Source organism: Pelophylax lessonae, assembly GCF_965119305.1.
Source record: "Pelophylax lessonae genome assembly, chromosome: 5".
In the NCBI taxonomy this organism is placed as follows: Eukaryota; Metazoa; Chordata; class Amphibia; order Anura; family Ranidae; genus Pelophylax; species Pelophylax lessonae.
The window spans coordinates 83,763,026-83,907,204 of NC_138772.1; the positions used below are offsets into that span (position 1 = coordinate 83,763,026).

The window sequence follows — 144,179 nt, forward strand, 5'->3', positions numbered from 1 at the left end:
TTCTTCTTTGAATCATTTAGATGTTCATTGGCATGACGGTACATGTGCCTTTTTGAGGAGGGGGACTTGACGTGTTTGGAGGAAGAAAAATGCTGACTATGACCCTAAAAACACTATCCCTACAGTCAAGCACAGAGGTAGAAACATTATGCTTTAAGGCTGTTTTTCTGCTAGACCGACTTTGCCACATTAAGGGGCCAATGGACGGGGCCATGTATTGTAAAATCTTGGATGAGAACCTTCTTCCCTCAGCCAGAACACTGAAGATGGGTCATGGACCCATCATGACCCAAAACATTGTCATGCTTTGACAAAGCGCATGTGTGCGAAACATGTACTCATGGCAACAGACGAGCCTGTGTTCTACGCTGGTTACAGGCATTCGTCCCTCTTCCTTCCCGCTGGCACCAAGTAGTCACGTCGTTCAGGCGCACACTGTACCTTCAGCTTGGCTTCCCAGTTGGCTTGCAGCATCTCCTCAGTGAGACTTGATCCTTGAGCCTCCTTCCCTGGACGATTCATACCATCCTTCAGCCCTTGGCAGCCACAGTCTCCACATATGCCTATGCTCTCAGGTCCCCCCGGGCACTCTTCCCCCTTTCCCCCTCCTTGAACCAAGCTTCTATCTTAGCAGCAGGGATACTGGCGCCCCTACATGCCACACCAGCTGATCTGCTGAAGGATGTTAGCTCCTCAATGACCATAAGAATCAGAGTGGTATTGTTGGCTGTTTTATTTTAATCTATTCATCTCATTCTTTTACACTTATATTTTTGTGCTCATCAAGGAATAAACATGTGTTTTTCTCATGTCATGGTTGACTCTTGTGGCTTTTCTCAAGATATCACCTTATCCATTGAGTGCTGTCCATCCTGTTGTTTTTGTTAATGACGCAAAACATACCTCCAAGACAACAAAAGAGTGGCTCAAGAAGCACATTAAGATCATGGAGTGGCCTACCAGACTTTAATCCTATAGAAAATTTATGGAGGGATCTGAAACCTCGACAGCCAAGAAACCTTAAGGATTTAGAGAAGATCTGTAAAGAAGAGTGGACCAAAATGCCTCCTGAGATGTGTGCAAAACTGGTAACCAACTACAAGAAATGTCTTCCCTCTGTGCTTGCTAACAAGGGTTTCTCCACCAAGTACTAAGTCATGTTTTGCATGATGATTAAATACTTATTTTACTCACTGAACTGCAACTCAATTTATAAAACATTTGTATCACGTGTTTTTTTTTCTGGATTTTTGGTTGATATTCAGTCTCTATCATTTAAAATAAATCTATGATAAAAATAATAGAACCTTAATTTCTTTGTAAGTGGGCAAACTTACAAAATCTGTAGGGGATCAAATAATTATTTCCCCCACTGTATGTGTAGGAGGAAGGGGGCTAATTGGTGGAGGTAGGTGTATGTTCCCTGAGGCTGTCTCCAACCCCCGGGCAAATAACCAGCCTCTGTGGCCCAAAGATTGGAGGAAGGCAGGCTCCTCTTCCCAGTGCTAACCTTCCTTGCTGTAAGGTATGCATTCCTCAGCATGCAACCTAGTCCACGATCCGGTCATGGAGACAGCCGGTAAGTCCCTGGATTAGCCGGGAACTCCCAGAAGTTGAGTATCGTCACTTTAGATGGGGAGGCTGCAAGAAGGTGGATGGATTTATTCCCGGATATGACGCAACAGGAAATTGCGCCATGCGTTCCACCATCAATAAGTTAGCGGGAGGAGCTGGAATAAAGGCCCTAAATTACACCATGTAAGTGGTGCAACAGAGCCTGAAATACACTCCCGTTGCGTTGGGAAGACACAGACCTGGCAGACAGAGATCAGCATGTTACACATACAATGCCAGGAATAATCCAACTGCATAAAATCCAACCACTAGGTATGAAGATGAAACACACGAAATTATATATTAAAAAATATATAAAATAATGATAAATAACGAAAACAAAATTAATTAAAAAATTACATAAATAATAGTTTATAAATGTATCACATAACATATATATCATCAATTCATCCGATATTCACCATAGAGGATTTACAATTCAAGTTTGAATAATAGTTAACTATACAGTAATCTGTTAAACCTTAAAGGTATATTCCCTATTCACAAAAAAGGATGCAAAATGAATGGTGTCATTAAGTTCAGGTGGACATGTCGCCATTAGTCTATGAATCCATTTGACTTCTACTTGTAACATTTTTTTGTCAAAGTCTCCCCCCTCTTTCTGGGGGGGTGAACCCTTGCCAAGGCTTAAAAGGCTAAAGAATGTGTTTAGTAGTCATGGTGTTTGGCAAAATGTCTTGCCACAGGTTTTTCTGTGACCCCGCCATGGATCTCAGATACATGGTCTCTGATTCTCTTCCAAAAGTTCTGTTTCGTCTTTCCTACATAGAATTCCGCACATCCACATGTGAGTAGATATATTACGCTGAGGGTTTTAGAATTGTAGCACCCTCCTAGGTAGGTGCTAGAGAGTGAGTATAGTTGTTAGCTCTGTCTGCCTACCAGTGGAGCAGCAGGTAAATCCTATATTGTACTCTGCTTAACAGAGAGCAGGATCTGCGAGTTAGGTCCGCTCAATGTGCTCAGTGTGTGATTCATGTGGTCTGGGGGAGTGTCCCTACTGGTCCAATGGGGAGGCACATTGGACAGTGGAGGAAACCTGACCAATGGGCACACAGGCTTTGATACAGCCCCAGTGATTGGCACAGACTGCTGTCTCTGTGCATTGTGGGGTGTGGTATAAAAGCCAGGAGCACATGTGCTCAGTGTCTTTCGCTGGTGAGCAGAGTCCCGGAAGGAGGGTGGTGGCTGCCTCCTTTTCTGCAGTGGTTGGTGTATGGTCACAGGCAGTCGGCCTGGTGAGCCAGATGTGAGGAGCTGAACCCAGAGGTCCAGGAGAGCTGACTAGGAGGAGTTGAGACATTGGAGAACCGGGCCTGACCAGGAAGGGGCCACTCTGGAGTAGAGTAGTCAGAGGACGGGTGTCAGCTGGAGGATAGAAAGGGGGTGCTATTCAAGTACCCTGAAGATAAGTGCTTAAAGAACTTTACCTCAGATTCATCTAATGGCAGGATGAAGCTGCAGCCTTACCGCATTCTCAGACAGATGTCCTCAGAATTGTGACTAGTTAGAATTTTTGAGTATCCCACTATTCCCATCCCTATATAAAATAAAAACAACTTTGCACCACGGTTGTCGAGTATTTAGGGGGTTGGACAGTAAGTAAAGAGGCAATACAAAGCCTACTCACTATTTTTCAAATGCTCTCTGAAAAGCAACCTAAACGCATGTCTCACATCAGAGAGCAAAGTCGGTTCAAATGAACCTGAAAAGCCAAATTGATTATTGATTTGACTCCACTAGTCATTAGAAGATTGAACAAATGTTCAGAAAACAAACATTTTAAAACAACATCCTAATTGGTTAGGGCCAGCTTAAAGGTTGTAAACCCTTACATATACCCACTGAAGTGACTAGCTTAGGCAATACACAGAGGTGACACAAACCCTTCGACAAAGGTTGTATCTGTTTATCTGCAGCCAGCAATTCTCCATAGCCTTCTAAAACACACAGACCAAAGACTATTTTTCATCCCCAGCAGGAAGAAGGTGGGAATCTGACGTCACACACTGCGCAGCATAGAGAGAAGAGCTGAGTGTAATCTGAGACCTGCGTGCAGGGAATGGACACATCCCCCGCTACACAGTCTCATAGTAAAACATGCACAGCTAAGGCTGTCAATCACCTTCTGTGTGCTGCAGGGGAGCCAGGCCATCTACCGAGATTCTGTGATGTGAAATTGACCTATCAGAAGCGATTAATGCAGATAGCAGAGAAATGACAGAGGAAACAGAAATCACACTAGGTGTGAAAGGCTTTGTTCATTTTTAATTTCAGAGGTTTACAGTCACTTTAAAGAGGCACTTTCCCACTAACATACAATGTAAGGGTTTACTTCTATGTTGACCACCAATGTGAAGAGGACAATTCTCCACTGACCAACAATGTAAGGGGACACTTCTCAATTGTATACCAATGCAAGGCGACTCTTCTCTGCTGACCACCAATGTAAGGGGGCACTACTCCACTGAACACCAATGTAAGAGGGCATGTCTCCCCTGACCACTGATGTAAGGGGGCATTTCTCTCCTGACCACCAACGTAAATGGGAACCTCTAATAACCACCAATGTAAAGGGACATTTCTTTACTGACCACCAAGTAAAGTACAGTAGATACTACTCCACTGACCACCAGTGTAAAGGGGACACTTATCCACTGACCTCCAATGTAGGGAGATTTCTCAATTGTCTACCAATGTAAAAGGGACACCTCTTTACTGGCCACCAATGTAAGGGGACACATCTCCACTGGTCATCAATGTAAGGGGACACTTCTCCACTGGCCACCAATGTAAGGAAGCATCTTTCCAATGACCACGAATGTGTGGGAACTCTCCTCTACTGGCAACCAATGTAAGGGGGCACTTCTCTACTGACCATCAATGTGAGGAGCATCTCTCCCGTGACCACCAAGAACACTTTGCATTTTGTGTTCTCTGATGGGACAAGGTAGGGGCGGTGAAGCCACAATGCATACTTACATGCATATTAACATTGGTCCATGCTGGACCAATGTAAATATGCAAAAAAAAAAAAAGGCATACCTAAACTTCACCTTTAAATATTATTTCAAAGGATCCTTAAGGGTAAAAAAGGTGTTCAAATAGAATAAGGTAAACTGGAAGTCCAGACTAAACCTATCTAATCTTAAACCTGCTCCCACTCCCATTCTAAGTCCTATACTAAGTAGACTGTAGAGGAAAGATGTGTATACTTATGCAGCACCCTCCTAGTTAGGTGTTAGGCTGCTTTGTCGATTTAGTCCTCTTTGTGCTCCTTTGTAATCAATGGAGCTGTTGATGATTGTTTTAGGCTGACCAGGGTCCCACAGGCTGTACATTTGATTGCTTCTCCCTACTTTCTGGAAAGCTCCAGAACATAGGAGTTGACTATGCTACAGTAAGCGAACAGTCTGAATATTTATGAGGTCCCAGCCAATCCTTGGGGAGGCATGCTCAGAAGGTGGCTGGAGAAAAAAAGGAATTGTCTGGAGCTAGATCAGTCAGTGTTCTCTTCCAGGAGGAGGGGCACCCAGCCTTGGGGGCTGTTGCCATCCCAGGCTATTTAGCTTACACCTGCCAAGAAGCTCAATGAGTTTCTAGCAGACACAAACTGGAGGGCCTATTCACTCAAAGAAATCTGTAAGGCTAAAGAAGGAGGGGGAATCTCACCTAGGGATCAGTCTGAAGGGCCACGTTTCAAATGTCTGCCTGTTGCAGGAGGAAGCCATCTAACTACTTAAAGCGGAACTTCACCCAAAAGGGGAAGTTCCACTCTTCCTCCTCCTTCAGTTTTGGCACTTTATATTTTTTTGGGGGGGGGGGAGGGGATCGCTGCTCTCCTCCCCCCACAGCAGTGAGCAGCTAGCTGTGAAGCCAGAAGCAGTCACAGCTAGCTGCGCACAGTTATTATGCCACTGCCGGGGACCAAAGCCCTTTGAAGAAACTGGCTAGATGAGGACACCACTGGATCCTGGGACAGATGAGCGTCTAATTAATAATGGTAAGCAGCTTTTAATAATAATCAATATATGACTGAAGTACCTCTTTAAGTACTTGAGAGTAGAGACCTGACAGCAGAACCTGGGTAACTCTGCTGCGTTTATCCTCTTGGTGCACGTTTGTTAAGGCGTTCCTGGTCTGGAGAATTGCCCATGGTGCTCAGTGCTGTCCATTTCCGTGAGAACTGATTTAGGGGACTGTTCCAAAAAGTAGCTGCAGAGAGAAGGGTGTCCTGTCATTAGTGTTTGGCATTCTGGAGTATCCCACAGCTCCTTACCCTATCCAAGTTACTCAGCATTAAATACAAAACAAGGCAACCCCTAGACTATTCATTAAGCTAGAGGAGTGAATGGTGCAGTGTGTCTTGCTTTGTGATCTCCAAATAGCGGCCCGGGGGCCTGGATGCCGGCCTTTGCCTACTTTTATGTGGCTCTTGGGGCACTATTTCATTCACTGACACCAACAATGGGGCACAATACCTCCCAATGACACCAACAATGAGGCACAATTCCTCCCAATGACACCAACAATGGGCCCCAACTCCTACCAATGACACCAACGATGGGGCCCAATGACAGTAATGATGGGGCACAATTCCTCCCAATGACACCAACGATGGGGCACAACACCTCCTAATGACACAAGCAATGGGGCACAATTCCTCCCAATGACACCAATAATTGGGCACAATTCCTAGCAATGACCCCAACGATGGTGCCCAATGACAGCAATGACGTGACACAACTCCTACCAATGACACTGTAATGGTATCGTGCGTTGGCACTCTAGTTTGTCAGGCCGTCATTTCATTCAAACGCTGTTGCAAGCATCCATCTTGTGTTGCGAGCTTAGTTGACAGTGTTGGAAATGGTCATTCTTACCAGCCTTTTGGCACTGAAATGACCCCCTGGGTCACTGAATGCCAGGTTCCTGCACAGCTGACATTTTTCACACCTTTACTATACACAAGCAGATTGACCAAGCAGGAGTTGTGTCTCCGAGGACAGCAGGGGGTCAGAGCAGATGTCCAGTGAAGCTGCCTTGTAAATTCCCAAAGCCAAAATTGTTAAGTTACATCTCACAATCCATGCTCAAATCATATCTTTTTACCCAAACATAACATATTAACAAAAAGTAGATATTTGAATGCCGCATGGCACGCTGACGAGACCGCACATGGTCACCCTGTAGTAAAGGAAAGTGAAACGATCGATAAGATACCCCCTCTGTGATAAAATATATTCATGTTTGATATTGTTTGAAAGCAAATGACATGCTTAGTTATAAAATATCAGGTTCAAGAATATAACCCTTACATATGTCAAGATATTAAGAGTGGTATGACTCTGTCCACAAAGTACATTTGAAATAGTCATAAACCACAGGACAGCCCTTTTGCCACTCTGATTATAATCGGTCAGGGGTGTCCGTCACCACCCCTTTTGAACTCAGAGAAAAGACAGGAACTGATAGAGAGCTGAGTTCTCATCCTAACATCGAGGCCATAACATCGCTCAAGGGGAACGAAATATCACATGTTCAGCTTCCGAAACTAAGGTAATACCAGGACCGTTTTAATGCAAGTATTTTCATCCTTTCTCTTCATATTTATCCATTGCTGTATTGTGTCTCTATTTTTTTTGTAACCCATTTTTCCGTAAATATTTTTTATTCGCACCAATTTTAACCTTTCTTATAATTAAACCTTATTTTGTAAAGTGTTAACTTTGTCTCTAAGCTCTTAAACGCAACTTGACCCAAACGAACCTGCCTCTTGAAGCGCGCTACTGTGTGTTGCAGACGGTTATTCTAAAGTCATAATTGATATTTGTACTGTTTAGGCTAACCTATCTGAAACATTCTGGTCTGAGGTGACAATGTGTGTTACAGACGGTTATTCTAAAGTCATAATTGATATTTGTAAAACCATGAGCGTCCGCTGGGCTCATTCAAAACGTAGCGGTGGTGACAGAGAAAGGGTTAATCGTTTAATTAACCCGGTGACAATCGCTCTCAGTCTGCTGGCATCTAGATTGTGATCCTGCAAGCTGGACAATCTGTGTGCCGGGTGCAGCTGAGAGTGGCATTGTTACGCAAGTGACGGCAGGGTGTGAGATTGCTTGGTCTTTGGTCACGAGGTGGATGAGAAGGCCAGGAGTCTGATACCCGCCACCGTCACAGACACCAAATATTGGGCATTGTTTTCTCCAACTGATGCTGGGATAGTTTCTAATACCGATGGCCATAGTCTGGCCACCTCTAAAGTCTGAATGACAGTAAATCGGCCCTTTGTTTAGAAAGTTTGGAGACCCCTGCACTATACAGAGTGAAGAACCTGGGATAAATCAGTGGCCCTTGCTGTGCTATCGCTACACTTACCTAATCTAAGGGAGCTCCAGGTCGGTCGCGTGATCTCCCCAGCAGCTAACTTCAGGGTAGAGGAGAGAGCGCTGACAACGACTGCAATGCCTGGGTGGTGATGTCACCCATAGACTTACTATGGGGCATCTGTCGTTGGCTGTCCCTCCTCTCTCCTGAAGCTAGAACTGGGAGCCGATCACGTGACCGGACCAAAGTGTCCTTACTTAGATTAGGTAGGTATACACATCTGTACTGTACAGACTAGTTAGGGCTTAGAACAGGGGTGGGAGCATGGTTGGTTAAGATTAGATAGGTTTAGACCAGACTTATACATTAGGCAGTAAAAGATCATGATGGCAACTCTGTTACTTTCATTTTCTGGCTAGCAGTGGATAAATGGAACAATCTGATTGGTTGATGTAGGCAATTTCCATTTTCACTTTCCCTTTCCCTTTTATACTGTGTTTATTATCTTGTTCAGCTTTTTCCGTCTAATTTTTCACAGGTATACCTGGAGATTTTTAAAAATTATTTCCAAGGATAGTTTCCTAATTAGCTAATAGATCTCAAATATCACAGTAGAAATTTAAATAAAGCTTGCTATATATAATTGTTTACTTCTACTTTTGGAAAGAGTGGCAAAGGGTTAGAACCTCTGTTGTTGTTTTTTTTTTTTTTTTTTTGTCTCTACTTAAAAAAAAAAACACAACCTGTAGGAGAAGATCATTTACACTCACCTGACCGTGATGGCTGCATTCGTTTTCTTTTAGGGCTTTTTTGCCTTAATTTTCACCCAGTGATCTGTCTAGTAAGTCTGTTATTTTTCATCTTCCTTTATCAGAACAAGCTGTCGAGCAAAAGTGACAGTTAGAGGGTTGAAAAAAACATTAATACTGACAGGGGTGCCTACAATGTTCTGCTTTTAGTAATTCATGTAAAAACTAGGACAAGGAAACAAGGCTAAGCGACTCAACTATGCATGAAAACATAGGAACCGGGGTGCAGAAAAATGACAGCAGGTCCTCTGGATTAATGAGTCAAAAATTTGAATATTTGGCTGTGTTAGGAGGCAGTTTGTTTGCTGAAGGGCTGGAGAGAGGTACAATCATCAGTGTTTACAGGAAACAGTGAAGCATCACAAATCATAGAAATGTGAAGCGCTACCTATCCAGCTGGCTCAAATAATTACATATAATGCAAACACTTATATTAAATAATTATATTAAAATATTAATATATTAATTATATTAATATATTAATGAAACAAACAAATATAAACATGGCAATCGTGGTAAGGACACCCTCATAGATCAACAAAAAACAAAAAAAGGCAATTTTAGTTTATAGTGACATAACACACTCAAAAGTAACATGCAGATGAAATAACCATACCATTCAGCAATCTTAAATGGATACTGTAAATCAGGGGTGTCAAACTCAATTTCATTGTGGGGTCATATCAGCAATATGGTTGCCCTGAAAGGGTCGGTTATATCTGTAGGTCTTGATGTCCAGAGCACCCCACGTCCCCTTACACCCTTACATGAGATGTCAAGAGTCCCCACATTATCAGAAGTCAAGAGTCACCCACTTTTCCTTACATCACAAAGCACCCCCTTACATTTTGCTGCTGTCAGGAAGAAGATGCAGGTGGATCTGGGAAGAAGTGCAGGGTCTGGAGGAGAACCAGAGGAGGGCTGGAGTCAGCTTCCAGAGTCTGCCGAATGCTGAGACCAGGGGAGGCAAAGGCAAGATGGTGTTTTGTGGCTGTGCAGAGAGGTGCACGATCTGTAGGAGGGGTTATGCCCTCCTCTCTGTTGCGGACTGCTGAGATGGGGGGGGGGGGGGGGTGAGCCTTTCTGCTGCTGCACAGAGGAGTGCAGGATCTGTCAAAGGATTTCTGTCCTCTCTGCTGCCAACTACAGAGACAAGGTGGGGGCAGAGACAAGGGGGGTGCTGCAGCTGCAGGAGAGGTGCGAGGGCCACATTAAATGGCCTGGGGGGCCGCATTCGGCCCACGGGCCTTGTGTTTGACACCTGTGCTGTAAATGGTTCTTATAAAAAAGTGTATGCAGTCCATTCACTTAGTGCACATGCTCATACACTCTGTGAATAATCAAAAATCCAGTAATAAACTTTAGTGCAAATCTTGTGGTTCTCTCGAAAAAAACAAAAGTGCCCTCTACTGGTCACACTATGCACTCACCTCCAGCATTGGAGAGGTTCCTTGAAAGCTTGGGGCTAAATTTTTACAAATTAAGTTGGCGATTTGGTTAGGATCAATGGTGGCCTCAATGCTGAGAAATCCAGGCAGATACTTATCCATCATGCCATTCCATCAGGGAGGAGTGTGATTGGCCCCAAATTTATTCTGCAGCAGGCCCAAAACCTACCCCACCGACCCCATACATACAGCCAAGATTATTAAAAAAGATGTATGGGATTTATTTTTTTTCAGAATCATACTTACCTAGGTGGATGCTACATATGTCCCCCACCGGCTCTAACACTGAGAACCTAGGCAACCTAACACCGCTGATCGCTCGGTTCTCAGAGAGCCGCCTCAGTCACCACTCTCTGCTATGCCCCCTCCTCACTCACAGGAGCGCTGGGCTGTGGAGGGGGCGGGAGCAGCCTATTTAACCGGTTGCCGACCGCCTCACGACTATATACGGCGGCCGTCAGCCCCGGGCAGGCAAAGTGACGTATATATATATATATATATATAGCCTGTCACTTGCTTGGGAGCCAATAGCGGGCGAGCGCGTGCCAGCGGAGGCGTGCTCTCGCCCCGGCTCGTTCCCCAGCAAGTCCGTGCATGTGACCGGCGGACCCGATGTCCGCCGGTCACTCAGCGATCGTCGGTGCAGAGGGAGAAAGGCAGGCAGCTGATGTAAACAAGCCGCCTGTCATTCTCCCCTGTGTAGGAATGGTGATCATACGGTTCTACTATTTAGGACCGTTGATCACTTTTCCTACACCAGTAGCCATGTCCAATCACAGTTAGAAGCACGCCCCTAGGGACACACTTAACCCCTCCTTCCCCAATAAAGTTAACCCCTTCCCTGCCAGTGTCATTTTGCAGTAACAGTGCATATGTATAGCACTGATTACTGCAGTAATGTCACTGGTAACCCCAAAAGTGTCAAAAATGTCAGTCAAGGGTCCGATCTGTCCGCCACACTGTCGCAGTACCGCAAAAAAATCGCAGATCGCTGCCATTATGTGTTAAAAAAAACGACAAAAATGACAAAAATCTTTCCCTTAGTTAGTAAACGAAATAACTTTTGCGCAAACCAATCAAAATACGCTTTTTGCAATTTTTTTTACCAAACATATATAGTATAAAATAAAAATGTTAAAAAATTTTGATTTTTACATTTTTTTTGGGGGAATTTCATATAAAAAAATGTGAAAAATATTGTTATTTTTGAAAAATTTATGCTCTTTTTTTGTTTATAGCGCAAAAAGTAAAAATCACACAGGTGATCAAATACCACCAAAAGAAAGCTCTGTTTATGGGGAAAAAAAGGACGTCAAATTCGTTTAGGTACAGTGTCGCATGACCGCGCAAATGTCCATTAAAGTCACGCAGTAAAAAATCGCAAAAAACCCCCTGGTCAGGAAGGGGGTAAAATCTTCCGGGGCTTAAGTGGTTAAAAAAGATGTATGGGATTTTTTTTTTCAGAATCATACTTACCTAGGTGGATGCTGCATCTGTCCCCCACCGGCTCTAACACTGAGAGCCTAGGCAACCTAAACCTAGGCAAACTAACACCGCTGATCACTCGGTTCTCAGAGCGCCGCTTCAGTCACCACTCTCTGCTATGCCCCCTCCTCACTCACAGGAGCGCTGGGCTGTGGAGGGGGCGGGAGCAGCCTATTTAAGTGGGGTACACACTAGTAGAAAATCTGCCGAAAATTCCCGTCCGAGACGAACAATTTTCGTTTAATGTGTATGCAGTACGTCCGTGAAAAATCAGATACGAAAGACCGCGCATGATCTGAAGTTGCTGACAACCCGGAAGTCTAGAAACAAATGTCCCAAAAAAAAAAAAAAAAATCAGACGAGAAATTTCGTGAACATTTATGCACTGTCAACTAAAAATGGTTATGAATGCTGAGCATGAAAGAGAAAAATCGGAGGATATTTTGTCCAATTTCCATCCAGTGTGTACGGGCCTTTAGGCCCTCAGCAGCTCGCTGAGAGGCTGAGCCGGGTGCTGGTCCAGGTATGTGAGCGGATCCCGACTTCATTGTCTCAGTCTTGCCCAAACATGGACCAGTTCTGTGACATAAGCAGACTGCAGACTTCAGCCCACTGTCTGCTGAAAATGGGTCACAGGAGTCCAGAAGGAACTTCACTCCTGTTACCCATAGGAGGAGTACAGCCAAACAAGCTTTGGCTGTACTTCTACTTTAAGAACTACACTATATTGTCAAAAGTATAGGGACGCCTGCCTTTACATGCACTCAAACTTTAATGGCATCCCAGTCGTAGTCTGTAGGGTTCAATATTGAGTTGGCCCACCCTTTGCAGCTATAACGGCTTCAACTCCTCTGGGAAGGCTGTCCACAAGGTTTAGGAGTGTGTCTATGAGTGTGTTTGACCATTCTTTGAAAAGTGCATTTTTGAGGTCAGGCACTGATGTGGACGAGAAGGCCTGGCTCGCAGTCTCCGCTCTTCATTCTAAAGGTGTTCTATCTGGGTGAGTTCAGGACTCTGTGCAGGCCAGTCAAGTTCACCCACCCCAAACTCACTCATCCATGTCTTTATGGACCTTGCTTTGTGCACTGATGTGCAGTCATGTTGGAACAGGAAGGGGCCATCCCCAAACTGTTCCCACAAAGTTGGGAGCATGAAATTGTCATAAATGTCTTGGTATGCTGACGCTGTAAGAGTTCTTTTCACTAGAAATAAGGGGCCAGGCCCAACCCCTGAAAAACAACCCCACACAATAACCCCCACTCTCCACCAAATGATTTGGATCAGTGCACAAAGCAAGGTCCATAAAGACATGGATGAGCGATTTTGGAATGGAGAAACTTGACTGGCCTGCACAGAGTCCTGACCTCAACCCAACAGAACACTTTTGGGATGAATTACAGAAGAAACTGCGAGCCAGACCTTCTTGTCCAACATCAGTGCCTGACCTCACAATAGCGCTTCTGGAAGAATGGTCAGACATTCCCATAGACACTCTTAAACCTTGTGGACAGCCTTCCCAGAAGAGTTAAAGCTGTTATAGCTGCAAAGGGGGAGTGGGGCAACTCAATATTGAACCCTACAGACTAAGACTGGGATGCCATTAAAGTTCATGTATGTATAAAGGCAGACACCCCAATACTTTTGACAATATAGTGTATCTACGGTGTAAAGAACATAGAGTCCTGGAAGTGGTATTTTGGCTCCCACAGAGCCCTGATCTCAACAATATGAAGAGACAGAAGGATCTGAGGCAGCCTACATCCACAGATGACCTGTGGTTAGTTCTTCAAGATGTGTAGAACAACCTACCTGCAAGTGTACCTAGAAAAATCGATGTTGTTTTGAAGGCACTATTTTTGAAGGTACTAAGCCACGCCCGCTATTTTGCATAGTTTAAACCACGCCCATGTGTGCAGCATTACTCCTCTCTAACTCGGCCACACCTACAAATAAATGCCCCACCCCTATTTAAAATAAGACTCCGCCTCCATAAAGTGTCCCTATTCATTTTTTGAGAATGTTGGCAACTATGCAGACAGTGTGGGATCGGGGCCTGCTCACCCGCACACATGACAAATTAGGACGTGCAGCTGTGTCTGTGCAGCCGCTGCATCCCCATACATTGACATGGGCTGCCTGCGCACAGGTTTCGCAAAAATGCCACTTCAAGACCCCCTAACGTACATTCACATTACGGGTTGGAGTGGTTTCTGGCTTAGTCGGAACCCGGTTCTGGCACCTTCAAAACTGAATGTATGTAGTAGCAAGAAGTGCTGGAGGGTCTATTGATGCTGGCTGCTGGGGGATCTATTATCACTGGATGGGATCTGTTTTTGAATGTGGTGTCTATTTTTGCAGAGGGTCAATTGTTGCTGGCAGGGATCTAATGATCCTGGCTGCTGGAGGGCAGTGTTAATTTTGGCAGCAAATTTCAATTTAGTTTTAGTCTTAGTCTTAGGACTAAAATGGCATTTTAGTTTTAGTCCCATTTTAGTCTTCTGCAAGTGTTTTAGTTTTAGTCGTATTTAGTCGACTAAAACTCCAGTATAGTTTAGTCGACTAAAACGCCCTACATTTTAGTCGACTAAAACTCATTTTAGTCATCTATAATCAAATGGGTGTAGTTCAATTGTAATTTGTAATGCATTATTTAAGCATTTCTCTACAATTTCCAAACTCATATATACTGCTGGTCCTGGAGTGAAAAATCTAATATGTTATTATTTATGCTTTGGGCATGCACCAGTGTTAATTTTTGGCAGCAAATTTCGATTTAGTTTTAGTTATAGTCTTTTGACTAAAATGCCATTTTAGTTTTAGTCATATTTTAGTCTTAAGACTAAAATGCCATTTTAGTTTTAGTCGCATTTTAGTCATCTGAATTGTGTTAGTCGACGAAAACGTTTTAGTCAGTTTTAGTCGACGAAATTAACACTGCTGGAGGGTCTATTGATGTTGGCTGCTGGGGGATCTGTTGTTGCTGCTGGGGTCTATTGTTGCCGGGGTAGTATTTTGTTGCAGGGGGTCCATTGTTGCTGGGGGAGTCTATTGTTGTGGGGAGGATCTTCTGTTGGTGGAGAGAGGGGTGTATTATTGCTGGCTGCTTTCTAGTTATCAAAACAAATTCCATAAAATTTTCTTAGCACCACAAAATTATACTTGCTACTGTATTCTCTAAAAGGAGTGGTACTGGGAGGTGGGTGTTTGAGGTGGGTGGGGCGGAGACAAGGGGTGCCTCAGAAGGGCGGAGTTCTTGCACCTGTCCTCATCAGGCTATCAGCAATAACCCCAGTATTTTTTTTTTCAGTCCACGATTCTCTTTCAGATAAAAGTGCTCCGAGCAGCTGATTTGCTGCAGTGGGAGGGGTCGTCCTCCCCCCTCCCACTGCTTGCTAGTGATTCTCGGGCTTACCATTCTCACCATTGAGCCTGGGAAATGATCCGCCAGTTCGCGCAGCTAGACACAGAGGTGAGGCTAGGAGAACTGGAGCAACGTCATGACGCCACTTCCGGTCTAGGGCGGATGTAAACACATTTTTTGAATGCTTTAAATCAATGTTTATTTATTTGATGCTTTTAAGGGTGGAGGATAGATATGGGGTCTTATTGACCCCAGATCTCTCCATAAAGCAGGGCCCTCTAATTCCTCTTGTATTGAATTGTATTGTAACTGTATTGTCTTCCCTCATATTGTAAAGCGCTGCGAAAACTGTTGGTGCTATAGAAATCTTGTATAATAACAATAATAATAATAATAAAGAGGGCCTGTTACAGTTAACATTCCCTGTGATAGGAATAAAAGTGCAAAAATAATAAAATAAATATTAATATATATATATTTTTTAAAGTGCCCCCATCCCTCCATGCTTTTGCGCAGAAGTAAAAACATACGTAAGATGAGCGCGCATAGGTAAATGGCACATTTGTGAGGGAATGTCTGCGAACGTTATAGCAAGAGCAATAATTCTAGCTCTAGACCTCCTCTGAACTGGTAAACTGTGAACGTTTTTATAGCGTTGCCTTTGGAGATTTTGTTTTTATTATAGTTTGTTACCATTCCACGAGCATGTGCAATTTTAAAGCATGACATGTTAGCTATCTATTTATTCGGCGTGATTTCATCTTTAATAATGTACTAAATAATTGGGTTATATATTGTGTATTTTTGCAATAAAATACAATAACGTTTTTTTTCCCAAAAAAACTGCGTTTGAAAAACTACTGCGCAAATAACGTGAAAAAACAAAATTGAAACAACCGCCATTTTATTCTATAGGGCCTCTGTTAAAAAAAAAAAAATAATAATGTTTGGGGGGTCATGAGTAATTTTCTAGAATAAATAAAATGATTTTAACTTGTAAAGTGTCAGAAAAAGGCTTGGTCTTAAAGTGGTTAAAGCGGAGCTCCAACCCCCACCAAAAAATTAAAAGCCAGCAGCTACAAATACTGTAGCTGCTGACTTTTACTATTATGGCACTTACTGTACCTGTCCAGGGATTCCGCGATGTCCCCACCCAAGCTGATTCTTGAATTGGCTCTCAGGTGCTGGCATTGCCATCTTGGGTAAGGGAAACCGACAGTGAAGCCTTGAGGCTTCACAGTCGGTTTCCTACTGCTCATGTGTGAATCGCGCTGCGCTGTCTCAATGGGCCGGCTGCGGCAAGGGCTGAACTTCCGGATGAGTTCGCTGCGGCAAACTCAGGAGGAAGTGGGAGCAGGTACCTGTCAAAACCAGATACCCACTCCCCCCACAAGGTGCCAAATGTGGCAGATAAGAGGAGCTTACACTTTTAGGTGGAGCTCCACTTTGACAGTTAAAGCGGTAGTAAACCGCAGTTAAAGAAAAAAAATCCCCTGCAAGGCAATGTCATGATGCGCTAGTATGCATCGCAGAAGTTCTGGAACTTCTTTTGGGCAACAGGCATCCTGCAATTTTGTTTGCGTGATTTGCCAGGCAATAATCGTGGCGTGATTGGGGTGCCATTGAAAATAAACAGGATCGCAAGCGCGTCCTGCGTTTTTCGGCGATCCTGGGCACCAAGGTGTGAACGGACCCTAAAACATAGCCCTCCAGTGTCACGCTGTCACTGCTGATAGGGCTTTTATCTTCACCCCGTCTTCCTTCTGGTTTCCCAGCCTCCGGCTATATGGGTGACTGGGGACGCGATGACGTCACTCCCTCACATGCAGGTGGAAGCCGCTGTTTACAGCACGGGCTCAGCATGGTATGCCAGTGCAAGTTTAGGAGATATTCACAGTACCTACAAGTAAGCCTTATTAGATGCTTTTTGTTGCTGTTGTTCAGTCGTGTCCAACTCTTTGTGACCTCATGGGCCATATCGCGCCAGGCTTTTCTGTCCTCCACTGCCTCCCTGAGCTTGCATAACTTCATGTTCATTGTTTCGATGATACTATATATCCATCTTGTTCTCTGTCATCCTCTTCTCCTGTTTTCCTTCCATGCTTCCCAGAATTAGGGTCTTTTCCAATGAGTCCTCTCTTCACATTAGGTAGCAAAATTATTTGAGTTTCAGCTTTGTGATCTGTCCTTCCAGTGAATATTCAGGGCTGATTTCCTTCAGGATTGACTGGTTTGATCTTTTTGCTGTCCAAGGGACTTTCAATAGTCTTCTCCAACACCATAGTTCAAAAGCATCAATTCTTCAGCACTCAGCCTTCCTTATGGTCCAACTTTCACAGCCATAGGTTACTACTGGGAATACCATAGCTTTGACTTCATGGCACTTTGTTGGTAGGGCGATGTTTCTGCATTTTATAATGTTGTCTAGGTTTGTCATTGCTTTCCTCCTAAGAAGCAAGAGTATCCTAATTTCATGGCTACGGTCACTGTCTGACGTGATCTTGGAGTCTAGGAAGATAAAATCTGTCACTCTTTCCATTTCTTCTCCCTCCTTTTGCCAAGGAGTGTTTGGACCATAATTAGAGGCTTTAACCACTTGCCGACCAGTCACTTTGACTGTACTGCGGCAAAGTGGCTCGATTCCGTCCAGCGACGTAGACCTACGTCGCTGGACTCCTCCCCTTCGGGGCAGCGCTCGTGCGCCGCCGGAGGCTGGCTCCCTCTGTTTTCAGTCACAGCGGGAGTCGGGCCAGGGGAGGAGCGGCAGTGATCACCGCCGCTCTTCCCCGATCGTCGGGGAATCGAGTCTGGAGATCCGCCCGCTTGTGTAAACAGAGCGGGCGGATCTCCTAAGTGACAAACAGTGACAGATTGCAGGGTTCAGCATAGCTGAACCTACGATCTGTGCCTGTGTCACACAGTCCCCTCCCCCCACACACGTTAGTAAGCACCAGGCATACATTAACCCCTTGATCACCAATAAAATTAACCCCTTCCCTGCCAGTGTAATTTTTACAGTAACAGTGCATATTTATAGCACTGATTACTGTAGAAATGTCACTGGTACCCCCAAAAGTGTCAAAAATGTCAGTCAAGGGTCCGATCTGTCCGCTGCAATGTCGCAGTCCCGCAAAAAAAATCGCAGATCGCCGCCATTACTCGTTAAAAAAAACCACCAAAAATTACAGAATTCTTTCCCTTAGTTAGTAAACGCAATAACTTTTGCGCAAACCAATCAAAATACGCTTATATTGATTTTTTTTTACCAAACATAGGTAGCAGAAAACAAATTGGCCAAAAATGTTAAAAAATTAAGATTTTTACATTTTTTTTTGGGGGGGGGGGAATTTCATATAAAAAATGTGAAAAATATTGTTATTTTTTTCAAAATTTTCGCTCTTTTTTGTTTATAGCGCAAAAAGTAAAAATCGCACAGGTGATCAAATACCACCAAAAGAAAGCTCTGTTTGTGGGGGGAAAAGGGACATAAATTTCGTTTGGCTCGACCGCGCAATTGTCAGTTAAATTCGCACAGTGCCGAATCGCAAAAAGTGGCCTGGACGTAAGACAGCAAAAATCCTCCCGTGGTAAAATGGTTAATGGTGAAAGAAGACGCTGTATAAATTTGTGTATGTGCTGGGATTCACCACCAATAATGTTCAAAGATGATACAATGTATCTATATATGGATATGTGCAGCAATGTCCCAAATAGGCAACCTACATATACCTATATCAGATAGTTTGCTGTGTACTCAGTCATAGGTATGTGTAGGTTGCCTATTTGGCACATTGCTGCACATATCCATATATAGATACATTGTATCATCTTTGAACATTATTGGTGGTGAATCCCAGCACATACACAAATTTATACAGCGCCTTCTTTCACCATTAAATATTCAATTTTTGCAGGGTTTCATTCACTTTTAAAGGGGCAGCAGTATATGTTGGTTATTTAACCACTTTAAGACCGGAAGGATTTGCCCCTTCCTGACCAGGCCCCTATTTTGCTATTCGGCACTGCGTCATTTTAACGCACAATTGCGCGGTCATGCGACGTTGTACCCAAATAAAATCGATGTCATTTTTCCCCCACAAATAGAGCTTTCTTTTGGTGGTATTTGATCACCTGTGCAATTTATATTTTTTGAGCTATAAACAAAAAAAGAGCAACAATTTTGAAAAAAAAAAAAAAAAACAATATATTTTTCACATTCTGCTATATGACATTCTCAAAAAAAAATTAAAAATCTAAATTTTTTAACATTTTAGGCCAATTTGTTTTCTGCTACATATTTTTGGTAAAAAAAATCGCAATAAGCGTATTTTGATTGGTTTGCGCAAAAGTTATTGCATCTACTATCTACGGGAAAGATTTATGTCATTTTTATTGTTTTTTATTTTATTTTCACTAGTAATGGTGGGCAATCTGCGATTTTTAGTCGGACTGCAACATTGCGGCAGACAGATAGGACCCCTAACTGACATTTTTTACACTTTTGGAGGTACCAGTGATATTACTACAGTAATCAGTGCTAAAAATATGCACTGTTACTGTAATAATGGCACTGGCAGGGAAGGGGTTAACATTATGGATGATCAAGGGGTTAAATGTGAGCCTAGGGGAGTGATTTTAACTGTGGGGGGGGCGTGGCTTCTGAAATGACCATAGAGACATGTGATCCTATATAGAAGGATCACAGGGGCTCTATGATCATTCCCGGGAGAGGAACGGTCAGCTGTGTTTACAAGAGCTGACCGTTCTTCTCTCAGCGGGGAGCGATCGCGGAGCCGCCCGCTGCATCGGCTTCCCCGCCGCCGCCGGCCCGCACTCGCCCCCTAGACTCCCAAGAGCGAGTGACATGCAGCTATGGCGATTCGCCTGGGAGCGGCTGCCTGCCGCCGTCAACAGGTTAAAATTTAGGAGTTTGGCGCCTTCATTATATTTTATAATTAGAAGCTTACCAGAAAATAAAAGATGAAAATGTGGGTTTACCACACTGTAAGGGTGACATGTTTTTTTGCGTGTTCTGTGAACACACCCTAGATGAGGCCTTTAGTGAAGGTGCACACAAGGATTCAATGCACACTGTCAGCCTTTCACAGTGTGCAGTAAAATGTTGGCTGTACATACACTGCTCAGAGCTCAAAGACATGCAATGTAAATGATTAGAAATCTGCGGCCTTCTGTACTGCACCCCTCCATCCCACTGCACACAGGCAGGACGTCACAGTGCAGCCTCTGCAGGAGGAGCGCGGAGCGCACACTGTGGCGGTGTTTTGGTCCGCCGGGTGTACCGTAGCCGAGGCTGTGGCGCATGCGCAGTGCGCCCGGCCGGTGTCATGGTGCGCTGTATGAGGTTGTGCCCGGTGTTGAGGGCCTCTGGCCGGGCCCTGAGTACGGCGGCGGGGAGACAGCAGAAGAGGGCGCTGGCGGCGGACACAGCGGGTGAGAAGGGCTGGGGGGGTTTGAACTCCGGCCTGGTGGAGGTCACTGGGGCCAGAGGCTGGACACTGGAGGCAGACATGGCACCAGTACAAGAGCCCTTCCTCCATCCACCAGCCCTGTACTACTGATCCGGGGGAGGGACGGTCCCTGGAAGTCCTTACAGAACTTTATGTCCTATTATGTGGAGTGTCATTTCTAGGATAGGGAGGGGGACTGGGGATGGTGAATGGCAGTCAGGGGCCCCCAGGTGGCGCTGTGTATGGGGGGGGGGGTCAATGTACATGATTATACAGGACTGTTTAGGGGCCCATCACACCCAGCTATAGCTGTACCCCATGTGTTGGTGCACTGTGCTGCTGTTCTGTCAGAATACCGCTACCTATTGGATTCTCAATAATTCATACCGCAGTGCCTGTGTTTTTGTACATGGATATGCTGCGGTACATGGAACAATGGTCGCTGTCTGCATCTTTTCCCAGCACAACGCAACTGCATGTCACAGCATTTTGGTGGTGCATTGCAGTGTATATCCATGCACAAAAACACAGGCACTGCAGCATGAATGGCCCATTAACCCCATTAATATCAGCCTGGTATACCCCTTTGTTACCCATATTTCTGTTTTCAATGCTGTAATAGTATGACCGACAATTACCCCAGCACGCAAAGCTGTACTCAGATTACCCTTCATACCATTTTCTTAAGACTGGTAGAACTTTCTTTTTGTGGTATTTATTTAAGTGATTCTAAACAATCGCCTTGTAAAACAACCCATTCAGCTTAAGGGTCCTTTCACACGGCCGCTCCGTGTGTCCGCAAATCATCCCATCCGTTTGCGGATGATTTGCGGACATAATGTAAGTGAATGGCACTGCGGGTGTCAGCGGAATACCATCCGCTGACACACGATTTTCCTCCTGTCAGTTCTGTTCCGTTTTTACGAATGGAACAGAACCCTATTTTTCCTACCGTGTAAAAAACGGAAAGGAAGGAAAATCGGATGTCAGCGGTGTCATCCGCTGACATCCGCAATGCCATATACTTACATTATGTCCGCATATCATCCGCAAACGGATGGGATGATATGCGGGCACACGGAGCGGATGACAGAAATGTCATCCGCTCCGTGGAAAAAAAAAAAAAAAGTCCCGCAGCGGACCTTTCACACGGAGCGGCCGTGTGAAAGGAGCCTAAAATGGAAATGAAAGGAAAACATTTTTGTATAGTTATATAAATACATTATAAATACCTTCTTTTTTTTTTTATATAAGCAATCACATCCCCTCTGTTCTCAGCTGCATAAGAGCTGGGGGAGGAGAAACAGCAGTACACTGAGCTTGCCAGGGAATGGCTGTGTAGCAGGGGTGTGTCAGGACAAGGTTGATCATTGGAGGAGAGTACACCGTGTTCTCAGCATAGCTAGAGAATTGACCACGGTATATTCTCCTGCTCAAGCCCCGTACACACGAGTAGAAATTCGGCCGGGAAATTTCGTCCGACGACTGATCTGCCGATTTTCGGCTTGTTAGTATGATGCTTCCGACAACCGACTCCGACTTTTTGCCCAAAAAAATCCTGGTGTGCAGGCTATAAAATTTTTGTCGACCATCAAAACACGTCCGATTTTCATCTCATTAGTACAGATTTTGATGGGAAAAAATCTTATGAGCAAGACTGGGCATGCTCAGAGATGAAAGAACACAAAGAAAGCAATCCAACACATGACATCACTTCTGAAGTAGAATTCTGTCGTACGGGAAAATTTGTGTGCAGTCTAGGCACATTCCAACCAACAGACACCACTCTGGACAAAAGACGGACGACCGGTCGGCGGAAATTCGTTGTGTGTGTACGGGGCTTTAGTGTGGTCAGTATTTAATAGGAAAGCAGAGGGACTGACAGGGACACCAGGGATTTCACACAGAAAGCAATACAAAGAGAACAGGATACTTTCTCATACAGTACATGGTACAGCAGCCACATATCAGGAATATGAAGTTTTGGGGTAACAAACGCTTTAACCACTGGGGATTTTTTACTATCCAAAGGCGGATCAGCGGCCTGATGGGTATTTATATAACTCTTCCATAAACGGTACTGAGTAAATAAAGGGCCGCGGATCCACCGTGTTTGATAGATGTACATTGGTACATAGCTGGTTAAATTGTAGAAGACTGTCAAGTTTCTATCCCTGTCGGGGAGAGTGACCCCTCAATTTGTATTTGAGAAAGAGGGGAAATCCAACATTTTTGATTTGTCACCGGAACAAGAGGAGAGGGGAAATTTTCCGCAGGGGAGAGCTAGGAGGGGAATTCTCCTCAAACTGGGAAATTTCCTCTAGCTTTCTGTTGTGTCTCTGGAGCAGGAAGTGCAGGGAAATTTCCCCAATGGACAGCAAAACAAATGCACTGCGGGGGATGTTAACCCTTCACTTTAAAGGCTAACTTCACCTTTTACAAAAAATAATGAATTTACATATATTTGTAGCAAAAAAAAAGGGCATTTTTTTTTGCAAATAAGCCTGCAAAATATAGCAGCTGTGATCAGTGGACCATGGGTGCAATGCCAGGCTCCTGCAGACTATTACTCCAGGTCAGGTCTGTACTGAGTGCCGTTCATTGAGAACTAAAAGTTTGTCTGCAGACTTGACCTTCAGTTCATTCACTCGCAGATCTCAGTAAGGTGTACGTTTAGTAAACTGAGATAAGCCGAGATCTGGATGATCACGGCTTGTCTCAGAGCATTGCAGGTTTAAAATACTGAGAAGAGTAGTGGAGAACATAGTCTTCTCTTCTCATCTCAGTACACAAACAGCTTGCATTCACTGCAATAGAAACGGCCAGTTTAGAAACACATGATGTCACCTGATCACTGTGCTTCTCTTTGAAGATCTCCTCTTCCTACTTCTCCAGCTCAGAGGTGGAGATAGCAGGAAGAAATAGGAGATCTCTGCTGTGAATGTCCCAGTGCCCAAAAGTGAAAGTAAAAACTCTCCCTACTGCAGTGAAATATACATCAACAGCAGGTTAGAAACACATTAACTATACAATCACATATATATCTGTGTATATATATATATATATATATATATATATATATATATATATATATATATACTGTATGTACTGGTGTGTATGTATGTATGTATATATATATATATTTTTTTTTTTTATTTCAGGTACTTATATAGCACAGTCAATTTACACAGCGCTTTACATATACATTGCACATTCACATCAGTCCCTGCCCTCAAGGAGCTTACAATCTAAGGTCCCTAATGCCTCGTACACATGTACCGATCGGCCGTCTTTTGTCCAGGGCTGTCCTGTCCGCTGAAAACTGCAAAAGACTGCACATGAATTTTGTCGGCCAACAACAGCCGACTGCAGAAGTGATGTCATGTGATGAATAACTTTCCGTGTGTTTTTTCTTTTCTGAGCATGCCCAGTCTTGCTAATCTGCTGTTTGTCGGCCGAATTCTGTACTGACTGGCGAACAATCGGCCGTTCTGGTGTTGGCCAACAAAAATTTTAATGCCTGCAGGACAGATTCTGTTCGGCCGAAAATGCGGTGTCGGCTGTCGAAAGCATCATACTAACAAGCATACAATCGGCCGATCGGTCGTCGGCCGAATATTTACGGCCGACGATCGGTACGTGTGTACGAGGCATCACTCACATACATACACAGCAGGGCCAATTTTTTATACAGGATCCAATTAACCTACCAGCATGTCTTTGGAGTGTGGGAGGAAACCAATCTGTCACGATTCAACCACGCCCACGGCGACTAGCTAAACGAGACATGATGAATCGTGACTGGGCAGTATAAGGGGATAACGGAAATAAAGAAAATTCCTACTAAAGGCTCGTACACACGTACCGATTGTCGCAGAAAAGATTCGGCAGACGACCGATCGGCCAAATGTAGGCTTGTTAGTATGATGCTTCCGACAGCCGACAGCGCACTTTCGGCCGAACAGAATCTGTCGTGCAAGCATTAAAATGTTTGTATGCCGACACCAGAACGGCCGATTGTTCGCCAGTCAGTACAGAATTCGGCCGACAGACAGCAGATTTGCAAGACTGGGCATGCTCATAAAAGAAAAAACACAGGGAAAGTTAACCATCACATGACATCACTTCTGCAGTCTGCGGACAAAATTCGTGTGCAGTCTTTTGCACTTTTCAGCGGACATGACAGCCCGGGGACAAAAGACGGCCGATCGTTCGGCCGACGATCGGTACGTGTGTACGGGGCTTAAGTAATTAGATTGGTTGCAATACTTTCACAGCCTGCACTGCCTTCGGTCACCACTAGAGGGAGACTCCAGTCCAATCCAGCTGGCTGACCACACACAGGCAGATACAAATCTTACATACAATCTGATGCACTCTAAGGGTTGGGGAGCAGTCTAGCAATTACCACACACTACTAGGATTCCTCCAGCTATCCTACAAGCCAGAACCCCTGTGTTGATCACTCTTCCCACTGTCCCCACACCCACACACCACAAACGATAGCCTGTGGTCTGGTGTACAATCTGCATGCAATCTGCCAACACACAGTGCAATTGCATACAGATTGGCATGTATGTATGTACTGTATGTATGTGTGTATATATATATATATATATATATATATATATATATATATATATATATATATATATATATGTGTGTGTGTGTATGTGTATGTATATATACCGTGCATGTGTGTGTGTGTGTGTATATATATGTTTTCATGTGTCAGAACATGTCATTACGAGTTCTTTTAAACTTTAGTTTCACTTTTTAAATTTAGCAGTGCCTGTAATCTCACAAAATCTTGTGAGATTACAGGCAGTCCACCCAGTTATACAGAGATCACGGCAGTTCTCAGAGAAAAAACTTCTCCTCTGATCACCCTGTGAGAAGTGAAGTTCTCCGCCTTCTAAACTGGGTGCCAGAGGAGATATTTTTTCTCTGAGAACTGCCGAGAATTGAACTGAGAGAAAACTTCTCAGTTTACTAAACGTACACCTATATGACATGGTTGTGTGGGCAGAGCCCCACACAGTTGTGCTGATTTTAACCACTTTCCTACTGGGCACTTTTACCCACTTCTAGCCCAGGCCAATTTTCAGCTTTCAGCGCTGTTGCACTTTGAATGACAATTGTGCAGTCATGCAACACTGTACCCAAACAAATTTTCTATCATTTTTTTGAGGCAGAGCTTTCTTTTGGTGGTATTTAATCACCACTGGGTTTTTATTTCTTTGCTAAAAAAAAAAAAAAAATTAAAGTTTTTCTTACTTTCTGTTATACAATTTTGTAAATAAGTAATTTTTCTCCTTCACTGATGTACACTGACAAGTCTGCACTGACGTGCACTGATAGGCTGCGCTAACTGGCATCACTCCTGGGCACTGACTTGCATACATGCTTGGCATTGTGGGGCTGCACTGATGATCAGTGCCCTGATTATCTGTGCAGATCTCCCCTGTGAGGAAATGCCACCGATTGGCTCTCTTCTCCTCACACTGACAGTGTAAGGAGGGGAATGGCGATAACTGGCATTTCCTTGCTTACATGTGATCAGCTGTGATTGGACACAGCTGATCACATGGGTAAAGAGCCTCATCAATGGCTCTTTACAGAGATCGGTGATGTGCCACGTCCCAGGGACAGAGCACACCACTGATCGTCACGCCCAGAGTGGGGCGACGTCATAAGACGTCGTCCCAGAACTAGAGAGACACTTTGTGCCGGTCATATTAGAATAGGGCGGGTGGGAGGTGGTTAAAGAGAGGGGCGGGGAGGCATTTGTGCCATATGTATGAAAGGAGGTTGTAACGGCGCTACCTTAAAGTGAATAAGTGCTTATTGTATGTGCCAACTTAAAACAAAGTGCCAATAAAAATTGTGTCATAAAAAACCATTTAGTTTTAAAATAAAGTGCACTAGTGATTTGTGGTGTGACCAAGTTAGCTGGTTAATAAACTGGGCCCATAAGGTGCAACTCAGTAAAGTGCAAGTGCTGTGCTGCATATACTAAACGAGTAAGAAATAATGGGTTCCCAATGTGCATTTATTTTGTGATAACAGTTGATAATAACAGAAAATAAGTTAAATTCATAAATGAAGTAGTGATTTAAAATGCATAAAACTGTGAACATAAATTCATCCGTGCTGTGCGTGGAGTTTGTATTACCACTTAAGTGAAAAAGTGCCAAAATGAATGAGAGAAAGTAATGAATAAAAAATGGGGTTGCAATTCTGTTGTACATCCACTAGATGTCGCCCCTAAATATACGACCTGTGCTTGAGGAAAAAGATGGTCGGTTTCTTCCGGGGTTCTCCAGTGGGTCAAACCAGGCTTTTAGTACCTCAGGTTAGAAGAAAGAAACCCCATGATGTAATGTGTATCTGTAGCGTGGAAGAGAGAGCATAAAAACTCACGTTCGAGACTGTCTAGGATCAGCGGTGATGGCCGGGAAGCTTCCGCGTTCCACGGCCCAGGCTCCGAAACCGGAAGTGACGTATTGACGTTACGACTCCGCCCTACGCGTTTCGTCATGTGACGTCTGCTGGAGCGGCGTCAACGTAACAAGCTTCCGGCCTTTAAATAGCGTGTCCGTCTCCTGGCAACCAATCGGCCTCCCCCGCCGCCATATTGGTGCGTGCAAACTGAAGCCGGACGGAGGACACGTTGGGCCTCCCTGCAATGCCTCTTCAGATGCCGGAGCGGAGGGACAGCTATTTTGGAACATCATTTCCTGACAGCCTATATCTGATGCCGTAGTGAGGTTAAAACATGACATTTATTAAAGATCATTAAAAAAGAGGAAAGAACTAAAAATATATCTTAAAAATGAAAAATAAAAAATTAAAAAAATTAAATCAAAAATAAAAAATAAAGACCGTGCAAAAATTCATAAAAAACATCATATAGCGGAGATTCCATTAAAAGTGCACCAAAGTCAAGAAATGAAAAAATAAAAATAGGTAATAAAATACCATATGCCCGGAGGTTAAGTGCATATTATAGTAATCATGGACTGCAAAGGGTAGAATATACATAATTTGTGGATGTAAATCGAGCGTTTTTTTTAAAGAAATTATAGTGTTGCAGAAAAAAAGATAAAAAAGGTGGAAGAATTATGAAAATAGTAGACCAGATAGTCGAGAAAAGGAAATGGGGTTTTTTTAAAATTAGGTTACCCATAAATAGAGAGTCTCTAAGGACAGTCATTCATTCCTGTTGTATTTAAGAGGGCTACCAGGGCCCCCCAAATATGTCACAATCCGGATCAGGGTGTAAAACAACTCTTTTCCTTTTGGGATGTTGGATGAGAAGGCCCCATAACTAACCCCTGATAAAAAAGAAGTTTTGTGGTGTTTAAGAGGTTGTGCTGTAAGCAAACCTCATACAAGTGTGGTGGGTTACCCCGAACCTTGAGAATCTAAAGGAAAAGTTTTTTTGTATAAATGTGTTGAGCTTAGCGGATGGTATGCTCAAGACGCCGTGTAAACTACACGGATATAGGGTGTGTAAACAATGTGAATGGTCTGGGTTTAAAAGCACAATGTTCTTGGTGATGCTGGATGAGAAGGCCTCAAGGCATTGTTGAATAAAATGAATGGCGTTGGATGGTAAAATTGATCAGAATGTTTCTTTTGATGTAGGAGGTTATGGTCAGGTGTGAAAGTTTAAAACTATTAAAAAGTAACAAACTGTACACCCAAAAACCACATAAAACCAACCAATCATAAATAAAATTATTTCAAAGGATTGTTTCAAGGCAAATTTTCTGTCCCAAAGGAATTACATACCAACATAGAATAAAAAGGATAAGAAAGTGAAAAAAGTTAAAAAAAATTTTTTAAAATTAAAAAGTAAGAACATCAAAAATGAGAAAATCACAGGAAAAAAAGGGGCATTAAAAGGCCATAAAAAGAGCCATAGCAAAAACCAATAAAAACATTAAAAAAACTTTAAAAACTTTAGAAAGCAAGGGACTAAGAACTTAAAGGCTAAAAAACAGGATAGAAGAAAGGTGTTTTTGTTTTCTTGGGAGGAGGTTTTCATGAAACACAAACAATTTATGTGTCTGTGATGAAACAATTGAGATCAATGTCTACATTCAACCCGTCAGGGCGAAGAGATTGCATCAAAAAAATCCATTTTGTTTCATTTCTAGAGATCATTCTTGTTTTATTTCCTCCTCTCCAATCCCCCTTTATTCTATCAATGCCATAAAAAATTAGTCCTGAAGGATTTTTGGAATGCACCTCTTTAACCACTTGCCGACCGCCGCACGACTATCTACGTCGGCGGTCAGCCCCTCACAGGCAAACTAACGTAGGGCTACGTTGCTTGCTTGTGAGGGTCTAGGGAGCGAGCGCGCGCCCCCGCTCCCGCGTGGTCACGGACCCCCCCGCGCGTGTGACCAGCGGACCCGATGTCCGCCGGTCACTCGGCGATCGGCGGGGGAGAGGGAGAATGTCAGGCAGCTTGTGTAAACAAACTGCCTGTCATTCTCCTCGCTGCAAAGACACTGATAAAACGGATCTGGTATGTAGATCCGTTGATCAGTGTCCTTACAGCTAGAGCCACAGCCAATCACAGTAGAAACCACGCCCCTAGGGACACACACAGCCCCTCCCTTCCAAATAAAGTTAACCCCTTCACTACCACTGTATTTTTACAGTAACAGTGCATATGTATAGCACTGATTACTGTAGAAATGTCACTGGTAACCCCAAAAGTGTCAAAAATGTCAGTCAAGGGTCCGATCTGTCCGCCGCAATGTCGCAGTACCGCAAAAAAAATCGCAGATCGCCGCCATTACGCGTTAAAAAAAAAAACAACAAAAATGACAAAAATCTTTCCCTTTGTTAGTAAATGTGATAACTTTTGCGCAAACCAATCAAAATACGCTTTTTGCGATTTTTTTTACCAAACATAGGTAGCATAAAATAAATTGGCCGAAAATTTTTAAAAATTTTGATTTTTACATTTTTTTTTGGGGGAATTTCATATAAAAAAATGTGAAAAATATTGCTATTTTTGCAAAATTGACGCTCTTTTTTTGTTTATAGCGCGTGATCAAAAAATCGCACAGGTGATCAAATACCACCAAAAGAAAGCTCTGTTTGTGGGAAAAAAAGGACGTCAAATTCGTTTAGGTACAGCGTCGCACGACCGCGCAATTGTGCGTTAAATTCACGCAGTGCCGAATCGCAAAATACCCCCTGGTCGGAATGGGGGTAAAATCTTCCGGGGCTTAAGTGGTTAAAATGTCTGGGAAGATTATGCTTATCAAAGCCCTTTTTAATATTCTTTATATGTTCTCTGATTCTCACATATAGGGGTCTGGTTGTTCTACCGATGTATTGTAAATGACAAGGACACTCGATGACATAGGTGACATGTGTGCTGTTACACGTGATGGTGTCCTTTATTTTGTATTCAATACCGGTAGTTCGAGATTTAAAATTGTTTTTTCTTCTTGGCTGGTTCCTATTATTTCTGCAAGGTAGGCACTTCCCACATCTAAAAAAACCATTAATACTTGTGGGTAAAGAAATGGTTTTTGGTGGGTTTATCACATTATGTACCACCTTATCTTTTAATGTGGGGGCTCTTCTATACACAAAAGATGGTTTATTTGGTAGGATTTTCTTCAACTATGTGCCATAGTACACCGTAAATACAGGCGTAAAACGGTCCGAAAAGGTGAAGTCAGCCTTTAGCCACTTGCCGTCTTACCCACAGTAATTTTAACCCAGGCACAATCGCGTACACGTACGTCGCTGGCTAGTGGGCGTGCACTGTGTCCATGAGACAGTGGACAAAGAAGGTTTGCAGCAGCTGGCGTATCATGTGATCGCTATGTAATCACATGCTCACAAAGTATCATACAATTGTTATGAATGGATTTATTTTTCAAATCATTAGTGAGGTAAAATCCATGTCTGGTTTTTGACCCCAGTGATTAGAAATTTCTAAGGAGCAGGATGGAAAATTTTTCTCAAATGTATGACTTTCTAACAGTATATGTGATTTTCATTTTTGTCTCTTCATTCCAAGATTGAATGTTAAAAGCAAACAAAGTATTGAATTTCTTATAAACAACGACTGAATGTTCAGAAGTTTTTTTGAGGAATTTTCCTAAGAATTTTCGAACAAATTTTTGTATGAAATTCAGCTTGTGTATACCCAGCTTATCTCTCCAGACTGATCAGCCTGCTCTCCCTCCCTCTGCAGACAAGAAAGGTGCCCAAGTCAAAAGTTTATTGAGACAGGCTGACTTACCACAGGGTTCTTGGCAAACATTGGTTTTTCAAAAGCACTTTATGGTTTAAAAAGTGGGTGTCGCCAGTCAGGGAGGCCTCATATAGGTAACTATAGAAGAAACCAGCATTCTAGTGAGGCAAACTATGGTTTAACAAACATTGGAACATCAGAAATGCAACATTTTTGGGGACTCGTAGAACCCCCTTAAAGAGGAGCTCCACTCATTTTTATGTTTATTAAAAGTCAGCTTTTACTGTAGGATCCAAGATCAAACGATGTGCTCGCCCAAGCCATCCCTTCCTTTGCTCTTCTGTCCTCAGCACTGGCATCTCTTAACTGTGAGCACCCAGCTGTCACAGCTTGCGGCTTCACAGCTATGTGCCCACTGCACGAGCCGCACTGCGCATTGTGAATGGTTTACTGGGACCTGTGACGTATCCCAGAAGACTACCAGGAGGGGGGGGGGGGAGAACCAGGTATCTCCCACCCCCCCCCCCCCACTCACCCCCCACTCACCCAAAAAAAAGTGCCATTTGGTGAAGAGGAGGCCTTTAAACGGAACTTCCCCTTATGGTTGGAGCTCCGCTTTAATTACAGTGAACAAAATTAATAATTCAGCACAGTGAGAATTCTTGAAATGCTGGTGCTGAATTCTGATGGACTTTAGCGCAGGACTTGACAAATTTGCTTTGAATCTAGGCGCCAGCTAAAAAAGTTAGAAGCCACTTTTTCCCAGTCATCCTCCAGGACGGTAGGAGATAGGCTCCACCTCCTGCAGAAAACACAAGTGCACACACAAGTTCAAAAGGCCGCCCTAGGCTACCCCTTCAGTTCTTGTATTTCCTGTGTCCTGCAAACACCAGTACTGGAGGGGAGCATACATCCCCAGTTTATTTTCAGACAGCCTTTTTTTTTTTTTTTTCCAGAGCAGGCGTCCCTGGATACCTCCTTTATTCCCCCTTTGCTCAAGCTGACGAGGCAGTCAGTCACAGGTATCCTGGGAGGGAAGGAGGACCTGAGGAGTACAGGATTCCGTGCTAAACTCCCAATGAACCAGAACCCCCCCTGAACACCCCTACACCAGGTATGTGGACAAGAGAGGGGGGTTCTGCCCCCCCCCCCTCATTCTTACTTTAGTTTAAGCTAAGGATGGGGGAAGAGTCCAGAGGAACACTCATTGTCTGGCGACCAGGAGATCGTGGCAGTCTTCATGTTCTGCCGGTTCCCGCTGGCTATTAGGCAGGCTCGTGCAGGAGGAAGGGGCACCAGGGGGTCTCCTCTTTTTTTTTTTTTTTTCCCCCCCGCAGCACACCAACACTGTGCTGGTCTATCTCCCGACACGTCCATTCGGATTATGGCCATCGGGAGCGAATATGAGGTTGCCAAGATGGCCCTGCCATAGGAAGTGGTGAGGCGGCCATCTTTAGGAAGGGCAACACGGCTGCGAATAGCAACGGCCATTCCAGAGACCAGGGGGGAATGACAGAGGAGGGTGGAGACTCTGATATCACTTTAAAGCGCCCTTCTCTTTCCCCTCCAGGTAGTCCATATGGCGGCGGATCAAGGCATCTTACCAGAGGCTGGGTGGCAGGACCCCAGCTTTCATACAGTAAGGAGGAAGGGGGGGACTTATGAGTCGGGATCAGTACCTCTGCGCAGACTTCACAGGTGGGGAGGGGGGGAGGAAGGCACCAGGGGAAGCAGCGGTCCCCGAGCTGATGCTCGCTCTCGCTTTCTCCCTGCTGTTGTCTCCTCTGCAGCCAAAAACTCAGGAGTCGGTAGATGGGGCTGACAAAGCCAAAATGAAAAAGCATTGCCGTATGGGTGGAGTAAAGATTCCATCAGACAGCGATAATTTTTTTTGCCAAATTGTTAATAAGGAGACAAAGCCCCTGGCGAAGGACCTTCTTGATTTAAAAAAAAGAGATGACGTCCATGTTAAAATTGGTATAAATGGCTATTGACGGGATGAAAGGAGAGAAATGACCATCCACCTCATCTCAGAACCCCAAGACCGCACAACACAAAAATAAACCTAGGAAACCCCCCCCCCCCCCCCCCCCAAGCCACAGTTGAATTCTTTGGATTGGGAGGAAGAAGGAGAACTCCTATACCAGGAGAACTCTGAAGACTAGAAGACTAGTCAGGCACGATCGAATCACAGAAAATCTCTGAACATCTTTTTCCGGCAGAAGAAAAGGAGAAGCTTTTAAAAGCAATCTTTATAACGGGAAAAATTCAGCCTGTGGATTCAGTCAGGGACAGACTGTATAGAGGGCTTCAGGAAGAAAATCGAAGGGATGTCACACTGCGAAGACCATATGAACCAGAGGCAACGGGCTTTTAGTCCAGCATAGCTAACATATGCGTGGCCAGAGACGTGACATGTTGGCTGGAGCAACTCCTGGAACACCTTGGCAAGTTCCCTGGGACGAAGGAAGCATTAGATTCCCTTCTACTAATAAAAAAAGGGGTGGCATACATAGCCGATGATTCAGGTAAGAATTTCTGCACGCACGGGCCTAGTCAATGTGGCTAGAAGGGCCCTGTGGTTAAGGACCTTTGGAGGGTGACTACGCCTCTAAGAATAAATTATGTATTATCCCTTTTGACGGCAATTTACTGTTTGGTTCCAAGCTCGAAAATGTTTTAAAGAGGTCGGCAGATAAATACAAGGGATTTTCCTTAAAAAAATAAAATAAAAACGAAACAAAAGGGAAAAAGGGTTTTTTTTTTTTTTTTTTTTCGTCGGCAAAAATGAGAAATTCCGATAAAAAGTAAAAAAGAGAAGTGTAGGCTCAATGGAGATGGGACTTCAATAAGAACAAAGGGAATACCAATGTTTGTTCCTCAGCTTGGCGTCTTCCAACAAACCCCAACAAAGCCAGCAATTTTGTGGGAGGGAGATTACTACGTTTTCTCCCTCAATGGCCAGCGTTCTGCTCAAACTGTTTTATCCTTTTTAGAAAGGTCAGGGATACAAAATAGAATTTACATTGAGACTTCTGACCAAGTTCCGATCTACGACGGTTACAGCCTTCTCACAGAAAAGCATACCCATGAAAGAAGCAAATCAGGGAATTACTGAAGGAAAAAGTGATGACGGAGATATATGTGTATCGTCACACATCGGGATTCTACTCCCACGTTTTTGAGGGGAAAACCCTCCGTTAGACACCGCTTAATCCTGAACCTGAACAGGACAATCCTCTACAGAAAGTTCAAAATGGAGACAATCCTTTCAGTAAAATCCTTACTCCCAGAAGCAGGTTTTCTAGTAACCCTCGACCTAAAGGACGCTTTCCTTCATGTCCTGATTCATCCCAGCCATCAAAAGTTTGAGATTCGCCATCCAGGAGGGGAGGAAAACTTTGCACTTTCAGTATCAAGCTCTCCCATTCGACATTTCATCAGCCCCGCATATATTTATCAAGATTATGGCAGAAGTCATGCAAGAGCTCAGAGTGAGGTGCGTCCTCCACTATCTTGATGCCACTAAACCCTTTTAGGAAATCTCCACACCTTTTAGTCTTGTTTGGGGCATTCACAAAGGAAAACCAGCACCCAGAAATTCCATAGATGGATCAGGAGTGAGATAAAAGCAGCTTACGCCGCTCAAAACCAAGTCGGTCAGCCAGACCTGAAAGCGCTCTCCACGCGCTCAATTGCAACTCCCAGGGCAGAGAAAGCTGGGGCCTCCATCGAGCAAATCTGCTGAGTAGCCATGTGGTCCAGTGATTCCACCTTTTGTGACGCACTACAATATCGATTTGGTCAAAAAGTCCTACAGGCGGTAGTCCCACCCCTAGGTATGAATCTTTGGGGTCTCATGTGACCGTCCTGGAGGATGACTGGGGAAAGCTAGTGTTATTACCTGATAACTTCTTTTCCAGAAATCCTCCAGGATGGTAGACCCCCCCACTCTTACTAATGGCAGATATCAAGTTACATATATCAGAACGTTAGTATTTGGCAGCAAGGCAATCTTTGTACAACTGAAGGGGCAGCCTAGGGTGGCCTTTTTAAACTTGTGTGTGCTTGTGTTTCCTGCAGGAGGGGGAGCCTATCTCTCATGTGACCGTCCTGGAGGATTCCTGGAAAAGGAGTTCTCAGGTAATAACTCTAGCTTTTTAAACTAACAAAGCTGGAACAGGTGGAACATGTAGCATGATCTCGAAGATGAACTTATCCTGTAACCCTTTCACTGCCAGAAGAGGCCTGAATATTACATAAAACCCCCAAAAGATATATTTTCAGAAAGCAGACACTCTAGAGAATAAAATAGTGGTAGTTTCAATTTTTTATGTCACACAATATTACCGCAAAGGTCTAGGGAACACAAATCTTCAGTAAAAAAAAAACACATTAAAGTTAATTTTAGGGGGCACAAAACACTATAAATGACTCAATTGTTTGGTAAAATATTAAAGCCCGGGTTGCCCCGAGTAAATAGATACCCAACATGTCGAACTCGATTCACAACATTGACATCAGCAAACCGCTCACCCACACGACACTATACACGCTGTCTGCCATCTGCCTGTACAGTGAAAACAGCGATTCATCCGTGAAGAGAACACCTCTCCAAAGTGCCAGACGGCATTGAATGTGAGCATTTGCCCACTCAAGTTGGTTATGACGTCGAACTGCAGTCTGGTCGAGCCCCCGATGAGGACGACGAGCATGCAGATGAGTTTCCCTGAGACGGTTTCTGACAGTTTGTGCAGAAATTCTTTGGTTATGCAAACCGATTGTTGTAGCAGCTGTCCAGGTGGCTGGTCTCAGACGATCTTGGAGGTAAAGATGCTGGATGGTCGAGGTCCTGGCCTGGTGTGGTAACGGTTACACGTGGTCTGCGGTTGTGAGGCTGGTTGGATGTACTGCCAAATTTTCTGAAAAGCCTTTGGAGATGGCTTGCTTGTAGTAAAGAAATGAACATTCAATTCACGGGCAACAGCTCTGGCGGACATTCCTGCAGTCAGCATTCCAATTGCACGCTCCCTCAAAACTTGCGACATCTGTGGCATTGTGCTGTGTGATAAAACTGCACATTTTAGAGTGGCCTTTTATTGTGGCCAGCCTACGGCACACCTGTGCAATAATCATGCTGTCTAATCAGCATCTTGATATGCCACACCTGTGAGGTGGATGGATTATCTCGACAAAGGAGAAGTGCTCATTAACACAGATTTAGACAGATTTGTGAACAATATTTGAGAGAAATAGCCCTTTTGTGTACATAGAAAAAGTCTTAGATCTTTGAGTTCCGCTCATGAAAAATGGGGGAAAAACAAAAGTGTTGCATTTATAATTTTGTTCAATGTATTATTTATAAACCCAAATGGATGCATCTGGGGAGCTTCTGCAGAAGGGCAAAAATGGGGGTCAATGTAAATTTGAACATAGGAAGCTGGTCCAGGCAGTCATCTTAAAGAAAATACATTCTACTGCCCTGAATGGAGTGGAGGGACATTAGCACAACAATAATAATTAAGAGACTTCTGTTGTTAGATTCTAAATCAAATCTTTTTTTGTCATCTAGTATTTAAAGTAACAACAGTAAAATCAGTCTGTATATGCAGCAAAGAATGCTTGTTATACTCACTGTGGAACCTAAGGGGTTAGCAGTTTATATTTACTAAAACTATTGCATTTCCATGTTCTGGGTACTGTGGGAGACAAGATATAGTGAATGCAGGCTCCTTGGTTTAGTAACACTTTAATAACTCTATACTATTCACAGATCAAGATCATGTCACAAGGAAGAACTTTGCAGATGTCCAAAGGGAAAGAGAAGAACAAGCCAAACAATCAATTTTAATAAGCTGTCCTCCTAAAATTAATGAGAAGAAATTTTTGAAGCATTTATCACGACATGGAGAAGTTTCCAATCACTTCTTTTTTGACAGTTATGTAAGTATTTTCACAGTAGTGTTTTTCATATTTAAAATGTAAACTTCTACGCCCGGAAGGCGGTTAGCGCTTCAGTGAAAAATGTTTTTTCTGTTTTGGCTAGAAAGGGGCAAAGTTACAGTCTCTGTTTCTCTTCCTGTCTATGTAAGCAAGGAGGTGAGGGACCTTCTCTCCATTGTCTGTCACTAGCAGGTCAGAGTTTGAAAGTCAATTTGAAACTCTTAGCATGTGGCAAGCCACGCCCCTTTGCTCCCACCTCCTAGCTCCTGACAAACAGCTTCAGGAGCCAGTCACTCCTTTACCCTAACCTTTCCACGTCAAGCCAGATGGGGGGGGGGGGGGATGCTGTGAATGTACTGGGGCATTTTTTACCTTAAAATGGTTGTAAAATCAGTGAGTACCATTACTGCTTGCCCCTCTGTTCTAATAAGGTATATTACACAGTGTTGATGTTTTTCTTTATATAATGCTTCTAAATACCTTATTTCAGAGTGCCACGTGACCTACCGACACTCTCCTCCCCCAATCTAAGGACTATATAGCAGGAGGGCCTAAGATTCCCGTCTGACGTCAACCGGAAGGTCACGTGACCCCTGTGCTGTCCGCTCAGCCCCATCCGCTGTAGTCCTTAGATTGGAAGGAGGAGAGCTGCGGGAGGTCAAGTGACCACACAACGGCGCTCTTAAAAAAGGTAGTTAGCAGCATTGTTTCAAAAAAACATTGATACTGTGTATTATGGGCTGGAAATAATGCTATTCACTGGCTTTACTGCCACACAAAACAGCCTCAGGAGGAACGGGACAGGTTTGGAGATCGCTCACACGCTAGAAACTGGCAGGGAGGGAGGGGGGAGAGAGGGAGAGACTTTAATACAGCAGGATGACGGAGTCACGTAAACTGACCACGGTTTAATGGATCAACAGCCATGATTACCATGGTCAGTTCGCATAGGGGACACAGGAACAGGCAGGATTAACCAGATATTTTACAGCTTAGAAAGGGAACAGGATTTTTGTTTTATTTATTTATTTTTTTTTTTTATGGTTACACCCTGTTTAATGCTGTGAATATATTTAGGTAAAACCACTTAGCCTTTAGTACTAGTTTATTTTACATTACCTAGAATGCAGTAGGAGTTGAGGCACCATGCTTGTTTGGCAAGGATGAGATCCCTTGTCAAGTTTTTACTGCTATCCATGTCTCTGTTTAAGTGATTTCCCCTCCCTTCCTGTCTACTGATAACCGGAAGAAATATTTTCTTTTCTTTATCGTATATCATGGGACACAGAGTAGCCATAATAGTTACTATCTGGGTTATGCACCACCTATAGGTGACTGGACACTGGCAACCTAAAAGAAAGGAAGTCCCCCCTCCTATATAACCCCCTACAATACAGGAAGTACCTCCTTCCCAGTTTTTTCGCCAGTGTCCTAGAAGTGATGGTCATGGTTGGAAAAGCCCTGAAAAAGAAAAGATTATGCTACAATCCCAGTTAAGATCTCTGTATCCAAGGGGATTGGCAATCCGATCCATCCAAAAGTGGAGGACTAAAAGGATGGTACCTGAGCCTCTGTAAAGGGAAACGTGGTATTGCCTGTAATGCAATCCTCTTGGGCGCTGGACCCTGGGATCCAGACCCTTGGAAAAACTAATTCCAAAGGCATCCTGGCAGGGTGCCCTACAGGTCCAAGGGAGTGGCCCAAAAAATTAGGGGGACCCAGTCCTTGAAGATCGACAAGTGACAGAACCCGCCGTTATGGGTAAAGATTGGATTCTAGTTATAGAAAGAATCCTGCGGCGGGAATGCTAAGTTTACTTTAATTATGATGCACTGTTACCTTCTAATTTAACAGATACCGGGTGCCATGTTTTATCTCTCCACTAGAAGCAGTATGTGTATTCAGCTGTGGCCTGCGTATCTTGGAGGCTTGGAAGCCTTTTTCTGCTCTCCACCCCCCTGATGCTTGGCGGACAGCAGGACTTTGTACATCTTGCCCATGCATCTGCTTACCCTCTGTGGCTCAGATTCGGGGAGCACCTTCAGTGGCCATCCCTTTGGCGGGATGCAAGTTCAACTTATTTAGATGCACAAGCCCGCACGTGGAGCCAGGAGGGGTCATGTCCGGAACGCGTTGGCGTGTTTACAGGCACTGAAAGGTTCTGTTAAGTTTGGGATAACTGTGCTGTAAGCTGTTACAGCTTGGCACAAACTTTAAGTACACTAAAGTAAGTAACTCAAGTTTTCTTGTCTGGAGCAATGTCCTTCCCGGAAAAGGAGTGGAAGGGGAGGCACAGCGGGAAGGGGCACAAGTGTGCCGTTGTCAGGATTGGAAGATCCTAGTCGTACATCCTCTGTGTTAACCTCCCCTGAGAGGCCAGGGGCGACTGGCTAATCTGAGCCATTACAGTTCTCAGGCATAGTAGCCACATCTAGTGCTTCTGTCCCAGACTATGTCACTAAGGACAATTTGGCATTAGCTTCAGCTGGCCTTGAGGGAAAAATTGCTGGCATGATTGCTTCAGTGTCACAAGGAGGGAGGTAAAGTGATAGATCCTCCCCTGTTTTAGTTCAGGATTGGGCAGAGGATGTGGAAGAAGTAGCTGCAAATGGCTTAGAAGAAGGCCAAGCAGAGGATTCCACTTCTGGGGACTCGGGGTCTGAGGAGCCATTCTCGGCCTCTCAACGCCAGAGATTGGTAACTCAGTCTCTCACTGAAATTGTCCAGTCTGGATTAAAATTCTCTTCTTTAGAGATTTCTGAAGGCTTTCAAAATTCTCAGGCTTTTCCCTTACATTTGCTTTTAGAGCGGATAGTATATGCTGATTGGGGTCATCCTGATAGCACACTTTATTTTATCTCCTGAAACCAAATCCTATCTTCTCTGTGATCAAAAATCACTGCATATATAAAAAGTTCAACAGAGGCCTGAAAGAGCTATGAACATGGACCAATTAATGAATTTGCAAAGGTGTAAAAAGTGATAAAATCATTAAAGTCAATGAAAACTGCTACAAATAACATAGATCGTGTAAAATGACAGTCTCTGGTTTTATGAAACTGTGTAACAGTCTTTAACAGATTCTGCAATAAAGGTGCAATATCAGATAACATCCAAAGTGAGGACGGATGGCTGCTGGTAAGCAGCGTTGAGATACCAGACCTCTCCATGGATGGATGGATGGATATCCCTCTCCGTAGATGGATGGAATTCCCTCTCCATTGCTGTTTGCTGGCCGTTTCGCTTGTGTGTTGTGGCTCGTTTGAACACGGGCTGGTCGGCTCCTCTGTATACTCAATCCTCCTTCACATGATACTCACAGCTGAGATGATCACTGCACCAGCTGGTCAGCTCAGTGAGCAGAAAAAACACGCAGGGAAAGTTAGAGGCTGCATTACCATTAAAACAAAAGTTTTATTAAAAAGTGCACTTACATCAATTCAAAAAATTCAAGCGAAATGGGTAAGGGTCCTTTCACACGGGGCGGTCCGTTTATCATCCCATCCGTTTGCGGATGATAAATGTAGATAATGTATGTCAATGGGATTGCGGATGTCAGTGGATGACACCGCTGACATCCGTTTTTGCATCTGTTCCGTTTTTTAAACAGAAGAAAAATAGGGTTCTCCTCCGTTCCAAAAAACGTAACTGATCGTAAAGGATGCAAATCGGATGTCAGCGGATGGTCTTCCGCTGACATCCGCAATCCCATTGACATGCATTTTGTCCGGTTTTTTTTTGTCCGCAAACGGATGGGATGAAAAACGGACATACGCGGACCGCCTGAGTGAAAGGACCCTTAAAATTAAACAGTCGCCTGCAGTGCGGACCTTGCAAGGGGACAGACACTGGCTACTCCTGTCCATCACGTTTCCCCCTCCTACAGGCTTCAACTGGGAATGGAGTGTTGTTTTTTTCTCACAAAAGGCTTTGTTGTATCCTATGGAGGAAAAATTCACAAGAAAATTGAGTTATGCTGCTATTTCTTCTGTAAACAGAAATTTAACCTGTCCTGTAGATAATGCCCAGGTTTTTAAAAATCCTGCTGATAAGAAATTGGAATCTTTACTAAAAGTTTCCTTTACTATTGCAGGGTCTGCAATACAACCGGCAGTGGTAGCTGTAGAAGTTTGTCAAGCTTTGAAAGACCGTATTAAATGGGTGTCCAGGAGTGTTCCTTCTAAAGGCCCGTACACACAATAAGAAAATCTGAAGGGAAAATTCGTCCGACGACCAATCTGCCGATTTTCGGATTGTTAGTATGGTGCTTTCGACAGCCAACTCCGACTTTTCGGCTGACAAAATCCTGATGTGCAGGCTATAAAATTTTTGTCGTCCGTAATACAACGTCCGATTTTCGTCTCATCTGAAAAAAATCTTAAGAGCAAGACTATGCATGCTCAGAGACGAAAGAACACATACAAAGCAATCCAGCACATGACATCACTTCTGAAGTAGAATTCTGTCATACAGGTAAATTCGTATGAAAATAACCTCTTCACTTTCCACATCAGGCTAGCATGCCACAAAAAACGGACGACAGATCGTTCGATAATCTTATCGTGTGTATGGGGCTTTAGGGAGAGTCTGCTGAAGATTTTAGCAGTTTTTTCTCTGATTGGTGTTTTTGCTCTTAAGGACTCCATACAGCAAATGTCACGGTTTGCTCTTCTATCAGTTCATATGCGCAGAATCCTGTGGCTAAAAAGTTGGTTTGCGGAATTACCTTATAAAAATAATTGCTATCTGGCTTTCCCTTTCATGGGGAGTGCCTATTTGGTGACGATCTGGACAAATATATCCAAAAGAGTTTGGGGGGAAGAGTGCGCTTCTACCAGTTAGGAGAAGTAAACTTCCTTTTAAGGTGTCTAACACTCAGGTTCCCAGTACTTCCAATCCCAGGCAGTTTAGATGGCCTCAGCCATCTGGATCTAGTGCCAAGCCTTCGGGTCAAGGGCAAGAGAAACCCTGGGCCCAGAGGCCTACCAAGCCTAGCACTAAATCTACCTTGTGAAGGAATGCCCCCACTCAATCGGGTGGGGGGAAGGCTGCTACAGTTCTTGTAGGCGTGCGTGGAAATGGTTCAGGACAACTGGGTTATTTCCACAGTCTCGCAGGGGTACAAACTAGAATTTCAGGTATTTTCTCATCTTTGGTTTGTAAGGTCAAACATACCTGCAGATCCTCTAAATAGAAGATTTTCTTTCTGGCTCTGGACCATCTGAGGTCTCAAGCAGTGATTACAGAAGTTCCAGATGATGAGAAATTCAGGGGTTTTTACTCAAACCTTTTTGTAGTCCCCAAGCCAAACGGAGATGTGAGACCTATTCTGGATCTCAAAGCTCTGAACCAATTCTTAAACATTCGCACATCCTGGATAGAGTCAATTCTATCCGTCATGGCCTCTCGGCAAGGAGTAGAATTTCTAGCATCCATAGACATCCAAGGATGTATACCTTCACGTGCCAATTTTTCAGGCCCATCAAAGGTTTTTGCGGTGGAAGACTGTCATTTTCAGTTCATGGCTTTGCCCTTTGGGCTAGCCATGGCTCCACGTGTGTTCACAAAAACCCTAGCTCCAGTATTGGCTATTTTAAGGTCTCAAGGGATAGCAGTGGCAGGATACCTGGACGATCTAATACTTAAATGCCGTTTGGCTTCTACTCTAAGAAAGAATGTGTTCCGGGCAGTTCAGTTCTTAGAACATCTGGGTTGGATTCTGAATTTGGCAAAGTAGGCATTGCAGCCAGTTCAGAGCCTAGAGTATCTGGGTTTCCTTGTGGACACAGTACAGGCAAAGGTGTTTTTTCCGCCAAGAAAGGTGGTAGCCCTGAAGGATCTAGCTCAGATCAGAAGAGGGATAAAGTATCCTTCTGTACGTCTTTGTATGAGGTTGCCAGGGAAGATGGTGTCCTCATTCGAAAGCAGTTCCTTATGCCCAATTCCATTCCAGACCTTTACGGAACCACATTCTGTCAGCCTGGAGCAAAAAGATCCAGGCCCTAGATTGTCGCATGTCTATAGTACCGAGGGTACGTCAGAGTCTTGGTTGGTAGCCAGGAATTTGGAAAGCTGGAAATCCTTTCTTCCAGTAATCTGGAAGGTAGTGACTACAGATGCCAGCCTCTCTGGCTTGGGAGCCGTTCTGGAGGAAGCCACTGTCCAAGGGAAATGGTCCTGGTTGGAAAGGAACTTCCCCATTAATATCCTAGAAATCAGAGCGGTTTGTCGGGCATTAAGGTATTGGACTCCCAGTCTTTGGGGTTTCCCAGTCAGGGTACAATCTGATAATGCCACAGCTGTGGCCTATATCAACTATCGCGGGGGGGGGGGGGGTTTACCAGGGCTCCAAGAGTTGGTTATCCCAGAAGGAGGTGGGTTACAACCTATCCTGGGTGGAGAAATTTGTTCATGCCTGTTGGAGGTTTTCACTCCAGTAATAGAGAACTGGCAGGCAGACTTTCTGAGTCGTCATCAGATGTTACCCAGGTAATGGTCCTTACATCCCGAGATCTTTGCAATAATTTGTCAACGATGGGGGGGTGTCCCGGACATAGATCTGTTGGCATCCAGGTTCAACAACAAGTTGGACAAATTTGTGTCCAGGACCAGGGATCTGCTCACAATTGGAGTGGATGCCTTTGTGACTCCCTAGGAACAGTTCTCCCTGATCTACACCTTTCCCCCGTTCTGCTGCTGCCACGACTTCTGCACAGGATTCAGGAAGAAGGGAAACCAGTAATCCTGGTGGCTTCAGCTTGGCCCAGAAGGATTTGGTATGTGCAAATTCTACGGTTGGCGATGGGAGGGCCATGGGTTCTCCCACTGTGTCTGGATCTGCTCTCTCAGGGTCCAATATTCCACCCTGCTTTACAATCTCTAAATTTGACGGTTTGGCTGTTAAAGCCTGAGTTTTGAGGGAGCGGGGTATATCTGGTCCTGCAGTCTTTACCGGGATAAATGCTAGGAAACCAGTCTCTAGGGGCATTTATTAGAGTCTGGAAGTCTTACATTTCTTGGTGTGAGGCCAGGAAGTGGCATCCCCATAATATATTATCAGCCTTCTTTAAAGTAGGGGTAGATGTGAAGCTAGCCTTGGGCGCAAAGGTCAAATTTCAGCCTTGTCAGTCTTTTTTCAAAGACCGTTTTGCATACCTTAGTCTGAGCCTTTATACAAGGGGAGCTACGTATGCTTCCGCCAGTTAGGCCACCGTTGTGTCCTTTGGGATTTAAATTTGGTCCTGGAGGTTCTACAGAAAAAGCCTTTTGAGCCCATTCGGCATATTCCTCTGGTTCTTTTGACCAGAAAGTTAGTCTTTTTGGTTGCAGTAACATCAGCTAAAAGGGTATCGGAGTTAGCGGCTCTTTCTTGTAAGGAGCCATTTTTGATCTTGCATCAAGATAGGGTGATTTTACTTCCACAGCCAGGGTTTTTGCCCAAGGTGGTGTCCCCTTTTCATCTCAATCAGGACATTATACTGCCTTCCTTCTTTCCAAACCCTCAAACAGCAGAGGAAAAGTTGTTACATTCTCTTAATGTAGTACGGTACATGCATTTAAGGTCTGTTTGAAAGATGTCAGCTCAGATTCGGAAGACCGACCTTTTGTTCGTGCTGCCAGAAGGGCCCAGGTAAGGGCTGGAAACCTCCTAGGTCTACAATTGCTCAGTGGATTCGCCAGGTCATTATCCAGGCGTATGGTTTAAAGGGGAAGGTTGCACCCTTTCCGGTAAAGGCACATTCTACCAGAAGAGTAGCTTCTTGGGCAGTTCGCCATCAAGCTTCTATGGCTCAGATATGCAGGATCGCTACTTGGTCTTTAGTACATACAATCACTAGATTCTATCAGGTGGATGTTAGGAGCTGGGAGGATTTTGCATTCAGCCGCATTGTGCTGCAGGCAGCTATGTAGATCTTTTCGGTCTGATGGCGGTGTTTGTTTTTAGTGTCCCCTCTCCCCTCAAGTGCATTGCTTTGGGACATACCAGATAGTAATTATTATGGCTGTGTCCCGTGATGTACAATAAAGAAAATTGGATTTTTCCTACAGCTTAGCTGTAAAATCTTTTTCTTGGAGTACATCATGGGACACAGAGGTCCCTCTCTTGTCTGGGATGTTTATAGATTGCTACAAAACTAAGGTACTTCCTGTATGGGAGGGGTTATATAGAGAGGGACTTCCTGTCTTTTTTGGTTGCCAATATCCATTCACGTATAGGTGGCCTATAACCCAGATAGTAATTATTATGGCTGCTCTGTGTCCCGTGATGTACTCCAGGAAAAGGGCTTTGCAGGTAAGCTGTAGGACAAATCCAATTTTAGTAGAGTAGGGGAAGGCTAGAACTCCTGTCCGATTTTTATTTCCGTCTTTGTACCTGTTGCAGATGTTCCCTCACTTCTTGTCTGGTAAATCCGTTGTCAGCAGGACGCAGAAAAGATTTCTTTCTCAAACGGAGCGCTGGATAGCAGTACAAAACCCAACAGGGGTTCTAATCCTTTTCCACTCTCTTCAAACCTAGAAAAAACGCTTTTGGCTTGACACTTTTAGATTGAGGTAACATTGTATTCTTTCATGTACAGTAGTCTTTACAGGAAACTGACACTTTGCGCTCTTTATGCCTGTTTATTTTCCAATAAAATTATAATTTGTTTCCATTGTTCCTTTTTTAGGGCACCTATGCACTTGTTGAGTTTGTGAATAGAGAAAGTATTAATTCACTTCTTGCTGCTACCAAAATTCCGGAGGATGAAGATACCTGTGTTGTGCCATTTAAATCTAGATTTATTAAAATCAAGTCACAAGAATTGGATCAGAATTTGGTCAGCTGCTCCCCACAGGCTTCTGTTTCGGTGACCCAGTTATTAAAGAAACTATGTGCAGCTAAAAATGTAAGTTGATAATGTGTTGCATCAAATATTGGCTCTAAAATGATTTTACGTTTTTTTTTTTTTTTTCTTTCTGGCTCCCAGGGAAGCCAGAGTGATCAACTGTGCAGATAGAGATTTAAAAGATTTTTTTTACTTTCTGCTCTAAAACGCATTCAATATAAAAATGTAAAAAATCGAATTTCTTCAATCTTCACAGTATCTGAGCAACACAAACCAAAAACACTATGTAAAGCAGAGCTCCACCCAAAAGGGGGAGCCCCCTTGTTTTCTTCCTTCCTCCTCTTCTGCCACATTTGGCACCATTCGGGGAGGAGCGAATCCTGTCAAAACCAGGTTCCCGCTCCCACTTCAGGGTAATATCGTAGCAATCGTTGTGTGGCTTTATAAACAATGATTGGCTAACAGGGATGTCAATCAATAGGTCCAGCGGCATTTTTATTATAACTGATCACTGTAATAATGTCACTGGTCCCCAAAAAGTGTCAGTTATGCCTCGTTTCCACTGAGCAGATCGGTTCGGGTCGGTTCGGTACGGTACGCTAATTTAAGTGTTTCCATTGTGAAAGTGGCCCATACAACCGAACCAAACCGCACCATTCCTGGTCCTGCTTCAGATGTAGGGCCATAGGAAATGGAACGGTTCGGTTAGGGTGGAGCTACTGGCGTCACACAATAGATTCCACTGATTGGCGGACAGGAAAACTTCAATGCTCACGTCAAATGAAAGAGCAAAACAAATACCTCATTTGGTGTAAACCCCGCATGGTCCCTGGTGGCCCGACTTGCAGTGGAAACGCTCACCTGAATAGACCGGACCATTCTAACTCTTCCAAACTGTACCGACCCGAACCGTTCTGCTCAGTGGAAATAAGGCATTAGATGTGTGATTTGTCCCCTGCAATGTCGCAGTCCCGCTAAAAATAATAAATAAAAATTCCTTAAAAATATCACCTCCTTTGCAGACTTTGTAACGTTTGCGCAAACTAATCAATTTCCGCCTATTGGGATTTTTTTTACCAAAAATATGTAGCAGAATACAAATTGGCCTAAATTGATGAAAACATTTTTTTTTTTTTTTTTTTTTTTTATTGGCTGTGTTTTATACTAGAAAGCAAAAAGTATTTATTTTTCTTTTTTTTTTTAATTGTCCTTTTTTTATTGCGCACAAAATAAAAACCGCAGAGGTTCTCCTCAAATACCACAAAAAGAAAGCTCTATTTGTGGGAAGAAAAGGACATAATTTTTTTTAGGGTACAGCGTCGCACGACCGAGCAATTGTCAGTTAAAGTAACGCACTGTCGTATCGCAAAAAATGGCCTGGTCATTTAGGGGGTAAAGCCTTCGGTCCAGAAGTGGTAAAATAACTTTTTTTTTTGTTTAGAACAGATTACTTCCATCCTTGACTTCTTTACTTGTAGGCACCATGGAGAAATTTCTCCTTTAAAGTGAAAATAAATCCTTTGTTATTTTAAGCACATTCAGCAGCTGATTTAGTTGCTTACCGAGTATACAGCTTCTTCATCCTTTAATCCTTGCCTGTGTTCCTGTTAAAGCTGGTGCCTCCACCGGTACCCCCGTTTTCCTGTTTCAGGGTGGCTCTTTTCTCCTACAACATCCTAGGCAGCCTTGCATGCAGGGACTAGAGATGTCTGTCTCTACACTGAAGCACACTGCCCCATAGCCTAGGATGATAAGGCATCCCCCTACTTCTCCTTTTTGTAATCTGACTGACTGAGACTGCACTGTCCATTGTTAACCCCTTCCTTTAAAGAACAGAAGTTCAGGGAAGCAGCACTGCTAAAGCAAGCATCAGCACTGAAAGTGCTGGCATAAGAATTTTTTTTTTTTAAAGATATGTTTATTCATTTTATAAAACAGATTACACAACACTAGCAGAACGCATTGTGCAATGTACAAACAACACGAAAAAAGAAACAAAAAAAAAAAAAAACGACCCCATCAATAAACAATTTCTCTCTCCACTCCTCTCCCCTGCAAGGTTATCCTATGTGCAGTTTACAGTCATTGATTACATAGAATGTACACAACTTCGCCTACATTTTCACCATAAGCAAGCATGCCATTTGTCAAAGTGTGACGTATAGGTAGTGATGTATAAACAAATTTTTATACTCGTGGCAATTCAGGAGTAAGGGTCAGAGGACAGGCAATCCACTGATCCCATATTTTGTGAAATGTTTTATTTCTTTTCCTATTCTCAAAGGTAAGCTTATATAGTGGAAGTGAGTCATTGACCAGTTTTAACCGGCATAAGAATTTTAACCAATAGTTTACTGGGGAACGTTTGTTTTATTGTGCTCAGTATGTTAAGCTAATAAACACTGAGGGTTTAATGCTATGCCAGGCTGGTGAGGAGGCGGGAGCAGCTGGCTCAGGCTCTCAGCAGGGCATAGAAAGGCTGAGCAAGCTGCCGTTCAAGCAGCTTGGTGGAGCCCGACCTTATTGTCAGGATCCCTACAGAGCCTGGACAGGCTGTGTAATGACAGCAGGCTTTAGTTGGCTAAATCTGGGTCACAGGGTTGCAGACATAAGTGCCCTCCTGTGGCCCAGAAAAGGGGTATGGCCAAAAAAGCTTTGGTCATACTTATTTTCATAGATTTTGTCCATTTGCAACACTGCTTTCAGTAAAAGTCTATTGACAGAACTGTCCTTTGACAACTGGCTGTGAACAAGGCTGTATGTCGAAACGCGTCAGCAGTTTTCAATCTTGCCCTTAAATAATGAAGATTTTCATGGGATTCTGGAGCTGCCAGCTACAGCTTTCTTGGAGCAGAACTGTCTTTATCTTAATGTCATATTTTTTATAGTTGCTGCCTGCTTACACTGATTTCTTGTATGTTTTGCTGTCAATCAGATTGAGGATCAAGCACATATAATCTTAGATGAACTTCAGTTAACAGAAGAAAGTATCAGACTTCGTTACCTTGTCAGCTCTTTAGTCCGTGACGTTGCCACTGCCTACTTCCCTGAAGCCACTGTTCATCTCTATGGCTCCAGTGTCAATTCCTTTGGAAAGATGGGATGTGACTTGGACCTGTTCCTCAATTTGGATAGTATAAAAGATGTGACTGGAAAGGTAAGTGCAGTTTTGGTTTGATATTGACATACTTGTCGTCATTCATAGTTCTGTTTGCTTAAAGCTAAAATCCAGGCAATCCGTTAGATAGTAGTTAAATACATAGGTAATGTAATGGGTTAACGTACCATGGTATTTGTAGTTATGTTCAGCCAGTCTTGTTACCTTGCATCCCTTCAAGACAGCACATCAAGGTTCTGTGCTGACTTCACAACAAGCTAGCAATACAGTCTGGTCCAGGATCCACCCTGATCTTGGTTGGGGAAAAAAGCATAGCATGCTGATAAGGGAATCCCTCTGTTCTCCCATCTAGTAAGCCTGTTCAATCAGTGACTGGTAGCACTGTCCAAAGCAAAGGATCAACAATTGGCTTGCTAAGGGGATCACAGGAAATTAATATCAAGACAGATTCCAGTACTTTTGTTTCCTCTAAAGTACAGTACATTCAGTGATTTACTTATGCAACATTTCTGGATCTTCAGTCTGCCTAGAATTCAGCTTTGATGTTAGTACTGTTGGGTATTTACCCTAGTGACCAACCAAACGATGGTATTGCCAGGATAGCTGCATGCTACTGTACATAACGGATATCTAAACCCAAGAATATATTGCAGCTCACTAGTCCTTTCATGTGGTTGCTGTATTTATTTTTTGGCTATTTACATATTCTACAAGTATATAAAAAAAATGCCTGTTGACCTTGCCAGAAGTATCCTCATTACCTTAAATTGTTACTAAACCCACACCAGTAAAATCAGTGTGTGTGTGTGTGCAGTAAAGCATGCTTGTTATACTCACTGTGGAACCTAAGGATCTAACCCTCCACATTGTGTAAAAAGGCTGTTTGATTCCTTCTTCTATGACCCTCCCCTTTTACTGTCCCCAATCCATCTCCTTATAGTACAGAGACTTGGGGGAACTCTGCACATGCTCATTTTGGTGTGTATTGCTAGAAAGGTGTTTTTTCTTTTTTTTGGGGGGGGGGGGTGCAGGTGATCAGCACAGGGCCAGTTAGCACTGTCCAGGCAGAGGGCCAGGGGTCTTGCAGCCACATTGTATAGTCAGAAGAGAAAGAAAACTCCTCCTACAAACTTGAAAAGGTTTGTAAAGTCTTGTTTTTTTTTTCCCTATAAAAATAACAGATATTATACTTACCTGCTCTGCTGCAGTAGATTTGCACAGAACAGCCCAGATCCTCCTTTTCTTGGGTCCTTCTTCTGTGCTCCTAAGCCCCTCCCTCCTATTCAGTGCCCCAACAGCAAGCAGCCTGCTATGGGGGCACCCGAGCTGAGTCACAGCTCCCTGTGTCCATTCAGACACGGAGCCCTGACTTGGCCATGCCCCCTCTGTCTCCTGATTGGCAGCAGCGGCAGCTAATCAGGGGGGAGAATCTCGGATACACTCGTGTTTATCACTGGACAGAGAGCGACCTCAGGTAAATGTTAGAGGGGCTGAGGGGGGCCTTTGCACAAAGAAGGTTTTTTACCCTAATGCATAGAATGCATTAAGATAAAAAGCCTTCTGACTTTACAAGGCTTTTAAACTAGACATTGATAGAAGTCACAAGACTGCTATATACAGTGCTTTGCGAAAGTATTCGGCCCCCTTGAACTTTACGACCTTTTGCCACATTTCAGGCTTCAAAAATAAAGATATAAAACTGTAATTTTTTGTGAAGAATCAACAAGTGGGACACAATCATGAAGTGGAACAAAATTTATTAGATATTTCAAACTTTTTTAACAAAAAACTGAAAAATTGGGCGTGCAAAATTATTCAGCCCCCCTTAAGTTAATACTTTGTAGCGCCACCTTTTGCTGCGATTACAGCTGTAAGTCGCTTGGGGTATGTCTCTATCAGTTTTGCACATCGAGAGACTGAAAATTTTGCCCATTCCTCCTTGCAAAACAGCTCGAGCTCAGTGAGGTTGGATGGAGAGCTTTGTGAACAGCAGTTTTTAGTTTTCTTTTCCACAGATTCTCTATTGGATCCAGGTCTGGACTTTGACTTGGCCATTGTAAAATAAAGTATGTGATTTTATGATACCCAGTGCCTGCAAAGTGCATGTTTCTTTTTTCACAATTTTTAACACCTGGATATGTTTATTTGTGAACCATTCCATTGTAGATTTTGCTTTATGTTTTGGATCATTGTCTTGTTGGAAGACAAATCTCCGTCCCAGTCTCAGGTCTTTTGCAGACTCCATCAGGTTTTCTTCCAGAATGGTCCTGTATTTGGCTCCATCCACCTTCCCATCAATTTTAACCATCTTCCCTGTCCCTGCTTAAGAAAAGCAGGCCCAAACCATGATGCTGCCACCACCATGTTTGACAGTGGGGATGGTGTGTTCAGGGTGATGAGCTGTGCTGCTTTTACGCCAAACATAACGTTTTGCATTGTTGCCAAAAAGTTTGATTTTGGTTTCATCTGACCAGAGCACCTTCTTCCACATGTGTGGTGTGTCTCCCAGGTGGCTTGTGGCAAACTTTAAACGACACTTTTTATGGATATCTTTAAGAAATGGCTTTCTTCTTGCCACTCTTCCATAAAGACCAGATTTATGCAGTATACAACTGATTGTTGTCCTATGGACAGAGTCTCCCACCTCAGCTGTAGATCTCTGCAGTTCATCCAGAGTGATCATGGGCCTCTTTGCTGCATCTCTGATCAGTCTTCTCCTTGTATGAGCTGAAAGTTTAGAGGGACGGCCAGGTCTTCGTAGATTTGCAGTGGTCTGATACTCCTTCAATTTCAATATTATCCCTTGCACAGTGCTCCTTGGGATGTTTAAAGCTTGGGAAATCTTTTTGTATCCAAATCCAGCTTTAAACTTCTCCACAACAGTATCTCGGACCTGCCTGGGGTGTTCCTTGTTCTTCATGATGCTCTCTGCACTTTAAACGGACCTCTGAGCCTATCACAGTGCAGGTGCATTTATACGGAGACTTGATTACACACAGGTGGATTCTATTTATCATCATTCGTCATTTAGGTCAACATTGGATCATTCAGAGATCCTCACTGAACTTCTGGAGAGAGTTTGCTGCACTGAAAGTAAAGGTGCTGAATAATTTTGTACGCCCAATTTTTCAGTTTTTTATTTGTTAACAAAGTTTGAAATATCCAATAAATTTTGTTCCACTTCATGATTGTGTCCCACTTGTTGTCGATTCTTCACAAAAAATTACAGTTTTATATCTTTATGTTTGAAGCCTGAAATGTGGCAAAAAGTCGCAAAGTTCAAGGGGGGCGAATACTTTTGCAAGGCACTGTAACTGCTGATGAGAAAAGGCATTTAGCAGTTTATATTTACTAAAATAATTGCGTTTCCATGTTCTGTGTACTGTGGGAGACCAAATATAATGAATGCAGGGACCTGGATTTAGTAACACTTTAACTGATGTTAGCTTTCCCAGCTATCCTCTGTGAACTACAAATCAACTTATTCCTATGTAATGAGGATGAAAACAGATGTTTGTAGTCCAAACCAGGAGAGCAGCCTAGGGTGGCAACACTGCTTCCTCATAGATACAGATCAGACTGTTCAACAGAAGATACCGTAAAACTCTGGAGATGCCATTTTAACCACCTAAACTCTGAAAGGTTTTTCACTCTTCATGATCAGACCATGTTTTGCAATTTGGCACTGTGCTACTTTAACTGGCGATTGCGCGGTCATGTAACACAGTACCTTAATACCTTGGTTTGCGAGCATAATTTGTTCCGGAAGCACTCGTGTATCAAAGCAAATTTCCCCATAAGAAAGAATGTAAACTCAGATGATTCGTTCCACAACCATTCACATAAAAACGATTACGGCAATACAAAATACAGTATAAGGTGTACTGTAAAAATAAAACAAATTAACCTGCACTTCAAAATACAGTACTATACGGTATAAAATTAACCGTACTGTAAAAATAAAACCCCTTAACCTGCACTTTGCGGGACCCCTCCATATAGTAGTATGACCAGGCTCCCAATCCACAGTTCCTTTAAAAATAAAAAACAGTACACTCGCAATGTTAAGGATTCTGGTGCAATTCCAAAGCCGCTGGTATATATGTACTGTACATTAAAGCCGCTGGTGTACAGTTTACAGTTCTTTTATAGCGCTTCTTGCTAGGGATGCACCGAAATGAAAATTCTGGACCGAAACCGAAACCGAAAATGCAGGAAGCCCTTGGCCGAAAACCGAAACCGAAACTGACTTTTTCCCCCCAAATTATTTTAAAATAGATAGAACAGGGGCATACGACAGAAACAGGCAGCGATGTACACCTGTAGCTAGTATGCAGTATATGTACTGTGATGGGTTGGCAAGTGGTTAATTTAATTACCAATGATATTTGTATTATGCAGCATGAGGGGGTTAATGTATTGCCACTGCTGATCACTGATGCATTAGTGACCGACCAGTGGCAGTTAATTAACCCCTTTGTGCTGCATTAGTACAACCAGTATCAGTGTTAATTAACACTGGTTGCACTGATACTGGTTGCACTAATGCAGCACAAAGGGGTTAATTAAGTGCCACTGGTCGGTCACTAATGCATCAGTGACCAGCAGTGACAATACATTAGCCCCCTCATGCTTCATAATACAAATACCATTGGTAACCTCACCTCAGCCCCCCCACCTCAATGATGCAATGTCCTTACTTGTCAGCACCTCTCTGCTCCTCCCGTCCCCTTCCTTTCAAAAATGCCGCCTCCCGGTGATGTCACTACTACGGCTCTGTGTATGTCACCAGGACAGAAAGTCAGGGAAATTTCCCCAACAGTAATAAGGTTTTAAAACAAGGTGTGAATATAGCTCTGAGGTGCATCCTAATCACACTAGCAGCGCTCCAATGAATTCTTAAGGAGAATCGTATACAACCACTACAATACATATATAAAATACATTCAGTATTTTATATATGTATTGTAGTGGTCGTATACGATTCTCCTTAAGAATTCATTGGAGCGCTGTTAGTGTGATTAGGATGCACCTCAGAGCTATATTCACACCTTGTTTTAAATTTATTCTATTTATAGCAGCTGCTATCTTATTTGTCAGCTTTAAGCTAGCGCTGGGTGAGTGGGCAGTTTTTTAATTACTTACTCTTTTTTGTACAAGTAATAAGGTTTTGTTGGAGTAAGGCTTTAACATACAGTGCCTTTTTCACAGATTTGATGTATGTTACAAAGTGTATACAATGTGTATCTGCAGTCAAATCTTAACAAGAGAGAGAGACTGTTACAAAGTGTTTCTGAGAGAGAGAGAATGTTACGTTTTGACTGCAGAAACACTTTGTAACATTCCATTTCAGAGAGAGAGAGAGAGAGACTGACTCTAGGCTGTGATTTATAATCCGTTCTAACTAGACGCTACAGCAGCAGACATCCACATTACCTTCTTCTACAGCGAACGGCACATGGAAGGGAGGAGGTGGGTGCAACAATTCAGCATTAGGCGCGGAGGAGGATAAGATCCTTTGCATTATAAGTCCCTCTCCCCCGAGCCGTCTAGCGACCACTGTAGCTCACAATGAAGCCCCAGTGTAACCAGCATAGGATCGCAGCAGTCAGCAGCACACATACCCGCAAATGACAGGGAAGTGAAGGACTCGCTTTTAACTGATATCAGCATACATTTTCGGCATCCTTAACCCCCTATCGGCCGAAATTGGATACTCACATTTTCGGCCGAAATTATCGGTGGCCGAAATTTCGGTGCACCTCTACTTCTTGCATAACTCAGATACTCGGAAACTGTTCACTTCCGGGTGCTCCGAACGCACGTTACGTCCGCCCACCCAGCTGGGAGTGTCCCCGAGTGTCTCCGAGTTCTGCAGGAAGTGCTGGGAGCCACCAGCGCTCCTGGACTTCTGGCCACATACAGAACTGTATACTGTACACCAGCGGCTTTGGAATTGAACCATACTCCTTAACATTGTGAGTGTAATTCTATTTTTTTAAAGCGGTAGTATACTCAGCACTTCGATATCTCTAAATCCAATGTAAGCCAGTAACATGTCATTTGCAATAATATAGCCTGTAAATAAGGTATTACAAATGTTCCTTACATTAGTTATTTTTTTCCGTTCGGGTCTGTATTTTCTCCTGTTCGGCACCGCCATCCTTGCTTTGGTTTCTGTCTCCTGAGCACTGCAGTATTTCCGCCCACATTAGGAGTAGTGTTCGAAAATCCCGCGCATGCGCAGTGGCCATCTTCTTCTCTCTCCACTAGAACTCCCCTGTGACGTAGCAAGTCACATGGGGTAGTGGAGAATTTTCTGCATAGGGACGGTGTGAGTCTCGCGTGAGCTCGGGGCTGACGTCCAGCACAGGAAATGACGCAGCCCCCCGCATAGACCCTGCATTATTCCGGCAGCATCATTAGCTTGCCGGAAAATCAGGGTAAACTGAGCATGTGCGGGTAACGTCATTGACAAGAACGAGCAAAATATAAACAGAACGGCAGAAGTGACAGGCAAAAGAAAAGGTTAGAGATGTCATACGGGCAGATATGATTTATATTGTGAAAAGTACCTAAAATGAGTATACTACCGCTTTAACATTAAAACTACTGCTTGTATATCAAGACAGCGCTCGCAAATCAAGGCAACATCTAAAAAAAGAACTTTTCTCTTCTTTCAAAAATCTCATAAACGCGTTACTCGTAAACCAAGGTTTTACTATATGTTTTGCTTGATAAACTCTTCCTTGTAACCTTTTATTTGTAAATCTTATCCAGAAAATAATAAAAAATGTGGAAGAAAAGGGCTTTTATTTGGTGGTATTTGATCACCACTGGGTTTTTTTTCCTGTGTATAAACAAAGAATAAAATTTTCGAGGAAAAAAAAAGTTTTATACTTTTATAAAAAAAAAAATATCCATTAAAATCTAATTTTGTCATGAATTTAGGCCAAAATGTATTCTGCTATATGTCTTTGGAAAAGGAATACCAATAAGTGTATATTAATTGGTTTGTGTGAAAGTTATAGAGCCTACAACTATGGTGATGGTATGTGTATGCATATATATTTATATTTGAAAATTAATCAATTCTGGTGTACAGACGGCCTATAATTTCTTGAGGCCTTTAAAATTCCAGGAAACTACAAATGACCCCTTCTTGTAAAGTAGACAGCCTGGTGCATTTAGTAAGAGGCATGGCAAGTTTTTTTGAAGTTGTAATTTTTTTTCTCAAGTTTTTGGAAAATAAAGAAATTCATTTTCTCTTTCGTTTCTTTGACAGACACAGCGCCTGGTCTTCTTAGCCATTGGTTTATACTGCCCCCTACAGGAGTAGGACACTAGGCAGAAAAAAAGCTGGGATCTCTGGTCCTGGAAATTTTTTCTTTTTAGATCAAATTTATTTATTTTTTTCCTGTGAGATCTACAATCAACTATTTGACTCGGCGACGGGCTGGATAATCTAGATCCAGTGGTCACCCCAGTCTGGCCAGCGAGCGCGCGCAGGCCTCAGCTGTGCTCTAGATTGGTCGTGACATAGCCCCACTGGACAGGGGCTCGTTTGCAAGTTAAATGCCTCGCGAGGTCTCATACGACCGGGTCCCGGCCTGAGTCGCAGCGTTCCTCCTGGCCGACAGCCCCCCATTTCGATGGAGAGGAGGTTCTGTCTGGAGCATAACAAAGGAAAAATGGATGGTACAACGTAGGTTGTCCAAACATATATTGTGGCGGACATTCAAGGCACACGCTGAGTAAGCACACTTATATTATTTAAAATAATTGTGTTTATTAAGAAAGTTTAAAAAAACATACAACGAAAATTATTTAAATGAACATTAACATGAATATGCTTTTCTATACATTCAAGAAGTAGTATACAAACATTGTTGACATGGTGAGGGTTACAGTTGTTTATACAAATCTGATAAGGTCAACGCGTTTCGCATTTACGCTTCCTCAGGACCTCAGATAGTTGAGTAACCTCTTGATAGAAAGACAGAAAATATGTCATATATTACTTTTTCATATATATATATGTATAGATGTATCCATTTACAGTATTTCATATAGATTAGTTACATATGCATGTATATTACTGTATGATCACGCGGACATAAAAAGAGTGAATAGACCCACCTCCTCACACAACAGTGTATCATACTGGTCGACCGGGGGCTAGACTCGATGGAAGGGGCCACCTCGGACCATAACCACCTAAATTGGTAAGTTTATCAGATGACATTATATGAAATTATTTTTTAGAGTTAATTTTAACATATACTGTGTATGATATTCTATGATAATTCATAATTACCTTTTGAAGAGTATTGATGAATATAGGGAGAGATAGGACGGCTGGGTGGAGGATAGTATGTAGATCAATTGGGCTTGTTCCACCTGAATGTGAACAATATATTTATATTCACATTCTAGTGAATTTTTGATATTTGTGGTATAATATATTTTTTTCTTTCATTTCGCCACAATGAAGTACATGAATATATATATCTAATCCCATTCTGCAGAGTAGACATATCACACCAAGATAAAGAATAAAAGAAGAAATGAGAAAAGAAAGCGGAATTAGGAAGAAAGGGGAAAGGGGTGGGAAAAGAATACAGAAGAAAGGGGGGGAGGCAAAAGGAGGGGGGGGAAGACTAGGGAAATGGGGTGAACTTAAGAGAAAAGAGGACATGAAAGGTGTGACAGGGAAGGATGCAGAGATAAACAAAGAAAACTGTGAGGATAGGGTAATTAGGAGAACAAGATGAAAAAAGGTGTGTATATGTATAGTTACAGATATATGATACAACATATATTTTATATTCTTTGTCTCCATGTACTTCAGGGCAAAAGAAATACAAGGGATATCTGGTATTTAGTGAGTACTTACATTTTAAATTGTATTCTTATGTTTAGGGATGTCTTAGTAATGGATTATCTCGATGGCTTGTTGTTAAGGGAGACCCAGATAGGTCAGCGTCCAGCTGGCAAGCAGCGACACGATCCCCTCACACTGAAGACAGGAGATAGAGATAAGGTGTATAGGTATTGCCTATGTTACCACATAATACAGACTGTGCTCGAGTATGCAGCATATTACAGCTTTCTTTGTGCGGAAACAACAATGTACTTACATCCAGCTACGTCCTCAGCTCATATCCCAGCCGCCATACCTTTTTCCCTGGTGGTTTCATGGTCTATATAGGTCCCTCACACCGGCTGCTAATCAGCACAGGTGTTTGACGTCGGCCGCGGCGCACCGGAAGTGCGTCATCGGTCTCCGCCGGAAATGATGTTAAACCGGAACACATCTCCTATCGGAAGTGGGAGGAGCCCCAGAGAGGCGTTGTTGGTGAGCACTCAGTTGTTTCCGCACAAAGAAAGCTGTAATATGCTGCATACTCGAGCACAGTCTGTATTATGTGGTAACATAGGCAATACCTATACACCTTATCTCTATCTCCTGTCTTCAGTGTGAGGGGATCGTGTCGCTGCTTGCCAGCTGGACGCTGACCTATCTGGGTCTCCCTTAACAACAAGCCATCGAGATAATCCATTACTAAGACATCCCTAAACATAAGAATACAAGTCAAAATGTAAGTACTCACTAAATACCAGATATCCCTTGTATTTCTTTTGCCCTGAAGTACATGGAGACAAAGAATATAAAATATATGTTGTATCATATATCTGTAACTATACATATACACACCTTTTTTCATCTTGTTCTCCTAATTACCCTATCCTCACAGTTTTCTTTGTCTATCTCTGCATCCTTCCCTGTCACACCTTTCATGTCCTCTTTTCTCTTAAGTTCACCCCATTTCCCTAGTCTCCCCCCTTTCTTCTGTATTCTTTTCCCACCCCTTTCCCCTTTCTTCCTAATTCCGCTTTCTTTTCTCATTTCGTCTTTTATTCTTTATCTTGGTGTGATATGTCTACTCTGCAGAATGGGATTAGATATATATATTCATGTACTTCATTGTGGCGAAATGAAAGAAAAAATATATTATACCACAAATATCAAAAATTCACTAGAATGTGAATATAAATATATTGTTCACATTCAGGTGGAACAAGCCCAATTGATCTACATACTATCCTCCACCCAGCCGTCCTATCTCTCCCTATATTCATCAATACTCTTCAAAAGGTAATTATGAATTATCATAGAATATCATACACAGTATATGTTAAAATTAACTCTAAAAAAGAATTTCATATAATGTCATCTGATAAACTTACCAATTTAGGTGGTTATGGTCCGAGGTGGCCCCTTCCATCGAGTTTAGCCCCCGGTCGACCAGTATGATACACTGTTGTGTGAGGAGGTGGGTCTATTCACTCTTTTTATGTCCGCGTGATCATACAGTAATATACATGCATATGTAACTAATCTATATGAAATACTGTAAATGGATACATCTATACATATATATATGAAAAAGTAATATATGACATATTTTCTGTCTTTCTATCAAGAGGTTACTCAACTATCTGAGGTCCTGAGGAAGCGTAAATGCGAAACGCGTTGACCTTATCAGATTTGTATAAACAACTGTAACCCTCACCATGTCAACAATGTTTGTATACTACTTCTTGAATGTATAGAAAAGCATATTCATGTTAATGTTCATTTAAATAATTTTCGTTGTATGTTTTTTTAAACTTTCTTAATAAACACAATTATTTTAAATAATATAAGTGTGCTTACTCAGCGTGTGCCTTGAAAGTCCGCCACAATATATGTTTGGACAACCTACGTTGTACCATCCATTTTTCCTTTGTTATGTAATATTAGGATTATGGCACCTAAGGGGCAGCTCCCAATCTGTATCTTCTGTCTGGAGCAGTGCCCGCTTGGTTCCTTGTATGGAAAGTAACTGTCCCATCTCTCTCCCTGAAGGGTTTTGGGGTGGACATGGGCCCCTCCATAGGACGGTCAGACACCTGGGTTCCCCTCCTTCCTGTTAGGCACACCCCTCGTCAGTCTGGTGGCCCCTGTGGGCCATCTCGCCCCCCCCTCCTCCTCCTTCATGGACGCTGGGGTTGTGAGGTGGCCTGGTTCACTGCCGAGGGTAGAGGCAGGGTGCTGTGCTGGCAATGGAGCGGTAGGGTGCATTTTCTGAGGCCTAGGAATCCCTCCTGGGTCCCTAGGAGCATTTGTGAGGCCGCCATTTTCTTGTAGCCTGTGTGCTTTATGCACGGTGGCCATGTTTGTGTAGTCCGGTGGCCATTTTCTGGTAGTTTGTCATTGAAAATAGTGGTGGCCATGACAATGGAGCCTTCTGGGCGGCGATTTTGCCTTTCCTTAGCTAGAGTGCTCCTTCCTCTGGACAAACTCCAGAAACTGCAGGCTGTAATTTGTCTCCTCCTGTCCAGCAGATGGTAATACCTCCGGACTTGCATGCAGGTTCTGGGCCTGAGGGTGTCTACCTTTGAGGCGGTTTTGGTTTCACAGTTCCATACGAGGTCCCTGCAAGGGAGATTCTGGCCAAATGGGACAAGAATCCGCAGTCTCTTGACAATCCGATCCGGGTGAGCCGTGATATGAAAGAGTTCCTAATATCGTGGCTTCGTTCTCCTACACTTCAGCTGGGCAAATCCTTCCTCCCCTCATATTGGACAGTGGTCGCCACCAATGCCAGCCTGTCCGGCTGTAGAGGCGTCCTCGGCAAAACTTCTGCTCAGGTGATCTGGACACTGGAAGAGTCCAGACAACCAATCAATGTCTTGTTACTCAGAGCGATCATACTGCCTGGAACATTGAAGGAATCATCTTCAGGGATGTCCGTTGCGCATTCAATCAGACAGTGCCACGGCCGTGGCTTATGTCAATCGCCAAGGCGGCACAAGAACTGTCCTGGCGGCTCTGGGGGTAGCCGGCATTCTAAGGTGGGCAGAACGGTTCATTCCAGCCCTCTCCGCCATACACATTCCTGGGGTTGAAAACTGACAGGCGGATTACCTCAGTCGGCAAGCACTGGACCATGGGGAGTGGTCCCTTCATCCAGAGATTTTTTCACCAGTTGTGTCTCTGGTGGGGCATAGCTAAAGTGGATCTGTTGGCGTCCGGGCTCAAAAGAAATGTACAGAGGTTTGTGGCTCGGTTACGGGATTTTCTTGCGGATGCCCGCTCTCAAGGCCCCGTGGGGTCATTATCGTCTGATTTACGCCTTTCCTCCTCTCAAGCTTCTGCCAAGACGGCTACGCAGGATTGAGGCAGAAGGGTTTACGGTCATCTCAGTGGCCCCGGACTGGCCTCGCCGGGCTTGGTACACCGATCTGGTGCGGCTGGTCGACGGCGTTCCTTGGAAGCTTCCTCTCAGGGAGGATCTTCTGTCCCAAGGACCAATATTCCATCTTGCTTTACAGTCGCTGGCTTTGACGGCTTGGCTGTTGAATGTCAGGTGCTGATGGATGGAGGTTTGTCTGAGTTGGTGATTCCAACACTGTTGAAAGCTAGGAAATCTACTTCTAGTAAGATCTACCATCGTACATGGAAGACGTATATTGCGTGGTGTGAGTATCTTGGGATTCTTCCCCCCTATTTTTTCGGTGGCTCAATTCTTGACCTTCCTTCAAAGGGGGGTTGAGCAGAAACTGGCCTTGAGTACTATCAGGTGTCGGCCTTAGCGGTCTTCTTTCATTGGCCCTTGGCCACATACTCCTTGGTGCATACTTTTCTTCAGGGAGTTAGGCACTTGACCCCTCCAGTGGGGTCTCTGTTGCCGCCTTGGGACTTCAATTTCGTGCTGTCAGTCCTCCAGAAGCCTCCTTTTGAGAATCTTCGGGAGAATGCCCTGCTTACGCTGTCTTAGAAGGTGACCTTTTTTGGTGGCTTTCACCTCTGCACCCAGGGTGTTGGAATTGGCGGCATTACCCTGTCGTTCACCTTACTTGGTGGTTCACAGAGATAGGGTGGTCCTTCGCCCCTGTCTGTCGTTCCTTCCTCAGGTTGTCTCTGACTTTCATTTGAATGAAGGTATTGTGTTGCCTTCCCTGTGTCCCAGGCATAGACATCTGAAGGAAATTGCTTTGCATGCCTTGGATGTGGTCCGGGCAATTGGGGTGTACCTGGCAGCTACGGAGTCTTTTAGGAAGTCAGACTCACTATTTGTGCTTACGGATGGGCCTCGGAAAGGGTTGTCCGCTTCCTCTGAGGCCATTTCCAGATGGATCAAGCAGACAGCAATTCAAGGGTCAGGTTCCCCCTTTCCCTGTCAAGGCCCACTCTACTCGGCCATTCTGTGCCACCTGGGCCTTATGTCATCAGGCTTTATTGATGCAGGTTTGCAAGGCAGCCACCTGGTCGTCTTGTGTACAAAGTTCTGTAAAGTGGATGCTACCTTTTGGCCGCAAGGTTTTGTAGGCTCCTGTTTAGAGGACCTGGTCCTCTTTGAGGGTGTATTGTTTTTTTCAGGTGTGCTCCAGTTGTTTTGGTTGAGCTCTCCTGTTTACCTGGTTGGCTATAGTTTAGCCTTGGGATTTTCTTTTCACTTTTCCGACCCCTCATGTTTAACACTGCTTTGGGACGTCCCGATGCTTAAGAAGATCAGAAGCTGTGTCCGTCAATGAACGAAAGAAAATGGGTTTTTTGACTAACTGTAAAATCCATTTCTCTGATGTTCATTGATGGACACAGCACCCTCCCCTATTTGGAGTTGTAATTCTTCTGACACAGCTTGTAACAAAACTGAGTACCTATAGCAGAGAGAGGGAGTATACCCCCTGGGACTGCCCATAGGTTTAGTCAGACCTTTTTTCTGCCTAATGTCCTAATGTCTCCTGTAGGGGCAGTATAAACCAATGGTTAAGAAGATCAGGGGCTGTGTTTGTCAATTAACACCAGAAAAATGTATGTTACGGTAAGTCAAAAATCCCTTTTTTTTTTTTTTGTGTTTTTTCTTTCACAATTTATTTTATTATAATAACTGTCACCAGCGCAGAACAGTGTCATAATGTGACTGGTGTGGCGGCGATCAGGGACACTGACTGGTGACAGTCATGTATGTCTTGTATGTGTTGTCAATTGCACTTGTACACATTGCGCTTTGCATGTGAACAGTGCATGGAGAAAATACTAGATAGGATCTTGAATGGTGCTGCTTCGAACCATTTACTTTATTAGTTTTATACAACTTATAGTTGTGGGAACACTATAAGGTGTTTGCAGCAGCTCATTTAATTGATTCACACAATAAGAGTGATAGCAGGGGAGTATAATTTATTATTTAGATAGGATTTTGCTGCCAACAATGTGGTTAAATGCATTAACCCTAATGGTATAGAAACCTGTGCTGCCTAAAATACTTGGTCGTTACTGACTTTCTTTTTTGAAAATGCTAGTCCTCTTGCAGATTCAAATGCTTTATTGCCTCCGTCAGTGGCTCACAAAAAAGTATGCAGATAAAAAAATTCTTAACTTGAGGCCATTGACCTCCAGACAACGCCTTCGGCAAGGACAGCAACTGCATTTCTATCACAACAAGTTCTCTTCAGCACGTGTGAACTTTACAACATTTTTTTATGTTTTCCTCATGGATTATCGTTATGTTTCTGTCAGGCTGCTGGTTCAATCGTCACAGAGTACTGGATGAGACGGGTTTCCTCTGGCAGAGTAGTCCAGCAGAAGGTTCTTTCTGTCATTGGTGAATGTATAGAAAGCTTTGGCCCTGGCTGCACAGAAATGCAAAAAATTCTGAGTGCGCGCTGTCCTCTGGTACGCTTTTACCACCAGCCCACGGGTCTTCACTGTGACCTCACTGCAGACAACAGGTAAGCTTGTTGTATTGTTTATTTCTTTGATTAATCTTTTGATTTACAGTCTTGGTAGGACAAAATCCTGGAGCTGGGTAGACACTTGACGAAGAGAAGTCCACTTCAGACACCATGGCGAAGTGCTGTGATTAGACACAGTGAGATGATGTGCCCATGACTGACGCAGCTTCGTCTTGTAGTGTTTCCTATTATATGGAGACAGCTGGCAAGAGTTGGGCAATGTGCGTGTAAAACTGGCATCTCCACCTGAAATGACAAATTTTTCTGATCTGCCTATTCTGAGTTTGTTTGTCAGGGACAGCTGGGTAGCCTAATCAGTTTCATAAGGAGGTCAGCAATTACAACCTCCCAGCCAAGCACATGAGCAGTGGGGAAGCAGTAGGTAGCAGCTCATAAAAATTAGTGCAGAACTGCCTGCCAGAGGGGCCAGCTGATCTGAGGTCTTTAGAATTGGCAGTATAGAAACGATTAGAAGGGTATGAGGGGAAGGGTTCAACGCTTTTTTGGCTTTACTTCTATGGATCACGACACTGTGCACATCATTCTGCACTCCAGTGACAGGTTTTCAGCCTTCTAAAGCCTACTGTTGGGTGACATCACTCAGCTACTCCAGGCTCTAGAAAGATTGCAGACTTTAGTCAGGATACACCCAGATGCCTGGGACAGCAGCTGGCTCAGCCTCTCAGTGAGCTGCTGTGAGACTGCGCTAGCCTCTCTCATCCCCTCCACAGCCATGTGCTCCAGTGAGTGTTGGAGGGGCAGAGCAGTCACCAGCTCTCTATTCACTTAGAAATTGAGAGCAAAGTGATCAGCAGTCTTTGATCGCTCAGTTCTCTGTCTTAGAAGCAGCGAGGGACAGATTTGGCATTCACCTAGGTGAGCATAATTTTTTTTGTCTTCTTTTTAGAACCCCATACTTCTCTTTTATCAAACTGGATTGTGTAGTGTGTGTGTGTGTGTGTGTGTGTGTGTGTGTGTGTGTGTGTGTGTGTGTATATATATATATATATATATATATATATATATATATATATATATATATATATATATATACACACACACACACACACACACAGTATCTCACAAGTGAGTACACCCCTCACATTTTTGTAAATATATCTTTTCATGTGACAACAGTGAAGAAATTACACTTTGCTACAATGTAAAGTAGTGAGTGTACAGCTTGTATAACAGTGTAAATTTGCTGTCCCCTCAAAATAACTCAACACACAGCCATTAATGTCTAAATCGCTGGCAACAAAAGTGAGTACACCCCTAAGTGAAAATGTCCAAATTGGAGCCGTTTTCCCTTCCTGGTGTCATGTGACTTGTTAGGGTTACAAGGTCTCAGGTGTGAATGGGGTGCAGGTGTGTTAAATTTGGTGTTATCGCTCTCTCTCATACTGGTCACTGGAAGTTGAACATGGCACCTCATGGCAAAGAACTCTCTGGGGATCTGAAAAACAGAAGTGTTTCTCTTCATAAAGATGGCCTAGGTTATAAGACGATTGTCAAGACCCTTAAACTGAGCTGCAGCACAGTGGCCAAGACCATACAGCACTTTAACATGACAGGTTCCAACAGTCCTCGCCATGGTCGACTAAAGAGATCGAGTGCAAGTGCTCAGCATCATATCCAGAGGTTGTCTTTGGGAAATAGACGTGTGAGTGCTGCTAGCATTGCTGCAGAGGTTGAAGGGGTGGGGGGTCAGTCTGTCAGTGCTCGGACCATACGCCGCACACTGCATCAAATTGGTCTGCATGGCTGTTGTCCCAGAAGGAAGTCTCTTCTAAAGATGATGCACAAGAAAGCCTGCAAACAGTTTGCTGAAGACAAGCAGACTAAGGACACCCCTCCTGAGTACACCCCTCACATTTATGTAAATATTTTATATCTTTTCATGTGACAACACTGAAGAAATGACACTTTGCTACAATGTAAAGTAGTGAGTGTACAGCTTGTATAACAGCGTGATATTGCTGTCCCCTCAAAATAACTCAACACACAGCCATTAATGTCTAAACCGCTGGCAACAAAAGTGAGTACACCCCTAAGGGAAAATGTCCAAATTGGACCCAAAATGTCAATATTTTGTGTGGCCACTATTATTTTCCAGCACTGCCTTAACCCTCTTGGGCATGGAGTTCACCAGAGCTTAACAAGTTGCCACTGGAGTCCTCTTCCACTCCTCCATTACAACATCATGGAGCTGGTGGATGTTAAGAGACCTTGCGCTCCTCCACCTTCCATTTGAGGATGCCCCACAGATGCTCAATAGGGCTTAGGCTTGGAGACATGCTTGGCCAGTCCAGTGCCTTTACCCTCAGCTTCTTTAGTAAGGCAGTGGTCGTCTTGGAGCTGTGTTTGGGGTTTTTATCATGTTGGAATACTGCCCTGCGGCCAAGTCCCTGAAGGGAGGGGATCATGCTCTGCTTCAGTATGTCACAGTACATGTTGGCATTCATGGTTCCCTCAAAGAACTGTAGCTCCCCAGTTCCAGCAGCACTCATGCATCCCCAGACCATGACACTCCCACCACCATGCTTGACTGTAGGCAACACACGCTTGTCTTTGTACTCCTCACCTGGTTGCCGCCACACATGCTTGACACCATCTGAACCAAATAAGTTTATCTTGGTCTCATCAGACCACAGGACATGGTTCCAGTAATCTATGTCCTTAGTCTGCTTATCTTCAGCAAACTGTTTGCGGGCTTTCTTGTGCATCACCTTTAGAAGAACTTCCTTCTGGGATGACAGCCATGCAAACCAATTTGATGCAGTGTGCAGAGTATGGTTTAAGCACTGACAGGCTGACCCCCCACCCCTTCAACCTCTGCGGCAATGCTGGCAGCACTCATACGTCTATTTCCCAAAGACAACCTCCGGATTTGACGCTGAGTTTGTGCACTCAACTTCTTTGTTCGACCATGGTGAGGTCTGTTCTGAGTGGAACCTGTCCTGTTAAACCGCTGTATGGTCTTGGCCACTGTGCTGCAGCTCAATTTCAAGGTCTTTTCAATCTTCTTCTATCCTATGCTATCTTTATGTAGAGCAACAATAATTTTTTTCAGATCCTCAGAGAGCTCTTTGCCATGAGGTGCCATGTTGAACTTCCAGTGACCAGTATGAGAGAGTGAGAGCGATAACACCAAATTTAACACACCTGCTCCCCATTCACACCTGAGACCTTCTAACGAGTCACATGACACCAGGGAGGGAAAATGGCTAAATGGGGCCCAATTTGGACTTTTTTACTTAGGGGTGTAATCAAGTTTGTTGCCAGTGGTTTAGACATTAATGGCTGTGTGTTATTTTGTGGGAACAGCAAATTTACACTGTTATACAAGCTGTACACTTACTACTTTACATTGTAACAAAGTGTAATTTCTTCAGTGTTGTCACATGAAAAGATATCATAAAATATTTTACAAAAATGTGAGGGGTGTACTCACTTTTGTGAGATACTGTATATGTATAGTAGAATTTTACCTAAATCTTTGATTATCTGTCTAGCAGTAATAGACCAGTCATTTTTTCCTGGTATGTAAAATTTTTTAGACTGCCACCTCTAAATGCGGTATCTTTCAATGAACTAAAATATATACAGATAATCCTTGATGTCACCAGATTAATGGTTTGACAGTATTTTTGGAAGTGTTGTGCATCATGCAGTTTTGACCGTTTCCTTTTCAAATCGAGTGATCAGAGACTTTCAAAAATCTGAAAACACATGGCGGTGCATGTCAAATGACACACAATATGCCATGCATTTTAATTTGTTTATGGTGTGAACAAATCCTAAAACCATCAGCTGACTGCTAGGACTGGACTGAGGTAATCCAGGAAATGTATGTAGGTGGTAATATCTTGTATTGAGTAACTGTCTTTAATCCTGATTTTTCTTCTGTGATGTAGAATTGCGCTAAGAAGCTCAGAGCTTTTGTACATATTTGGGAACATTGATAGTCGAGTGCGACCTCTTGTCTTCACTTTGCGATGTTGGGCTCGTGTGCATGGGATCACAAGCTCTGTGTCTGGACACTGGATCACTAACTTCTCCCTCACCACGATGATCTTATTCTTCTTACAGAAGAGAAATCCACCTGTTATCCCAACTCTAGATCAGCTGAAGAATCTTGCAGGTAAAAAGAAAATATAATTATTGAAGAATGCCTTTACCACCAAGTTCTAGAACCTCAGTACTACTCTCAAATTTGACCAGTGTGATAGTTCTTTAAAGGCTAAGTTCACCTTTCTTAACCTGTTAACATTTTACACCCGTATTTGGGGCGTAACATGTTTAGCATGCACCCCGATCCCCCACTCTTTGGGGCAGGGGATACTCTCCCGGCACCCACTGTCACAATTTCAAACCAGTGTGGCCATGCAGGGCTCTGCTGTGTCATTCAGTCACAGTTTCCTGTGAATTAAAGAGTACAGGTACCGTCAGCCATTGCGTCTGACGGCTTGTTGTTCTCGGTGAACTGTGCAGGTGCTGGTGAGCTCTCTTGTAGTTAATTGATTTTCCTGCTTTCTCGTAACTGCCTGCTGGTATCAGAGGTACCAGCAGACCGCTATGAAAGTCTGCTGGAGCCTGACATTGCACCTGTGATCTATCGGTCACGGTCGCAATGTTCTGTAGGGCTCCTTTGAAAATAAATAATGCATTTTTTTTTTTTACCTGCAAAAAAAGCGCATTTATTATTTTATTTTTTTCTTCAAAAGGTAAACTTGTCCTTTAAAGAGACCCTGCTGCCAGAACATTTATTTCAACAAATCCTTGCTATTAAATTATACGTGCATTTGATGTAATTCATACATATAAAAGCCTCCTTTTGTATAGACTTCCTGAAAAAGATTATTTTAAGAGGGAAGGGGTGGAGGAGTTAGACTAGCACTGAGAATAATTAGGAGAGTAAGCAACCTTATAGAGGTGGAGATCTACCTTACCAACATGGAAGAAGTCAAAGATCACTGAGCACAGTGTCGCCTCCTCACACCCGATTTAAACCTCTAACTGCCGTACTACCGTGTCGCAATCATTTGCATTGCAACGGCAATCATGGGTTTAAATCAGGTGATGAGGAGGCAACATATCACCTCCTGTCAAACACACTCTGATCTGTTTTCAGAGGAGCAGCAGTGCCTGCTGCACTTGTAAATAAGCCCTTAGCTGCATTTGGCAGCTGCACCCTTAGGGCTCATTCACGCAAAGTTGGAGGGGGCTCAAACCTGTGTTTGAATCAGGGTTTTACCACCCCTTGTGGCAGCAGTCAAAGGAGAGTACACATGCCACAGCAGGAATTAAATCCCCTGTTGCTTTTGGTGGGTGCTACTACCTACCAATCACGACCCATTCAAGTAAATAGGGCTATTCTGCAAGTGCCCAAGGGGTTCAAATAGGTGGTAGGAAAGCAACACAATGCTGCCTGCTTTAACTCCTTGTTTGCTGTACTGCTCAAGGTTGCAGGGCATTTGTGAAGTGGCCTCATTCACTTGAATGGGTCATGCTTGGCAGGTGCAATACCCACCAAACGTGACAGGGTGTATAGATCTTGCTGCAACTGAGACACCCCTGGCCACTGCAGCAAAAGGGGGTGCTGTTGGGGTTTTACCACTCCCCAAACTACAAATGTAAATGAACCCTTACTGTTTTGAGCCCCCTATGAGGGTACTTTCACACTGATGTGCTGCAGTTTACCTGTAACGCGGGTGCAGTGCATCTGCAACTTTCCTGGGTTAGCTGCATTTGTGCCATAGACTTCTATAATATCCTGCAGGTGTGGTGCACTTTCTGAAAGCGCACCAAAATTCCTGCATTCAGAAAGTGCACCAAACCTGCAGGATATAATTGAAGTCAATGGCTAAGCGCAGCTAACCCGCAGGAAAGCTGCAGGTACACTGCACTGCACCCACAGTGCAACTGAGTGAAAGAAGTCCTATACTGCAGTGCCCAGTGTAATGCTTGACACTGACCTGAAGATCTCTTCTTTACTGCTGCTGGCACCACTCTGGGGACCACTAGCCCGGGATAACAGATAGAGTGCAGTTGGTATCACTCCGCATGGGACAGGAGCCAGCACTACAGAGAAGGCATCGGCTTGTGCACTCTTGCTCCCTACTACAGCACAAAGTTTTCAAGTAGTTCTCTGCGTTGCACTCTGATATTCTGGGATGGTGGGTCAGCAAGCCCAGACCGTGATCTACTAGTCACCTGCCCACTATTTTCTGGTTGCTGACCCCTGAAATAGACTATTCCAGAAGAGGAAATGGCTGTGACATGGTAGAGGGGAGAGGACTGTGCTAGGAATGGACTCACCTGGAGTCATCAGGTTTTCTACCAAGTTCAAAGGCACAGTGTAAGAGAATAGAAAAAAATGCTAAGGAAAAGAAATGCACTGTAAGTCAGAGTTTAAAAACATTTTTCTGTGAATTTTACCTGCCTTTAAGGTTTGAGACAGGGTCTCTTTAATGTAACCCCAATTTAAAGTGACTATCACTGATTTAATGTTTCTTATCTGCCTTTGTGTCACTTCCTAGATATTCTGGTTGAGCAAAAGCTCTGGCCATTCTGGTAATGTTGAAGATTGACCACTCCAGTCTGCACCCATTCCCATTGGCAGATGCGACAATCCACCATCGTGATTTGCCATTTAGACTCCTCGGGAAGTGCCTGAGCTTTGCAGATAAGAACTGTCCAAAATTCATCCATAGTAGCAGGAATGTTTTTGGCATAGTACATTTTGTGCGTTCATGTATTATGATCGGGAATAAAAAGAATGCTATTTACATTTCTTTTTCCAGAAGATCTAAATTTTTGCATATCCATTTCCAGCCCGGCTTATTGACGGCTGGGCAGTGCACTCCTCCAGGTCACGCCGCTCATCTGCCCTTCCGCCCTTTGGGATGTGCAGCGTGAAGATTGGTGATGATTCGTGTCCCTCTGACACAGCGCATCACCGATCAGGGTAAAGAGCCAATGACATTGGTTCTTTACCATGTGATCAGCTGTGTCCAATCACAGCTGATCCCCTGTAAACAGATACTGGTTCTCTGCATTTCCTTCCCTCAGCGGTGTCAGTGTCTGAGGAAAGGAAAGCCAATAACTGGCTTTCCTGTGATGGGATGTTTACACTAATACATGGCTTGACAAATTTGCTTTAAATCTAGGAGCCATCTAAAAAAGTTACGAGCCAGTATTTTTTAACGAACAAATCTTGCATGTAACATGTTCCTGAAGGTGAACTTCTCCTTTTGCTACCAGAGCTGTTTTTGTGATTTTTTTTATTTTTATTATGCACACGTTAAAAAAAATCATTTTGGGCTGAAAATTACATAAACTCCCAAACAGTATATCTTTTCTGAAAGCAGACACCCTAGAGAATAAATAGATACCCAACATGTGAAAGTTACACTTGTCAGTACCCATTATTTTCCATATGCAACACTTTAAAAGCCCCCTACAAGTCAAAAGTTAAGCTTTATGAAGGAGGTTTGGTGCTTTAATTATTGCTCTCATTCCTGCATGCGTGTTGGTATGTAATGTGTATCGCGATCAAAGTTTTCAGGCGTAGGTGCCCTGCCGCGTGCATTTATGTTTGTACATGCGTATATGTTGGGGGGGGGGGGGGATTTTATGAGCTTGGGTGTACCTTAAATTTTTAACAATTAAAAAACATTTTTTTATCACGTAATGGAGAAAAAGTCCCCATGTGGTGATTTATTTATTTATTTTTTGGTAACCGGTTCTCTTTAATGAGATATTCTAGGTCTAAAAGAGCGTTACATTCTTTCCCCGCCTTGATGGCTGGGGAAACTGTCAACTGGGACTCAGAAATTGTTACAGATCACTTCCGGGTCAAGTAGGGGGGGGGGGGGGGGGGATGTGTGTTCGCTCTGCTCCCAAAGCCCCCCGCCCCCTGGTTGCCCTCTCTACCCCGCACCAGCTTTGTCAGGGATACATAGTGGGGAGTGGTTATACATATTTTGTATGATTATCTTTCGTTCATTGATGGACACAGCTCCTTATCTTCTTGACAGTTGGGTTATACTGCCCTACAGGAGTAGGACACTAGGCAGGAAAAAAACTTGACTACGCCTATGGGGCAGTCCCAGGGGGTATACTCCCACTCAGCTATAGAGATTCAGTTTTCTCTTTCGTTTATTGATGGACACAGCTCTTCATCTTTATGACCGTAGGGTTATGCTGCCCCCTACAGTAGGACACTAGGCAGAGAAAAGCACAGCTTCCCCCTGCCTTTGCGAAATTGGCGTATCAATTGGTCCAGGGGCTACAGTTTGTCTGTGATGCCTCTTTGGATGCGGCTCCCTTGATTTCCAGACTGTCTGTACTGGTCCTGTCGCAGTGGTCCTTCGGAGTATTATCTGGCTGAAATGCTTGTCTGCGGATCAGACTTCTAAAAAGGCCTTATCTGATCTCCCATTTGTGGGGGATCGCCTGTTTGGAGCCTCCTTAGATGACATCATTAAGGGCCTCACAGGGGGGAAGAGTACTCTTCTTCTGCAGGCTTCCAAGGGCAAGGAGCCCCGTCATAGATGGGGGCCAGTCTTCTCGGCTCATAAGAGGCCTTTTCGTCCCTCAGGGTTTCAGGACAAGGGATCTAAACCCTTCAGAGCCTCCACCGGGGGGTTCCAGAAACACCTGGTCTGGCAAGTCACGAGCAGGCTCCTTCAGACCTGCGGACAAGGCTTCCTCTTCATGAAGGGGTGCCCTCACCTGTATCTGGGGTGGGGGAACTTCTTCGCTGGTTTACAGATCCGTGGACCTCCCTGGTAAAAATAAGTGGGTCCACAAAGTAATTCGGTCCGGCTTTTAGTTTCAGTCTTATTCTGTGGAAACATTCTTCCCTTCCAACCTGCGCTTGTCCCCACATCGCTTACGGGGTCTCTTTGGGGCGATGCAAGACTTGTTCAAGGGGTGATTGTCCCAGTTCCGACTTTGGAACATTTTCAGGGGTTTTACTCTAACCTGTTTACAGTTCCCAGGAAGGAAGGCAAGGTACGTCCAATTCTGGACTTCAAGGCGCTAAACTGCTTTGTGCAGATACAGAAGTTCTGAATGGAGTTCGTTTGCACAGTAGTGGAGTCCCTACAACACAGGGATTTTCTCACTTTTATCGACATCAAGGACGCCTACCTTCACATTGCAATATGTGTCGGTCACCAGCGCTTCCTCCTCTTTGCTGTGGGCTAGGTGCATTATCAGTTTGTGGGGTTACCCTTTGGACTCGCTTCCACTCCTTGGGTCTTTACAAAAGTGTTGGTCGCAGTACTAGCATTGTTGCATCAGCGGGGGATCCCGGTTCTTGGGTATCTTGCTGATCTTCTACGAGCAAAGTCCCTGACTGCTCTGATGGACAACTTGGAGATTACTCTGCGAGGGAGTTTGGTTGGATTCTGAACCTTCAGAAGTCTGCTCTGGTTCCGTCCACAAGACTGGACTATCTGGGTCTGACTCTGGACTCCGCCTCAGCCAGAGTGTTTCTTTCTCTGGAAAAACTCCAGAAATTGCAGGAGGCAATCCAGCTTCTGTTGTCCAGCAGACGGTCATCCCTCTGGGCTTGCATGTGGGTGCTGGGCCTGATGGTGTCTACCTTCGAGGCGGCTCCGTTTGCACAGTTCCACACGAGATCTCTTCAAAGAGAGATCCTGGCGAAATGGGACAAGAATCCTCAGTCTCTAGACAATCTGATCCTGTTGAGATCATGATCTGGTGGCTTCGTTCTCCAGTACTTTGACAGAGAAAATCCTTTCTCCCCCTGTACTGGACAGTTGTCACCACGGATGCCAGCTTATCTGGGTGGGGAGGTGTCCTCAGCACAGATTCTGTTCAGGGGGTTTGGACTCTTCCAGAGTCCAGACTGCCGATCAATGTACTGGAACTCTGGACTTTGTCTGGATCATTGTACAGTTTGCCTTAAGGGGTGTTCGGTACGCAATTAAATTGGACAATGCCACGGCCGGGGCCTATGTCAATCACCGAGGCAACACAAGAAGTGTCCTGGCAGCTCGGGAAGTAGCCGGTATTCTAAGGTGGACAGAACAATTTGTTTCAGCCCTCTCTGCTGTACACATTCCAGTGGTGGAAAATTGGCAAGCAAATGAACTCAGTCGACAGGAGTTGGACCAGGGGGAATGGTCACTTAATCCGGAGGTGTTTCATCAGTTGTGCCTCCGGTGGGGTACTCCTAAGGTGAAACTTTTAGCCTCTCGTCTCAACAGGAAGGTCCGGAGGTTTGTGGCACGGTCTCGGGATCCTCTAGCCGACGCCATGGATGTCTTAGTGGCTCCTTGGAGCCATTATCATCTGATTTACGTCTTTCCGCCCCTCTCAAACTTCTGACAAGACTCCTGCGCATGATCGAGACAGAAGGGATTATGGTCATTTTAGTGGCTCCAGATTGGCCTCGCCTGTCTTGGTACGCCGATCTGGTATGGGTGGTAGCAGATGCTCCTTGGAGACTTCCTCTCAGGGTAGATCTGCTGTCCCAAGGGCCAATCTTCCATCCTCCTTTACGGTCGCTGGCTTTAACGGCTTGGTTGTTGAAAGCCAGGTGCTGAAGGATGGAGATTTGTCTGAATCTGTTATTCTTACGCTGGTAATGGCTAGACAATCTACCTCTAGGAAGATCTACCTTGGGCCTTCTGTCATCAGACGTCAGTGCTGCAGGTTTACAAGGTGGCCATCTGGTCATCTGTGCACACTTTCACAAAGTTTTATAAGGTGGATGTGTTGGCATCTGTGGATGCTTTCTTTGTTCACAAGGTTTTGCAGGACCTGGTCCTCTTTGAGGGTGTATTGTTTTTTTCAGGTGAGCTCCAGTTGTTTATGGTTGAGCTCCATGTTACCTGGTTTGCTATGGTTTAGCTTTGGGAAATTTTTTCTTGTCCTCATGTTTGACACTGCTTTGGGGCGTCCAATCTGTCAAGAAGATGAGGAGCTGTGTCCGTCAATGAACGAAAGAGAAAATGGGATTTTTGACTTACCGTAAAGTCCATTTCTCTGATGTTCATTGAGGGGCACAGCACCCACCCCACTGTGGAGTTGGTTTTCTTCTGACACTGCTTGTAACAAAGCTGAATTCCTGTAGCTGAGAATGGGAGTATACTCCCTGGGACTGCCCCATAGGCGTAGTAATGTGTTTTCCTGCCCAGTGTCCTACTCCTGTAGGGGGCAGTATAACACAACTGTCAAGATGATATTGAACTGTGTCCATTGGTCAGTAGGGGGAGCTCTCAGCTCCTTTTTACACATTTTTCTTTATCACTTTATAGGCTGATGAAAAACCCTTCTTTTTCTTTTTTTTTTTTTACTAATACCAACAGCTCAGGGTTACATTTACACACAGAGCTAAATGATTAATTACAGTGAAACCTCACTTATCGAACGGCTCAGCCCAAACTTCCATTGAAATAAAGCCTCTAAGCAGGGCAGTGTCTGCTGTGCCATTGCTTAATCTAACTCACAATGCTCTGGAATCCTTTGTCATGATTTGAATTTATTTGTGAAACAAAGAATGAATAAAAGTTAAATAAATGAAATAAAACAGTTAAAGGAAATAATAAAACAAAAATAACATCAAGCCCAAACCATTATGGTTTCTCTTTAAGGATAGGGGATAGTATTTATATTAAAAAAGAATAGCGCAACCATGCAAAAGAAATGACTATTAAATATGGAGACAATCCATAAATAAAAATGGGGGTTTAGTCCCACCATATGGCCATATCGTGCTCAAGCCCACCACTGCGTCAAAGTACCCCATTATCAGTGGGTCCTACACTATCCATAGAAAAGGGGTGAATCCAGCCTCTCCAACCCTTGGAGACAACACTTCTTGCTGGGATGGATGTGCTAATGCACTACAAAGGACTCCTCCTGTATCTACTTGATGGTGGACTCTGATAGAGTACAGGTGTGTGTGGGGGGTGGGATGCTCAACCACAGAAGTCTGGTCAGACTGAATACATAAACAAGCAAAAAATTGGGGGAGCAAACCCTGAACATGTATATCTAAAGCCGGTGCAGCTATGGACCAAGCAACATGTATATTAAAAAAGAATAGCGCAACCATGCAAAAGAAATGACTATTAAATATGGAGACAATCCATAAATAAAAATGGGGGTTTAGTCCCACCATATGGCCATATCGTGCTCAAGCCCACCACTGCGTCAAAGTACCCCATTATCAGTGGGTCCTACACTATCCATAGAAAAGGGGCGAATCCAGCCTCTCCAACCCTTGGAGACAAGACTCCTTGCTGGGATGGATGTGCTAATGCACTACAAAGGACTCCTTCTGTATCTACTTGATGGTGGACTCTGATTATGGTGGGACTAAACCCCCATTTTTATTTATGGATTGTCTCCATATTTAATAGTCATTTCTTTTGCATGGTTGCGCTATTCTTTTTTAATATACATGTTGCTTGGTCCATAGCTGCACCGGCTTTAGATATACATGTTCAGGGTTTGCTCCCCCAATTTTTTGCTTGTTTATTATGTATTCAGTCTGACCAGACTTCTGTGGTTGAGCATCCCACCCCCCACACACACCTGTACTCTATCAGAGTCCACCATCAAGTAGATACAGGAGGAGTCCTTTGTAGTGCATTAGCACATCCATCCCAGCAAGGAGTGTTGTCTCCAAGGGTTGGAGAGGCTGGATTCACCCCTTTTCTATGGATAGTGTAGGACCCACTTATAATGGGGTACTTTGATGCAGTGGTGGGCTTGAGCACGATATGGCTATATGGTGGGACTAAACCCCCATTTTTATTTATGGATTGTCTGGGGGGGAGGGGGAGCCTCACAGCGCCGGGGACACAGGAGAATGTAATCAGGGCACTGATCACCAGTGCCCTGATTACTAAAGGTAAAAACACACACACAGTGCCCCCCCATCAGTGTCCACAGTGCCCGCCATCAGTGCCCCCCATCAATGCCCACAATCAGTGCCCATAGTGCTGCTAGTCAGTGCCCATCAGTGCCTGCTCATCTAAGCACTGATGAGCACTGACTGGCAGCACTATGGGCACTGAGTGTGGGCACTGATGGTGCTGCCCATCAGTGCCACCCGTCAGTGTCCAGTGCCATCCGCCAGTGCCCATCAGTGCCGCCTCTCAGTGCCGCCTCTCAGTGCCCAGCAGTGCCACCTCTCAGTGCCCAGCAGTGCCGCCTATCAGTGCTCATCAGTGCCGCCTATCAGTGCTCATCAGTGCGGCATATTAGTACCTCCTCATCAGTGCCCATAAGTGCCACCTCATCAGTGCCCATAAGTGCCACCTCATCAGTGCCCATAAGTGCCACCTCATCAGTGCCCATAAGTGCCACCTTATCAGTGCCCATAAGTGCCACCTCATCAGCCTATCAGTGCCCATCAGTGCCGCCTCATCAGCGCACATCAGTGAAGGAGAAAAATTTATTTTCAAAATTTACTCGCAGAAAATAAGAAAAACTTTTTTTTTTTTTTCAAAATTTTCTGTCTTTTTTCTTTTTTTTTGTAAAAAATAAAAAACCCAGAGGTGATTAAATACCACCAAAAGAAAGCTCTATTTGTGTGAAAAAAATTATAAAAATTTCATATGGGTACAGTGTAGTATGACCGCGCAATTGTCATTCAAAGTGTGACAGCGCTGAAAGCTGAAAATTGGCCTGAATGGGAAGGGCGTTTAAGTGCACAGAAGGCAAGTGGTTAATATACATGTTGCTTGGTCCATAGCTGCACCGGCTTTAGATATACATGTTCAGGGTTTGCTCCCCCAATTTTTTGCTTGTTTATTAGGGGATAGTATTTGCCATTCTGTTTATCGTCTTGAACAGGAGTAAGGATCTTAAAAATGACTAGTGCTCTTTAGCATTTGAACGGAAATATACATTTCTTCTGGACTACTGCTATTTATAGGTTTTTCACCCTATTTCCCTAAGAAATGGACACTGAGAATCACAGACATATCTCAAGCCAGTTCTATTTAGAATGTGTGCATTCAGTGAGTCATTTGTCAGTGTATGTTTCCAAAGAAAGTGACAGTTTGCCAAGCACTATGTGCAAGGGCCATTCATGTGGAACCCCCCAGAGATATGAGTCACTTGCCCTTCTCACACGGTGTAATAATACAGCCAGTGCACAGGCACAACACGCTCTGCCATTTGGGTCTAAGGGGCTTTCATGTCGCTAATATGTTTTAAATTTGTGTCTGAATATTTTGAAGGTGAACTCTGTACAAATATAAGAAAAGTAGTTTGAGATGTATTTAAAGAATAACATATTTTAACATAAAACAAATCTAAACTGCTCAGTCTGTCTTGATAGCAATTTAAAAAAAATGCAGTAAAGCAGCGCTCAGGGGAGGGGAAGGGGCAGCATTCTAACCAGTTAGTGCTCTATTGCATTGCGCAACTCACCAAGTTAATAGGTTGAACTGGATGGACTGATCTTTTTTCAACCTCACTATGTAATAGTATGTCTTTTTTTTTTTTATATATATACTTTTTCAAACTTTTTTATTTTTATATTTTTTATTGGTATAAATCCTTCTTGTATTGGGTGCTCCCATATACTGGTATATATTAAATAAGAAAGCCCAGCACTAGCTCTTCACTTGTTGACTTCTTATGTAGACTGAGAATTTAGATGACATTGTATCTGCTAGAAAAGCAGGAGGAAGATGTGTCCTGTACCAGGCTCACATTTGTCGCCTGCCATTTGCAAATAGGAAAGATATGTATTTATTTGCAGTATTTCATATTTACCTTTTAAAAAAAATTAAAAGTTTGTAAATGTATTTTCTCTTACGTCCTCCGACAGTCGCCGCCACCTCTAAGTCATCACTGTTGGTTATTGACTTCCCATCTGCAGGAATAGCTAGGCGTATAGACTTAGTTCAAAGACAAAATGCATTAGCATATACACACCCATGGGGGCTTTCCCATCTGGTCAATACCCCCCCTGCATCACCACTCCCAACTCAGTTTTAATCTGCCTAGCGTCAGGCATAGTCAGGCTTACCTTGTGCTGGGGCTTCAGTCTCAGCCTTCCTAATCTTTTCTTTGATTTTCTTTGAAAATGTCAGTTTTCTTCTCTTACTTTAGCTGTTTATTTTGTCAGCTTCTAGTGTTAGTCTTCTCTTCGGATGAAGATGGATCATGCGGTGCTGGGATTCGGACTGACCGCCCTGGTTCTCCAGAGCAAAAGGGTCAGATGGACCCCCAGCCCGCCATCGAGCGTTCAGCTATGTTTCGCCCTGGCATTACGAACGACCCATCCCTGTTCGCTACAGGGATGCAGCCGTGAGGTGGCTACCTCACAGGACTCGTCTGCGGTGCTGCAGCGTCATGTTCCTGGCTCACGGCACTCCCTGTCAGATGAGGACAGAGGTTTTCCGTGCATAGAGGCTCCCCACGCCATCTGGTACAGGTAAGTACTTCTGTGTGGGGCCTCTGTCTGGGGTGGCAGTCTGTGTTGCTGTGTGTTCCCCATGTCTGTGCCTGTGTGACTCCCTGTGCGATCCCTGTGCAGATACTGTATGTTGCCCAGGGGTCCCTGTCCCTGTGTCACTTTGGTGCATTGTTGGGGGTGCAGACTTTTTCTGGTTATGCGGCGACCGCAGCGGTGCATTTTCGCGCGGTCCGCCATCTTAACTATGGGCAAACATGTGTAGCTCCTCTGGGGCGATCCTGCATGTTATTTTGGCGCCATCCGCCGCCATTTTGTGGGCGGTGGAACGATCGGTCCGGCCGCATGTCGGCAGCCATTTTGGCGTAGCCTCCTATGCATCCCTATGGGGCAGCCATTTTCACAGGGTCTGGCATATAGTCCAGCCTACTCCAGCAGCACTTCCTTTCCATCAGCAGCAGGACATCGGTAGCAACGCTCTGCGAGCTCTGCAGGTTATCGCTCAATTTCCCTCTGTGCTATCGCTTCTGGCTCAGTTTCTTTTCTCCTTTGGGGGTCTTTTATCACTGTAGCAGTAGCAGTAGCGGTGGGCTGCGCACACCGCAGCGTTCTTAAAGGGGACAGTACGCCGTTTTTGCACTGTAGTTTGTTCTGATAACTTGAGCAATGGATTCTCAGGAAAGCAAGTTTCCTCCAGCTTTAGTGGGGGGCCCCAGTTCTCCTGTGGCTCCGCTGCGACCCGACCTGGCTGCTGTGGTGGCGACTTTGGTGGCAAATATGGAAATGCTGATGTCTGAACGGGCTGCGAGAAAGAGGCCCAGGCTGTCTCTCTCTTCTTATTCAGATGGGGATATGGCTGATGCTGCTGCGAGCGTGCCCTTTTCAGGGTCCCGCTCATCCTTGGACCCCCCGGGGTCTGAGGGGGAGGCTGAAATGGAGGGGGTTGACACCTCCTCCCCGGGGTCGCCTGAAGAACGGGCGACCATGGATCAGTTGATTGTGTCTGTAAAGGACACCTTACATTTAGAGGATGAGCCCTGTCCTCCGGGCATTGTGTCCTCGTTTGGGACACACAGGACTCGCAAGTCTGCACAGGTTTTCCCTTGCCCAGCTGAGTTTCATTACACTGTTAATGAAATGTGGCGCACGTTGAAACGTCCATTCCTGGTACCTAGTCGGTTCAAATTGCTTTATCCTTTTGCGCCGGCTACGGAATCACGATGGTGTGTGCCTCCACAGGTAGATCACACTGTGGCCGTGTTGAACAAGGCTACCTTGGTTCCTACTGAGGATACCCCATCTTTCCGGGATCCCACAGGCCGGCGGTTGGAGTCTCTTGCTTGCCATTCCTACACGGTGGCAGGTTCGTTGCTCAAACCCGTTTTCTTCGCGTCCGTTCTGGTGGTTCAGGCGGTGGCTGATTGGACTAAGATGCTTAGGAGCAATCTCGTGTCTGATGATGTGCCACCTGCCCGGCTGGAAATGGTGGATCAGATCCACCAAGGAGTCATGTACTTGTGTGATGCAGCCTTGAATGAGGCCCCCTTGGTGGCTCGCCTCTCTATTGTCGCGGTGCTTAACCGGCTGAAGAGCTGGTCGGTCGACCGGTCCTCGAGGAAAACTGTTGCTGATTTTCCCTATGCTGGCTCTTGCCTTTTTGGCGAGGCGTTGGACACCCTGGTGAAAGGCGTCACGGGGGGGCAAGAGCACTATGCTGCCCCAGAACCCGAAGAACAAGTCTTTTCGAGGCAAGCGGGGTTCTGCGCCTAGATCCAATCAGGGGTCCTTTCGTGCCTTTCGGAACCAATCCAAGGGCAAGCCCTTCAAGGCCCAGGGCAACCAGAAGAAGCCCTGGGTGGGTAAGCAGAAGGCCGGCAATGACAGCTCGGCGGGTCAATCAGCCTCTGCCTGAAGGGGCGCCCTCACCCGTTTCAGGGGTGGGGGGACATTTGCGCGGTTTCCTCCAACCTTGGCTGCTCCAGATATCGGACAGGTGGGTTCAGGAAATCATTTGATCAGGTTACAAGATCGAATTCCTTTCCCGGCCGGCGGACAGATTCTTTCCCTCCAATCTTCATCTGCTTCCGGGGCGTCTGCAGGACTTGCATCAAGCGGTGCAGGACCTGCTTGCTCAGGGAGTGATTGTCCCAGTGCCTCATCGGGACAGGTTTCGGGGGTTTTATTCAAATCTGTTCACTGTGCCCAGGAAGGAGGGCAAAGTGCGTCCTATTCTGGACCTGAAAGCGCTTAACCGCTTCGTGCTCGTGTTCGGAAGTTTCAAATGGAGTTTCTCCGTTCGGTTGTGGCCCCCTCGAGTCCAGGAGAATTCCTGGCTTCGATGGATCTGAAGGATGCGTACCTGCACATCCCCATTTTCGAGGGTCATCAGTGGTACCTTTGGTTTGCTATCGCAGAGGACCGCTACCAGTTTGTGGCGTTACCTTTCGGTCTCGCTTCAGCACCAAGGGTGTTTACCAAAGTGTTGGCGCCGGTTCTGGGCCTGCTGCGGGCCCAGGGCATTGCGGTCCTGGGTTACCTGGATGATCTGCTTCTGAGATCACGTGCCAGCCAGGACCTTGTGCGCGATCTGTCCATCACGGTACAGACGCTCCAGGAGTTCGGATGGACCATCAACGTTCAGAAATCGGCGTTGTCTCCATCGCTTCGCCTTCCCTACCTGGGAATGGTTCTGGACTCTGCTCAGGCAAAGGTGTTCTTGCCGGAGGACAAGCTCCGGACTTTGCGGGACGAGCTCAGGTCCCTCAGGGACAACCCGTCCTCGTCACTCAGGACCTGTATGCGGGGCCTGGGGTTGATGGTGTTGGCCTTCGAGGCGATTCCCTTTGCCCAGTTCCACACGTGGGCTCTCCAGAAGGAGATCCTGGCCAGGTGGGACAGACTACCTCAGTCCTTGGATCTGGATGTGTCCTTGAGTCATCAGACCAGATTGGCTCTTCTGTGGTGGATCCAGTCCCCGTCGGTGGCGGAAGGCAAGTCCTTCCGTCCATTGGTGTGGATGGTGGTTACCACGGACACCAGCCTGTCGGGCTGGGGTGGAGTCCTGGGCAACCTGTCTGCCCAGGGCACTGGGTCCGAGGAGGCTCCCTCCCGATTAAATGTGCTGGAATTGCGAGCGATCAAACTCTGTCTCTTCCAGTGGTCGAACAGTCTCCGGGGCCTGCCTGTCCGCGTACAGACGGACAATGCTACCGCGGTGGCTTACATCAACCACCAGGGGGGCACCAGGAGTGCTCGAGCGGCCCGGGAGGTGACCAACATTCTGTCTTGGGCCGAGACTCATGTCCCGGCGATCTCAGCTGTTCACATTCCGGGTGTGGAGAATTGGCAGGCCTACTATCTGAGCCGCCAGACCCTGGACCAGGGAAAATGGTCCCTACACCCGGAGGTCTTTCAGATGCTGTGTGCGAGGTGGGGATCCCCGGACGTGGATCTGTTCGCATCCCGGCTAAATCAAAAGGTGGAAAGGTTCGTGGCAAGAACGCGCGATCCGTTGCCGGACGCGTTGGTGGCCCCTTGGCATCAGTATCGTCTGCGGTACGCCTTTCCTCCGAATCAGTTACTATCCCGGTTCCTCCGCAGATTGGTCTCGGAACCACACATGGTGATTCTGGTGGCTCCGGACTGGCCTCGCCGGTCCTGGTACGCCGACGTTGTTCATCTGACAGTGGCGCCTCCGTGGCGTCTGCCTGTGCGGGAAGATCTCCTGTCTCAAGGTCCGATCTTCCATCCTGCTTTACAGTCACTGGCTTTAACGGCCTGGCTGTTGAGACCCAGGTCTTGAAGGACAAGTGTCTCTCCCCTGAGGTTATCCCTACCCTAATCAAGGCTAGGAAATCCTCCTCTGGTAAGATCTATTACCGTACCTGGAAAGCTTATTTTGCCTGGTGTGAGTCCAGGGGGTTCTCCCCTCGTTCTTACTCGGTGTCGAGAGTGTTGGCTTTCCTCCAGTCTGGAGTGGATCAGCGCCTGGCGCTGGCCACGATAAAGGGCCAGGTGTCTGCACTGGCTGTCCTTTTCCAACGCCCTGTGGCGTCTCATTCCTTGGTTCGCACCTTCATTCAAGGTGTGCGACATTTGGCTCCTCCCAGGAAGGAGCCTTTACCTCCATGGGACTTGAACTTGGTTCTGTCCGCGTTACAGCGTGCTCCCTTTGAAAACATCAGGGAGATATCGTTGCCTCTGCTGTTGAAAAAGGTTGCTTTTTTAGTGGCGATCACTTCGGCTTGCAGAGTGTCGGAGCTGGCGGCGTTGTCTTGCCGCTTCCCGTACTTGATAATTCACAAGGACAAGGTGGTTTTGCGACCACCCCCATCCTTCCTTCCCAAGGTGATCTCGGAGTTCCACCTTAATGAGGACATTGTCCTACCTTTGCTTTGTATGAAGCCTAAGCATCCTAAGGAGATTGCCTTGCATTCCTTGGATGTTGTTAGGGCGATCAGGGTTTACCTGTCGTCTACGGAATCCTTTCGGAAGACGGATTCCCGATTTGTCCTTCCTGAGGGGTCTCGGAAGGGCATGGCTGCGTCTGCAGCAACTATTGCCAAATGGATCAGACAGACCATTGAGCAGGCTTATGCCTTGAAGGAACGGGTTCCGCCCTTCCCTGTTAGAGCGCACTCCACCAGGTCTTTGAGTGCGTCCTGGGCCTATTGGCATCGGGCCTCGGTGACCCAGGTGTGCAAGGCTGCGACTTGGTCGTCGGTGCACACCTTTTCCAAATTCTACAAAGTAGATGTTCTGGCATCAGCTGATGCTTCTTTTGGCCGCAAAGTTCTCAGTGCGGCAGTGCCATGATGGACCCTTGAATTTTTTCTGGGTCCCTGGCTGTTGGCATTTGCTTTCCTGGGCTGTTGCTCCTGTTGAGCATTGTTTTTTCTGTTGCCCGGTTGGTTCTCTTACGGTGCATGTAAGATTCCTTTCTCTGATGTGGGTGCTGCGTTGCCTTTTCTGCAGTTGCGTCTCCCACCCCTCATGTCTATACTGCTTTGGGACATCCCAACAGTGATGACTTAGAGGTGGCGGCGACTGTCGGAGGACGTAAGAGAAAACTGAATTTTTGTAAAATCTTACCTGTAAAATTCCTTTCTCTGAGTCCTCCGACAGTTGCCGCCCCCGCCCCTCTTTTGGGGTTCTTATTACCTACTGCTATGCTACCAAACTGAGTTGGGAGTGGTGATGTAGGGGGTTATTGACCAGATGGGACAGCCCCCATGGGTTTGTATATGCTAATGCTTTTTGTCTTTGGACTAAGTCTATATGCCTAGCTATTCCTGCAGATGGGAAGTCAATACCCAACAGTGATGACTTAGAGGTGGCGGCGACTGTCGGAGGACTCCGAGAAAGGAATTTTACAGGTAAGATTTTACAAAAATTCCGTTTTTTTTTCTCCTGAACTTAATACATTTGTATTTGTGTTGAAACATTTATAGACTTGCTTTCAAAGATGATTTCCCACAAAAAAACATTTAAGAAGTTAGCCTTTTGTTACTCAGCACCCATGCTTTTTTGGACCAAGTTAGCTATTTATAGTGCTCAATAAGTTTGGCATGCAGCACATTTGACTGACCACACTCCAATCATCCAGGACTGGTGGTACAAGGGCTATGCTGCTGTTAAAATGAATAGTCTGGTGACGGACGGGCTCCTTTCAAGCACAATTGCAGTGTTTGTTGGACAGTATCAGTAGTTCACCGATTGATTTTGTTGTGGCCTGGGGTCTCGCTTTTACTTAATGTGGATTTGAACTATCACATATACCCAGTGAACTGACTGGCCTCAGGTGATCCACAGATGAAACCTATCCTCATACATAACTTGTACCTGTTTATCTGTAGTCTTCTCTTCTATACATTCGTTCAAAGTCCTGAATTTATACAGCTTGTCTGAGCTGTCAGACTAAAGGGGGCGGTGAGCTAAAGTCACACTGCAGAGCTCAGTGAGGAGAGGTCTGAGAGCTGATTGGAGGGGGGAAGTGTAAAACCCCCCCATCACACAGGAACAGAGCTCAGGCTGTCAATCAGCTGAAGATCCCTCCCCTGCCACCATTTTTCTCTTGGTGTCAGGAAAACTTGTCAGAAGATTCATGCTGATAGCAGATGAATTCTGTTTCAACACTTAGTGCTCTTAATTGAGACGAGTGCTTTACTATAGGGGAATATGCTTTGTTCATATTTCATGTCTGAGGTTTACAACCAATTTAAAGTGACTTTAAGCAATATCCTCATTTTCCAAATATCCATACACATGTACTACTTAATGGCTCTATTATCTATTAATCTTCCAAACCTCTCCTTTTCTCTTGCTTACATTTTTTTGGGACGAGCAATGCACTTTATTGGAAGTCGTGGGCACACTGCGCTATGAACACTACAATGCCATAGAATTTCGGGAATAAGATGTTGGCTGCATTCCTACATATCGTGGGACTATGGAGAATGAACATAGTCGCCCCTTAACTCACAATCTTATCAAAGCAGCAACAATAAAAAGGCTGTGAGCAATAGAAGGTGCTATTGTTGTTAGGAATACATACTTAACTAGAGTAAAATGTGTATACATCCAAAAGCCCTGAGACTGCTACTGGGTGCCGCCATCTGGGTTGTGATGTCAGCAACCCCCAGCAGACTTAGAGCTCATGTGACAGTCTCTAGTAATCTTTTTTTCTCTTCTATAGTACTCTTCTCTCTTCCCTGACAGCTAATAAAAGGTTGTGTAGAGAGGTGATTGGAGGGGCAGAGGCGCTTGGCCAGTACAGACAGTAATTAGACAATCCCAGAGGAGAAGGGGGAACTGTAGCTGAGTTAAGGAATTGACTCTTCCTGGATTAGTAGCACATTGCAAGTGAATAAAAAAATAATTTATGGAAAGGGAGAACACTTAAAACATTTAAAATACTGTGCTTCTTGCAAATATTTAAGTTGGTGACAGGGTCTCTAAAACAATCCCAATCTTTAGGTATTGTTCAACCATCAAAAATGCGTAATTTGTTTTGTATTAACACTGTGTATATGGCTGGATTAACAATACTGTATATAGATTTTTATTTTTCACTAATTGTGCCATCAGTTTAGTTAAATATATTTACCGATTTCCTTTTTTTTTTTTTTTAGGTAAAAAGGACAAATGCATCATTGAAGACAATGACTGCACATTTGTCAGTGACCTGAGCAAAATTAAGCCATCGGCAAACACAGAACCGCTAGGTGAGTCATTATCAATGGGCAAGCAAACCTGAACTAAAAGTGAGGTCAGTAGGAAGAGTTTAAAGACATGAACATAGCCTATTGCCATTCGGTGCAGGACGTGGGCGGGGCAATTGGTTATATAATATGCTGTTAGCAGTGAGTTGGTTAATAGGTTAGAATTGTTTAGTGGCAAAGTTTTAGGCATAAATTTGCTGATTCTTATTATATATCCTGCTATTAGCAGTAAGAATACTCCTTTCTATATATACAGGTGCATCTTCTAACATTAGAATATCATCAAAAAGTTAATTTATTTCAGTAATCTAATTTAAAAAGTGAAACCCATATATTTTATATTGATGCGATACACTCAGAGTGATATACAGTATTTCGAGCATTTCTTTATTTTAAATTTGATGTCTATGGCTTACAGCTAGTAAAGAACAAAAATTCAGTATCTCAGAAAATTAGAATATTACATAAGTCCAATAGAAAAAAAAAGGATATATAATACAGGAATGTTGGCATACTGAAAAGTATGTCCATGTACAAGATAGTATGCACTCAATACTTGGTCGGGGCTCCTTTTGGATGAATTACTGCATCAATGTGGAGTGACATGGAGGCGATCAGCCTGTGGCACTGCTTAAGTGTTATGGAAGCCCAGGTTGCTTTGATAGCGGCCTTCAGCTCATCTGCATTGTTGGGTCTGGTGTCTCATCTTCCTCTTGACAATACCCCACAGATTCTCTATGGAGTTTAGGTCAGGCGAGTTAGCTGGCCAATCAAGCACAGCGATACCATGATTAAACCAGGTGATTGTACTTTTGGCAGTGTGGGCAGGGGACAAGTCTTGCTGGAAAATTAAGTCAGCATCTCCATAAAGCTGGTCAGCAGAGGGAAGTGCTCTAGAATTTTCTGGTAGAGGGCTGAGCTAACTTTGAACTTGAAAAAACACAGTGGACCAACACCAGCAGACAACATGGCTCCCCATATTGATCTTATGTAATATTCTTATTTTCTGAGATACTGAATTTTGGGATTTAACCATCTGTAAGCCATAATCATCAAAATTAAAAGAAAGAAATGCTTGTCTCTGTGTGTAACGCAGCCATTTAAAATGAGTTTCATTTTTTTAATTGAATTGCTGAAAAAAATGTACATTTTGATGATATTCTAATTTGATAAGATGCACCTGTATTTTGAGAATGCCATTCAAGCCCAAAGTGTCTTTTTAGCTATTTCGTCATGTTTTATTGATATTTTCTTATTGAACCAGTCATTTATATAGTCGCTCCATGCACTTTGTGAGAACAGGTTTACTGCTTTTGGGATTTATGCCCTTTGCTTCGGTATGCCAATTGTCTTGTTTGGTTGTTTGAATGTATGTAAAAACCTAAAACCTCTTAATAAAAATTATTTAAAAGAAAAAATACATGAAGATGCCTATTTACTAAGACAAAGAGCACTGTACTCCATAGAACTCAGTGTAAATGTCTTTTTTTCCCCCTGTTGCCTGACTTCAGATTGTTGCTGTTGGTAAGTTGTACTTTGCCGGTAAATGTGAGTCTGCCAGAGCTATTGTTTGGCAGCTATATGCTAGTAACTATAAAGCTGGCTATAGAGTCAGAAAATAAATGCCAGTTCCATCTGATTTTACCTGCATTAGGCAGAATTCCCAAGATGGTGAACACCAGTGAAGCCCTGTGTCTAGCTGATTGACAGACAGGAATGACCCAGAAGACGAGTTAGAAAAGTTAGGTTAGTGAACCTAATATGCAGTATGAGACTCCTGCCAGTAGACAAACCTGTGGGTTGTTAGACTCTGCCTACAATTCTCTTTTGGATCTATGGTAAAATTTATGTATGTGCATTTAGTGGCTACATGCTGTGTTTTTATTTAGATATAATAATGTAACTAAGGATATGGAAGGGATGTATAGAAGCTTGTCAAGACAGTCATAGACCAAGCTCCATTGACCCAACAACCAATATTTAAATTGATCATCCCTTTTCACTGTCTTGTTGCCCAAGTCAATTTAATGTAAATTTGGTAAGTTAACTTTTTAAGCCATAATGTTAGATTTACACTTGTATATATTTTTTTTATATAGATAAGCTCCTTGCTGAGTTTCTGGAGTTTTATGGAAATTTTGACTTCAGCAAGAATTGTATAGATATTCGCAAGGTAAATGTCTTTTGTGTTCTGTTTGTGTACCGCGCATAATGTACATACTTTGCTCGATAAACATTGCAAAGCAGCACCCTCAAGTTTGCAGCATTCAGCATTTATATGCAGTATGAATATATTTACAGTTTGGGTGATGAAAAGTAGCAGTAAGGAATGTGAATATGCCAACTATAGCAATCATATCTAAACGCTTATTTGTCAACTTGAAGCCCATCTCTAGGCAAAATACAACTTTCCTGCCAACCCCTTTTAACCTTTCAGCAGTCAGGTCAAAACCTAACTAAGCTTAAACCTGCTCCCATCCTCATTCTAAGCCCTATACTAACTAAACTGTAAAGGAAAGATATGTATACTTACTAATCTCAGGGCACTCCTGTCCGGTCAAAAGATCTCCCCAGCAGCCGGCTTCAGGGGAGAGGAGAGAGCATCAACAACAGCTGCAGTGCCTGAGAGTTGACCTCCCCCTATAGACTTACTATGGGGCATGTATTGTCCTCGATTCTCTCCTCTCCCCTGAAGCCAACGCTGGGAGCCGATCGTGTGACCAGACTGGAGCACCTTTAGATTAGGCATTTATACACATCTTTCTTTTACAGAGTAGTTGGCATAAAAAAAAGTAGGTGAATATACCCAAGGGTGTCTTCTTTAACTTCTGGTGCGGTTAACTAGTCATACACCATGACAACCTATCATTTAATAAGACCTACACAATGCAAAATATTACTTTAAACCTTTGTGTAGTTTTGTTTGGGTAGAAACATATGCATTATCTTTATGGACACCATCCCTAATGTTATTTTACAGTAGACCATGTTAAATATCAGTTGCTGCAAACATGAGAAGACCTACAGTAAAACTCAACAGGTGACGACCTTTATTGCACAAATTCTGCACCCCCAACCTCCACGTTGCCCTGTGCTCCCATCAATGTGTTTAAGGGCTTATGCACATGGGCAGTTTGACCCATATAGTGTAATATCTTAACAGGTTTGGGTTCAACAAGCACAGTTCGGCTGTATACTGTCCTCAGCAGTACTTGCATTTGAGTTTGTATGTGTTCGGGAATGTATGCCACGAATGCAAAATTTCTGCATTTGGGACATGCAACCCCAAAAGTGAGTACCCCACATAATAGTGTCCAACTGCCTAAAGCCACAATGTAATTCAGCCTGTCATTGATTTTGACAGGCTGCTAGCAGTGGGCCCTTGCTTGCAGAAAAAAAAAAAAAAAAACGGATTTTGCGCTGTATGGGCCAAACCACACATGAACATTAGCCCTGAATGTGAATTGTTTGAAGAACTGTTTTCCTTTGTTCTGAGATGCTTACCAATGCCATTCTGTCACATCATTCTGCTTACAAAACACTAGAACTCTCAGATGTAATAGATTACATGTGGAAGATATAGCAAATTAGAATGGCATTCTCAGAGTGGACTTTACTGGCACAACATCATGACACAAAGTCGTAAAAAACTGTAATTTTTATTCAAAAAAATATTAAAAGTGTTTTAAAAACACACATATATAAAAGGCATTGTTATAAAAAAATGTAGTGCAGCAATAATGACTCAAAATTATGGATGGCCAAAGGTGAGCCCCACCATACCACACCATACAACATAATAAGCAAAATCGGAAACCATATGTTCTAATATTAGAACCATGAGGTGAAAGGTTTGATGGTAGGTTTCCAACGGTGGCAGTGGATTCACTTGTAAACGACAATGTTCTCTACATGTTTCTCGCTTCTTCTGGAGAATATCGTTCGATATATTAGTCAGAGTCTAAGAGGAAAAGGGGACATGCATGAGAAATCATACAACATGGCCCATTTTCAATAAAAACAATGCTCGAACGGCACACACAGGTATACGGTAAAGGCCATATACCTGTTGTGTATGTACACAGCTCTATATAACACCTTACCAATAATGAATCAAGCGTTGCAAAATACACTGGACAATCCAAAAACCTCAGATAATTAGCTACAGCGGCGGATCAGCAAATGTCAAAGCTCAAACCAGATGGAGGTGGGGGGATATTAAAGGTGGAAACAATCTTCAGACCTATTTGTATAAAATATACGTGTAAATGGATAATCCACTGACTTCTAAATGGATTTCTGCATATATAATGGTAATATGATAACAGATGATAAGCCAGTGGTCCATAGAGCAGTATCTATCCTTACCAGGGTCCAATATGGAAAACGGAAGCAGTGTGTATGTTGCAAAATAGTAACATCAGGAAGTTCAAACGGGGCAACAAAGGACAACCCTGTGTCCCTCCACATTTAAGGTTAACCCTCGATATCTCCAGGGGTAAGTATGGTGGCTTCAATCTAGATTCAAGAAATCATGACCATATGAGTAATGAAGCAGTATAAGTAGACACTACATATAACTGGTAGTTAGCTATATTCCTATGGACTATGAGGGTACCCTCTTACATACCTAACAGTATATAGGATTTAGATAATCCTCCCCTAGGAAGCAGAAGTTCTGGTCCTCACACTGGGGTGGAGAAATCCCCGCTCTGGGAGCCAGACCGACAGCTATGTCAGTCTGGTTTAAATAACCCCCAACTGAGTGACTGGGGGCTGTGTTTGCTAGCGCATGCGTGGCTTACGTGAGAAAAGGAGGGGCGTTACCATGCCGGGCTGAGTGACGTCAGACGCCTTTTTGGCACCAGCAGTCACTCATGTTTTTGGATTGTCGAGCGTATTTTGCAACGCTCGATTTATTATTGGTAAGGTGTTATATAGAGCTGTGTACATACACAACAGGTATACGGCCTTTTCCGTATACCTGTGTGTACTGTTAGAGCATTGTTTTTATTGAAAATGGGCCAGGTTGTATGATTTCTCATGCATGTCCCCTTTTCCTCTTAGACTCTTTGACTAATATATCTTAACGATATTCTCCAGAAGAAGCGCAATAGTGTGAAACATGTAGAGAACATTATCGTTTACAAGTGAATCCACCGCCACTGTTGGAAACATACAATCAAACCTTTCACCTCACGGTTCTAATATTAGAACATATGGTTTCTGGTTTTGCTATAAATTATTTTGTAATATTTGCTATATAGTATAATCTAAGGATTTTCTTTTTGTTTTTTTCTAGGGCGTAGAGAAAAATAAGCAAGATTCCTCTCCACTGTGCATCCAGAATCCATTTGAACAGTCATTGAACATAAGTAAAAATGTTAACAAGTCTCAGCTGGAGCGATTTGTCCATTTGGTTCAAGAGAGCTCCTGGACTCTGCAAGAGCAGGCTGGTCAGTCATCGGAAAGTGGGAAAGAGACCTGGGGACTTGCCTCAATACTGCTTACTGCTGGTTCTGAGAAAGCATCCAACTCAAAGAAAAGACTGGCCAGTGATAGAATCAGTAGCCTCCTAGATTCCCTGAGAGCCAGTAATAACAACAGGAGAACGACAACCGAGAAGCATAAGGCAGAACACTGACCTCTGGTATTGCCCTGTTTGTGCATATTGCACTCAGATTTTAACCATCTTCTGAATCCTGAAGAATGTCAGTGTTTCGTGCACAAGTGATTGATAAAGTAGTTTATTGACATCAACCCACTACAGACTGTTTTGGATTTGTAAACTTTAAATATCTATTTTATATTTGAATCAGATTGGATTATAGGAGCCCAATAAATTTTGTTGGGAATAGATTAGTATGTTTAATTGTATGGCATCTTTTGTGCTGTCGTGGAGATGATCTATTGTGTCTATAATGGCTGCTTAATCTGTTCTCTGCACAGTAGCTATTGAAGCTGATGTACCTACTGCATATAATTTAAATGCTGAACCCAAACTCCAAAGGGCTGAAAATTGCAGGGTTAACCTTCGGGAACAGGGCTCTGCATTGTAGTGCTTTCCAGACTGCTGTGCTCTGCAATAGCTGGCTACAAAGCGCTCTCCAGATCTAGAGCTATGGCATGACCCAGTCTCTGAAGACGTGCATAGTGAGTAAAGCCTAGTACACACGCTGTTCCCCACCTAGAACAGTGGGAGTATTGCACGTGAATGTCTCTTTGTCCTTTTATTAGTCCTGTACCTTCTTGTAAGGTCAGCAGACAGGACACTGTTACCCAGCTACAGACCTTACCTTGGTGGCATACTTTCAAGGGACCCAATCACTAAAAGATTATCTTCCTACTCTCTAAAAAAAAAAAAAAAAAGGCCCAGCTGCTAGCACATTGAATCCTCCTATCTCCTGTTGGGAAAGTTATTTTTTGCCCATTACAGGTCTCCATTTTATGATCAGATAATTGATAAAAGGCTAGACAGCTTTTAAACTGTGGCCACCAGTTTCCTGACACACCCTTGGGTGCAAGTTGAAAGGTCTCCATACCTTTCTAGTCCTGATGTCCATTTAAAACAGCCATTCTCAACCAGGGTTCCTCCAGAAGTTGCTAGGGATTCCATGAATTGTGGTTTATTAGCTTTCCATTTGATAGTGCCTGTGTAGTTCCAGAGTCAGCCACCAGTTATCTTATTGGCTGTAAAAGTGGCATTTTGACCACCACTGTAAGGGCATTTCTCCTAATGACTACCAATGTAAGGGCATTTCTCCTACTGACCACCTCTGTAAGGCATGGCCAGATCTAAGGGGATGCTGGGGTGCGCCCCCCAGATGACAGTTGTGTGCCCTCCAACAGCCAACCTCCATCCCTCCTTCCTCCACCCTGGCTGCTGTGTCCAGCCACTGAAATCCTTTTCTCGGGGCCAGGACGCAGCTGATGTAATTTGGAGGATGGGGGAGTGCCAGTAGCAGCGCTAGAGACGGGCATCCAGTTACTGCCTGCGATAGCCGGCACCTGCATCATCTCTTCTAGCCTGTCACACTGCTCAAACCAAGTCGGGGAAGCCTCCTCTAGGCTCCTCCTTGGCTCTTATGAGAGAACATGAGGAGGAGCCTGCGTGAAAGAACATCTCCCATCCCTGTATTGAGCCATGTTGTATACAGTCAGATGCCTGTGTATGGAGATAAGACAGTGGACTGGGAGATCAGTGGAGATTGACAGGAGAAGAAAAAGCATAGAGATAGAATAAGCATGGATAGAAAAGAATTACGACCAGTGAGGAACATGGCAGAAGAAAAGTGCATTTATAGAGAAGGATCACAGAAGGAAGAATTACAGAGAGAATGAGTGTGTTGTGCGGGGGGCGGGGGGGGGGGGTGTTGGGGGGGGAGTATAGAAGGATTTATGGTGGCATTTGTACAGGGAGATGGGGGTGGAGAGAATTTTGTGCGGAAGATAGGATCCATGTTTTGGGGGGGAGTGTAAGATTTTGTGCTAGGAGAGGTTGGGCAAAATCTGTCCTCTGCATCACTTGCAGCTGACCCCTAAACCCTGCGTCACTTACTACTGACCCCTGAACTCTGCCACATCTACTACTGACTCATGAACTCATCAAGTGCAGATCTCTGAACTCTGCCTCACCTGCGACTGAGACTTTGCATCACTAATGAACCCCTGCGCTTTTTGTCCCATTAAGCAACAGCCAGATTTAGTGTAATGAAAGCCGCACCCAACATTTGCCGCAACACATTTCACAGGCAGAAGAGCCCAACTTTTAAACCTTGCACACAGACCCACTGTGCTCAGAAAACAGCCTAATAGCCAACCTTACTAAGCAAGTACAGAGGACACCATGTGTGTCACTGTACAATTTGAGAGAGCTGAACTCCCCCCCCAGGAAAAAAAATATCTACGGCCCTGAGTGTGTAGGTGGCGGCTTAGTTGCAGTTCTGACCTGTGAATCTCCCTGATTAAAATGGCAGCACAGCTGCAATAACCAGCTACATGCTCTGCTGTGGTTGTATGTAAGGGAAAGCGATCTCAGCTATGTGCTGTTTGGGTTGGAGGAGATCTGCTAACTGTGCTTAGGCTGTGTGCACTGCAGGGGTAGGAGAAGGAGCTCATAGTGCCCTGCCAGCAGTGTCCCCTGTCCTCCACCCTGCTGTCCCCTGTCCTCCTCTCTGCTGACACCTGTACACTGCACTGCTGTCACCTGTGCTGTACTCTGCTGACCCCATACACTGCCCTTGCTGACTCCTGTCCTTCAACTTGCTGACCCCTGTACACTGCCCAACAAATGACAGTGCCTAAGTATACAGCCCTACAAATTGCTGACCCTATTCTCTTCCCTGCTGACCTCCCATCCTCTGCCCCCTGATATTTTTTACTGCACCCCCACATCAGACAGGCTGGATCTGATCCTGATGAAAAGGGGATTTTTTCACTAACCTCCAATGAATTGATTTTTTCAGGAGTTCCCTAAGACCTGACGATTATTTCAAGGATTCTTCAGGGGTAAAAAGTTTGCGAGAGGCTGGCTTAAAAAAGTTTTGTTTTCCTAGCTTACCCTTTTTATATGGATGCTGCAGATTTCCTTATCTTATCTTTTGGAAGGATTTGGAATTATTACACTTTTTTTTTCAGTTCTGATTCTTTCTTTCCCTCCATTTAGATTTCTCATTGAAATAGTGATTTCTTATCTATTTTGGTAAACCCTACATAATATGGATTTCCCTGAACTTAAGGGCTAGGGATGTTAAAATAGAAGTATGGGTTTGTAAAAAAAAAAAAAAAAAACTTCCATACTCGCCTCTGTGCTGCAGAAATGGTGTGATGCTTTAGCTGTCCTATGTTGGCTCTAAGTCAAAGAACTGAGTGATCACAAGATCGCTGATCACTCAGTTCTTGGTCTGATCGTAGAGGAGAGCTGTGACTCAGTCAGCACTCATTGGAGTGCCAACTGAGGAGGTGGCAGCTGCAGCTGGCCCCCAGCTCTCAGACACTCTCTGAAAGGCGGAGCAAGATATCATCCAGACAGCTGGGTGGATTCCAACAATATTGTCGGGATCCTTCCAGAGCCTGTGGATGCTCTGCCAGGTCAGCTGATAGCAGGCAATAGACTCTGGGTCACAGGAGAGCAAATGTAAGTGTACTCCTGTAGCCCATAAAAGATGTTAGACCAAAAACACTTTGACTCACTTCTCTTTTAAGGCTGGTAACTACTAGTTGTTTTATTTCAACATACTCCTTCCCTTTTCCACGTATGCCCTTGGATGTTTAACCACTTGCCCACTGGGCACTTAAACCCCCTTCCTAACCAGACCAATTTTCAGCTTTCAGTGCTCTCACATTTTGAATGACAATTACTCAGTCATGCAACACTGTCCCCATATGAAATTTCCTTCCTTTTTTTCCACACAAACAGAGCTTTCTTTTGGTGGTATTTAATCATAATTGGGTTATTTTTTGCGCTATAAATCAAAAAAGACTGAAAATTTTGTAAAAAAATGCATTTTTCTTCGTTTCAATTTTAAATTTTGCAAATTTTTTCTTCATAAGTTTTGGCCAAAATTTATACTGCTACATATCTTTAGTAAAAATAACCCAAATAAGTATACATTTTTTGGTCTTTGTGAAGGCTATAGAGTCTACAAGCTATGGTACCAATCATTGAAAATTGATCACACCTGATGTACTGACAGCCTATCTCATTTCTTGAGACCCTAACAAGTCAGGACAGTACAAATACCCCCCAAATGACCCCTTTTTGGAAAGTAGACATTCCAGGGTATTTAGTAAGAGGCATGGTGAGTTTTTTGAAGTTGTAATTTTTTCCCACAATTCTTTGCAAAATGAAGATTTTTAAAAAAAATATATATATATTTTTCACAAAATGGTCGTATTACGAAGTTATTTCTCATACACAGTATATGTATACTTGCAACTACACCCCAAAATACATTCTGTTCCTCCTGAGTATGGCGATACCACATGTGTGAGACTTTTCCACAGCCTGACCACATACAGAGGCCCAACATCCAAGGAGCACCGTCAGGCGTTCTAGAAGCAAAAATTACACATATAATTTTCTGACGACCTATCACACTTTTGAAGGCCCTGGAGCACCTGGACAATGGAAACCCCCATAAAATGACCCCATTTTGGAAAGAAAACACCCCAACACATGATCTAGGAGGCATAATGAGTCTTTTGAACATGTCATTTTTTTCCACAAATTTTTGGAAAATGTGGAAAGAAAACCAAAACCCTTTTTTTTTTTTACACAAAGGTGTCCATTTATAAGACATTTCTAACACATAGCATGTACATAGCAAGAAATGACACTCCAAAATACATTCTACTACTCCTCCTGAGTATAGCGATACCACATGTGTGACACTTTTCCACAGCCTGACCACATACAGAGGCCCAACAAGCAGGGAGCACCGTCATTTCCTGACTTCCCATTACAATTTTGTGAGGCACTGTAGGGCACTGATGAGCATTGTAGTGGCACTGATGTGGCCCGGATGAGCACTGACGTGGCATGGATGTGGCACTGATGAGCACTGATGTGGCATGGATTAGCCCTGACGTGGCATGGATGAGCACTGACATGGCATGGATGAGGCACAGATGAGCGCCCTGACATGGCATAGATGTGGCACAGATGAGCACTGACATTGCACAGATGTGGCATGGATGAGCACTGACGTGGCATGGATGTGGCACGGATGAGCACTGACGTGGCATGGATGTGGCACGGATGAGCACTGACGTGGCATGGATGTGGCACGGATGAGCACTGATGTGGCACTGATGTGGCACGGATGAGGCATTGATGAGCACTGACGTGGGATGGATGTGGCACTGATGAGCACTGATGTGGCATGGATTAGCCCTGACGTGGCATGGATGAGGCACCGATGAGCACCCTGACTTGGCACGGATGAGCACTGATGTGGCACAGATGACCACTGATGTGGCATGGGTGTGGCACGGATGAGCACTGACGCGGCATGGATGAGCATTGATGTGGCACGGATGACCACTGATGTGGCATGGGTGTGGCACGGATGAGCACTGACGTGGCATTGATGTGGCATGGGTGTGGCACAGATGAGCACTGACGTGGCATGGATGTTACATGGATGAGCACTGACGTGGGATGGATGTGGCATGGATGAGCACTGAGGTGGCATGGATGAGGCACTGATGGGGCACGGATGAGGCACTGATAGGGCACAGAGGAGGCACTGATAGGGCACAGAGGAGGCACTGAAGGCACTGATCCAGGGCACAGATAAGGCAGAGGAGGCACTGATAGGGCACAGATGAGGCAGAGGAGGCACTGATCCAGGGCACAGAGGAGGCACTGATCCAGGGCACAGATGTGGCAGAGGAGGCGTGCAGCTGCAGTTTCTCTCCTCGCACGCTGTACCGATTGCTGTGTACAGCGTGCGAGGAGAGAAGAGAAATGAACCGGACATGCGCTGGTTTGTTGTGAAGTGATCGCTCCGTCATTGGACGGAGCGATCACGTGGTAAAGGACCGCTCTCATTGGCCCTTTACCGCGATCCGTGATGCGTCGGGTCCCCGGGACCCGGCGAGCATGGACACTCCCGTGTGCGCGTCCTTCTGGGAGGACGTCCATGTACGCTCTCCCAGAACTAGACAACCGCGCTGTAGCCGTCTTTCAGCTATGGCCCGGTTGGAAAGTGGTTAAATATTCTCATTAAAAAGATTATATTTAGGTATGTAATTTAAACTTAAAAAATGCACTCAGTTGCTTTCAGCCTCCCCTAAATTACTGGGTCATTTGGTAATGGATGTGTATTGAATTTTTTTTGGAGAATAGTGATATTGTCTACGGTAGAACCACTATAAGGATTTTCACACAAGCCTCTTGCTGTTTCCTGTTTTTTTCTTTTTTGCCTGCAAGGGTTAGATATCCTAGACTTTGGCCTGTTCCCCAGTAAACTTATATTTCTCTTTCATTCACTGACGGACACAGCTCCATGTCTTCTTAGACCCTTGGGCTTATGCTGCTCTCACTTCAGGAGTAGGCGGAAACAATTTTGGACAACGCCCCTGAGGCAGTCACAAGGGGTATCACAGGGGGTACCATCACTTCCTGCTATAGGACTCAAGTATTTTCTGCCTAGTCAGGAGTAAGGACCTGGCTCCCTGCTGGGATCTGCGGTCCTGGCATTTTTTTCTTTTTTAAATGGAATTTTTTTTCCTTTTGTTACTTTCGGTTCCTGTGTGAACAACAATCAATTCTGCCATTACCATTAGCTCCGTGCTAGGTTGGCCGTGACATAGCCCCACTGGACCGGCCAGCCAGTGAAACACCTCGCTAGGTCGCATAGCCCTGGTCACGACCAGAGTCGCAGTGTGCCTCTGGCCGCAGCACTCCCATTCCAAGATGGCGCAGTAGACTGCCGGGAGTGGTGCCCGCTTAACTCCAAGGTGTGGTGAGTAGTGTCCCAGTGTCCCTCCTCTTTTCTCTGGGGAAAATCTGGGGTGGACGCGGGCCCTTCCTGGGGATGGTAGCCCCCCCCCCCCGTGTCCTTTCTCCCCTCATGGTTCCCCCCTCCCTAGCGGGGTTTTTCCCAGTAATGGTCGCCCTCACCTGCCCCATCCCTCTCCCTTAGTCCCCCTTTGGGGTGCATGGGTGTTTCTGGGTGGGGGTGTTAGGTGCTGGGTTGGAGGATGGTGGGAGTGCACTACTGGTGGCTCCTTTTAGGGATGCCTGCGTTCATTGCTAATCGGGGCTCCCCCCTAGTGAACTACAAATTCAAATTATTGTATCAAACCATTTCACCTCTGTTTTGTCCAGTGCCCTGCCTGCACTTTTACTATTTTATTCCTTTTATTTTTATGAATAATTTTTATTAACAATTTATTAATTTAATTTATTATTCACTTTTACTGCTTTATTCCCAAGAATTATAGTCCTACAATATAAAACAGATTTCCATGCAAATGTACCGCTTTGACATTCAAAAATACTTACATAATCAGACCGCCAGAGAGGTTAAGAATTGCTATCTTCATTTGTCACTAATGAACTTTACTAAAATAAAGCTTTACACTAAGTGCAAAAAACTTATTTTAACTTCTAATGGAGAATGTGTTTGTATCACAAAATTATAAACAAAAGGTACCACATCCCTAATCTGTATATAATCTATACTGGGAAAGATATCCCAAAGGATAAAACCCACAGCTGAAACCTGAGGTGTACAGGTGGGTGCTGGGGTAGGAAACAAGGAGAGGAGGAAAACAAATGAAAAAGGAAGGGGGGAAAGGAGAAGAAGGGGGGGAGGGAGGGGAGGGGCGGAGAGAAGGGAACGAGAAGAAAGAGGGAAGGGCTAAGGGGAAGGAAAAGGGGGGGGGGGAAGGGAAGAAAGGGGGGGGGGAAGAAACGGAGGGGGACAGGGACAAATAGAAGAAAAAACCGGAAAGAAAGAAAAATGAGACCCGAGGGTCAGAAAAAGGAATGGGAGGGCTGGTGGGACTTTTAAGGTACCGGATAATTCAAAATAATAAAGACATAGTTAAAAACTTATAATATTTATTATCATAACATTTTTAAAATCAAAGACTGACAATACAACATTGGTACATGTATTTTGACATATACAAAAGAAAAATATGTAAGACACAAGGCAATAAATGGATGATGAGGATGAATAGGTCCAATGATGAAAATCAGGGATTGGTCTGATTTTCATCATTGGACCTATTCATCCTAATCATCCATTTATTGCCTTCTGTCTTACATATTCTTCTTTTGTATATGTCAAAATACATGTACCAATGTTGTATTGTCGGTCTTTGATTTTAAAAATGTTATGATAATAAATATTCTAAGTTTTTAACTATGTCTTTATTATTTTGAATTATCCGGTACCTTAAAAGTCCCACCAGCCCTCCCATTCCTTTTTCTGACCCTCGGGTCTCATTTTCCTTGCTTTCCGGATTTTTCTTCTATTTGTCCCTGTCCCCCTCCGTTTCTTTCCCCCCCTTTCTTCTCTTCCCCCCCCCCCCCCGTTTTCCTTCCCCTTAGCCCTTCCCTCTTTCTTCTCGTTCCCTTCTCTCCGCCCCTCCCCTCCCTCCCCCCTTCTTCTCCTTTCCCCCCCTTCTTCTCCTTTCCCCCCCTTCTTCTCCTTTCCCCCCCTTCTTCTCCTTTCCCCCCCTTCTTCTCCTTTCCCCCCCTTCTCCTTTCCCCCCCTTCCTTTTTCATTTGTTTTCCTCCTCTCCTTGTTTCCTACCCCAGCACCCACCTGTACACCTCAGGTTTCAGCTGTGGGTTTTATCCTTTGGGATATCTTTCCCAGTATAGATTATTTTAACTTCTGTAGAACACACAGCGGCACTGAAAGAAAGGGGAAGTATAAGCCAGTCAAGCTGTAATGCATTTCACAGCATTGCCAGTTTAAAGCTATGGATCAAAATTCATCCAGTTCAACCGGGACCAGCTGAATTTTGATCTATATGGCCACTCTGCCTGAATAGAAGTTGATTTTCTGATCAACTTCTGTTCAACCACCCTGTTGGTATATTCTTGCTCGATCAGCACTGTAGTCTATAGTCTGATCCGTGTATTCTGACAGCGGAAGAGTCTCCCCAATGTCAAAATACAATAGCACAGTGGAGAGCATTCCTCAATCTAAATTGAGTGTGTCAATGGGGGAATAGCGTCCGTTTTTTTTTTTTTTTTTTTTCAGCCTGCCGGTTCAATGAAAAAAAAACTTATCTGTGTATGGCCAGCTTTTTACTGTGAGCTTGCTTACTATAAGGGCAGATTCACACAGGAATGGAAAGCTGCCAGAGCACTTTACCTCCCCAGCAGCTGTCCGTTCCCAACTGCGCTAGGGGGTATTGTGTCAGAGTTTTGATCCTCCCTTTCCCATTGGCCTATTTAAAGCCCCATCTTTTCTTTTGTGGTGTACCATTCAGTGCATCACACGCAGCCTCCTTTCTGTACAACTACCTAAACTACACTTCATTCGTGTAGCTGTATAGCTTTATGATACACTGCACTGCTGTACAGCACCATGCAATTCTGTACAGTGTGCTGCAAAAAAGAGCAGCTTGTCTGTATTTTATTACAGCATCCTGCAGCACCGCTGTGTATTGCATTGCAGTGTGAATGGAATGGGACACACAGAAACCAATTGTTTTCTGTGTCTCCTTGCTGATACGGGCATTTTACAATGCAGTAGTGTGTGAAATCACCTTGTTAGAGAGCACAGGTAAGAGTGGCTGCTCTTTAATAGTCCCGTCATCGGCTGAGGTTGCTTTCTAAACCAAGATATACAGTACTTTTTCAATGGAGAGAAGAAAGTTTGGTGATATAGTTGTGCTGCTTACAATGATCAGCTTTTATGTAAAACTTTGATCTCAAAAGCTGTTGCTGTACAGTGCATCTGGAAAGTATTTACAGCGCTTTACTTTTTCCACATTTTGTTGTTACAGCCCTATTCCTAAATGGATTAAATTTAATTATTTCTCTTTTGTTCATTGACGGACACAGCTCCATATCTTCCTTAATCGATGGGTTATGCTGCCCCCTACAGGAGTAGGACACTAAGTGGGAATAAATTGTATTACTCCTATAGGGCAGTCCTAGGGGGTATTCTACCACTTCCTGCTATAGGCTCTCAGTTTTTTTTCTGCCTAGTCAGGAGTAAGGACCTAGTTCCTTGCTGGGTTCTTTGGTCCTAGCATTTTTCCTTTTTAAACTGAACCTTTTACCTTTAGTTGTTTTCTTTCTACAGAAGATTTTCTATTGAGTTTGGAAGGTGTACATAACTTGGTGTGAGTCTCGGGTGTTTCCCCCCTGTTCCTTTTTGGTGTCACGCTTGCTGGAATTTCTACAAAGAGGCGTTGATCAGCGTTTGGCCCTGGGCACCATCAAGGGCCAGATTTCAGCGAGCGTTGGCCACAAATTCTTTGGGTCACATCTTCGTGCAGGGGGTTCGCCACTTGGCTCCTCCGCGAAGGTGATGAGAAGGGATAACACCGCTCAGCCCCGTCAGTGTCCACGATCCAAAATGGGTGCTGAACCTCGGCTCGCCACCGGGAGAAAGGTATGAGAAGAAAATGGTTGCACACCACTACGGGATCCAATGAAGAAAATTTCTATATTCACATGGATGGTACAAGGTACAGCAGGGTGCTGTACCTTGTACCATTCATGTGAATAAAGAAATTTTCTTCATTGGATCCTGTGGTGGTGTGTGACCATTTTCTTCTCGTACGTTCTTCCGTTAAGGTCCCCGGTGCCTCCGTGGGCTCTTAATCTGGTACTGTTGATTCTTCAAAAACCGCCTTTTGAAAATATTCGTGAACTTCCTCTGCTTACTCTGTCACAGAAGGTGTCCTAGGTCTTAGGTAGCTATTACTTCTACACGCAGGGTGTCAGAACTAGCTGCGTTTTTCTGTCGGTCACCTTACCTGGTGGTTCACAGGGACAAAGTGGTGCTACGTCCCTGTCAGTCGTTCCTCCCTAAGGTCATCTCGGGGTTCCACCTAAATGAAGACCTTGTGTTGCCTTCCTTGTGTCCTAAGCCAAAACATCCTAAATAAATTGCCTTACATTCCCTGGATGTGGTTTAGGCAATCACGGTGTACCTGGCGGCGACTGAGTTGATCTGTAAATCTGATTCCTTGTTGACCTTACAGATAGATCTCATAAGGAGCAGGCTGCATCTACTGTGACCATTTCCAGATGGATCAGGCAGACGGTGGTGCAGGCCTATTCCATCAAGGGTCAGGTTCCTCCTTTCCCTGTTAAGGCGCATTCTACGAGGGGGCTTATTGCCTCCTGGGCTTTCCGCCATCAGGCGTCAGTAATTCAGGTTTGCAAGGCGGCCACCTGGTCGTCTGTGCACACATTCACAAGGTTTTACAAGGTAGATGTATTCGCATCTGTGGATGCTGCTTTTGGCTGCAAAGTTTTGCAGACTGCTGTTGCAGAGGCTCCTGCCTCTTATGCGTGTGTTTTTTTCCTGGTAGGTGAGCTCCAGTTGTTCCTGGTTGAGCGCTTTGGTTACCTGGTTGCCTATGTTTAGCTTTTTTGGGAGTTCTGTTTTTTTGTTGTATTTTTTCCCACCCCTCATGCTGACACTGCTTTGGGACATCCCATCGGTCAAGGAAGATATGAAGCTGTGTCCGTCAAATGAAAGCGAAAACTGGATTTTTGTCCTTTTCTCTGATGTTTATCGAGGGACACTGCACCCACCCCTCTGTGGAGTTGGATTATGTATTCTTCTGACACTGCTTGTTACAAAACTGAGATCCTATAGCAGGAAGGGGGAGTATACCCCCTAGGACTGACCTGTAGGTAAATTTATTCCTGCCTAGTGTCCTACTCCTGTAGGGGGCAGCATAACCCATCGGTCAAGGAAGATATGGAGCTGAGTCTGTCAATGAACATCAGAGAAAAGGGTTTTACGGTAAGACAAAAATCCAGTTTTTCCTCAAAATTCTACAAACAATACCCCATAACAACAACGTGAAAAAAGTTTGTTTGAAATCTTTGCAAATTTATTAAAAAAAAAAAAAAAAAAAAATCACACGTACATAAATATTCACAGCCTTTACCATGACACTCAACATTGAGCTCCTGTTTCCACTGATCATACTCAAGATGTTTCTACAACTTGATTGGAGTCCACCTGTGGTAAATTCAGTTTATTGTACATGATTTGGAAAGGCACACACATGTCTATATAATGTCCTACAATTAACAGTACATGTCAGAGCACAAACCAAACTATGAATTCCAAGGAATTGTTTGTAGACCTCTGAGACATGATTGTACCAAGGCACAGAGCTGAGGAAGAGTACAGAAAAAATTCTGCAGCATTGGTGGTCTCATTGGAGGCACAGTGGCCTCCATAATCTGTAAATGAAAGAAGTTTGGAACCACCAGTACTCTTCCTAGAGTGGGCTGCCCGTCCAAACTGAGTGATGGGGGGAGAACGGCCTTAGTCAGGAAGGTGACAAAAAACCCAATGGTCGCTTTGACAGAGTTCCAGTGTTTCTCTGTGGAGAGAGGAGAACCTTTCAGAAGAACAACCATATCTGCAGCACTCTACCAATCTGGCCTGTATGGTAAAGTGGCCAGACGGAAGCCACTCCTGAGTAAAAGGCACATGACAGCCTGCCTGGAGTTTGCCAAAAGGCACCTGAAGGACTCTGACCATGAGAAAAAAATGTTCTGGTCTGATGAAACAAAGATTGAACTTTTTGGTCTGGAGGAAACCAGGCAATGCTTATCGCCTTGCCAATAGCATCCCTACAGTGAAGCATGGTGGTGGCAGCATCATGCTATGGGGATGTTTTTCACTGGCAGGAACTGGGAGACTAGTCAGGATCAAGGGAAAGATGAATGCAGTAATCAAAGAGACATCCTTGATGAAAACCAGCTCCAGAGCGCTCTGGACCTCAGACTAGGGTGAAGGTTCATCTTCCAACAGGACAATGACCCTAAGCACACAACCAATATAACAAAGGAGTGGCTACGGGAAAACTCTGTGAATGTCTTTGAGTGGCCCAGCCAGAGCCCAGACTTGAACCCGATTGAACATCTCTGGAAAGATATGAAAATGGCTGTGCACGAACACTCCCCATTCAACCTAATGGAGTTTGAGAGGTCCTGCAAAGAAGAATGGGAGAAACTGCCCAAAAATAAGGGTGCCAAGCTTGTAGCATCATACTCAAAAAGACTTGAGGCTGTAATTGGTGCCAAAGGTGCTTCACCAAAGTATTGAGCAAAGGCTGTGTACAAGTGAGTTTTTTATTTTAAATAAATTTGCAAAAATTTCAAACAAACTTCTTTCACATTGACATTATAGGATATTTTTTTTGTAGAATTTTGAGAAAAATTGTGAATTCAATCCATTTTGGAATAAGGCTGTAACATAAAAAAATGTGGAAAAAGTGAAGTGCTGTGAATACTTTCCAGATGCACTGTAACTGCAGTGTGAGCTGGAGTTTGGCTTCAATTTGTTAGTGTATCTAAATCTGCCAGTACATCTAACACTCCCCTCCCCCAAGGCTGATAATGCTGCTTTCCAAAGTTGCCCTCTGTGTTACTTTTTCCAGAGTTGTGTCTCATTAATACAGGAGGTGTGCTACTGGCCAGATCACCAGGTAAAATTGGGGGAAAAGCCAAAAAGGAAAACGAATGCAGCCACCACATATATTGCAGCTTGCGAATCAGATTAAATGTTTGGTTCTGGGTTTAATACCACTTTAAAAATACTTTGGAAATTGTAACGATTCCTTAAACAGTATGGTCTACTCAATCAAATAGAACATACTTTTTTGTTCTTTAGTATAATTCCTGCTGGCAGGTTTGACAGATGTAAAGATTATGGAACGGAGAACGACGATGGCACATTTGAAAGTGATTTTAACAGGAAAGTTACAGATAACAGATGGCCTATTTGAATTTTTACACACTTCTATACCGAATGATAAAAGGAACAGATTTATATAGAGTGCAGTTGTATTTAGTTATTTTGTGAAGTTAGGTACTTCTCCTGCAGGTTAATGGTTGACAATGAAGCAAAGACAGAGTGGAGGTCCCATTTGCATCATGAAATGTTGCTGTTTTCAGCATTGCTTAGTTATAACAAGGCAAGCTAGAACGGCCATACTTGTTTGTTTTTCAATGGTGTGGTGCCCACTAAAAACAGTTTGCTGCATGAAAAGGATTGATGTTTACTAACATTAAGTGGGACTCCAGACAAATGGATCCACAGTTCAAATACATACAGTCAGGTCCATAGATATTGGGACATCGACACAATTCTAATCTTTTTGGCTCTATACGCCACCACAATGGATTTGAAATGAAACAAAAATGTGCTTTAACTGCAGACTTTCAGCTTTAATTTGAGGGTATTTACATCCAAATCAGGTGAACGGTGTAGGAATTACAACCGTTTGTATATGTGCCTCCCACTTTTTAAGGGACCAAACGTAATGGGACAGATTAACAATCATAAATCAAACTTTCACGTTTTAATACTTGGTTGCAAATCCTTTGCAGTCAATTACAGCCTGAAGTCTGGAACGCATAGCCATCACCAGACGCTGGGTTTCATCCCTGGTGATCTCTGCCAGACCTCTACTGCAACTGTCTTCAGTTCCTGCTTGTTCTTGGGGCATTTTCCCTTCAGTTTTGTCTTCAGCAAGTGAAATGCATGCTCAATCGGATTCAAGTCAGGTAATTGACTTGGCCATTGCATAACATTCCACTTCTTTCCCTTAAAAAACTCTTTGGTTGCTTTCGCAGTATGCTTCGGGTCATTGTCCATTTGCACTGTGAAGCGATGTCCAATGACTTCTGAAGCAATTGGCTGAATGTGAGTAGATAATATTGCCCGAACCACTTCAGAATTCATCCTGCTGCTTTTGTCAGCAGTCATATCATCAATAAATACAAGAGAACCAGTTCCATTGGCAGCCATACATGCCCACGCCATGACACTACCACCACCATGCTTCACTGATGAGGTGGTATGCTTTGGATCATGAGCAGTTCCTTTCCTTCTCCATACTCTTCTCTTCCCATCACTCTGGTACAAGTTGATCTTGGTCTCATCTGTCCATAGGATGTTGTTCCAGAACTGTGAAGGCTTTTTTAGATGTTGTTTGGCAAACTCTAATCTGGCCTTCCTGTTTTTGAGGCTCACCAATGGTTTACATCTTGTGGTGAACCCTCTGTATTCACTCTGGTGAACTCTTCTCTTGGTTGTTGACTTTAACACACATACACCTACCTCCAGGAGAGTGTTCTTTATCTGTCCAACTGTTGTGAAGGGTGTTTTCTTCACCAGGGAAAGAATTATTTGGTCATCCACCACAGTTGTTTTCCGTGGTCTTCCGGGTCTTTTGGTGGTGTTCTTTCTTTTTAAAGATGTTCCAAACATTTGATTTGGCTACACCTAATGTTTTTGTTATCTCTCTGATGGGTTTGTTTTGTTTTTTCAGCCTAATGATGGCTTGCTTCACTGTTAGTGACAGCTCTTTGGATCTCATATTGAGAGTTGACAGCAACAGATTCCAAATACAAATAGCACACTTGAAATTAACTCTGGACCTTTTATATGCTCCTTGTAAATGGGATAATGAGGGAATAACACACACCTGGCCATGGAACAGCTCAGCAGCCAATTGTCCCATTACTTTTGGTCCCTTAAAAAGTGGGAGGCACATATACAAACTGTTGTAATTCCTACACTGTTCACCTGATTTGGATGTAAATACCCTCAAATTAAAGCTGAAAGTCTGCAGTTAAAGCACATCGTGTTTGTTTAATTTCAAATCCATTGTGGTGGTGTATAGAGCCAAAAAGAAGATAATTGTGTCGATGTCCCAATATTTATGGACCTGACTGTATATTATTATACAGGATTTATATAAAGTCAACAGTTTGTGCAGCGCTTTACAATATAAAGGAAGGCAGTACAGTTCAGTGCCGGGACAAGGCCATCCAACGCCCAGGGCAAATATGCCAAACTGCGCCCCCCCTTCCCTTAGGGTTAGGTTCAGAGTGCCCCCCTCCCTGCAATAAACAATTGCGCCCAGGGCAGCAGCCCCTCCTGCACCTGCACACCCCTTGTCTCGGCCCTGGATGCCCCCAAACGTCACGATACCACAGTGCCCAGGGAAGCTTACCCTTCTGCCCACCCCTTGTCCCTGCCCTGGTACAGTTACAATACAATAAAATACAAGAGTGTTGAGAAGGCCCTTCCCATAAAAGCTTACAATCTAACAGGATAGGACAAGTGGTATAAAAAGGTTATTACTGGGGGGGGGGGGACGGTGAGCTGATGGAAGTAATAAAAGTTCAATTAGTTGGAAATGTTATAGTCTTCCCTGAAGAGATGAGTTTTCAGGGATCGCCTAAAGGCAGCCAGAGTAGGAGATAACTGGACAGATTTAGGTAGAGAGTTCCAAAGGAGGGGAGAGGCTCTGGAGAAGTCCTGGAGATGAGCCTGGCAGGAAGAGACAAGAGCTTTAGAGTAGGAGGTCTTGGGAGGAGCAGGATGGACGATTTTGGTGATATTTGGAGACAAGATTGGTGATGTAATATAACAAAAACTATCAGCGCAAACCAAATAGTGATGTAAACTCAACACAAATTCACTGTGCGTAAATAAAGTGCATAAAAGTGAAACATCAAATGTGTAAATAAATATATACTGTCCGGCAGCATACACCAATCGTGTTCACAAATCACAATAATCAAATAATCATACAAAAACGTGATGCGCCAAACATACACAATTCAAAAAAGTGACAAATGAATAAATGGATAATAATAATAAACACATCCAGTTCATAAAGCACACGATAGTGCTCGTGCTCAAATCCAATAATAATCAAAGTGTCCCAGTGTACAACTAAATGTGATCCAGTGATGCTACATATATTGTGGACACCAATATGTGAATCCCTCCACCAAATGGATTAGCCTCTCACCTTCCTGCCAGACCCAAATGGGCCAGCAATCGCATATATCACGGATATAAGACTCCAGGAAAGGGCCTCCCTGTTATTCAGCTCCGGGGATTCCGGGACATGTGTGGGGATAAAAATATGGCAAAATCTAGTGCTCTCTGCTTGGCAGTTCAAATCAGCTTTATTAGAGAAAAATATTACACTCACATTTGCAGGGCACTCAGCCGTGCCTGCTCTGCTGACAGATTCGTAGATAATGCACCGGAGAGAAGATCTGCGTCGGCCACGCACGCTCCGCCCCCCCCCCCCCCCCTATACAACGTATACGCGAGGATTTCAAATAGTCAATGTTGATTGAGAGAGTGAAGTTCCGCTTTAAGTTCTCCTGTAGACTCCTCAATTTGGGTGATCCCTGCTTTTATCGACAGGCCCCTCTTTGCGGCGATTTCCATTTGACATTACTGATGAATCCCCAGTATGGGCTAAGGATCTGTGTTGAGCACCTAACTCCCAGCTATTTTATGACTCAAATGGTGACAAGTTGTCTAGCTGAGTCCCCATTGATATTCATTTGTATAATGAGGACTTGGGCGGGTGGGCAGGCAGGCACAGACTATCATGTCAAACAAACAGATATTGTGTTTTGGCTGAGTTTTTCTTTAAATTGACACTAAACAATATCCTTATTCTCCAAAAATAATCTGTATGTACACTACAAATTCCATGATCCACATTCTTAGTCCCTAGTCCTTACTAAGAACAAGCAAGAGCGGGTGGCTATATTTCTAAATACAATGGGACCATGGAGAACAAATATAGCCACTCTCTAACAGGAAGTTCGAATCTTAGCAGCAAAAAAAAAAGAAGCAATTTAGAAGAGGCTGAGAGCAACAGAACAACTTTTGATGGATGCACCTTTGATTCACCTTTGACACAACTTTGGATGGATGCAATTTGGATACGACTTTGGCTTTGACCAGTGATAACGGACAACTGTTGTACACAAGTTGCATTGTATACCATTCAGGTATGACTTTCATGCAACATTTGAGGGTTAAGGCCCCTTTCACACTTGTACGACTCCAAAGTTGCACCGGCTTTGGAGTGCAACTTTGATGCAACTTTGGATGGGTGCAACTTGGATACGACTTTGGCTTTGACCAGTTTTAATGGACAACTGTTGCACACAAGTTACATGGTAGTTGAGGTTGAATAAAGTCTATAGTCCATCCAGTTCAGCCTGTGTAGGTGTGTGTGGACGCAATCATCTAATATACCCCTGAATGTTATGATCCTTGAGATGTACGTCCAAGAGTCTTTTAAAAGTAGCCATACTCCCACAGTTACTACCATTTGTGGTAGAGAATTCCACAATCTTGTAGCCCTTACTGTAAAAAAAACCCTGCGCAGCCTAAAGTTAAATCTCTTCTCCTCTAATCGCATTGTATGGCCTCGTGTCCTCATGCATTCGTTTCGCCTGAACGTTTTTTTTTTCCTATGCTGAGATCACCGTTGAGGTATTTGTAAATCGCTATCATGTCCCCTCTCAGGCGTCTCCTTTCCAGGGAGAATAAATCAAGCGCTTGTAAGCACTCATCATAATTAAGATCCTCCAATCACCTAATTAGTCTAGTTGCTCTTCTTTGGACTCTCTCCAGCTCCAACACATCCCTTCTGAGGACTGGCCATCAGAACTGGACAGAATACTCCAGATGCGGTCGGACCAGAGTTTTATAAAGTGGTAGGATTATAGTTTTATCTCTGGAATACATCCCCTTCCTTATGCATGCTAATATTCTGCCAGCTTTGGCAGCTGCAGCTTGACATTGGATGCTATTGCCAAGTCTATCTTCCACGAAGACTCCCAGATCTTTCTCCATTTTTGATTCCCCCAGAGGTCCCCCCCCCCCAAAGCGTATTGGGCATGTATGTTTTTAGTCCCCAAGTGCAATACCTTACACTTATCCACATTAAACCTCATTTGCCATGTAGTTGTCCACTCTGTTATTTTGTTCAGGTCATTCTGTAAGATTTCTGCCTCACTATGTGAAGTTGCATTGTATAACATTCATCTATGACTTCCATGCAACTTCTTAGGGTTAACATTGAAGTCTATGGCCCTCAAGTTGCATTAAAGTCTTACCAAAGTACTGCATGAACTACTTTGAAGTTGCTGCAACTTTAAGTTGCGCATATATGAATGGGTATCACTGGAAAACATGGGGAATGGCATGTCGTGCAACTCTGATGTCCAAAGTTGCACGACAAGTTGCACAAGTGTGAAAGGGGCCCTAAGAATACGTATTTGAAAAATGTTTTTCTTTTTAAACCAGGGTATGGTGTCACTTTAAATATTGATATATTGTGAATATATTGTGGTATTTCAGACCCCATTCACATTTGTGTAACGTGTGAACATGCGCAAAATCAAGTGATAAAAAAAGAAAAGTATAAAAATGTGTTGCACTTGTGGTGCCATTCATTTTATGGCACCCCATATGTAGCAAGCAAGATGCCTGGTTTTGGGCGTTAAAATCCACATGCCAAAACCTGTGACTAAAAAACAAGTAAAGCTTTAAAACATACTTGAACTTCTTTGCCGCGTTTGTGACATGTAGGGCAGCCCATGAAAATGAATGGGCTGCCCTATGCGTGAAGTTCAACAACTCAGAAAAAACATACATGCACCCTACACACACACTCTGTGAATGGGGGCTTCATTTTTTAAAAAAAATGTCTGTTCTATTTGCACTGCAGTCAGAAATGATTTTTGCAGTTGGCATTATTGGTTTAGTGCGCTACAAAACCAAAAGTGGTTTTAGGTGCATTTTGCTGACACTTTGAAAACGAGTATAATGTGTTGCTCACAGTATCTTGTCAGATGTAAACTTTTATTTTCTTAATGTCAAAGAAAAAATTACCGGCAAAATCCAGCTGCAAGGTTGAATTGTATTTCTGCATTTTTCCACCAGAGGGCACTCTTTTTACATTATTTACTACCTTTGCTGTACTGCAAGACATAGTGGGGAGAGACTTTTTGAAATTAAGACCGGTTGAATGGTTCTGTTATGAACTTTACAGGTGTAATATAAGCTTCTTATAACCATCACTGATATTTATGCAAAAGTTCCCATATTTGGACACAACTTTATCTGTTTGGTTCTCTGGGCCTAATGTATTATAGTGTGAAGTGAATCTGCTTACACATTAAACATCCCATCAAGAAGTTTTATACAGAATGTTGAAGGATTTAAACTTAATGAGGTCCCAATGTTTTTTTTATAGCTCATTATGATGATGCCAACTTCCATCATTTTACAATTTGGTAACCTAAAGCGGAACTAAAGTCTGCCAATACTTCTACCCTGGCAATGCAACATCCGTGAGCTCCCTTGCTGCTGGCAACATCTTGTCCCTAGCTTCTTCGGGCGTTGTGCGGAGCCTTGGCTGGCATGGGATGATGTAATTTATGCACATGCACACGGGAGCTAATTCACTCCAGCACCTGGAAGATGCTGGAATTGTACATTGTATATAAGATTGTAGGGTGAAGGTACAACGCTTTTATTATAAAACAAACCATGTCTATTCTGTAATTAAAAAAACATTCCTGACTGCAGTTTTAAGACCACAGTTCTGCTTTAACATAGCACTGAGTATCATAAACAGTTGCCAAGATTTTTTAAATAAAATACTTGTTTTCATCCTTTGTGCTTGAGGTGGGATTTCACATTAGAAAGAATATTGTGTGTGCTAGAGGTGGGATTTCACTGCAGAAAGGATATTGTGTGTGTTGGAGGTGGCATTTCATTGCGGAAACAATATTGTGTACTAGAGGTGGGATTTCACTCCAGAAAATATATTTTGTGAGTGCTGGAGGTGAGATTTCACTGCTGAAAGGGTATTGTGTGTGCTGGAGTTGGGATTTCACTGCAGAAAGGATATTTTGTATGCTAGAGGTGGAATTTCACTTCAGAAAATAGATTGTGTGTGCTGGAGGTGGGATTTCACTGCAGAAAGGATAATACATGTGCTGAAGATGGAATTTTACTGTGGAAAGGATAATGTGTGTACTAGAGGTGGGAGTTCACTGCGTAGAGAAGATTGCATGTGCTGGAGGTGGGATTTCACATTAGAAAGTATATTGTGTGTGCTGGAGGTGGGATTTCACTGCAGAAAGGATATTTTGTGTTCTGGAGGCGGGATTTCCCTGCAGAAAGGATATTTTGTGAGCTGGAGGTGGGATTTCACTGCGGAAATTATATTTTGTGTGCTGGAGGTGGAATTTTACTGCAGAAAGGATATCTTGTGTGCTGGAGGTAGGATTTCACTGCGAAAAGGATATTGCGTGTGCTGGAGGTGGGATTTCACTGCAGAAGTGAGATTTTGTTTGCTGGAGGTGGGATTTCACTCCCGAAAGGATATATTGTGTGCTGCAGGTGGGATTTTACTGTGTAAAGTATACTGCTTGTGCTGGAGGAGGGATTTCACTGCAGAAAGGATAATGTGTGTGCTGGAGATAATTCGGAAAAGGATAATGAGTGTGCTGAAGGTGGGATTTCACTGCAGGAAAGGATATTGCATATGCTGGAAGTAAGATTTCAATGCATAAAGGATATTTTGTGTGCTGGGTGTGGAATCTCATAGCAGAAAGGATATTGCATGTGCTGGAGGAGGAATTTCTCTGCAGAAAGGATATTGTGTGTGCTGGAGGTGGAATTTCACTTTGGAAAGGATATTGTGTATGCTGGAGGTGGGATCACATAGCAAAAAGGATACTGCATGTGCTGGAGGTGGAATTTCACTGCAGAAAGGATATTGCTTGTGCTGGAGGTGGGATCTTATAGTAGAAAGAATATTGTGTCTGCTAGAGCACAAAATTAGCAAAAAGCCTAACTCCATGCTTTAAATAGTTTCTTTAGGCCAAGCTGGCCCCAAACTAAACATTTCCTTTACTTAATATTTCCTTTACTAATCGATGCGCCCACTGCCAGTGTATAAATTGTATATAGCATCAACTACATACAATATACAGCTCTGCGTTCGGCAGTGATGCGGGGACTTTTTGGGTTCTCCTATATAGATGGTGAACACTTCACATGAACCTTACTGGTCCGTGTGAAATGTGGATTTAATGAGATGTCCACTTTAAAATTGTAAATTCTTTCTAATTGAAAGGCAGATAAACGGAATTGTAGCTTAGGGTAACAATCAGCCTTTGAGCTGAATATAATTTTATCATTGGACAGATCAAAGCAGCCACACCAACAAAACATTTGGGGGAGTTTTAGTTTTTAAAACAAGCACATTCTTTGTATGATTTCATGTTATTGTAAGAGTCAGTGGCTAAACCCTGCACAGGACTGAAAGTTTGGAAACAATGGAGTAGCAGGACTTTATTTTATGGAGGGAAATGATGATCTGCACACACATTTCTAAAAAGTACAATATGTACTGTTCATCTTTGGGAATGGGACCCGGCTTCCTCACTACCATGTGTTTGAGGGGAATCCTGTGGGTTTGAGATTCACAGTCCTGGCAAATTTTTTGTGCTAATTGGCCAGGAGAATTTTTTAAAGCCATAAATGCACTGCATGGGTTATGAGCCATGAAGGGGGGCACAGAGCAAACATTATAGGTTTGAGTTACTACAACTAGAGAGTGCAGTCTAGTGCAGCTCTGCATAGAGACCAATCAGCTTTCAGATTTTTTGTCAACACCTAATTGAACATGTTAAAGTTAGAAGTTATTTGGCTACCATGCACAGCTGCACTAGATTTTGCTCTCTCCAGTTTTATTAACCACTTAATGACCGCCCGCCACAGATATACTGCGGCAGGCTGGCCCTCCTGCGCGAACCAGCATAGCCCTACATCGGCAGGGTCGTCTTTATTATTCATTGGACCCTGGGCAAATATTTTCTTGGGCCCCTCCCACATCCACTTATCAACTATTTGCGGGCAGTGAGGGCTCAAGGGGGAGCTGCTTTGGACCCCACAACAATGACTGGGCCCGGGGCGACTTCCCCTTTTGCCCTGTGTTAAAGACGGCCCTGTACATCGGTCGCATGCCTGCAGCTAAGGGGCAAGCGAGCGCCCGCCGCCGCCAGTGCGCTCCTGCCCCCACGGGGGCTCCGATTGCTGCCGGGCACCCGCAATCACTCCCCGCTGAGAGAGAAGGACGGTCAGCTGCTGTAAACACAGCTGACCGTTCTTCTCTCTGGAATGATCACTGAGCGGCTGTGATCCTTCTATATAGAATCACAGATCTCTGTGATCATTTCAAAAGCCCAACCCCCATACAGTTAGAAACACTCCCTTAGGCTTACATTTAACCCCTTGATCACCCCTGGGTTAACCCCTTCCCTGCCAGTGTCATTATTACAGTAACATTGCATATTTTTAGCACTGATTACTGGTACCCCCAAAAGTGTCAAAAATGTCAGTTAGGGGTCCGATCTGTCCACCGCAATGTTGCAGTTCCGCTAAAAATCGCAGATCACCGCCATTACTAGTAAAAAAAAAAACAATAAAAATGACATAAATCTTTCCCGTAGTTAGTAGACGTAATAACTTTTGTGCATACCAATCAAAATACACTTATTGCGATTTTTTTTTTTACCAAAAATATGTAGCAGAAAAAAAATTGGCCTAAAATGTTAAAAAAATTAGATTTTTACATTTTTTTTGGGAATGATATATAACAGAATGTGAAAAATATAGTTTTTTTTTCAGAATTGTCGCTCTTTTTTTGTTTATAGAGCAGAAAATAAGAATCGCAGAGGTGATCAAATACCACCAAAAGAAAGCTCTGTTTGTGGGGAAAAATTGTATTTAGGTACAGCGTCTCACGACCGCGCAATTGTCCATTAAAGTAATGCAGTGCCAAATCGCAAAAAATGGCCTGGTCATTAAGGGGGCAAATACTTCGGGTCCAGAAGTGGTTAAATCATCCCCACTGTTTCAGTGAATTGGAAGCTGCTGTAAGAAAGGACAGAGAAAGCTGATAAACTGCATAAAGAGAGATTAGGGTCCTTTAGAAAACTGTACTTGTCTTTAAGCAAAAGCTTTTATGGTCAAACTTCTCTTCTGGGTAACAGGAGTGCACTTATTTCTGCACTCCAGGGACCCAGATTCAGCTGACAGAGCCTGTCCAGACTCTGAAAAGATCTCCACAATAATCCACCCCGATAAGAGTGTGCAGCAGCAGCACACCTTCGGAATTCTGGAAGACTGTTGCCACCACTTTGCCCGCTGATGGAACATTGAGCAGCCTTCTTCCACGTGAAACCCAACTACTAGGGGTGCCAACGGGTTGCAAGGAGGAAACAAAAACCATATAGCGCACATGCACCGTTTATAGCACTGAACATCTGGATGAGTGGCTTGGTGCAGTGACACAGTTTCCTGTCTGCGTGGTCACTCTTCTTGTGTCATGAACTTTTTGAATGCCCTTTGTACTTCTTCCATCTGAAGTACCTGGGTAATCCTTCCAGTCACCTTACTTCCTTTTTCTAAACTGACCACACAAGGCACAGAAGCTGATCCACGTGGCCGCTGTTCAGATGTACAGGACACTGTGCACATACACAGCTGGCCTGTATTGGGTAGTTTTTTTCAGCTACTACCATGCTGCTCCAAATCACAGCCTGCTACTGGCAACACCCTCTCCCAATCACAGCCTGCGTATTGAACATGCCACTACACAAGCACAGCCTTCATCTTGCCTCATGCTAAACAAACTTTGGAATAAGGGCACATGATGTTTATGCACAGTGTCCTGTAACCCCACCCTCCACTAAGAAGAGATGAATAGTCACATGATCAAACTTTTTAACCTGCTAAAAAAAGGAAAGATCATTTTTGAAATTAATCAAAAGCAGTTATAGTGCCCACATAGTTGTTGCTGTATTAGAAATTGTCTATAACATTGTATGTTCAAAACTACTTTAACCACTTCTGGACCAGAAGGATTTGACCCCTTAATGACCAGGCCATTTTTTGTGATTCGGTAACTGAGTTACTTCAACTGACAATTGCGTGGTCGTGCGACGCTGTACCCTAATAAAATCAGTCCTTTTTTCCCCACAAATAGAGCTTTCTTTTGGTGATATTTGATCACCTGTGCGATTTTTTTTTTTGCGCTATGAACAAAAAAATAGCGACAATTCAGAAAAAAAAAATACAATATTTTTCACTTTCTACTATAAAACATCCCCGCAAAAAAATTAAAAACGCAAATGTTTTCACCCTTTTAGGCCAATTTGTATTCTGCTACATATTTTTGGTAAAAAAAATAAGTGTATTTTGATTGGTTTGCACAAAAATTATCACGTCTACAAACTAGGGGAAAGATTTATGTCATTATTATTTATTTTTCTTTTACTAGTAATGGCTGCCATCTGCGATTTTTAGCTGGACTGCGGCATTGCGGCAGACAGATTGGACACCTATCTGACATTTTTGACACTTTTGGGGGGACCGGTGACATTACTACAGTAATCAGTGCTAAAAATATGCACTGTTACTGTAATAATGACACTGGCAGGGAGGGGTTAACCCAGGGGGTGGGGGATCAAAGGGTTAAGTGTGAGCCTAGGGGGTGTTTTCTAACTGTACGGGGGAGGGACTTGTGGAATCAATACAGAGACCTGTGATCCTAAATAGAAGGATCACAGGCGCTCTGTGTTCATTCCAGAGAGAACAACGTATTCAACAGCCGGCCGTCATTCTCTCTCCCTGGGGAGCGATCGCGGGTGCCGCCGGCCCTATGGATCAGCTTCTCCGCTTCCTAATGGGGCGGGCGCATGTCTCCGGCAGTAAGTGCGTGCCCCCAGGAGCGCTCCCCTGAACATCTATACAAGCCGAGCCAGCCTGCCGCAGTATATCTGCGGCGGGCGGTCGGCAAGTGGTTAAGCCAAATGAATATAAAATTAACATTGTAACTTATCAGGGTTACCAGGGTTACATAATGTGTCCGTTTACATCCCCCGCTCCATAGAGGATAATGGAGGGTCCGCTCGGGTCCGTATGAAAAACTGATGTAGCACCCTACAGGTAACTGCTAGGTAAAAGTATAGTGGGCCTTGGCTGCCTAACAGCAGGGCCATGATTTCAGCTGGCTGTCATGTCTCCCAGGTGTGTCTGCTGAGAGGGGAGTCTCCCCACTGGCTCCATGGGAGGGTTCCCATTGGGCAGTGGAGGAAACCCAATCAGAGACAGCCTCAGGCCTTTATCTATCCCAGAAGGCAGATTCTGCCGCAGAGGATTCTGGGACTGGGTATAAGTTCTGAAGGAATGCATGATGCAGCGTCTTTGGCGGGAAGCAGTGTCCCAGGAGGAGGAGTACGGCTGTCTCTCCTCCTGTCAGAAGAAGCGGGTGTCTCGGGTGGCGGCCTTGGAATCCAAGGAGTGCTGAGCTGAGCTGCAGAGGGGATCTGGTGTGCTGAGAACCAGCGGAGAGAGAGAGGGGTCCAGTTCCAAGAAAGCCTACAAAGGTCGTGAGTACTGTGGATTGCCCCTGGGGGTCTGCCTAGTGTCAGAGGGGACCACTCCAGAGAAGCTTCTAGAGATCCAGGAGTCAGCTAGTGTAAAGAGGGTGCCTAATCAGAGGACCCTGAAGTGTTAGAGGGGGTACCTGTGGTTGGGCCCTGAAGAGTCATTGTACAGTGTGTAGTGTACAGAGTTAAGAGTTGCAGCAGCACAAGTAGTGACAAGGAGCTACCTCAGCCAGTGAAGGGCTGGAGGGAGCTGTTCAGTGGCTTTTGAGCTAAATTGAGTGTCAGGAGTCAAGAGTTCTACAGTCCTGGATCTTCTAAGTTAACAAACAAGTTAAAGTCGAGGTTCAAGCACTTAATCAGCCAAGCAGTATTTGAAAGTGTCAGGAAGTGCTGGTCGGCATTCGGCTGGCGCCAAGACAGCGTTAGTGAGCATTTTTTGTACAAAGTCCCAGTTTAGCCTAGAAGAGCCAGAGGAGTATCCCACTCATTCCCTTCTCCCATCCCCAATATACAATAAACAAAACAACCAAAGATGCCGGAATGGTCATTGTCTCAGTTCTCACACCTGGGTTCACAACTTAAATGTGTTGGAAGTGTTACCGGTACTGATGGCAGACCCACCTCAGGCCCAAGGCCTTGAAATATTGCTACACTGACAAATGAACCTGATCGGCCAGCCCATTTGAAAAGGGTTTTTGCAAATGATGTCAGTTAACCGGTTGCCGACCGCCGCATGACTATATACTGCGGCGGTCAGCCCCGGCCAGGCAGAGTGACGTATCGATACGTCACTCGCCTGTCACTGACTTGCGAGCCTATTGCGGGCGGGCGCGCGCCCGCCGAGGCGCGCGCCCACCGCGGCTCGTTCACAGACAAGTCAGTGCGTGTGTCCGGCGGACTCGATGTCCGCCGGTCACACTACGATTGCTCCTGTGAAGGGAGAAAGGCGGAGCGGCTTATGTAAACAAGCCGCCCGTCATTCTCCCTGGTGTAAAAATGAAGATCTGACAGTTCTACTATGTAGAACCGTTGATCTTTGCTTTTACACCAATAGCCATGTCCCTGCACAGTTAGAAACACACCCCTAGGACACACTTAACACCTCCCTGTCCAATAAAGTTAACCCCTTCCCTGCCAGTGTCATTTTTGCAGTAACAGTGCATATATATAGCACCGATTACTGCAGTAATGTCACTGGTACCCCCAAAAGTGTCAAAAATGTCAGTCAAGGGTCCGATCTGTCCGCCGCAATGTCGCAGTACCGCAAAAAAAATCGCAGATCGCCGCCATTACTCGTTAAAAAAAAAAACACCAAAAATGACAAAAATCTTTCCCTTTGTTAGTAAACGCGATAACTTTTGCGCAAACCAATCAAAATACGCTTTTTGCGATTTTTTTTACCAAACATATGTAGCGTAAAACAATTTGGCCGAAAATGTTAAAAAATTTTGATTTTTACATTTTTTTGGGGGGGAATTTCATATAAAAAAAAGTGAAAAATATTGTTATTTTTGCAAAAATTACGCTCTTTTTTTGTTTATAGCGCATGATCAAAAAATCGCACAGGTGATCAAATACCACCAAAAGAAAGCTCTGTTTGTGGGAAAAAAAGGACGTGAAATTCGTTTAGGTACAGCGTCGCACGACCGCGCAATTGTCCGTCAAATTCACGCAGTAAAAAATCGCAAAAAACCCCCTGGTCTTTTAGCAGCCAAATCCTCCGGGGCTTAAGTGGCTAAAGCAACCTGACAAGATAAAGAAAAAATTATTTTTTTTTTAAATAAAATGTTTTCCTATTTCTCCTTTTCTCGATTTCCCTTCGGATTTTGTTTATTCTATAAATATTTAACTTTTTTTTCTTTATATTGTATTAAAAAAAAGTGCAAAGTTGAAATAAGAATCCCTTATTTCTTTTGTTAATCAAATTGCAATTCTTTGTTCTCAAATCATAATTTTAGTATCCTTTTGAACAGGGCAAATTATATTTTTTCTATTAAAGTATCATTTTTTTTTATTAACGCTGATTAAGTGTCGGTTCACACTATTCCGACCCGAAGTCGCCCCGACTTCGGGTGACTAATGAAGTCGCCCGTACGGCGCGACTTCGGCGCGGCTTGCAATGACTTCACATAATGGAAGTCAATGCAAGTCGCTCCGACTTTGCAAAAAAAAGGTGCAGGAACCTTTTTCTAAGTCGGAGCGACTTGAGTCGCTCCTATTAGAACGGTTCCATTGCACAGCATGGACCACTATTTGTCAGGCGACCAAGTCGCCTGACAAGTCGGAACAGTGTGAACTGGCACTAAAGATAAAAATGCTTTTTTAAATTTTACGTTTTGTTACTTTTTTTGTGTATGAATTATATAAAGAAATTTATGCAAGACAATGCTTAAATGCTTAAAAGAATAATATAAGTATTAATTTGTTATCTAAAGTACTGAAAGTGGTAGTAAAGCTTCTTTTTTAAATAGGCTAAATCTAAATAAGTGAAACTCAACCTTTTCAAAAACTAAATATACCTGTAGGCCTTCCATTTCCTTTCATAAGTTCCTTGAATTGTCTTGTTACTATTTTGCGATCCAGACAAATCTACTTCCTTTATTTTATTTTTTTAATTGTTTTTATTACAACTGCGGAAATGTTTTATTTATTCCCATGTCTGGTGAAATTATTTATAATGTTTGGTGCAACTAATGATTTTTCTGTACCTGCTTTGATGATGAAATGTCAAATGCAGATTGGTTAGTGCTCCTTCTATTGTCTATATACAAGAAGATGCAACGTCTCCACTGATTGACTGAAAGAAATTACAAGAACAGGAATTACTTGATACAATACGTTCTTATTTTCTGCTCACGCATGCAGATGTATCCACGCATAGCTAATGCAATACTTTAACCCAGGGCTCAAAATTTTAAGTCCTGAGCTACTAGCCAGGCCTTAAGGGTTACTCGCCACCAGTTGCCCCACCCAACTCCTACCCTGCCCCGCCCCACAGGTGTTCTGTCTATCAAAGAAGCCGGGCTAGGAGGCGGGACTGTGTGTGTCAGCAAGCGCCCGGCAATTACAATTAAAGCTGTTACAGTTGGATGATCCGCGCTCTGACATTATCCAGTTCGTCGGCTGGCCGGCTTTCCTCTCCTCTCGCTCCCGGAGCTCGCCCTACATAATTTTCCACTCGCAAAATGCGAGCAGGCGAGTGGAAAATTTGAGGGCTGCTTTAACCCATCCTTTTTCAAGCTTTAAACATGGAGGACTCTTGAAATACCTTTCAGGAATAAGAGAACTCCAGCTAATAATGACAATATCTACAGCCCAGGGTACATTAGCCCAAAGAGTAAATTGAGACACGATAATGAAAGGAACAAGGAATGTAGCGTACATAGCATATTTGACATCCAGAGCTGTTCTGTACCACAAAATTATTTTCAGTAGTAATGATTTTAATGAAACAAATATTATTGACCAGATAAGCACAGATGGTAAAAATTAGATTGCCTCCTTTTGCTAGTAGTCAGCTTAGAAGTTCTCCTTTATGTAGATGATTAGTGAAACGTTTCCTTACATTGGTGGTCAGTGGAAGAAGGACCTCTTTACATTGATAGTCATTGGCAAAAGGACCCTCTTGCATTAGCCGTTAGTGTATTGGTTCCCTTATATTGGTGGTCAGTTGGAGAAGGACCCTCTTACCTTGATAGTCATTGGGAAAAAGAACCTCTTGTATTAGTGAGCATTGTATTGGCCCATTACATTGGTGGTCAGTGAAATGTTTCCTTTCATTGCTGGTCAGTGGGAGAAGGATTGAAGCACAAAACATAACACACCGGATCATGCAGATAAAAACAATAGTTGCACCTAAAGAAAAGTGTCTTGATTGGGGCATATCAGAATACCTCTCCAATGGTAAACCAGGCCACACCAACAGATGCTGAAGACACTCTCAATAGGTATTAAAAGGGGTATGAGGAACAAATGGGAAGGGAAGGGGATTGGACAAAATGGTAAAGAATGGGGAAGTGGGACTTTAAATGAGACCCGTGCTAAGGAATCTCCATCCCTAATTAGTAAATATAAAGCATAAAGAACACATAGTGTTCAAACTAAAAATGTGGGACTTTGTATGAGATGTGGCCAGTATACACGTGATGATATATTGGTAATACATATACAACTGCTGGTAAGCATAAAGAGGCATATGATTAATCATCACATATTTATTAGCAATTACTATAGCACTTAGACATCAGTATAATAAATATACATTGATTCAATGGGGATGTACACAGTGTACAGAAAAATACAATGTTAGGAACATAATAAATGATAAAAACAAATACAAAATAGACCAATAAACAGGAATTTGAATTATGGATGGTAGTTGGATGCAAGTTGAAATTGACATATAGTTCAATGGCCTCTTATGCTCTACGCGTTTCGTGAAAGGAATTTCACTTCATCAGGAGCTGGCACATGTGAATTTAATAAAAATGTATAGACTGTCAAAGGAGCTGCTGGCCACCCAGGAACACGTCCATGATGGGAACTGAGGGGGCAGATGCTCCGCACAGGGCCGATGCTCAAGGTCTACAGGCAATGTGTGAGTATCCATAGGTCAAATGGGGCTGTAATGTAATCTGTAGCAAAGGCAGAGGCAGGAATGGCTCCCAGCGTCACAACCGTTCAGGAAGCAGGACACCACCAGGCAACTTGCATCCAACTACCATCCATAATTCGAATTCCTGTTTGTTGGTCTATTTTGTATTTGTTTTTATCATTTATTATGTTCCTAACATTGTATTTTTCTGTACACTGTGTACATCCCCATTGAATCAATGTATATTTATTATACTGATGTCTAAGTGCTATAGTAATTGCTAATAAATATGTGATGATTAATCATATGCCTCTTTATGCTTACCAGCAGTTGTATATGTATTACCAATATATCATCACGTGTATACTGGCCACATCTCATACAAAGTCCCACGTTTTTAGTTTGAACACTATGTGTTCTTTATGCTTTATATTTACTCTCAATAGGTAGTTGGCAAACGAGAGGCACTAGCAGGGATGGTTATCTCTGAAGTGGGCATTGCAGAAACCATGGACATGGAATATACAAAATAGCGCCCAGAGTATGGAAACAACAAATGACCGAAATTGTATCCTGGATATGTGAAGTACCTCCACTTCACATAGTGACAACTATCAATCCCTCTCCTCATGCTAGGGTGCTAGATGTAATCTTGGACTCTGACATCTCCTTTCAGCCCCATGTCCAGTCACTATCCAAATCTTGGTAACTAAACCTCTGTAATATTTTTAAAATACACCCATCCCTAACCAATTACATCACTAAGCTACTAATTCACTCTTTATTTCTGACCTTAGCCACTTCCTCCCCATTGGCCTACCTCCACTAAGGCTACACCTCCTTCAGTCTATCATAAATGCTGCTGCTAGACTTACCCACCTTGCCAACCGCTCAATGTCTGCCACTTCTTTCTGTTAATCCCTCCACTAGCTTCCAACCGCCCAACCAATAAAATCCAAAATAATAACAACTTACAAACCCATTTACAACTCTGCCCCAAGCTGCAATACCAAATGTATCCCAAAATATCAACCAAACTGTCCTCTTCACTCTTCCCAAGGCTTCTTGCTCTCAAGCTCCCTCATCACCTCCTCCCATGCTCTCCTCAAGGATTTCTTCAGAGCCTCTCCCATTCTGTAGTACTCCCTATCCTGACCTGTATGGCTATCTCCTATGCCAGTGATGGCGAACCTTGGTACCTAAGATGTTTTTGAACTACATTTCCCATGATGCCCATGTGCTCTGAAGTGTACTTGGGTATCATGGGAAATATAGTTCCAAAACATCGGGGGTGCCAAGGTTTGCCATCACTGTTCTGTGTTGTCCACTTTTAGGCAATCCCTGAAAACTTATCTAAGGGAAGCCTATTCTGGCTCTTCCTAACAACTGCATTTTACTTTCTCTAACGACTCATCCCTCCACATGTATTACCTTTTGTATCAATTGCCCTTTCCTTTTCATTTTAAGCTCTTGGGAGCAGGACTCTTCTAAATATCTTGTCTTATATTGCAATGTAATTGTGCTGTCTTCCTTTATTTTATAAGGTGCAGAGCAAACAGTTAGTGCTATATACAGTAAATCCTGTATAATTATAATAATAGTAAGGGAAAAGAGGGGCTGAGTTTTTACATCAGGCATTTTCTATGGGGATCATTGTAACAGCCACCATAGGCTGCATTTTGTCTTTTCTGGTTGTGTTATTTTTGGGTGCTACCATTTAGTGGATATATGCTTACTGCAATTTGCAAAAGAGAGAATTTCATTTTAAATTTTAAATTATGACAGTACATAATTGTGTTATTCCTCTTATTCTAAGTTCTCATTATTTTCCTACATACCAGCTGAAATTTCAAACCAGGTTAGAATTGGAATTTTCTTTTTCAGCAGCTGAATTTTATTACGGAGTATAGGCAATTGTCATAAAAATGTTATATCCAGAATCTCCTGTCTGCAGCTAAAACAGTGTCATATGTTTTTTTTTTCCCAAAGTGAGTGGAGGGGGAAGTTATTTTTTGGGCACTGCGGAGTTCAGGCAAAATTTCACCATATGTTATAAAGCATAGCTAAGACTCCACACAGAAACTATTGCAGCCATTGTACATGTAATTAAAAGTCATTGAATCTGCTTGAAAAATTCATTTATTTAGCCACTCTGTAAGGAATAATGAAGAGTTTTCTTACTGCATTATTTTCAGCTCCATCTACAGAGATTATATGCAATTCAGCTATGTTATACAGAAACCATTAATAAACAGACAATGCATTTTAATTGTAGCAAATATGGAACAATCACTTTGTCCCAGTTTCTCTTGTGGGCGGACTACAGTATATTCTGGTGTGCCAGAGAAGCAGAACATTGAGGAGTGTTTGTACTGTACTCAGTGAAAATGCATGATAAGCTACTTGCTGGAAACATTTTGAAATATCTACAGTAAAAGAAAAAGCCCTCTGAGATATACTTTACAAAAGCAGCAGAAATGAATGAAGAGATCAAACACCAATGCAAAGGTGTAAACATTCTACACTTTTGCATGACAAGAAAAATACACTGCTCAAAAAAATTAAAATAACACTTTGAAAACACATCAGATCTCAATGGGGAAAATATCATGCTGGATATCTATACTGATATGGACTGGGTAATGTGTTAGGAAGGAAAGGATGCCACATCCTTTGGTGGAAATGAAATTTGTCAACCTAGAGGGGGCTGAATTCAAAGACAACCCTAAAAATCAAAGTGAAAAAATGATGCAGCAGGCTGGTCCATTTTGCTGAAATTTCATCTTTTCTGACTGTTTTTAAATAGATTTGCATTTGGCTAGGGTCAGTGTCACTACTGGTAGTATGAGGCGATACCTGGAGTTTGCACAGGCAGTCAAACTTCTCCAGAATGGCACATCAATATGTGCCATTGCCAAAAGGTTTGCTGTGTTTCCCACCACAGTCTCAAGAGCATGGAGGACATTCCAGGAGACAGGCAGTTGCTCTAGGAGAGCTGAACGGGGCAGAGAAGGTCCTTAATCCATCACCAGGACCAGTATCTGCTCCTTTGTGCAAAGAGGAACAGGATTAGCACTGCAAGAACCCTACAAAATGACCTACAGGAGGCCACTGTTGTGAATGTCTCTGACCAAACAATCAGACTTCATGAGGGTTGCCTGAGGGCCTGATGTGCTCTAGTGGGCCCTGTACTCACTGCTTGGCACTGTGGAGCTCGATTGGTATTTGCCATTGAACACCAGAATTAGCAGGTCCGCTACTGGTGCCCTGTGCTATTCGCAGATGAGGGCAGGTTCACCCTGAGCACATGTGACGGACATAAAGGGTCTGGAGAAGCCGTGGAGAATGGTATGCTGCCTGTAACATTGTTCAGCATGACCAGTTTGATGGTGGGTCAGTGATCATCTGGGGAGGTATATCCATGGGGGGATGCACAGACCTCTACAGGCTAGACAATGACACCCTGACTGCCATTAGGTATCGGGATGAAATCCATGGACCCATGGTCAGACCCTACGCTGGTGCAGTGGGTCCTGGGTTCCTCCTGGTGCATGACAATGCCCAGCCTCAAGTGGCGAGAGTATGCAGCCAGTTCCTGGAGGATGAAGGAATTGATACCATTGAATGGCCCCCATGCTCACCTGACCTAAATTCAATAGAACACCTCTGGGACATTATGTCTCGGTCCATCCTACGCCACCAGGTTGCATCTCAGTCTGTTCAGGAGCTCAGTGATGCCCTGGTCCAGATCTAGGAGGAAGCACCCCAGGACACCATCCGTTGTCTCATTAGGAGCATGCCCCAACATTGTCAGGCATTAATAGAAGCACGTGGAGCCATACAAACTACTGAGTACCATTTTGAGTTGCTGCAATGAAATTTAAGCAAAATGGACTAGCCTGCTGCATCATGTTTTCATTTTGATGTTCGGCGTGTCTTTGAATTTAGCCCTCTATAGGTTGATAATTATTATTTTCATCAACCAATGTGGCATCTTTTCGTTCCTAACACATTACCCAGTCCATATCAGTATAGATATCCAGCATGAGATTTTTCCCCATTAAGATCTAATGTGTTTTCAAAGTGTTCCTTTATTTTTTTTGAGCAGTGTATTTAACCAATTTCCAAATGTTTTTGCAATAGAGATTCCTCTATCTCCATGACCTGAATGAGCAAGTGAGATGGATCTTGTTTTACAAATGTTTCCTGGTAATTTATTGCATCATCTGCTCTTGTTCTATCTTGTATCATGTCCTGTGGTTTTATTCTGTAACATCATACTCCACCTACAGCAGACCACTCAGCACCGAGAAACACCTACAGCTAACTAGAAGTAATATGATACTGCATGGTGGGCTTTGAGAATTCTTTCACACTTAATAATAAAGTAATTTATAGAAGAACAATTGTAAAGCATGGGATAGTGTTCTACATACATGACTCAATTATTCTTTGTGCTTATAATACATAAAACAGTTTTAGTTCTGTACATTCAAACCAAATGAATGTCCATTGTACTGATTAAAGGGTTAGTTCACCAAATACTTGTATGGCTGTCGTGGGTGGACACTATTGAGCTAAATTATTCACTGGCCACTTATATCTCCCAGGGTCCAGATTTGCTGATGCAGTTGTGTTATAGACCTTAAATGCTGACAAGAATTTCTTCCCACTGCTGGGCTTGCCCACAGCCAAGCAGTGTTTCCAGCTCATGGTGTTCTGTGCTTTTTCAGGTCTGTACTCCATTAGGTAGGCCCCTGGCCTGTCTATAGAGAAAAATGGTGAGCCAATGTGTGTGTGTGTGCGTGCGTGCGTGCGTGCGTGCACGCACCAATCCCAGTACAGTCTAGCCATTATTCTCACGTACCTGCTAGCTGAATGGATTATGGACTGAAAGAGGTACAGGATGCCAACAGATGCAGAAGGCGTAGTCAGGAGTCATAGCTAAGGTCAGAGAACTGGTGGTCAGCAGACAGAGGATCAGAGACTTAGGTAAGCTGAGGTCATATACAAAGCAGGAGACAAGAGCAGATCCATGGACAAGTCGAGGTTAGACTTAGGAAACAAAAGGAACACAAGAGCAAGCCGGATCTTTAATCGTTAGTCCAAAAATTCAGACATACAGGGTATCAGGAAGCTGAAACCAGTCAGTGGTGTCCAGAGGGTAAGGGCCAGAGGGCGCCAGAATCTATTCCACGTTGCATGTGCTGGCGCTCACACGTATGCACCATGGCACACATGCGTGAGCCTGTTCTCTTCCAATACATGTGCAAGCATTTCTGTGCAAACAGGCGTGGCCATGTTGGATATTGGCCATTATGCCTTATCTCTGGGCAACTCTCCTCTGGCTTGTCTCCTGACACCAGCGCTATCCACAGCAGAAGAGGCGCCCTTGGGCTGTGTCTTCATAGCAACCTGGGCTTACAATACTACTGTACTGAACAGTGCTTACATGTGTTGAATGCTGGTCAGTGCAGTAAGGACCATCTACTATCACTGCTAAAAGAAAGCAGGAAGGACATGTGATGTGACCAGACAGAAGACCCTCAGATCAAATTCAAGTACTTATACTGCTTGAATTTAAAAAAAATACATATAGTAATCTATTCATGATTCAAGAGCTGAATTAAAAGAGAGGTTTGGGAATTGAAAAAAAAAATGAATAATTATACTCACCGACTCTCTCCTCTGCCCCTCCGTCCCTTCGGTACTCACTGGATTGCCGGGCTGTGGAAGGGCAGGAACGGCGGCTAAACATCCAGGCATCAGGATGGATCTGGACATTAAAGTCGAGATTGATTCAGAGTCTGGAGACTGGCTGAGTGACGTTAATGGATTTTAGCCCTTTGTTGGCTGAAAATGGGTGACAAGTGTGCAGAATGAAGTGCACCCCTGTGATCCACAGGAGAGGTAGGGCCAAAGAGCTTTGGCGCTACTTCTCCTTTAATTTATGTCATTTATATCTGCTTAGAGTTAGCTGTGAGCTCTTTACAATAATTTGTGTTTATTTGTTTATTATAGTCGTGTTTTTTTACATAATATTCTCTTGTATACATTCTACAGGATACCATTCACATCGGTTTCTTCTCTCAGAGGAGACTGCAGTCTAATGCATAGCTCCCAACTGTCCCTGATTCCCGAGGGACTGTCCCTGATTTGGAACAAAGTCCCTATGTCCCTCTTTCCTCCTCATTTGTCCCTCATTTTGGTCTGATCTATGAAGTTGTATAAAATGCACTATTTCTCTTTCAAAAAGTGTTTCCCAGTGCTAAACCTTTCATCAATATTCTAAACTGCTGCATTTGTAAATTTCAAAAGCCAGTATAAAATAATAGTAGTGGCTTAAAAAAAAAAAAAAAAAAGCACTTTTTTGCGGGTTTAGCTAAATGGTTTTTATTTTTGTTTAACCACTTGCCGACCGCCGTCAGTATATTTACTGTGGCAGTCAGCCGCTCCTGGGCAAACCGACGTAGTACTAGGTCGCTTGCCCAGGAGCCTGTAGGGGGCGAGTGGTAAATAAAATTCCAATAAATGGATATTGAAAAGTTATAGCGTCTACAAACTATGGGATATTTTTACGAATTTTTTTTCTAGTAAAAATCAGCGATTTTTAGCCTGACTGCGACATTGCAGTGGACAAATCAGACATCTAACTGAGACTTTTGACACTTTTTTGGGACCAGTGACACTAATACATTGATCAGTGCTAAAATAAAATGCACTGTTACTGTATTAATGACACTGGCAGGGAAGGGGTTAACATCAGGGGCGATCAAAAGGTTAAGTGTGTCGCTAGGGGGTGCTTACTAACAGTGGGGGGGGGGGGGGGGTTGTACTGATTGGGGAAAGACAAAGATCCTGGATCCTGGTTCCTGCTTAGAAACACAAGATCTTAATCTTGTCCCCTTGCAGACCAGCAATCTGCCATGTTTACATAGCCAGATCTCAGTTCTGCTTCTCCCAGGGATGATCGCGGGTGGCCGATGGACATCGGGTCTGCCGGACACGTTGAGTGACATTCCTGCTCCGGCGGCACGATGGCGCCTTTTAGTGGCTATTGAACAAAATTACGTACAGGTATGTCATTTCGCACAATAGCGCCACTTTGCTGCAATATATACACGGCGGCTGGGCGTCAAGTCGTTAAAGTCGAAAATTTCATCAAATCCTAGCTATATACATAAAACAATGAGGCGCTGCTCCTAAAAACATCTTAAAGTGACTGAAGTGAAGAAAGTCTGTAAAGTGTCCCAAATTGCCAGAAAGGTGCCAAACTGTAACTCCGGAAAGCCACCACCAGACACCCTGTTCACACTGCCTCTTACCGGATAGGAATGATCCCCATAACATAGATCCAAAAGCGCCCAAATCTTATGGAAGCAAGGCGTTCCTCTTCCCATACAGCGATATCCAAACAGGCAGTCATGGATCAGTGTGAAAACAGAAAACAAGGCACCATCATAGCGCAGACCGTATAGTTTATTGAAAAGAATATGGATTAAGAACACTTACAGAATGTTGAATAAAACGAGCATTTCAATGACCTCCAGTGTATTCCTCAGCATGTCTCGCTGTACATCCGCAGAAACCACCGAAAAGATGGCCGCCGCGTCTCCTCTGTGTGGGCGTGCGTGGCCGCAAGCACCGCCCGACGTACGTTTCGTCGTAAGCAGACGTCTTCAAGGGACCTAACTATACTTAAAGCGGAAATCCACCCAAAAAGACAAGTTCTGCTTTTCTGACTCTTCCCCCCCCCCCCCCCACAACTTTTTTGGCACATTAAAAACATTTTTTGGGGGGGCAAATGCCTGGTTTTGATGTAGGGAGGAGGGGGGGGGGCATTATTTGACTTGCAAAATAGAAGAAAAGGTCCACTTTAATACCTAGGGATGAAATAATGAACATGTGAACATTCCTTGCCAGGTAGTAGAAATCACAAATAAAGATTAGGGATGTTTCCTGGTGCCTCCGAAGCCCTAACCTGAATTCCACACATACCCCGTGTTTATTATGGAATACAAGGATGGTCTGCTTACTCCTGTGGAATGTTCTTTAATTATTAGATATGACAGTTGAAGATATCTGTGTATGTGAGATCTACAGCAATGGAGCCATTACACATTTACACTAAACTACATGTACGTATATTCTTATCTGAGGTATCTTAAACTCCCCAGAGTTATTTATTCTCTTATGTATAATGCTGGCCATATACGGTTAGATACTGTGTCTGATTTAATCTGATTGTTTTAATGAAAGGATTGTACCTTTTAGAAATCGACTCTATTCAAATATAACTTCCATGTACAAAAATACAATTTTATTGAAAACGGATAATCCACTCAGGTTGGAAACTCCATTATAGATAACAAAATTGATCTTTTCTTATCAAATTGAAAGATTGAAATCATTGCACCTGTGATCGATCATTTATCATTTAGTGTATGGACAGATTAATCTAAAATATATTTGCCTTCAGTTTTCCATATTTACTTTCACAAAAACTTAAAGCAGAACTGAAGTTCTTAAAGGGGAAGTTCCACTTTATGCCCCCCCCCCCTTCTAATTTTGGCACTTTTTTCCCCCTGAAGTTGATATTTTGAAAGCAGAAAAAATAGGCATTGCAGTTTGTTGTGTATGGGACTGGGTGGCTGCAAACCGATGAAGGTGGCCTATGCTGACCCATGTCCACAGCCATTAATGCCTACAAGTCAGCAGAGGCAGTGTGATGTTTTGGGCACTGTTCTGCTGGGAAACCTTGGGTCCTGCCATTCATGTTGTGGATGTTACTTGAGACGTACCACCTATCTGAGTATTGTTGGTGACCAAGCACACCCTTTCATAGAAACGGTGTTCCCAGATGACAATGGCCTTTATCAGCAGGATAATGCACTCTACAAAAATGGGTCAAGAATGGTTTGAGGAATACAACTTGGCCTCTGAATTCCCCAGATTTCAATCCATTGAGCATCTGTTGGATGTGCTAGAAAAACAAATCTAATCCATGAAGGCCCCACTTCGCAATTTACAGGACATAAAGGATCTGCTCCTGATGGCTTGGTGCCAGATACCACAGCATAGCTTCAGAGGTCTAGTGACATCCATGCCTCGATGGGCCAGGGCTGTTTTAAAACAAAAGGGGGACCTACTCAAAATGAGGTGGGTGGTCATAAAAATTATTGCTGATCGGTGTTTAGAGTCCCACCAAAACAATGGCTGCCAGAGGTCACCAGAAGTTGTAGCATCCAATTAGACAGCTGCAACCTCAGTGACACCTAGGGAGTCTCCCAAGGGACAATTTTCCTTTAGAGATTCCTCTCCAGCACCACAGCACTGCCTACTGGTTGAAGAACAATCTGCACCTTTCCACAGACTGCAAAAAGATCAATGGTGCCAGTGGGAACTTATATGAGAGTAAGAAATTTCTCATTGCTCAAAGAACTCCCAGCAATCTCTGGAGAAACCCAAGGATTCTACGGAACTCTGGTTGAGAAAGGCTGCTTTAGGCTTTTCTGTTCTACAATCAAGCATACATTGGGGGTCCTGACGAGCAGAGAAGATCAGCCTTCCGTGAGTAGGTGCCTGACAAGATTGTCGTCTTGTGGACTGGACAGTCCGTGTATACCCATACAGTATCTGTGTACAGTACTTCTGCTTGTAGATATATATGGAGGTACAGTATATGGTATTAAGATTTATGTCCATTTTATGTTGTTACATCTCCTTTCTAATGTTTCATTGCTTGCTTTTTCACCTAGTAACAGATCTTGTGATTTCTTTCTATAAGTTTATTTTCCCAGTATTAAACTTTATAGTACATGACATTTTCATATCATGTTTTACGATTTCCCAGAAAATATTGACCATGTATTCATTCCTCCTGCTGGCTTCACATAGTAAAGTTGACGTTGTGCACACTTCCTGCTCTCTCAATAATTGAGTATATTATCATGTAAAAAAAACAATGTGACCTATAAAATGACATCATAGAAATGTTCAGTTCACTGCCTTCTCAACAAAATATTGTATGTGCTAACCCAATCACCAAAATCCCAAATGATCTTTAACATGCTAATGTCTTTTCCAAGTCCTATTTGAATTTTTTTTTTGTAGCTGCTTCTCCCTCTCCCAGTATGAGCTTTGCTGGACAAAGATTGCAGGGTGCTGATGCCAAGTCAAATTCAGGTACTTACATTTAATGTGGGTGGCACAGTGGTGTAGTGGTTAGCACTTTCACCTAGCAGCAAGAGGGTTGCTGGTTCAAATCCCAACCACGACACTACCTGCCTGGAGTTTGCATGTCCCTGTGCCTGCGTGGGTTTCCTCCAGGTACTCCGGTTTCCTCCCACACTCCAAAGACATGCTGGTAGGTTAATTGGATCCTGTATAAAAAAAATTGGCCCTACTGTGTATGTATGTAAGTTAGGGACCTTAGATTGTAAGCTCCTTGAGGGCAGGGACTGATGTGAATGTACAATGTATATGTAAAGCGCTGCGTAAAATTTACAGCGCTATATAAGTACCTGAAATAAATAAATAAATAATGATGCATTTATAAATAAAGCTCTGCCTTTTATATCTGCCCAATGTTTAGCTTTAAAGCAGACCTTCAGCCAAAGACAACGGGATAATATAAATAGCTCTTTAAAAAAAATAATCTAATAAAACCAGCTTTTGATGTGGTATTCACCATTCAATCCAGTGACTTCCCCTGCAGTGCATTTTTTTTCTGCCAATTGATACTCTCAGTCTGAGAGCCACCATCGTTCAGCTCACTTCCTCTGAGCCCAGGACATCATGGACCCACCCCAGACTGTAAATGGACAGTGAAAGGAGAAGCAGCACAGTAATGAGCTCATCTATCTGTCACACTGCTTCCTTCTCCTATTAGCATGCTTCTTCACAGCACATGAACTGATTGGCTCCCTGTGCTGCTTCTTCCATCAAACTTCAGCCCAGCTGTACATGGACTTTAAAAAGCTGATACTAGATCAAACTCAGTTACTTATACTGCTTGCATTTAAAATATACTGTACATATAATGATGCATTAATGATTACACATAAGTGAACCTCCCATGCCAGAGATTTTAGAGCTCACAATTTACAATGCAGTGCCCAAAGGTGGACCCCCATATTCTAGATGTATCAGTGCCATCTTAAGAGCATTATAGGGCCCTGGGCAATGCAATGCACTGGGGCCCTGCCTACACAATCACCCACGAGAATAAAAATTCAAACTATCGATAAGGCGATATTTATTGGTACAGCAGTGCAACGCTAATGACAGCTTCCAAGTTCGGCGGTTGGGTCCGGTGAACACACACACGGACGGGAGTCAGACTCGACTGTCCTGTGTGTGCCTGTTCCCATGGAGGCGGACAGGCCTTCCTGCAGTTGTGGGCTCCCCCCCCTCCACGGCCCACGTGGCCTGACAGCAGCGCAGGGCCAACAGGCGCTTGCCACCTGCTAAGTTTAGTGGCGGGATGCACACAGGAATTGGGATTAATGCTTGGTTGGGGCTGAGTTGCTGGGCAGGTGGGGCCCCCTGGGCAAGTGGGGCCCCCGGGCAACTTCCCAGCGTGCCCATTCGGTAAGATGGCCCTGAGATGTATCAGATGTATCCTTATGAGCGAATTGAGGAAACACTGTGCGATCCTCATTGCATTCATATCCTTGGGAATGAACAAAAGCAGATTGCCACATGGAAAAACTTTTTCTTTCTCTGTACGCAATAAACATAAGGGATTGCATAATTATTGCAATCTAACTGTGCAACTTGAAGTCTGCTTTCAAATGCTGTATAGTTTTTTCTCCAAAAACGATAACTGTCTGGAAAATTACTGGGAGGTCTTAAGCAGATTGTTCGTATAATTACTAGATTCGTTCTGATTGCTATAATAGGCCTATAATTATGAGTTTTCGACACAGCTTACCAAACATTTACGTTGTTTCAATGGCACCAAAGTGATCAGTGTTGTGGTTGTGTTAGGAAAGGTGTTTATGGATTTTCTCTCTCTACCGCTGAATGTAATACCCCACTGAAACAAAACACAAAAAAGCCATTATCTTAAAAGTCTCCTTCCCTCATGGTAAGAGATTGACTTCTTTTTCAAAGACTTATTCTTCTTAGAACTAAAGTGAACCTGACTTGACATTGTAACTGCCTTGTCCAAGCACACAACATAGGAGCACAAGACGCTTCTTCGTCATTACCCAGTAGGATGTGGGATGGTAAGACTTACAGTTAGTAATTGTCATCTCAGCACAAGCCCGGACCCCTTGTTATTACTTGGACCCAGATCACATTTAGTTTTCAGCTTTAGAAACAAAGCCAAGTGGTTCTCAGGGCATACCTTTTAGAACTACAGTGAGGGAAAAAAATATTTGATCCCCTGCTGATTTTGTACGTTTGCCCACTGACAAAGAAATGATCAGTCTATAATTTTAATGGTAGGTTTATTTTAACAGTGAGAGACAGAATAACAATAACAAAAAATCCAGAAAAACGCATTTAAAAAAAGTTATATATCAATTTTCATTTTAATGAGTGAAATAAGTATTTGACCCCTTCGCAAAACATGACTTAGTACTTGGTGGCAAAACCCTTGTTGGCAATCACAGAGGTCAGACGTTTCTTGTAGTTGGCAACCAGGTTTGCACACATCTCAGGAGGGATTTTGTCCCACTTTTCTTTGCAGATCCTCTCCAAGTCATTAAGGTTTCAAGACTGACTTTTTCGTTCTTCGAACCTTCAGCTCCCTTTACATACTTTCTATAGGATTAAGTTCTGGACACTGGCTAGGCCACTCAAGGACCTTAATGTGATTATTTTTTCAGCCACTCCTTTGTTGCCTTTGCCGTGTGTTTTGGGTCATTGTCATGCTGGAATACCCATCCACGACCCATTTTCAATGCCTTGGCTGAGGGAAGGAGGTTCTCACCCAATATTTGATGGTACATAGCCTCATCCATTGTCCCATTGATGCAAGGAAGTTGTCCTGTCCCCTTAGCAGTAAACAGCCTCAAAGCATAATGTTTCCACCTCCATGTTTGACGGTGGGGATGGTGTTCTTGGGGTCATAGGCAGCATTCCTCCTCCTCCATACCCGGCGAGTTGAGTTGATGCCAAAGAGCTCAATTTTGGTCCAATCTGACCACAAAACTTTCACCCAGTTCTCCTCTGAATCATTCAGATCTTCATTAGCAAACTTCAGACGGGCCTGTACATGTGCTTTCTTGAGCAGGGGGATCTTGCGGTGTTGCGGGATTTCCGTTCTTTCCGGCGTAGTGTGTTACCAATTGTTTTCTTGGTGACTAGGATCCCAGCTGCCTTGAGATAATTGACAAGATTCTCTCATGTAGTTCCGGGATGATTCCTCACCATTCTCATGATCATTGAAACTCCACGAGGTGAGATCTTGCATGGAGCCCCAGACCAAAGAAGAGATTGACAGTTATTTTGTGTTTCTTCCATTTGCGGATAATCGCACCAACTGTTGTCATTTCTTTGTCAGTGGGCAAACATACAAAATCAGCAGGGGATCAAATACTTTTTTCCCTTACTGTACAAGTAAAAAAAGTTTCACCAGAAAAGCTAATGTGCTCAAATGCAAGTCAGACAGGCCCCCTACCTTATCCTTTTGGAAACATTTAGTTAATTCAGTTGTTCCTCTTTATAAGGCAACCTACTTTTCCCGGGCTGTTCCAAAACAATTGAGAAGGTTTGGGACTTATGGATACATTCAGAATCCACTGCTGATGATTGAACCACTGATAGCTAAAACTCTCCAACCTATGGCGGTCATAAACTGAGGCCTGGTTTAGAGTTGATATTTGATGAACACTATAACTTGCTTTAGTAGATATTAGAGTGGCCGGTGAGTTACAGCAGTTGTAAAGTCAGAAGTTTTTTTTATCCTAATGCATTCTATGCATTAAGGTAAAAAAAACCTTCTGTGTGCAGCAGCCGCCCTCCAGCACCCCCTAATACTTACCTGAGCCCAATCTTCCTCCAGCGATGTCCATGAGTTCCTTGGCCGTCTAGGACTCTCCTCCTGATTGGCTGAGACACAGCGTTGGTGCCTTAAGCTTCCGCTGCTCTCAATCAAAGTCAGTTAGCCAATCAGGAAAGAGAGGAGGCGGGGCGGAAACAGGGCTCCAAGTCTGAATGGGCACAGGGAGATGTGACTTGGCTCGGGTGCCTCCATAGAAAGCTGCTGGCTGTGGGGGCACTCAACAGGAGGGAGAGGCCAGGAGAGCCGAACAGGGACCCGAGAAGAGGAGGATCAGGACTGCTCTGTGCAAAACCAACTGCAAAGAGGAGGTAAAGCCTCTTTCACGCAAACGATCAGATCCGCCTGTCAGTTTTTTAAGCGGATCTGATCGGATCCTCCATGCATCCCTATGGGGCAGCAGATGTCAGCGGAGACATGTCCGCTGACATCCGCTGCCATCCGCATCCGATCCTGTCCGTGAAATCCGGACTGATGGAAACCCTATTTTCCATCCGTCCAGGGGATCGGATGGGATCAGATGAGAGCGGACAGGCAGTCCGCTCTCATCCGATTCCCGCATAGAGAGCAGCGGGGCTCTGACACCTCCCTCTCCGCACACAAAGCGGAGAGGGAGCTGTCACCTGCCTGATCCCCCGCTGAGCAGCACGGAGTCTGCCGACAGAGGTGGACCGTGTGAAAGGAGCCTACGTATAACAGGTTTGTTCTTTTAAGAGAAAAAAAAACAAGACTTTACAATCACTTTAATAACACTATTGTCAATTGTCCTGGCACATTAGGAGAAGCACAAAGCTAATTGCTTTGTGCATATCTAGATTTTAGTAAGGCTTTTGACACTGTCCCACATAGAAGACTTATCAATAAACTGCAGTCATTGAGCATGGACTCCCATATTGTTGAGTGGATTAGGCAGTGGCTGAGTGACAGACAACAGAGGGTTGTAGTCAATGGAGAACATTCAGAACAAGGTCATGTTACCAGTGGGGTACCTCAGGGATCTGTACTGGGACCAATTTTGTTTAATATCTTCATAAGTGATATTGCAAAAGGCCTCAATGGTAAGGTTTGTCTTTTTGCTGATGACACAAAGATATGTAACAGGGTTGATGTTCCTGGAGGGAAACGCCAAATGGAAAATAATCCCTAGTGAAGTTCTTATAAAAAAAAAATATAATCCCTTTTGTATAAAGATTATATAATGCCTCGTGTGTCTCTTTTTGTACCTTTATGGTTGAAAATACCTTATTTACAGCACCACTGGGCGCTCACGTGACCCGCCGGAGATCCTCCAGACTGACGGTGCTTGAAGCAGGCTGACTATGCCGGTGATCTCAGCCCTTTCCTCGGCTGTGCTCAGAGCGGGGGCTGACGTCAGTGGGGATCTTGGCCCCTCCCTCTGCAGTATTGGGAGCGGGAAAGAAGAGCTCCGGCCGGTCACATGAGAGCTCAGTGGTGCTGTAAATAGGGTATTTTTGACAATAAAGTTACAAAAGGAGACTCACTTGACATTATATAATCTTTTTAACAAAACAGATTACATATTTTTACAATAACTTTAACTAAGGTTTAATTTTGGGATGTGATAATGATGACTCCTGAGCTGACAGGGAGAGGGGGAGAGAAGACAGGGGACATAGATTAAACATCCCCTGAAAATAAGCCCTAGTGTTTTTTGTAGCCAAAATTAATATAAGACCCGGTCCTTTTTTCGGGAAAACACAGTAGTAGCTCAATTAAACAGTGCATTGAGGTTGGCTTGTAAATTGGAGACATCCTGTAAGGACATTATTCCACTGCATAGCTTGGTGTCATCTGCAAAGACTCAAATACTTTTAATACCAGACCCTATATCATTTATGAATATATTAAAAACTGAGGGTCCCAACACTGTACCTTGGGGTACAGGTACACCACTGATTACCATAGACCATTCAGGCAAGAAAGGGGGAGATTTTTTTGGGACTTTAACCACTTCTGGACTGGAAGATTTTCCCCCTTAATGACCAGGCCATATTTTGCAATTCGTACTGCGTTACTTTAACAGAGACAATTGCGTGATCGTGGGAGGCTGTACCTAAATAAAATTGATGTCCTTTTTTCCCACAAATAGAGCTTTCTTTTGGTGGCATTTGATCACCTGTGCTATTTTTATTTTTTGCGCTATAAACAAAAAAAGAACGACAATTCTGAAAAAATTAAAAAAAAAACAATATTTTTCACATTCTGCTTTATAACATTCCCCAAAAAAATAAATAAATAAAAAATATAATTTTTTTAACATTTTAGGCCAATTTGTTTTTTGCTACATATTTTTTAGTAAAAATAAACCCCAATAAGCGTATTTGTTATTGCGTCTACTCACTACGGGAAAGATTTATGTAATTATTATTGTTTTTTTATTTTTTTTTTTTTACTAGTAATGGTGGCAATCTGCAATCTGCAGACTGCGACATTGCAGCGGACAGATCGGACCCCTGACATACATTTTTGACACTTTTGGGGGTACCAGTGACATTACTACAGTAATCAGTGCTAAAAATATGCACTGTTACTGTAATAATGACACTGGCAGGGAAGGGGTTAACAGTGTGGGTGATCAAGGGGTTAAATGTGTACCTAGGGGCGTGTTTCTAACTGTGGGGGGGGCGTGGCTTGTGGAATGATCGTAGAGATGTGTGATCCTATATAGAAGGACCACAGGTGCGTGACCGGCGTAGCCCTACGTCGGTTTGCCTGGGAGAACCACACTGCCGCAGTAAATACACGGCGTGTAGTCGGCAACAGGTTAAATTAGAAAATGACAGGGTAAGGTCATATACCTCCATCCCTACTGCGATATAAATAAAAAAGGCGGAAGTTGGGACTTTAAATGAAACCCGCAGCTGCAATCTGAGAGAAATAGATAAATCTATAAACTCACATTTGGCAATTCATATATGTACACATAAGATCATGGCACGATACAAAACATAAAGTATCACATTTATTATTTCATCAATGTACAAATTTCATCATATTAAAAAGTATTGCTGGTTATTAACATATTACTGATACATACATTATCTCACAAAAGTGAGTACACCCCTCGCATTTTTGTGAATATTTTATTATATCTTTTCATGTGACAACACTGAAGAAATGACACTTTGCTACAATGTAAAGTAGTGAGTGTACAGCTTGCATAACAGTGTAAATTTGCTGTCCCCTCAAAATAACTCAACACACAGCCATTAATGTCTGAACCGCTGGCAACAGAAGAGAGTATACCCCTAAGTGGAAATGTCCAAATTGGGCCCAATTAGCCATTTTCCCTCCCCGGTGTCATGTGACTTTTTAGTGTTACAAGGTCTCAGGTGTGAATGGAGAGCAGGTGTTTTAAATTTGGTGTTATCGCTCTCACTCCCTCATACTGGTCACTGGAAGTTCAACATGGCACCTCATGTCAAAGAACTCTCTTAGGGTCTGAAAGAAAAAATTGTTGCTCTACATAAAGATGGCCTAGGCAAGGGATGGTAAACCTATGGCATGCGTGCCACAGCTGGCACGCAGAGCCCTCTCTGTGGGCACGCGAGCAGTCTGGTGATCGCAGGTAGAGGGAGATCCATAGAGAGTCCAGGTTCATGGCGGCGGAAGCGTGGCAGCAAACAATGGTGAGGACAAGGTGTGGGAATTTATCTGCACATAGCCAGTGAGTCAGCAGCCCCGCAGCCTCCATGGGGCAGGTGAAGTGGTAGGCCTGATAGCCCGGGGGGGGGGGGGAGAAAAGACCTTTACTACCTCCTTGACCCCCCAAGAAGCGAGCAGTGGGCGCAGCATCCCGGATGCCCTCCAGAGCCTGAACTCCTCAAACCTCCTCTCTGTAAAAACACCAACAGTGAGGCCAGGAGAACAGGCTGACTGGGGGCCTGGAAGACGAGGACGGGCAGGGGGTGCAGGCTACAAGGGAGCCACTAGAAGGAACGGAGCAGAAAGCACACAGAGACTGGCATGGAAGGTACTGGACATGATCATACACAGACCTACCTGCAGAAAGAGACAGGGGAGGGGGGGGCAGAACAGCTCCTGCAGATAGGAACAGAGCTAAAGGTCTCTCTGCGTCATCTCCCTCCTCACTCTCCTCTCTCTCTCAGCCCTTCCTGTATCTCTCAGCCCCCATCTCTCTCACACCCCTTTCTCTCTCTCTCTCAACCCCCCATCTCTCAGTCCCCTTCTCTCTTACACGCCTCTCTCAGTTCCCCCTCTCTCTCTTAGCCCCCCTCTCTCTTTTACACCCCTCTCAGTCCCCCCTCTCTCTCACACCCCCCTCTCTCTCACCCCCCTCTTTCTCAACCCCTGAGCAGTCTGAGCATTGCTGGGTTTAACTGCTGCCCATGAAGGATGTGGATTACTGGGGACTCAGAGCAAAGTGCACAGGTGAGAGGGGAGTGGGTGCTGCACCTGCCGGGGAAGGTGGGGTTCCTAGAGGGGCCATTACTATAGCAAGCCAAGTGTGATCTCCTGCTAGGGATCACATATATGGTGGGGTGAGCAGAGTTCTGTCCTCCCCCCTCCTCTGGATGCAGTCACATGACCTCTGACATGCTGCACTTGCACCTGTTGCAGTTCGGGCACTTGGGCTCCAAAAGGTTCGCCATCACTGGCTTAGGCTTAGAAGATTGGCAAGACCCTGTAACTGAGTTGCAGCATGGTGGCCAAGACCATACAGTGGTTTAACAGGACAGGCTTCACTCAGAACAGGCTTTGCCATAGTCAACCAAAGAAGTTGCATGCACGTGTTCAGCGTCATATCCAGAGGTTGTCTTTTAGAAATATACGTATGAGGGCTGCCAGCATTGCTGCAGAGGTTGAAGGGGTGGGGGGTCAGCCTGTCAGTGCTCAGACCATACGCCGCACACTGCATCAAATTGGTCTGCATGGCTGTCGTCCACAAGAAAGATAATGCACAAGAAAGCCTGCAAACAGCTTGCTGAAGTAAACAGACTAAGGACATGGATTACTGGAACCATGCCCTGTTGTCTGATGAGACCAAGATAAACTTATTTGGTTCAGATGGTGTCAAGTGTGTGTGGCAGCAACCAGGTGAGGAATACAAAGACAAGTGTGTTTTGCCTACAGTCAAGCATGGTGGTGGGAGTGTCACGGTCTGGGCCTGCATGAGTGCTGCCAGGACTGGGGAGCTACAGTTCTTTGAGGGAACCATGAATTCCAACATGTACTGTGACATACTGAAGTAGAGCATGATCTCCTCCCTTCAGAGACTGGGCCGCAGGGCAGTATTCCATCATGATAACGACCCCAAACACACCCCCAAGATGACCCCTGCCTTGCTAAAGAAGCTGAGGGTAAAGGTGATGGACTGGCCAAGCATGTCTCAAGACCTAAAACCTATTGAGCATTTGTGGGGCATCCTCAAATGGAAGGGGGAGGAGCGCAAGGTCTCTAACATCCACCAGCTCCGTGATGTCGTCATGGAGGAGTGGAAGAGGACTCCAGTGGCAACCTGTGAAGCTCTGGTGAACTCCATGCCCAAGAGGGTTAAGGCAGTGCTGGAAAATAATGGGGGCCACACAAAATATTGACACTTTGGGCCCAATTTGGACATGTTCGCTATGGGGTGTACTCATTTTTGTTGCCAGTAGTTTAGACATTAATGGCTGTGTGTTGAGTTATTTTGAGGGGACAGAAAATTTACACTGTTATACAAGCTGTACACTCACTACTTCATGTTGTAGCAAAGTGTAATTTCTTCAGTGTTGTCACATGAAAACATAGAATAAAATAATTACAAAAATGTGAGGGGTGTACTCACTTTTGAGAGATACTGTATATGTCCACATATTCTATCATAACATAATACAATTGCACATAATGATATTAATGATGACCTAGATACCTCTCTAGTCTAACATCAACATATAAACGTAGAGATGAGTCATAATTACAAAAAATTCATAAGAGTGATCTGGTGATTAGCACAGGATTGTTAGAACATTGCATTCAAAACAGCTCTACGCGTTTTTTCTAAGTATCTTAGACCATTCAGAGTAAGAATCATTAACCACTACTCTCTGACTTCTGTCTTTTATCCAATTTTCTATCCATTTACAAACTGATCTTTCCAAGCCTGTAGACTTTACATTAGCCGTGTGTGGGGAACTGTGTCAAACACTTTTGCAAAATCCAAGTATATTAAGTCTACAGCCAACCCTCTGTTCAAGGTTTTACTTACCTCCTCATAAAAAGAAATCAGATTTGTTTGACAACTTCTGTCTCTCATGAATCCTTGCTGTCTGTAACTTAAAATATTTTTTCTATCAAGAACTCATCTATGTGGTCTTTTATTAAACTCTCCAGTATCTTCCCGACTATAAAAGTTTAACTAACAGGTCTATAGTTACTTGGTAAAGACTTCAATCCTTTTTTAACAATAGGCACCAAATTGGCCTTACACCAATCCACTGGTATTATTCCAGTCCTTAAAGAGCCTCTAAAATTTGGAAACAATGGCTTTGAAAGGACAGAGCTTAATTCTGAAAGGATTCGTGGGTGTGTGGCATTTGGACCCGGTGCTTTGTTCACCTTAATGCTAGCTAAATTTTTCTGTACCATATCCAAAGGTCCCTTACCTCCTCTTCTGGAAGTCCCCTGCCAGCACTGTCTCCCTCCTGCAACTTAGCAAGCCAGGCACTATGGAGGCACCCATGTGCACTTGCTCCTAAGCCAGGCTGTGTGCGTCTATAGACACACACACAGCACCAGTAAGCCACGCCCCCACCCCCTCCTCACAGAGGTTTGACTTACAGCAGCAGCTCTCAGTGTCTCCTGTGAAAGCAGAAAGTGGGGGGAGCAGTGTTGCAGCTTAGATAGCGCTGGAACGGTGATAGGAGCCAGGTAAGTGTTTAGGGATGGAGGTGAGTAGGACAAGTAGTGGGGCATTTTTTTACCTTAATGCTGAGAATGCTTTTGACTCTTGAATCACTGAAGGCATTCTGTATATAAAAAGTACAACATATTGCACCTCTGTAATCATGAATACATCACTAAAGACCAACTCTGGGAAACTTGAAAATGATCCCATGTAGAAGGGGCTGCACCTGTACTGCAAGGGTTATTTGCTCATTTAGTCTAGGGGTGTGTAAAAGTTCTTTCACTTACCAGATCCTCCTATCCCTTAGCAGGCAGCCCTCCCCCACAGTCCAGCAGTGAACTGACCCTAGTCATCATCACATCCAGTGCAGAGCTATAGACCCTGCGTTGGTCTTGATGACATCAGGACCTTAGATTGCTGCAGTGGAAAGAGGTAGATACTGCTGGGACCGGGGATCGAAGAATGAGGTGCATAAATCTGCTGTTTTTCTGGAGTTGGGCTTTAAATGTATTTTAAGTGTAAGCAGTGTAAGTACAGTGCCTTGAAAAAGTATTCATACCCCTTGACATTTTCCACATTTTGTCATGTTATAACCAAAATGTATCTTTTGGGGATTTTATGTGATAGATCAACAC

The 144,179-nt window shown here is 43.8% G+C and overlaps 1 protein-coding gene across 1 annotated transcript; it reads left to right on the forward strand.

Moving 5' to 3' along the window:
* The first annotated feature begins 20,377 nt into the window (after window positions 1-20,377).
* On the forward strand, window positions 20,378-91,943 carry MTPAP (mitochondrial poly(A) polymerase). The gene is made up of 9 exons (XM_082258509.1): window positions 20,378-20,519; window positions 36,544-36,713; window positions 45,383-45,601; window positions 48,477-48,698; window positions 63,232-63,443; window positions 67,364-67,590; window positions 85,995-86,087; window positions 88,184-88,257; window positions 91,387-91,943. The coding sequence occupies exons 1-9, from the start codon at window positions 20,414-20,416 to the stop codon at window positions 91,726-91,728; spliced, it is 1,665 nt and encodes a 554-aa protein (XP_082114635.1). The 5' UTR covers window positions 20,378-20,413; the 3' UTR covers window positions 91,729-91,943.
* Window positions 91,944-144,179: the final 52,236 nt, after the last annotated feature.

Excerpts from the sequence above, each read along its gene's own strand:
- MTPAP (XM_082258509.1), top strand. The coding sequence starts at position 20,414 with ATGGTGCGCTGTATGAGGTTGTGCCCGGTGTTGAGGGCCTCTGGCCGG. Across the intron at positions 45,602-48,476 it reads AACTATGTGCAGCTAAAAAT|ATTGAGGATCAAGCACATAT; the intron begins GTAAGTTGATAA and ends GCTGTCAATCAG. Across the intron at positions 86,088-88,183 it reads GGCAAACACAGAACCGCTAG|ATAAGCTCCTTGCTGAGTTT; the intron begins GTGAGTCATTAT and ends TTTTTTATATAG.